This window comes from Pteropus medius, unplaced genomic scaffold, assembly GCF_902729225.1.
Source record: "Pteropus medius unplaced genomic scaffold, Ma_sr-lr_union100, whole genome shotgun sequence".
NCBI classification, from domain to species: domain Eukaryota; kingdom Metazoa; phylum Chordata; class Mammalia; order Chiroptera; family Pteropodidae; genus Pteropus; species Pteropus medius.
In genome coordinates, this window is record NW_024342473.1 from 14,489,730 (window position 1) to 14,633,908 (window position 144,179).

General features: G+C 38.2%; 4 protein-coding genes and 2 long non-coding RNA genes across 7 annotated transcripts in view; 2 read left to right on the forward strand and 4 right to left on the reverse strand.

The window, feature by feature from the left end:
* APH1B (aph-1B gamma-secretase subunit) overlaps nucleotides 1-9,984 on the reverse strand; it is a 16,440-nt gene extending 6,456 nt beyond the window's left edge. Inside the window, exons 1-4 of the mRNA XM_039865376.1 lie at nucleotides 9,781-9,984; nucleotides 8,194-8,364; nucleotides 3,467-3,537; nucleotides 2,527-2,649 (exon numbers count right to left, since the gene is read on the reverse strand). Coding sequence (XP_039721310.1) covers nucleotides 2,527-2,649; nucleotides 3,467-3,537; nucleotides 8,194-8,364; nucleotides 9,781-9,893 — 478 coding nt within the window. The 5' untranslated portion in view covers nucleotides 9,894-9,984. The remainder of the gene's footprint in view (nucleotides 1-2,526; nucleotides 2,650-3,466; nucleotides 3,538-8,193; nucleotides 8,365-9,780) is intronic.
* An 8,575-nt stretch (nucleotides 9,985-18,559) lies between these two features.
* Nucleotides 18,560-74,491, reverse strand: RAB8B (RAB8B, member RAS oncogene family). The gene is made up of 8 exons (XM_039865377.1): nucleotides 74,286-74,491; nucleotides 34,419-34,479; nucleotides 31,564-31,624; nucleotides 27,743-27,820; nucleotides 26,624-26,713; nucleotides 25,334-25,399; nucleotides 23,118-23,168; nucleotides 18,560-22,317 (listed from the first exon to the last, which is right to left on the reverse strand). The coding sequence occupies exons 1-8, from the start codon at nucleotides 74,407-74,409 to the stop codon at nucleotides 22,225-22,227; spliced, it is 624 nt and encodes a 207-aa protein (XP_039721311.1). The 5' UTR covers nucleotides 74,410-74,491; the 3' UTR covers nucleotides 18,560-22,224.
* Nucleotides 74,492-86,715: 12,224 nt separating this feature from the next.
* Nucleotides 86,716-95,382, reverse strand: LOC120604552 (uncharacterized). The gene is made up of 3 exons (XR_005653368.1): nucleotides 95,126-95,382; nucleotides 91,945-92,063; nucleotides 86,716-86,821 (listed from the first exon to the last, which is right to left on the reverse strand). It is a non-coding gene; the product is annotated as an uncharacterized LOC120604552 (long non-coding RNA).
* Nucleotides 95,383-98,751: 3,369 nt separating this feature from the next.
* RPS27L (ribosomal protein S27 like) lies at nucleotides 98,752-101,894 on the forward strand. Its single transcript, XM_039865378.1, has 4 exons — nucleotides 98,752-98,906; nucleotides 99,821-99,929; nucleotides 100,567-100,677; nucleotides 101,707-101,894. Exons 1-4 carry the CDS (start codon nucleotides 98,901-98,903, stop codon nucleotides 101,733-101,735), a joined length of 255 nt encoding a protein of 84 aa, XP_039721312.1. The 5' UTR covers nucleotides 98,752-98,900; the 3' UTR covers nucleotides 101,736-101,894.
* Nucleotides 101,895-113,578: 11,684 nt separating this feature from the next.
* Nucleotides 113,579-122,635, reverse strand: LACTB (lactamase beta). 2 transcript variants are annotated; one of them, XM_039865380.1, is made up of 6 exons: nucleotides 122,199-122,635; nucleotides 121,708-121,774; nucleotides 120,026-120,216; nucleotides 119,493-119,757; nucleotides 118,048-118,213; nucleotides 113,579-114,378 (listed from the first exon to the last, which is right to left on the reverse strand). In XM_039865380.1, exons 1-6 carry the CDS (start codon nucleotides 122,559-122,561, stop codon nucleotides 113,847-113,849), a joined length of 1,584 nt encoding a protein of 527 aa, XP_039721314.1. In that variant the 5' UTR covers nucleotides 122,562-122,635; the 3' UTR covers nucleotides 113,579-113,846. The 2 variants fall into 2 exon arrangements, with proteins under 2 accessions (XP_039721314.1, XP_039721313.1); XM_039865379.1 differs by having other exon boundaries at nucleotides 119,409-119,757; nucleotides 122,199-122,578.
* Nucleotides 122,636-130,296: 7,661 nt separating this feature from the next.
* Nucleotides 130,297-136,101, forward strand: LOC120604557 (uncharacterized). Its single transcript, XR_005653370.1, has 3 exons — nucleotides 130,297-130,518; nucleotides 134,574-134,676; nucleotides 136,007-136,101. It is a non-coding gene; the product is annotated as an uncharacterized LOC120604557 (long non-coding RNA).
* The last annotated feature ends 8,078 nt before the right edge of the window (nucleotides 136,102-144,179 follow it).

The following is a 144,179-nucleotide window of genomic DNA, read 5'->3' on the forward strand; positions in this document are numbered from 1 at the left end:
ACCATGAGTGGAAGGTATAGATCTTAACTGGGCTGTATTTTCATAGCTTGGTATAACTCTTATTGAATAAAAATGTTTAATAACTATCTGTGGAATAAATGATTAAATGAGCAAGTAGAATTGATCAAATACTAAGCTAATGAGCCAGGGTAAGACTTAAACTTATGAGTATAATTTCCATATTTTTGCCTCTATATAATGTCACCAAGAAATGGTAATGACGCTAATAAAAGTTAATGCTAGCTTACTACATAACTACAAATAAAAAACAATGAATTTATATACATATTTATAAACTGTGCCTAACCTGTAACGTGAAAACCCCTGTGCATACAGTGTACATCTTACTCACACTAACACAGATATACTAATTAGTGACTCCCATATTTATTACTTTGATTACTCAGGCATTCATAATGGAAATGTTAAACATATAAACTTATAGATTTAATTGAAAAATTAAAAATGAGCTCATGCATAAATGGTAAGAATAGCAGTTATAAATAACACACAAATATATTAAAATTAGGAGTGATTTTTAAATGCAATAAAAAGTAATTTCTTTAATGTATAATTCAAAGTTTATGCTCCAAAGAATAATGTTACAACAAATAAGAAAGTTTTACACATGATAAAGTAACAGCTGTTCTTTGATCTATAGATATATATTTACAGCACGGTTAGCTTGCCATCCTAACCTAGCTAAAGGCATTAAAATATTTTATTTTCTTTAAATTTCCTCATGAATTTGTAGAAATTACAAAACCAATCCTCAAATTGCTAGCATATCTTTCACTTTCTTTCAAAGAATCATTTTAAGTTAGTCTTATGAAAAGAGCCTAGCTCACTGAAGGGAGTTAGCACCATCTAGTGAAAGAAGCTGGCAAAAAAATAAGTTCCATTGGGAGAATGCTACTTCAGAACCAAAAGAAAATTGCTAATGTAGCAGTTATTATAGACCAATTTAAGAAAATGGAGAAAATAGCAGTAATATCCCTTCCTGATTGTTTTGTTCACTTATATGGGACTCTAACAGAATTTGGCTATTAATATTATATTTGTTCTAAAAACCTGACACTATTATCATCATTGAAAAAACTGCTAGAAATATTCTAATTATGGAACGTTTAAAAGGAAGATAATTTGCTGTGCTGGGAGCATCACTAAGTGCGGCCCATTAATACACTTTCCTGTCCTCTAGCTTGTAGCCAGACGTAAAGGGCCTAGACTCCATTCTGTAGACCTTGGAAAGCCATTACACATTTTTGTATAGGGAAGATTAGTTTTGGTGGCTGCGTATAGGATGGAGTCACAGGGAAAGTGTGTTGAAAAAAGACTAACCAGTTGGGGGCTGACAATAGTAATCTAGACAGGAGATGAAGGCCTGAAGTGAAATGGTTAACAAGTTTCCAGTGGGTTTGGGGATCACTAAAACATACAGAATGTCTCTAAACCTCTGCAGCGATTTTTTTCTAATTTGGTCATACCTTATTTCTTTTCTGTTATTATCTTAAACTGTCTTGAAACAATCACTTCTTTTGTCTTATTCCCTCTACTAGCAGGTAAGCTCCTTGAGGATGGAAATTAGTATGGATGCTAAATAAATGATCTCATTGAAAGAATATGTGCATGGGAGTCACTTATTTCAATGATATAACTTATACAAATAACAACATACAGTGGGGTTTTTTAAAAAACTACTTTTAAGATTATTGTGGAATTTAGGAGAAATCTTGTTAATTATGTACATTACCAATTCTCAACTGTGTGATCATTGGATCATGATGACAATTTTTAGCTGATGGATGAAAAAGCACTCTGAAATGAGTTGGTCCTTTTATACTGCATCTTTGGATAAAAAAGTCAACTCATCTATTATCATTTTTTCCTCTCGATTTCTTTTTAAATGAATATAGTATGATCTATTGTTAAATCTTCAAAAGCAAGAAAACTAAATATTAACTTTCATTCAGATTCATATATGAAGGTAAAATCTTCATGTTTTACCTTTAAAATAAAACATATAGATGGGTTGTTTATTCCTTAAATGATACATATATGTTTAAGTATACATTTTTAGATGTATGACATTACTTCACATTAAGCAAGAACCATTTTCCCCCTCTCAATTTCAAGATTAAATCATACTGCCTATCCCCCAAAGGGGCCAAGATGACAAGTTAATTAGGACTTATACTAAAAATAAATATAAACTAATAAAAACAAAAAAGAACATATGGCCTACAAAAATTCACTTGTAATATATCAACTGTACAGCACATTGTTAGCATAATAAAATAAAAAGAAAATAAATTTTATACAAGCTAAATTCCACTCTAAATCCTAAAATACTCTGACCAAACCTTTTATTTTCCTAGGCCCTCTGCTTTGAGGTATCCAATAGCATTTTGCCTTTAGAAGGTATAACATAAATTTCTATTCACTTGAATTCCTAAGCCAAGGAACTCCAATAAGAGTGGTCATTCACATTGGAAGCCTGAACACTCACAGCTACCAAGCACATACCTGAATTTAGGAAGAACTGGGGAGAGTCTCCATGAATGCCCACTGTGCCCGGCCCCAACGAGTTAGACAGGGTATTTACAAAGGAAAATACTCCACTCATGATTCCAAAGCCCAAGCCAGAAACTAAAAAAGGAAGACAAACACTGTTACGCCATACTTTTCATGTTATGGTTTCTCTTCAAATCAAATTTCCAAGGACTAAGGAATACTATTTCGTTAAAGGGGAAAGGGTGAACATGCTGTTGGAGAAACGGTGGAAAGCTGGTTCAGAAAAGTCAAGTGCTTGCTTACCAATGACTCAAGTGAGAAGAAGGGAAGAGGATAGGAAATGAATAGTGGAATGTCGCAGAGAAATGAAAAAGGACAGAAAAAGTTCTAGAAAGGCACAGAAGCAATAGATGAGACAGAGAAGGATATAATGTTGAAGTTCTGACTTTAGTTTATGATAACAGAATCTGCAAACTTAAGTTTGAAGGTTTAGAACTGGGAACTGCACTTGAGGGGAGACTGTGCATTTTAAGGGGTAATCCCTGGGCCAAACTGGGGTGACTCAATTTAAAGATCTAGATCCAATCCTTCAAACATAATTCTGAAAGAAAAATATGCAGAGGTATTAACTGTATCAATATGAAAAGTCCTCCTAGTACAGCCAAAGTCATGGTAACCACCCAGAGAAGGTAAGAGTAACCTCACTTAGAAACTGTTAGTTAACTGGAGTGTAAAAACTCAACTTTCAAACATGGCTAATATTTAATATAAACATACAGATGCAATCGCTTCCTTTTACATGAGGGCCCTAGAAAGCTAGAAAAATAAACAATGTACACCAATAGACCAGGGCAGTAATAACATACTATTTGATATCTATAAAGATATAAAAGATAAGAATAACCTTTATGTCTGATTTTCTTCTTAATGACACCATGCAGTTCTAACTTACCATAGGCCAACAATCGCATAGAGGGTGCTGTCTCATCTGGGTTTATAACCTTCAAACCCTCATTGGCTTTTCTAAAATAAAACGACACAATTTTTTTAAAAGGTAGTATATCAAGAAAAGACACAAGATTATTTCTAACTCGAGATACTTATTGAGGCTTTTGATCTGGTTATACTCTAAACCTAAGATCCATTTAAACAAAAACCCAGCAAATTTTCAACTACCTAAATTCAACCCAAATTTCCAACCCACTTTTGCCTCTTATCTGACTTTCACTTAAGAGAGAAAAATATAAGTAAACAAGCCATCAGGGAAAAAAAGCAACATTCTATTTTCTAAGCTCAATACTTAATATCCAGTGGCATCTATCATTCTGAATTTTTTACTCTTTCTAAAGAACTATATCTTCAATCCCACTTTGTTATTTTTTCTTCCACCTGGGCTATACTTATTCTGCCACCCTCCCTTCTAGCTTCTACTCTGTAGAACCTCAACTGTACTCATTCTTCTACTTCAGGCAGCAATTTCTCAAATAAATCACCTTTATCAATGACTGGTAATCACTAATGTCTCCTTACACTTAAATCCTACAATACTGATGGTCTGAACTCTCATATGGGTACATATGCATATGGTCTTCTGATTCTAAAATATTTTACACATTTGTTTTATATTCCCAATCATGCGTTGAGGGAGAAATAATCAGGGGAGAATAAAATTCTACTCTCAGAAAAGGAGATAAATGAATACCTGAATGAAACATTAGAATACTGCTTAAGAAGATATGATCTTCAGAGTGATCATATGTGTACTTCTGTTGTGGACAATTCACAAACTTACCAAGAGTCCCTGGCCCCCATGACAATGTGTTAGAAATGCAAAGTGTGGCTGGTCAGTTCTACTATCATCACTACTACTAACCCTTGTTGGCTAGAAATTCTGCAACAATGATCTTGACTAAAAGGATATATACATTATATTTACTACAAATATAAATATCATTAAAGGCAATGCAGAGTTCAATCAAAATAGTAATAAGCAGAATGAAAAAGGTCTTTTGTTTTTCTAGACTCAAAAGAAACAATTTGCCATTTTGGTGCTCTCCAAAATTTGGTAGCATCATTTGGTAGAAAGAACATGAGCCAAAAGTTAAGTGACTGTCTATCTTCTTTCTCTGGAGTAGTCACCAACTAAAATATCCAATTTTCCTAAAAAATCAACTTACCTGTCACAGGAATGTGGTTAAAGGCTAATTAAAGCTTAGAAGCATAGATAATAATGATAATCTCCATCAACAAATGGATATAATGGTATAACAGAATCAGTAAGTTTGGGAGGATTTCTGTTTCATATAAATTGCTCAGCAAGAAATAAAAGATGTTGGTTACTTGGTATGGCAAAGTACTGCTATCACAAATATATTAAATACATAAACTCAATAGTTAATAAACTTCCTCATTCTACATTACAAGTTTGTGGGAGGAAAGGTCTATGGCACTAATAGTTCTCCATGCTAAAATTAGGAAGTGAAAAAGCACACAATATCATCAGTTTCTGGGTTCCTGACAGAAGGAGCACATGACTGATAATGGTGTAAGGGATGGTGTTTTTAATATGGCCATTTTACTGAAGCGGAAAATTCTTCATTTGCATTTATTAAAGTTCCCAAGAACAAAAAAGAAAAAGCCCAATTTAAAATAAACTCTGAAAAACTACTGATAAATCATACCACCTCTTTCTCATTTGTTATGACTCTTTTTTGTATGTATATGTAAGAGGGATAGTACCAAGGAAAATGCATATAAATATACCATTTTAGAAATTTAAGAAAATAGGCATTCCTTTTAATAAATAATAGCAATGATTATCTTAACATTTTTCTAAACTGGAAGGTTTTCTAAAATTACCAAATATTTATGGTATCGGCATTACGAGACAAAATTGAATTAAACTGCAAAAGCTTCAATCCAAGCCAAAAAAATTCTAATGTATGTTTTAGGCAATGTACAAGACCATAACTTGGGTTTTTAAAAAGAAATTAATGTAGAAAAGGCTATCACTGTAGCTACTGGACAATTTCTCATAGCACAACTCTTCGCTAGGCTGAAACTTACAATTCGTTCATTCATTCAGGATGAACTACTATTCCTAAGGTATGACCCATAAAATAAATTTATATTAGACTGCAATGATAAATATTTTGATTCAAATCCATATATGTAAAAAAAAAAATACTGGTGCAAACGTTCCACATTTTCATTTTAGCATCAAATTCAGATAGCAAAAGTTTGATTAAGTACTTTAAACTTAAAAATTCAAAACCTACTTTGGCAGTAGAATAGTTAAAATATTGATTAAACCAAAGTTCCTATATTTGAATGTAGTGTAGTATAAAAGAGGAACTTAAATGTATCTCTATGAATGTTAGACGTGAATGAAGTATCGTAACGACTTGTTTTAACATATAACTACATAACATCCAACATTTCAAAAATATGCCAGAAAATATTGTACAATATTCCAAAGGCCTGTTAAAGATGTATTTTGCAGAGGCAACCAAAGACACCTGTTAATACAAATGCATCCCACTATACTGTCTGCCAATTTCCATAGGTCCTTTTGGAGGTGTAAACATGGTTTTCCGAGAAAGCCAAAGAGGCTACTCTGAACTTACTAGCATGAGAGACTGCAGACTGAAAGTTGTAATTCCTTCTGCATGTGGCCATATTCTCTCATTGTCCTCATTAAAAATGTCAACCAATGTTCAGTGTGTAGCCCTTTGGAATCACAGGTTAGTGCCAATAAAAGTTGCACTGCAGTTGGGAACCGTGAAGAAACAAGCAGATACCCATGAAGCCACTCCAGATAAGTCTGGTTTTAGAACCTACAGTACTAAAGGGTTACTAAATCCATGTTCTAAACTGTGAAAATCTATTCAAAATTAAATTTGTTTCAAAATTAGAACCATCATGTGAAAATGTGAAACCAACAAAAGCCAATGATATTGCTGACAGGAAAACCCAGAGCAACCTGAGACTGAGTTGTTAAGAGCAAGAGTCCCCAAATCCCGGGCCACGGATCTGTACTTATCTTTGGCCTGTTAGGAACCCGGCTGCACAGTAGGAGGTGAGCGGTAGGTGAGTGAAGTTCTTCTTTCTGTATTTGCAGCTGCTCCCCAGCACTAGCATCACTGCCTCAGCTCCACTTCAGACCATGAGGCATTAGATTCTCATAGGAGCACCGTTCTCTGGTGCCAAAAAGGTTGGGGACCACTGGTGAAGAGTACAGGGCCCAGTTGGGTGGGAAGGGCTGCTGCTCTGCACTACTTCAATCACAGCGGGTACTCTGAGTACAGGTAAACTCCAGGCACTGACAGAAAGGTCTACTGACATAAAAGAACAGAGACTGGAAAAACTTCTGAGGGTCAGGTGAAGAAATGAGCAATGTTTAGCCATGAGAGAGACAGGATGACTATTATTTGTCAGTGTGGCTCTACAGTGGGGCAGAGGTCAGAAAGAGGGAGATTTTGATTACTTAATAATTCCTACAGTTAAAATTAAAATCTGGAATGGTAATAGCTGCTGCATACTACAGACATTCAACCACAGATGAACGTCCATCTGTTAAGGATACTGTATTCCTATGGAAACTTAAATGTTATTTTTTATATTTGTTGGTTGCTTTTTAATATTTCCAAGAATAGAAATATCATTTTTAAACTTTTTCTAAGACATGACTTTCACTTGTAAGCAGTGACTTCATGGTTTTCGATTGTAATTTAAATTACTTCATCATTAAATTTCAATATCTGTTATTAAAAGCAACAAGTAGAAATACTGAAAGACCAGCATATTGGCAAGAACAAATTAACAGTTTATTATAAGAGATACTGTTGAGGTTCTATCTTGTTACATCCATGAAATTCAGGGAGTGGTTTAATTATCTCATTTGCCAAAAAGGAAAAGAGCACATTTATCATTCTACAGTCTCACTATGTAATCAAAGCCAGTCGATCACATGACTGCCTGAAAGAAAATATGGTTCCAAGTTCAAGCCGTGTTTCAAATCAGTGGTTTCATGTGAGTTCCTCATGGATCCTACAGATGACCTATTTTCTGGCCTAAAGTCCCTATAGGGAACTCATGCCCATGGCTTTTTAAAAATGTGTTTTTCTATCACAGATGTGAAATTACATGAAATATCACAAAATGAACCCCATTTTTCCTATTACAGTCAAAAGAATGGTAGATATAATCTCTATAAGAATTATTTATTTTAGTCAAAGGGAAGCTGATATAAATTCTACGGTAGAATGTTTTTTGTTGTTTCAATGACTATTTCTTTAATTTATTATTCTTCATGGCACTTACTATCTTCTAATATATGATGTGTTTTCTTGTTCATTCATTTATTGTCTGTCTCTTTCTGCTATAATATAACCTCCACAAGAACAGAAATTGTCTTTTAATAATGATATATACCCACTATCTAGAATAATGCCTGGCATTAAGTAAATTCTCAAGAAATACTTTCTGAATGAGTAAATAAAGGAGGGAATGTTTACAAGTTAAAATACTCAATATTTTCAGGCTGGAAATTTACCAATCCCTTGGCCTCAAACTATGTAGGAAGCATGGGTCCTTGAATACCACACTACGTTAATGATTCAAACTACTAAAATGTAATTCAAATATAACAGAAAAAAGGTAAACAAATATTTAACTTACTTTAAAAGTCTATAATATGCAAACCGAAACATTTCTTGGATAAGGACTGAGACTAACACGCCAAATATCAGTAGATGTTTCTGTACTGGTCCATCTTTGCTGTCAGTAATGCTTCCTGCCATGAACCAGACAAGGGAGGAAAGCAGTAGAGAAAGCAACCAGAAGAAAGCTCTGAAAATTAAGAAAAAGACAAAAGTTATAAGTAAACATAAAAACATATTAATAATGATTTTAAAGTGTGTGTGGGGGTGAGAGGGAACCACCTGAGAAGGAACAGATTTCTTGACTCTTAGTAAGGAAAAATAAACAAAAAAATATCATGCCCTGAATCATGTGATGCTCTGAATCAACTGTTCTTAATCAATGGTGAATTTTCCCTGGTGAGATTAACATGCATTCCAAAAGGAATTTGGACTTTTCCTAATAATTATGCTTTTATCAGTGACTCTGCTATTTGTAAGTACATCTGCAGAATACCTGTCAAGAACCATCTAGCTGGAAACTTGATTATTTGCTACTCTTCCTACTTAATGCTTTGCCTGTTGATAATGTAAATGTATGTCTTTTCCAGAAAAATGTTTACATCTCTATTAACAGAGTAATGATTAGTATAAAATCCAGAAGATAAAAGCCTGAGCTCTGATCTAGATTAGTTAGTTTTCCAGGCCTGGATTTTATAACATTCTTGTGGACTTTAATGATTATAACAAGCTTTACAAACCTTTTGCCCAAATCTCTCATTGCTTTTAAAATGCCACATATGATGCAGCACTTTCAATATAGTTGTGAGAGGTGAAGAAGCTCAGAAAAGGTGGACATCACTGGCCCACCACGGCTGTTTCTCCTGGTGTCAAGTGAGACTCAAGGGTGGAGGGGACTGTGGGGAAGAGCCCAGTAAGAGCTGCCAGACAAATGAAAACAGGGATTATAACCACATTCACCACCAGAGTTCGGTATTTACCGAACTCCTTCAAGGAAACGCACTGACAGGTGCTTCGGGTTTTACACAAGCATCCTTTGACTGTACACCTGAATCACCTCGGGAGCTTAAAAAAAAAAAATCCGTAGCCCGAATCGCACCCCATAGACATTCCGATTCAGTTGATCTGGGCTAGGGGTCGGCTGTTTTAAAGCTCCTGATGCCCAGGTGCTAATGGCTCTTAACCCCTTTGGGATTACAGACACCTGAGAAAATGTGAGGGAAACTAGGGATCCCCTCTCCAGAAAAAAAAAATGCATATTTTAACTTACCCACAATATTTTCATACAATTTAAGTGGCTTCACGACTCACTATAGCCCACCACGGACCGTAAGCATAAACTCCGGAGTCAAGCACCTGGGTTTTCTGAAACCCACAGTGTGGGCTCCTTTCCCAGTGCCCGCCCTCTGGGGTCAGGGGGCTCTAGTTCTCCCACCGACCCTCGGAGGAGGGCGAGGAGTCCCAGGGAAGAGGGGGCTCGGCCTTCCCCTTCACGACCCTTCTCTCCCCTCCAAAGTCCAACCGGGTGGAGCCGTTTGGTGGGGACGCCGGGGGTCGCCGGGGGAAAGGAGCCCCAGGCCCGGGTTCCCCGGCGCAGGCGTCTCACCCGACAATGAGGAAGATGATGCGCAACGGCTCCGCGGCGATGGTGAAGATGTAGAGGGCGAGCGCAGGCCCGAAGGCAACGAAGGCGCAGCCGAAGAACACGGCCGCCGTCATGGCGACCGCGGGAGGCGACCCCTGGCCTGCGGAGACGCGACGTGCGCCCGGCGCGGCCGACTGGACGCGGGGCTGGTGAGAACGCTGCGGGGGGGGCGCGGCAGGGGCGCGGCAGGGGGCGGAGCCCTGGCGTGGGCGGGGCCGCGGCGGGGGCGGGGCGGGGCCCATGGCGGGGGCGCGCGGGGCGGGGCGGGGCGGGGCCATGGCGGGGCTCCCCGGCGGGCCCTCAGCTCCACCTGGATTCGGGGCACCCCTGGGCGGAGCTGTAGTTCCTGATCCAGAGGTAGCGTCAGCTGGCGATTTTAGGGCCAGAAGCGTAGCGCTCCCCTTCCTCTCACCACACATACACATTGATCAAGCCACTGGTGCGGGCTGCGATGTGGCTAAAAGGAGTGGGGAGATCCCCAGTTCCCTATAGAGCCAGAACTGAGGATTCCACATCAACTCGAGAGAAGCAGGGCAGGACAGAGACAAGATTCCATTTCTAAAGGAAGGAGTCTTTTTTTAAAGCCAATTTTTTCATTTGCATAGTTGCGGGAACTTTGTGCTCCATTGTATATAAAACCCAAGCTGGGAGAGCGGTGACCCAGACAATAACTCGCAGACAGCAAAAGGATAAAATGGTGGTGGACCAAGCTCTCCTTCTCAGGGTTGTTTTGACAAGCTAGTTTTATTTGTTTTCCAACACACACTCAAGTCTTCAAAAAAGTTGTTTCTGAAGGCATTTTCTAATCACTCTGTAATAATGGTCACATCTCCCTGCTCTGTTTTTACTTCTTCGTTTGTCTCCCCCATTAAAAATAACTTTTGGAAGGCAGGAGCTTTGTTTTGTTCTTTGTTGTTTCTTCAGCACCTAGAAAGTGCTCATTAAAAATCTGTTTAATGAATGAAATAATTTAAAAAGTGTAATTTATATGCTGTTATGTATTAGCTCACATTTTTTGAGAGATTTAAAAAATAAAACCAGAAGGTTAATTTCCCTTATCATTCGCATCTAAGATTTTTCTTCATGTTTAATGGAATAATAATAACACCTCATGGATTATTTTGAGAATTGTGCCTGCACAGTAAAATGCTGTATAAGTGTTAGTCATTCTTACTCTTTCTTTAATGTCTATCATGAATAAAGCTCTTGGAAATAAACAATGAAAAGACAAACAGCAGTAGAAAAAGTTGGGACCTAAATGAAGATGTTTCGTGGCTCACCTCTGAAAATGAGCCCTCAAATAATACAACTATAGGTATTTAATTCTTATGGTAAAATGTCACCTTTGCCCATATAAAACAGACATATATATTTTCCATTTACTCCAGAGAATACTTCTTCGTTTTGAAACATCCAGCACCTGTGGTAACTCAGGTTGAGACAACAGTTCAAAGTGATAGAGTGACTCATCATTAGGTAGATTCTTTTGGTTTTATCCTAAATCGAAGTTATCAAATGCAATTCCATTATTTTAGCTCCAGCATAATATACTCATGTCCTTGGCATAAATTAAGATTTTTAGACAAGAAGTGGCCATCTACATTTTTGTTGCCTATATCTATAAAACTTTCATTATCATTGTTCAATATCTCTAAAAGATCCATGCTTTACTATTTGAGTTCAGGACTAGAAAAAATTTGTTTTTCCTGACAAAATGCATATGCACAGTTTGAGAGCTAACTCATCATAAGCAGGCTTTACCTTGACTCCCAGAGAGCTTGGAACTAAACTTAATAGTCAATAATAGCAACTATTGCTTTTTTAAAAATTATAATTACTGCCATGACTTCAGAATATGATTTATTCTTTTATCCCTATTTTAATAATTCACTTACCCTAATGTTTTGGGAAGTCAGGGGGCTATAAGTCAGGGACATTTATATTCATGGTTTCTTGACCTAGTTCAGTTAAATCTTACTCCATAAGTCCAGTTAAAAAATGAGAAGGCAATGCAAAATGGAACGAGTCTTCCCTCCCCCGCAATCTGTGAAGACATCTTTAGCTTATGTCTGTTGGAATAGAAAAGAAGGAAGCAACTAGACCAAATTGGCAAAATCACTAATACAATAGACATCTACAGCATTCATGGTAATTTATTAGAAAAACTTATTTCAAGTTTTCTCTGGAAATTAGCAACTTACATTTATATGTGTCGTTGTTTAAAAAGCACTTTTACACTGATTTCAATAATATTGTATACCAGTGAGAAATTTGAGGATAAGTAGCAGTGCCGTTGACTCCTTAAGTTTTTGTGAGTTTAGTATTAGTTTCCCCCCAAAGACTTAAAAACATAAGGTACTAAATGATGTTGGGAGTTAAATCCCTAAAATATGATTGGGGGAAGTCGGCAAGCACACACACACTATGGATAGGAACATAGACTGGTGAGAGTTCCTCTGAACTGGGTGTGGTATCTGAGGCAGTTTTAACGAGGACACATAGATCTTGGTCAAAATTGGGGTAATTGAATTATTAAAATAGATACTACAAAAAGCAATATCACATTTTAGCAATTTATCAAGTAAGGTTTTGACATAGCTACCAGTAATTCAAAATATGCTAATGAATTCACTTGAGCTTTTGTTTTCTGGTAGTGCTGATAGATTTACATTCACTCAGCCATTTATTCATTTATTCAAAATGCCTGTTGAATGCCTACTCAGTTATCAGGCACAGTACTAGACACTGGGAATACACCACTGAAACGTGCTCCTGTCTCCATGGAGCTTACAGTCAGTCTAGTGAAGCGCTATGAGAAAATACTGGAAGGGGGAAGGATACAGAATCCAAACTTGTGAGGTTTTGGTAACCGTAACTCACCCATTCAGTTCTTGGCTTTGAAGTCAGCAAAGCTAGGAAATAGGGAAGAAATGGAAGGACAAATGGAAAGGCTTCAAAGTGAAAGAAAGGAGGGCATTTCTGAGGGACAGAAAGTAGGTCAGGATATCCCAGCAATGTGAAGAGAGGAATTAGAGATAAGACTGGAAAAGCCAGCAGGTTAGCATTTACCTCAAGTCCTGGATTTATTTAGAGGAGTGACACGATCAGATCTCCTTTGTACAGATATGGAAAATGGGATTCCAGATAGGACATTTTTGGCATACTGCAGGCATGAGATGCTGGTGGCCTGAGTCAGGGAGATAGCAGGAACTTGGAGAGAAGCAGACAAACTGAAATGAGATTTAGGAATTGTGCAAACAGAATTTTGTGACTGATGAGGTATATAGAGTGAGGGAGAGGGGAAAATCAAGGAAAGATGTATATATGTACATATATATAATTTTAAAAATAATATATATATTTTAATTTTTTACTTTTCAATTACAGTTGACATTCAATATTATATTAGTTTCAGGTATATAGTTGTTAGTCTTGCGCCCACCTGACACCATATATAGTTATTGCAATACTATATTCTCAAAGCTGTACTTTATATCCCAGTGACTATTTTGTAACTACTAATTTGTACTTCTTAATTCCTTCACCTTTTCACCCAGTCCCATAACCCCCACCCATCTGCCAACCATCAGTTTGTTCCCTGTGAGTTGTTTTGTTTGTTCATTTATTTTGTTTTTTAGATTCCATATATGAGTGAAATCAGGTGGTATTTGTCTTTCTCTATCTGACTGACTTCACTTAGCATACTACCTTCCAGGTCCACTCATGTTGTTGCAAATGATAAGATCTCATTCCTTTTTGTGGCTAGGTAATTTTCCATTGTATATATGTACCACATCTTCTTTATCCATTCATTTTTTGATTGGAGCATTTTATTCATTTATATTTAAAATAATTATTGATAGGTATGTAGTTAATTGCTATTTTATTTTCTTATTGTTTTGTAGTTCTCTGTTCCTTTCTTATTCTTTTACTCTCTTCTCTTGTGTCAGCGCCGAGCTGATCGAGAAGGGAAGGTTCTGGTAGTGAGACACCCAATTGGAAGAATGCACAAGAGGCCACATGAAAATGAACGGCAGGCACCAACTTTATTGTTTCTGTTGGGGGAAGTTCAGTTATATTGCGGGGAGCACTCTTTTGTTCTTCTTCTCCTCCCCTTCTTATGCTCCCCTTCTCTCCAGGGGACCACATAGGCTCCACACTTTTCAGAGTACAATAGTGGCGTTCGGCCACACATGCGTGGTACAATAAGCTGAATTATGTTTACATATTTTAGGCACAGGCACCCTACTACACTAATGTAACATTCTAAATCCCAGGTCCTATTCCTAGTTGCAAGCCTGGATCACAGCCAGACCTGGGACCAGCCAGGCCTGGGACCTACAACTTGTATGGTGATGACTTTCTGTAGTGCTGTGTTTGAATTCCTTTCTCTTTATTTCTCATGTATCTCTTGTAGATTTTTGGTTTGTGGTTACCACGTGCTTCATATAAACCAATCTATGTTTACAGCAGTCTACTTCATGCTGATGGTCGCTTAAGTTTGAAGACTTTCTAGAATCACTACCATTTTTACTTACCCCCTTCACATTTATGTTTTTGTCATTTTTACTTCTTTTGTGTTTATATGTATCCCTTAATTTACTGTTAAAATTACACATGATCTTCCTACTTTTGCCTTTTAACTTTTGTACTAGCTTTAGTGTTAGTTGATCCATCGCTTTTCTTATGTGTGTGCCTGTAAGAATTTTTTCATTTTTTTTTTTAGAATTCTTTTTCTTTGTGACATTTTCTTAGTCATTCATTTATTTATTCTTCTTAAAGATAAACATTTTTTTGTAATACTGGTTTGGTGATGAACTTCTTCAGCTTTTTTTTTTTTTGTCTGGGAAGCTTTTTATTTCTCCTTCAATTCAGGCAAGTCTGTGCTTGGTGCCCTTAAGAGGACACCTGAGTCTACAACAGCCCTCCATCTCACCTGGACTGAGTCCCCGCTGATTTTCACAGCCAGCTGTTGCGGGGACTCCTTTTCTTGGCACTGGTGATTTGAACTGGAGAGCCCGGTGTGGGGCTGAGATCCCTCACTCTTCAGTGGGGACGGCTGAAGCCAAGATAACTGCCACACATGGCTATGGGACTAACCTGTTCCATATCCCCACCTCTCCTACCACTCAATATGGCTTCTTTATATCCTTAGTTATAATTCTGTTTGGTTAGATTTTAGATGCTTCTCAAGGGTGGTTGTTCTGTAATTTAGTCGTAATTTTGATGTGGTCATAGGAGGCAAACAAAGCATTTACCTACTCCATCACCTTGACTGGAAGTCTATATATTTAATTATTTTTAAATTAATTAATATTAACTTTATTTGCTCTGGGGCACTTTTGTATATCCCTAAAACTAAATTGGAAAGCTATTTTTGGAAGGTAGGAAACATGAAGAAAGAGGGAGAGAGAGTTTACACAACTTATCAAAACATAAACAGCATTCTGGGTGATTTAAAGGAAATTATTTTCCTTATTTAAAGGAAATTTTTCTGTATTTCTACAGATTTAAATAGCTTAAGTAAGATATTTAACAAAGACTAAAGTAGTGTAAGGTAAGGACTGGAATAAAAACCAGAGAATGGAGCTTCTCTTTTTATTGCTGTACTTACTAAGGCATTGATGACTGTACTTCAGAAGTAAATGGAGAACAAAACAGCTCCTAAATTACACTTAGCTTTCTTCAGCAACATATTAATTTTGATGACTGCTGAAGTTTGCTGATTCAACGTTTATTAAACAGCTACTATGTGCCAGGCTCCTTGCTGGGTACTGTGGACACACAAATGAAAGACACAGTCCCTGCCCTGTAGGAACTTAAAGAGAATAGTAAGGAAGGAAAATAAATAGACCATTCAAATTCAGTGCAGTGACACTTTGGGCATACGTAGGAGTAGGCAAACCAGGGATGGGTTGTGACTGAAGTCTTCCCAGAAAAACCCTTACTGAGTCTTGAGAGATAAGGAGAAGTCAGGCAGAAAAAGGGTGGGAAGTCAGCAGAAGGAGCAGCATAAGCAAACGAATGACAAAGCATGTGTTAGGGAAACTGCAATTACTGGTAAAGTTCAAAACATGGGTATGAGTTAAGACTGTAACAAGATCTAAGGGTGGAGAGAAAGGTGTGGGATGGCAAACAACTTTATTTGCCAGACTAAAAAGTTTAAGCTTTACCCCAAATTTATGAGGTGCCACTTAATGATTAAATTTGGCAGTGGCACAGGATTCCAGCTTTAAAAACCTGTCAGCATGTGAAAACTGGATTGAGGCAGAAAAAGACACTGGGAGACTGGGTAGGAGAGGCTGCAGAAATCTAGGCAAAAGATGAGGAGGCATAAACAAAGACAGAAGCCAAAATAATGCTTAAGTGGATAGATAGAAGAGGTTAAGGAGTTAGGACCCATAAGACTTGAAGCTTGATTGACTGGGGATCTAGGTAGCTGATGACACTATTGGGGAAAAGAGAACAAGTTTCTCCTCCTGAGATTGAGGGTTGGTGGTGGATACTGTGGGGGAGGGGAAAAAGATGCAGAGCTGAGTTTGAATTTTGTATGTGTTGTTTGATGTACCTGTAGCAGATCCAAGGGCAGATGTCCAGTAGGCAGATAGACTTTGAAGTCTGGCCCTCTGGAAAGAGGTTGGGGCTAGAGATAAATTTGAAAGCTGTATCAGTTTTCTGTTGTTGCTATGAACAATTACCACAAATTTAGTGGTTTACAGCAACACAAATTTATTCTCTTAGAGTTCTAGAGGTCAGAATCATGAAATGAGTCTTACACCAGGCTAACATCAAGGGATCAGGTGTCAGAGCAGGACTGGTTCCTGCTGGAGGCTTTAGGGGAAAATCTCTTCCCTTACCTTTTTTAGATCCTAGAAGCTACCTACATTCCTTGGCTCACCACCCCGCATCTCACCTTTTCTCCCTGTTTCCATCATCATGTCATTTCCTTTTAATTCTGACTCCTCCTATGCCCTTGTCATAAAGACCCTTGGGAATACATAGGGCCCTCCTGGATAATCCAGGATAATCTCCCAACTCAAGATCCTTAGCTTGATCACATCTGCAAGGTACCTTTAGCTACATAAAGTACTAATCACAGGTTTGGGGGGTTAGAACATAGACGTCCTTGGGGGCTGTTATTCAGCCTACTACAGACGTTAAGAGCATTTAAGAGCCATAAAAAAGGATGAAATCATTTTTGGAAAAGTGGGGAATACTGTCACGGAAGCTAAGGGAAGAGAGCCATTTCTGGGAGGGAGAGATATATACTGGTCAAATGCTGCCAGAAAAGGACAGAAAACTGTCTACTTTAGCAAGTAGGCCATTGTAAACATGATGTCAGTAAAATGATAGAAAGGAAGTCAAACAGGTTGAGAATAAATCGAAAATGAAAAAGTGAAGACTATTTATAGGCAACTCTTTAAAGAAGCTTGTCTAGCTATGACAAGGACAGGAAAAAACAATAGATGAAAGGGACATGAAGCAAAGGGGTGGAAGGGTTAATTATATATACTTACATACTAAGGGGCAAAGGATCACATAGGATAAGAGTTTGAAAGTAGAAGAGAAAGAGCTGTGAGTTCCCCAAGAAGTAGGACAGAGGCGGGAGGATGACTCCAGAGAAGAGGCAGAGAGATAGCATGAATTAGGAGGAATGCCTCTGCTACAGGAGAAAGGAGGTAAGGATGAGGTAGATGCAGTAAAGCCAGCCATGGAGGTTGAGGAGGGAGCAGCAGCTAAGGCAGTTTTAGACTGATGCTTTTCTCTGTGAGGCAGGAGATGAAAGATCTGTCTACCAAGAGTGAAAGGAAAGAAGTAGGAAGCTTGAGAAGAATATTGAAGGTTCAAAATGGTCATGGGGATGAACAGGAAAGCCTATGACTGGAAACAATGCACAAGAATAGTGGTAGAACATCAGTAGGGCTGGGGCCCTCGAACCGTGTAACTTGGAAGTGAAAACAAAAGAAACTACATTTGCAAGGACTAAGAAGGGAAGGATGATCAATATGAGACTGCAGTTCCATGACAGAATAACCTCAATGTATTCTAAACTAAAGATGAGCAGGATATCTGGCCATTTTTCTAAGTTTTTAAACAACTCTAAGTCAGATATAGTTTGCTAAAATATCCCAAGTCTACCACGGTTTGAGTCACACACACCCACCAAATTCGAAGAAAGATTTTTAAAACATGCATTCCACTTCAGAGAGTCATGAGTATTTTCATTATGTAGTTTTTATTTTAGACGAACATTATTGTAAAAAAAGTTCACCTGGAATAAAATCCATTTAAAAAAAAACAGCATCAGTATCAGTACACAGTTAATGAATTGGCTAAACAAAATTACCACATGACAGGTCCACGTTATCTGCAGGAGCTTTTCACATTAAGCCATTGGAGCAAAAATAAAATATGCTGAAACATACACAGTAGGATAATTCTATGGAAAAACTATGTATTTCCCATGAGGAGCATGATTTTAGTCAAATAGTATATAGTATTTTGCATTAAAGGAACTGCAGTGTCAGCTGCAAACAAAATAAAACCCATCTGTAAGGCCATAGGAATGAATTATAATAATTAAATTCACATTTTTAAAAAAGGTAGGAAAAGGAAACAAGAAGTTCTATTAGTTCTTGGCAATAAGAAATGCAATTGCATATGGCACAAGCATTTCAAAAAATGAAGTAGAATTTCAAAACATCCCTAAAATAATTTTCATTTCTGTACATTTAAGTCATTAAGATGTTTTTCATAGTGAACATGACACTCAACTGATTTTATTAGTCTAAAAAAAAAGACTGATTCTACTGTAAAACTGCGCTAGCATCTGAAATTTTATTAGCATATCCTGCCTCTCTAGGTCCCTCTAGGACAAGGAATTTCATTATTACATTCTCCCCTTCTTTAGATACAACAAGAAGGATAAAGGAATATCCTTTCTATTAAAAGAAAAATTCTAAAAAACCTGACAGCAGAAATGACTGCACAAAATCTGAGATAAGTAAACTAAAATAATGAAGTACTGTTTAAAAATTTTTAAGCTTAGATGCTCATCTTTAAAGAACTATATTTATAAAAAAATCTAAGTCATGAACTACCAAAGAAAGTCTGCTTAAATGTTATCACTTACTGTCCACAGGAAACCCTTAATGTAAGCTGTCATACAGATTCTCAGCATTAGAACCTGTCAGATGGAGTTACAATCTCTTAGAAATTTCTGCAAACATTTATCTATATTGCACAGCTAAATTTATTAATGGAGACAGGGAGATAATACTTCTTTTTGCACTATTGGATATGACATGTACGTTCTATTCTAAACTAAACTACATCCTACCTTTCCCAATGATCCCTTCAGTTAAAAACAAAACATATAATCTAAATTGTGTTGGATTCTTAAAGGCTGGCTCACTATTTCTCTACCAGGTATTAGAATACTAGTTAGCTAAATGAGGTATAATTAAAAAATAGTCCTTCAAAGTAAAGAGTATAGTTTTCTGAAAATTTATAACAAAGACTGCACAAAATGTTTATGTAAATAGTAAGAAACCCTGCAGCACCTCTTAATTGATGCACAGGTGGGTTATTTTCTCATAATTTGTCTGAAGTAAAATATAGCGAAAATAAGTTCCCAGTGAAACATTTTACAATTAACTGATTCACATGCTACTTAATTACAGCACATTTTCATTGTCTGATATCCTTAGACACTATTTGAAAAGGTCTAGTCCAATTATTGGCAAAAATTAGCACACTGATAATAAAATGCAGCCACTGAACCACTAATACTGCTGCAAAAATCTTCATGTACCTTATCTGTAAGAAGACAAAAATGTTCACATAAAACTAGATTTCTTCAGTTTCAGCAGGGAACAGACAATTATCTGTCACTAAACTCATCTACAAATAGAAAAAATAATGCACTATATGTACATTATTAAGCAAGGTGGAATATTTATTGGGTCATTTTACCATGCAGAAAGTGAATTTCCTATGGTCTTAGCTCAAATTATATACAATTTAGCAAGACTAAATGTAAGAAAATAGCAAGGACAATTTATTTCTATATAACAGAGTACATACCCCCAACTTGCTGCTACTTCAAAGAGCAATTTTAGACTCATCTAACTTTTATAGGCTCTTTCAAAGGGAAGTTCATGGAGACTAGTTACTAATCCATATAAGACAAAAAAAAGAGAGAAAGAATAAAAAGAAAGCAAAGCATTCTATTTAAAAAAAAAAAAAAAGGCTAACCATAGAACATGTCAGTTTTGGTTTGCAGACAACCCCTGAGATATAAACCAAAGTGTTAAGACACCAAATAGTCAGAGGTAAATTACTAAGAGAATTACATTCATACGTGGTGTCATAGCACTTGCCTTTTAGAAATGACTTTGTTACCATCCAGAAAGCTTAACTACTTGGATTTTTCAGAAAATTAGTGAATTCAAGATGTTTCTAAGAAATTATTTTTCTTTCCAAAAATGTATATAATTTTAAGATGGTAGACCTACACTCAACTTTCAATCACTTGAACCACTTGATTATACTGGGACATCAACAGGTACCTTTAAGTACAAAAAAAAAAATCAAGGAGGCTGAAATTTGTTAACAATAAATTTAGTGCATCCATCAAAAATAGCTCTGAGATATTTCCTGCAGCTAAATTGTGCATAAGTTTTCAAATAAGTAGTAAAGGTTGACTGGTCCAAGCATTCTAATGATACGTCTTAATTTGAAGCAGAATTCTCTGTGGTAACGAGCAATCCATTTCTACTTTCATCTCCATCCCTAACTGATGGTAACCTTTGTGAAACAAAACAAACCTAACAGGAAGAATAATTATTAACAGAACTCATTTTCCTTGTAATTAATAATCACCTCTTTATTAATTCCTTCTATGTTATGACACCGAAGGCCAGAATAACAGTAATGACATAATGATCTGAATTTGGCACAGAAGTTAACACTAAATACCTTTTTTTCTATGGTTTCATTTACAAAAGGTATGCCAGTACCAGTGTTTGGTGAGAAAGGCAGCTAAACTATTATTGATTGGTTTTGGCCCAAATGACTAGACCAAGTTCTCTAACAATAAACTTGGAACAAGTGGAAATGGGTTCTACACATTCAACAATAGCTGTTTTAAAACTGAAACCTTGCTCATATTTTCTCTAATAAAAGGCAAGACTTTTCCTAGAGGCTGCAGTAGGTCTAATTACTTTTATCTTTTTAAAAAAGGCCAAATAAAAGAGCAAAACTCTTTATTTTCACCATTATCAAGAGCCATCTCTACTCAATTTATATTAACAAGTTATTCTCTCCCTATAGGTAAGCTTCCTGTGAATGGAAATCTAAATCTAACTCTTGTTAACTCTTGAAGATGGGATTATGTAAGAATTGAGTATTATGACTAAACCAAAAAGCTAAGGAATGAATTTAAGAAAAATTATATTACATATGCTAATATGACAGAACCACAATTAGATGCTGAAATAAAACCCTAAATGATACATCTCTCTGCCTATGTAAAATTTTAGCTCAGGAAGTTCACAACCAGAAACAGACAACAACGTTGAAATATGTTATGTTTTACGTAACTAAATGATTACAATAGGCCAAACAGAGGAGAAAACAGCAAATACGAACCCTAGGAAAAGTGACATTAAGGTGACTTCAAATGCAGTTTCCGCAGATTAGGCAGAGGGAATCAATCGAGATGTGATTTATTCACCTACCCAGGCTCTCTGGCAAAAAGGTCAGGAATGAAGCAAAGCTCTAATCAATTTGAAGAAATAAAGAAATTGTAGCCTCTGATGAATAGATGGACATTTTCATAAATTTTTAAGATAAATTTTATCAGAATTTAATGATTCTTATTTAAGAAAGTCACAAATCAGAGCCCTTAAATAAGTGCTATCAATGCAATAACATCTGGGTATATGAACCAGACCAAATGTCTTTTAATTTTAGTACATTAACCTCTGCTCTAAAGTGTTTTACTCTTTTTTTAAACATCCTCAAAAGCACAAATTTGTCTAGAACTTCACGAGACAAAAGTGTGCAAATATGAGTCTAAGATTGTGCTATAACAGGAAAAGGCTAACACTGATGTGCAAAGTGAAAAAGAAAGATAGCAGCTTCTGCAACAGGCAATAAAACAAAGAAAAAACAAGTCTTGCATGTGTCTCCATTTCATTGCTTCCATGTTTGAAAAAGAAGCCTGTTATCTTGACAGGCCATGAGGCTGGAATCCACTTGGCATTCTGTGTCGAGAGGTCTAGGTTCAGTGGTGCTCTCAGCAGCAGCCTGGTGGTGTGATTCTGAGGCTGGGTGACCTGTGCTTTCAGAGAAGCAGGAAAGGGTCCTCTAGATGTGCTGCAGTCTCTCAGAAAAAGTTCATCAAAGTAGCGAACAACGAAAGAAACTGGTCTTCTTTGATCGGTTTTCTGTTATTTTCACTGGTCCACCTGCCCCTGATGAATTGCTGTCATTCTAAAAAACAGAAGATAAAGTTACCAAAGAAATAAAAGTTTCGTGGTTTGTCTAAAAAATGTCTAAAAAAACAAAAATATCAAACCATACCATAAATGTATATTCGGTGGAGTATTTTATTAGAAAGGAAGCTAGTTAAGTTCCAATGTTATTGGTTTCTTTGGAAATAGTGGATTAAAATGAGAAAAATGTTTTAAGGATAATAACTTTTATATTAATAATATATATTAGTTAAGAAGCTCCTATTTCCAATTCAAAGAAATTACAGCCAAGGTTGTATAAAGTTTCAAGGGTAATGGAAATAATGTAAAGATACTGGTATAGTCAATCACGCTGTTAGAGGTAAGAAGAGTTGGTAATACAAGGTATACAATTATACTCAGAATTCAGGTTAAAATAAACTTTCAAGGTTGTCTTAATAATTTATCACTAAGATAAACTTTAGCAATTTCAAGAGCATAATTATATGCAGATATGAATATGTCACACGAAAACTGAACTAGATAATTTTATGGCAAAAATTTAACTTGTGCCATTATTATTTTAATTATTCAGATCAAAATTCAAAGTCCACTTAAAGAGTCAGATAAAAGAACTGAAATGGCTATAGTTCAGAAATAAGAAACCTGAAGAAACAGAGATAAGAATTAAAGTTCAACCAGGTAAATACGTGAGTCAGGAAAAAATGAGTTAATGTGAATATATTATAATCAGGCCTATCCTTTCAATCAAATAAACTGTAGAAATAAAAGAAATTTTAAAACGGAATAGTGAAAATAAAAATTGTAAGCGATACAAACCATTTTTCTGTTGAGTTTTGTCATTATATCTCGTGCAAGAGTAAAAAATGCCTAAAGGTAAACCAAAAATTTTATTATTACATATTTATATTTTAAAATTGAAATATAGAATGTTTTCATTATTTCATTATGAAATATAAGCATATTAAAGTTTTTAATTGAGAGGACAGAATTGTAATTATAGTATACACAGGAATATTGTATCTTACTTTTTGATTATATCAAACATTTTCCAATATTATCAAGCTCATTCATTCATTCATCAAATATTTTTTGCATATAATATCTGGCTCGAGTCCCTAATATGACACTTGTTGATTTATGGGTAGCTTCCTCAGTATACCAAGAGCACCTGGGGAGCAAAGGCTCTGTTTAAGCCATCCCTGTGTCCCCAAAGTGGGACACACTGCCTGATCCAGAAGATGCTGAGTATGTTTAATAAGTGAATGAATAAATATGTACTGCCCTATAGGTCTAAAACCTGTTTTTATAAAAATCTCTGCTTTTTATTCCCAATGCCCTCTCTTTCAAATTGCTTTCACTCTTATACCTGAGAATATATAATCTTCCATATCTTAACATTCCCAAATCCTGACAGTTCCTAGAGCGCAGCTAAATTCCCCACTGTGGAAATCAGATCAAATGCAAGCAGGACAAATCTGATTAATCTCAGTGACATTTTATTCCTTGTGCCTCCTGACCCAAACTAAATATTTTTAAAAATCTATCATCCTTACTTTGTTTCCATAGAGCCAAGACTCTTAAAGCTTCTTCAGTTGTCTCCATGCTAAACCCAAAGAGACTGTGGTGTCAGTCTCTTTGTTCCTAACCATGCCTGATGCCCAAAAAACATTCAGCAAAAGGATTATTCTCAATCAAGTCAAACAGAAACAATACGGTAACTACTATTATCACGCGCTGTTGGTGTTTCACTGTCACACTGGTTACCTGTGAATCTAAGTTTCTAAATAAGCCCATCTCAGTCTTTATGAGGCTAACCACGCTAAGTCAAAGCTCTGGGGAAAGTGCTTAATTGGCCAGAATAAGCAGCTCGGGCAACTTCTAGTTCTATATTTCTATAACTCCATGCTCTCTCTAGGCCACAGGTGTGATCAGGGTGCAGGTACTAACAGAGACCTAAGTCTACTCTGTTAAGTCAGGTTACTGAGTCCTTTCTGTGGGCGTCATCCTATGTGGACCATGTGAGTGAGCAAGCTTTTCGCCTGTCTCCACCATTAAGGCTGACAAGAGGCTCCCCTCTTCCTAATGGAAGAAAATCCTTTTGTGGCAAGCAAAAGGAAGCATTTTTCTGCTTATCTATGCTTGTATAAATATATCAGTAGAGGCTTTCTATTTCCTAATGCCCATTAGCCAACCTGAAAAGAAATGAGTTTTAGTTATTTAAACAAAGAAAAAATTCTGATTAGTGTCCATTAGCCAATAAAGTCATTTTAAGTCTCAGTTTTTAGCCATGATATGGTGAACAGTGAGTAGTCTAAGAAATTATATGTTTATAAAACCATCAGTATTATTGTTAAATGAATTATATGTATTAACACATATTACATGTATTATTTTTATGATCAGTTTTTTAAATGGTTTTAAAAAAGAAAATATTATCAATAATTCCACCCTTGGTAAAAAAAAAAATCTATTCTTAGAAGACTTTGGATGATTTGGTTTTCTTTAACAGTTAACTTCCTGAAAATTATTAAATCACTCTTTGATAAACACACTTTCTTATTACTAAATGCCACTGTGTTACAATGTATCATGCTTAATCTACTTCAAACGTGTACACTAAGGGAATCTGTTCAATAAGCTTACAGTTTAATTCTGAGAGAGTACAGACATCAAAGTAATTACAACTCTCCTGCTACAGGCTACTACAGAATGACATGAATGATGATAAATGAGCAGATACCGCTTGGTCGGCTAGTACAGGATTTCTAGCTTCCCAAACAAAGGGCAAAATTGAACTTAAACTAAACTTCATCTTCTGTTCAGTGAATCGTAACTGAGCAATCTAATATATCCCATGTGGAAATTCAACAATCAGGGTCCACATAAAAATCAGAAGCACAGAAGTTCACAAAATGGAGGTGAAGTTCACCAAAGACATTCACTAAGTCAGAAAAAAAGGCTTGAGAATTTGAGCATAGGCACTTAAGCACTAGTGCTACTATATAACAAAATACCAAACATTTCTTTCTTACCTCTTCTACATTTGTACTGGATTTTGCACTTGTCTCCAAGAATTTAATTCCATAGTCAATTGCTAACTGAAAGGCAAAAAGAAACATTTAAATTCAGAGAGAGTTGTTTGAACATATAAAGCATTTATATTTTCTAGGTTTTTCAAAGTCCCAAAGGTAGAGTATCTAGTTCAGAATTCCTGAAGTTCTCAAATCTCTGTGTGCTTCCTTCTATTGTGTTTGCAATTTAGATGTCTAAATTAATCACCATAAGTAACATGGTACTACTTATACTCAAAATGCAATTTAAGTACTTCTCTTTTTTCTATCATACATTTAGATCTCTAATACACTTAAAAACAAACAAACAAACAAACAAAAACTATGATAGACACTCACCCCTACCATTAACTTGGATCCATTCCTTTTATCTGCTCTGAAAGTATAATTCTCCAAATGTTACTATACTGATTTTTCATTATTTTTTAATAAATTGGTGCTTAATAGAAGCCAAAATACTAAGTATTCATTGCTTTGGTTTCTATTGATTGTAACAAATGTGAACTTCTCCATATTTCTATCTACTCTCAAAGAGTTCTTAGTTCATTTATAATACCAAGATTAAGAGAATGTTTTTAGGGGAAAAAGTCTGCAGTCAGATTGAAAACCAAAATGCATTTTGCATGTATCACTTAAAAAATAAAAAAGACTAAACCAAGACGTAAAAATTAAAGCCTCTAAAATCTATTTAGGAAATGTCATAAAAGTAAATATGTAGATATAATAAACTCCTTTGCTTTGCAGGATACAAAATAGAGAAATGCTTGTAAAAGACCTGTAAATGACATCCATAGCTTGATGAATTATAAGGAGTTTATCCATAATAACCTAAATCTAATGCGTAGTACAATATTCTTAGGAAAAATAATAAATTGCAAAATGATTACTGTTGAACTTCACCTATCCTATTAGTTTTTTTCAAAGACAATAAATTAACTTAAAAACTAGACATTTTCACACAGATATGGAAGAAACAGCCTGAACTCTAAGCTGCAGGAATCTGAAAAAGAACCAGTTTGTATCTCCCAGAAAACAGCAAATTCTTTAGGAATGAGTCAGTCATGACTACACAGTCTATAGAGTTGGCTCTCGAATGCTAATTCATACCATTCAAGTATGGATTACATCTCTTTGTTATTTGTTAAAGGATTAAAATATAGACACTTAAAAAACTTAAATCAATAATTACACTAAGAAAAATAACTGCTTAATGAGTAGATTCCAATCTTTATGCATTCAGTTCAAATTTACCTTCTCCCCTCTTTCTTTTGACACTTGTCTTTTGTCATTCATATCACATTTGTTACCCAAGATCATTCTTTCAACATCTGAAGAGGCATGCTGCAAGGAGAAAACAGTACACTATAAAAACAGCCTGAGAAAAATACGGTTTATTCAATAGACGAATCCTAACCTGTCAGAAACACATTCATGAATTTAATAAGAAGACAAATGATCTTTCACTCAACACAAGGCATGATTCAGAGAAAAATTTAAAAGCTAGGAGGAGGGGAAAAGCTACAGCATAACAGGCTGTGCAAACTTTTTTCCCAAAGGCTTTTGGTCATTCTCATGTCTTTTTTTTTGTACATGAACAAACAGAAATAAAACTTATGGTATTCTAACAACTTCCAAATATTAGTTTGGGTCAAAAAAAAAAAAACAACAACACAAAAAAACGGTATTGAGTGAGCTAGTGGGGAAGGTATTCTGGATTCTGAACTACTTAAAAAATAAATTCATGTAGGTTAAAATAAATGTGTAAAAAATTATTTGAGTCAGATTTCTTTCTGAAATGTCAGAGACATAAATAAAAATCATAATTCTTATCAATCTGAAATTAAACCAAAATATCTAAGATGTAAATATCTAAGATGTAAAAAATGTTAGAAAGGCAAAATGATTAGTTGTTGGAATAAAGACATATTTTTGCTAGTCAAACCAAATGGTGGAACAGATAGGACCTGGGAATCGGATGTTTTAATCCTGGCTCTTCTTTTTAAGGCTATAAGAGTACAGGTAAGTCACTTCTTTCTGGCCTCAGTTTTCTCATGTGTAAAGTGGGGACTTGTATTAAATTATTTTCAAGATCTCACCCAAGTATACAATTCTGTGAAATTGCTCCTGCCTGCCCCACCCACCCACCCAAGTCTAGCAGGGCAGTCATACTGGCAGACTGGAGTCTTGCTCTCCACGTGCCCCTCAGAGTCAGGGCCTGACCTGCCCATGCCTGACTTCTCAGCAGTTCAGCTGCCTCTGAGAGACATAAGGAGCCCTTTACAAGCTCCAGGCAGGTATCATCATTCTGGTACCATCATTCCAGTATCATTATGATAGTCTCCAGTATCATCATTCTCTTTGTATATATACCTCTTCAATGTTTCTTATCCAATTTTTAATATTGTCAAAGGACTTTTCATTTGTGATGTCATAGACCAGCATAATTCCCTATAGGAGAAAAAAGATCTTTATTTAGTACTTTATATATTTAAAGTTATAAAATATAATGTAACATACTCCTCCCCTACTAGAAACCAAATCCTTTTATTGGTTTTCATAAAAAGGATTCACAATATTTTAAAGTGAACAGAAGCAAAAATAATAAATTCTTCCGCTGTCTCACCATGTAAATAAATACTGTTAACATTTTCACTGTTAACCTTTAATGAATTAGTGATTACGGTAAAGGTGATACACCCTTTCTACCTGACCTCACATGATAAGAACTGGCACCAACTAGAGCTGAAAGCGTGTTTAAGTTAAAACAGGTAACATTGAGAGTAAGAGGCAATCACTTTTGTTGTGCATGTGTTTATTCCAAGTAGAAACTGTCTTGCTTTCTACCTATACTAAGATTGTAACCATACTGCTTTAAAATTATTTCTTTTTATATGGGCTGATCAAAATGTCATCATCTAAGTACATCACAGACACTTAAAATATAATGTATTTGTTATACGAGTTTAATGAAAGGCATTGCCATCATATTTTTAAAGGTCCCATAGCTGATATTTCTAAAAGGTCTATCTTCTAAATGTTTCAACTGACACCTGTATGCTAACTATTCTAAAATCTGTATTACCACATCACCCTTCTGTATTAAGTGCTAGATTCACCCACCTGTCCAGCCATTCCACAAATACTTAGTGAGCACCTACTATGTGCCCGATACTATACTAAGTACTACCATCAGTGAACAAGTTGGACAAGGCCCCTTCCTCTCATGGATGGCTAATAAAGAAAACAATGAATCAATAATTATACAATTAATTATAATTTTGACAATTGCTATGAAGAAGCATGAGTAGCTCTGTGTACGAATGCTCATCTAATCTGGCTGAGGGGCTGGGGTTGTCAGGGAAGGCTTCCCTGAGAAAATGACATAAAGCCAAGGCTTGAGTACTAAGTAGACATGAACTGGGCAAAGAGGTTGAGGCAGGAGTAAAGAGGGGAAGCCCACAGCCCCTGGTACATAGCAGAAATGTTATAAATATCTTGCTGACTAGGAAGGCCCAGAATCCATTGTACTGAGTGAAAGAAAGTCGTCAGCTTGGCAAGAATGAACATATCTAATGGGAGAAGAGGACACGATGAGGCCAGAGACAGAAGTCAGAGATGTGCCTTGGAGACCACTGACTGGCCTTACGCTCCCAGATGTCCCCTGTGGTCATAAAAAACTCAACTCAACTAAGTAAAACACCAGGTTGTCTTCCTCCCTTCTAAATCTTTCCTTTCTTCTTATATTCTTGCTTTGATGATGGGCAATACGATCCTGCCAGTCAGCCCAAGCAGACCTCTAGAAGTAATCACCTCCACAGGCAGGCAGGCAGGCAGGCAGTCAATCACTAAGTCCTGTAGGCCCAAGGACCTCAATATTTCTAGAATCTGATCCTCTCTCCACATGAATTTATATCTTTGGTTTCAATAGCAAATGCCCTTTGACCATTTCCTATGTAAACTAACATATTATGAATCAGCTGGAAATACACTCAAGTATACTAGTTAAAATTTTATATATCTGGTATATACTTATAATAACAACAGCTTCCTTAGAGTTTATAAGACATTGTTTATCTATGAGAAATGTTGATAAAGCAGGAATATAGCCCTTTTCCCAACAAAGCCCAACTGTCCATCGAGGTTACCACTATGTCTACAAATGTTGCTGAACAATTTGAAATAGACCGAAGGACTCTGCCATGCTGGCAGACTCCAGTACAGTGCTTATCAACATGCTATATGACTGAGCCAACCAAACTAAACCTGCCAGAACCGCCACCTGCTGAAATGAGAACACACCCCAACGAGAACATGATGGTCCCACATCCCAATGGAACAAATGACCTCCAAGATCCAAGACTCAAGTAGAGCTGGGTTTCCTGAAGCCTCATCTAAGATTGTCTCTAGGTGTGAAATTTTCCACCGATTCACCCCTTCAGCAAGTATTTATTGACCATCTACTCTGTGCCAGGAACTGGCATTACAACAGAACAAGAGACAGGAACCTCTATCTTCAAAGTGAAAAGACAATATTATCTTAAAATGGCAGCAATTTCTAATTATTTGAAGTAATGTGAAGTAAGACTAGGAAGTAGATAAATAAAAAAGCCAGATAACCCTCAAATCTAAATTAAATGACACATTTCAATGACCTCTTTCCTTGGACCGTGAACTAGAGCTAGACATCCAAGGGAACCGTGCTTCACATTCTAAATGTCCCTGACAATTCTCTGTTGAAAACAAGCACACAAGTGCTATCAATATATCACTCCTGGAAAATAAAGAACTGGCCTATAGAAAGGCTATGTTTATATGATGCCTCTAATCAAAATTACCTGTAAACTATTCCAAATCATCCCTGTTAAGATGTTCTTATTTATCCTAAAATCCTTCCTGGGGGAAACAACCAACCAACAAACAAACTTCTTATTGGCTCACAGATACGTCCCTTGCCTTTGATTTCAGTCTAAGCAAAATAAAGAGTAGCTGACAACTGTCTTTCTTAAAATGATGGCCTTTCACAATCTTAAAAGTATTATAGGGTAAAGTGTGGAGAACACATACATATAAAATGCTTAGTGGTGTATAGTGCCAAGGTGATATGGCTTTGAGAAGGAATCCCCAATATTTTTGTGGGAATGAATTATTGGTACTCAAATAATAGATGGTAGCAGTGGAAGAGGAAGGGAGGGTAGCATAATAATGAAAGAATCTATGGATTCAGATCATATCTTCCTGAAGACAAGGGGATAGCTATCACCCCTACAGTTCTGTCACCCTGACACCACTCTCAGGAGCACAAGTCTTTCAAGCAATGAGCTGGGGTAGCTGGTATCCCACAATCTCCTATGTTAAGTGAGCTTTATGATCTCAACTGCGCAGCCTTCTGAGATGCTCTGGGCACGCAGGGTTTCACCATAATTCGAAGCTCCACCCAGTGCTTGGATTAGGCCTAAAAGCCAAAGATAAAGCCCTGGTCTGGACCTGATGTTCTCGGCATGGTTCAGGATAGCACTTTTAAGCTGCCTTATTCGCCGTAGTACTCGCAGTACCACACAGAACCTGCCCCGAGCCAACAAGCAATATAAATGGCTTGTAGAGATGACGCACCTTAGGATGGAAAATAACCAAGTGATGAGGTTATACTAACAAGGATAACGCTAGGATGTAGCAAAGAAGGACTTGGTAGTCAAAATTCACCAGATTCTAAGCCTCAAAGAGTCACAGACCATTCGGCTACTTCTTGGCCAGCTGGCAGGACAATGGTGGAGGAGACTCCAGAGAGGTGAGCCATTAAGAGTGGATGGTGTGGACGTGGTGAGATAAGGAATGATGGTGCCAGGGCTAAATGATGGGAAGGAGCAAGAAACAGTCGCAGAGCTTGTGGTTTACTGAGATTTGGCAAAGGTATTAATAAAAGGAAAAAATCACAAAAATATAGTCACTCAGAATGTGTGAGGAGTTCTAAAACATCTATAAGCTAATTATCTAATATATATTATGAAGACCAAAGGCAAAGTATACAGTTACTAAACACGAAACATAAAAATCCCTTTAAACATCTTGTTTTCATATAAAGAATTTATTTTCCCCTTTGCATTAGACTTCAGTTTGAATCTTATAAACCTGACAAATGAATACTCATGTTTTACTTTCACCTGAAGAGTTACAAAGCCCTAAAACACACTCACCATGGCTCCTCTATAATATGCTGTCGTGATGGTTCGAAATCTTTCCTGACCTGCTGTGTCCCTAAAATTTGAAACAAAGGAGAGAATGGTTTTAAAAGTCATCACCAGCTTGACTGAGGAGAGACATTAAGCTGTAGGAGATATAATTCTGGTCTGCTCACAAATGCAATGGTTTCAGGGGACAAGGGGAATGAGATACAAAGGGGGCCTGTTGTGTATCTGTGAGCTGGAGGCGGTGGTGACCATGGGAGCCTGTCAAGAGCTCACAATGACTTCGGTGAAAATCTTGGACCTTGACGATAAAAGCATCAACAGGAAAAGCCATGGCCTGCTAGGAACTGGCATGCTGTATTAGTCAAACCCATGTGGGAGAGAACAGAGAATAGTTCTAAATTCTTGGACTCCCAGAGGTAGTTATAATCCTTTTTATACATGCCTAATGATTAAGGCATTTTGCTCTCTCGATTGAAAGTCTGTACAAAGAAGCAATTGGGCTAGACTTAGTACTGTGTAAATTCTGCCCAGCAGAGCATACTAAAATGGATCTCCCTCAAGAACTTTCTCAGCTATGGAACCCGTGATTAAATGGGAACCTAGAGTTCAATTCATAATTATTGACAATGTCTCCAAAGACTTTAAAATATGAACAACACCTCAAAATAACATAAACTTTCATATATTCTTGCTTTTTAGCTGATGGCATACCATTAGAATACAATCTAAAAAATATAAGTTTATAATTAAATTTATTGAAGCAATCCCTATATAGCAGGTCAAATTTCTTTGATATCTGGGAAAATCAATATTCCTCAATTTGCCTCTTACCACCAGAACTAATTCACCCCCTGTGCTACTAAGACAAACTAAACTGTACAATTTAATTGTAGAGAAGAGAGAGGCTTTTGTGAAAGTATACTAGAAATCTAACATATGCCAAACCCAAAAGAGAGATGAAGGCCCACGAGAAATACAGTAAATTAAAAACATTACTAAATCCCTCACACTTATGTATACTTTACAAAAAATTCTCACATGGTGCTTACATGATGCCTACCATAGCCCAGTATGTGGTATTATCATCATCCTCATTCTGCAGAAGAAGAAACAGGCTCGGGTGGGCTGTGGTCCCCAGTTCTGCCACTAAACAGCTCATACCTTTAAATGAGACTCAAGCCACCTAGGTCTCTCAGCTGTTTAGCGCAGGGCCAGGCCTCACACCACAGTCATCTTATCCTACTCTTCTCTCACTGATCAGCATTAGCTACTTAGGGCACTTGTTTGGTACATGGCAAACAAATTATGGGGAAAATACAAGCCAAGCACCTTTGAGCAAGTTAACCATATTTTGATTCTAATACACTACTTGATTTAGAACCAGTTAAGCAATGAGGCTGTAGGGGAAACCTTACCATATTAAATGTAGGTTGTGAAGACTAAATAGAGACTACTTCGCTGCTTAGAGCAGCTATAAGAAGTATCATGTTATATCACATTCTAATTAGCTGATCACCCACAGGCTCCTAGAAACTCCCCCTATTACTTATAATCGGCACCATATATCACAGCATCAGAAATTCTCTTTGCTTCCCCCTTAAAATTTTTTCTATATCTTTAAAATATTTGGCCTCTTATTAAACACCAATAGAGAAAAAGGGCAGCCTGTGGTAACCTTCACAATGTGACAACGTATACTGGGAACCACAATACTAGGCTAGTATATGAGGCTGACACAATGTTCTAGGAGATGTGGGTACCTGTCCGAGCTTTATCACTGACTCAGACATATGCCCTCAGATAGACTTAACCACTCTAAGTGCTAGTTTCTTCCACTGCAAAAGAAGGGCTAGTGAATTTCAATATAATGTTCCAGTTCTATCCCCGTTCTGAGATTCAAAGAGGAAAAATAGTCTGAGAAAAAAGTTCATATATATTACTTGACCATTTGGCCTGTGTAGCTTTAAATTTCTATGTTTTATCTACTGTTGTCATCATCACATGTTAGATCATTAAAAACCTTCCTCAAAGCTCCAAATCTATAGGGCTCCATGGAAGGCCCTATACTGAAATGAAATAAATTAAACCAGCTTATAGGAGGTTAAAAAAAAAAAATCTATGAAGTGTTTCTGAGTTCAAGCCAAAAATATTCAGACTGGCAATCTGGAAGAACCATATTTATTCGTTGCAGTTTGACAAATTCTTCAGGAATTTATCAGAGTTGGGTGAGCATAAGAAGATCTTTGCCTTGCATACTGCAACATGAAAGATGAGCGGCATATGACTTTTTTCTCTTTTATTTCCCAGTCCAGTGTTCCTCATTTTTTATTTAATGAGAAGAAATATGCATCAGAGCTGAATGGGAACTCAGCTATCATAAGTCTAACCAATCAATTTACAAATGAGGGAAAGGAGGCCCTAAAAAGAGAAGCAACTGGCTCCAGGTCTTCAACTGAGGACGTCTTGGTTACAGCCTAGATGTGCACATCCTGTTCAGGGTTCCTAACACTTGACTACTTTGCCTTATCTGATTTCGCAGCTGCAACAACTACAATGAAAAAGTAGTTTATACTCGAGAATTTAGTTTCCTCCCCTATAAAATTAGCATTTTGGAAGAATGAGCTCTCAGATTTCTTCTGGCTGTGGGTTAGTGATATCATTCCCCACCGTCCCACTCTTGGTAGAAAGACCTTTGAATACTTCTTACCCATTTCCTCTTGGTTCTGATAAACAAAAGATGTTTTAGCTATCGCAAGATACCTCAAACTTATCACAATGCACATTTTAATTCTTGATTAAAGTAGAAACTGTGTATACATATATTTGTATATGTATATAAATATATATATATATCTACTTACCATATCTGAAGCTTAATTTTCTTTCCATCTAGTTCTATCGTTCTGATTTTAAAATCAATTCCTGCCAGAAAAAGAAAGACATGATAAATTTCTTCAAATATAATTCAAGTTTTAATAGCAAATGGACAAAGATTTCTATTGAAAAAAAAAAAAAAGCTCTCCAACGCACTGGAAAATGTGAACACAGAGCGGGTGTTAATGGTATGTTTCCTCTGCATACAGGCTGAAGAAAGGAATGCTAATTACTCTGCAAAGAATTGCACACATGTTAAATGCAACGTATTATTTTGACATAAATGAATCATATCCCTCACAGTTACATAATTTAGACAGACTGAGAATGAGCTATATTTTCTACTTCTTGAAATACATATAAACAATGTTTCCTACCCTTCGTACCCCATCTTTTCTTGAAGAAGGCCATGGGACCTCTTCACAATGTCTTCCTCCATCTCCTTCCATTTGTTTCCTTAGAATCTGCAACTGGCTAAGCATGCATGCTTGCGTGTGTCACACACACACAATCCAAAACAAAACAAACAAAAACATGTCTATTTGAATGCAGGGATGGGAAAGCCTGTATTTTATACGGTTAGCAAGTATTTCACATACATTTTAACAAACGTTCCCACCATCTTACTGGCTAGAGCTGAAATAGCTAAAACGGTCTTTAGCTCTGGCTGCACTTGAGACTTACCTGGGAAACTTAAAAAAAAAATACTTATAACTAGGCCTGCTCCTGTCCCCAAATGCTGAGATTCTGACTTAACTGGTCAAGAGCAGAATCTGTGCACTTGTAATTTTCAAAGCTCCCTAGGTAATTCTAGCCTAAAACCAAAGTTAAGAAGAACTCAGTTGTGCCTAAGAGGTAGCACTGAAGGTCATTTGAGAGTCTGGCACTCCAAGTTCAACCTCTCCCTCATCTATTTCCCCAGACTAAGGTAGCTTGAAACTTATTTAGCAATTCAACTGCAAAGAACCACAAAGTCCTGGGCATATATCAGCATGTTCTGTCATTTATCAGGAACAAGCTGCTGCTACTCTTTCTGGAGGCACCAGTCAGTGAATACGATTCTACTGCATTTGCTAAATCCTCATCACCGGGCTACTCAGCTTTGTTTCAGGTTTTTCAATTCTTTTGCATTCTTTACAGGACTCTGTACAGTGGTTTCCAAGACATTTCAAAAAAACATGTCAATTATGTATCCTCTAAACTGACTTAAATATTAACGGCAGTTATTTGGTGTAGAAGAAAGCCTTCAACGGCTACGTTACCACAATGTTTCTACATATCAACATTGAGATCACCCCAAAAGGCTTGCCTGCCAGCTCCAGCTTCATACAATGCCTCGGCATTAACCAAGCGGGTTTCCCCCCTCTTCCTCCACAGTACTTTCCTCCCAGGGACCCTTTTTAGGTACTCCTGTGCATCTTGAAATAGACAACAATCACATGCCAGCTAATTTAGCAGGAGGACAGCATCTCAATCATTCTTTCCCCTAATAACCATTGTTATTGTTAACAAATACAATCTGAGACCCAATATCCCCAGGTCATCTGGCTCACGTTTCTTCCAGGGTACCCCAGTATTGCAGGGTCTGCGGTGGCAAAAGCAAAACTCAGCAACACAGCATGAATATTACTGTTGGCATCACACAGAATTTACTGAGGCCATCGCTCATTTTAGACTTAACTATACACTAATTTTTATTGTGATTTATCTTTTTATACATCTCCAGTGTAACAAAGACCTTCTAGGCATTCTCCACTATCCTATATCCCTTTTCGGCCCAAGCACCAAGAGCAATGCCCAACAGGCACTCAATAAATGTTCCTTGATATTAACATTTTTGAAAAATTTATAATTTTCCAAATTCATAGAAACAGAAAATAGAATGGTGGTTACCAGGGGCTGGATAGAGGGGGAAAAAGGAGAGTTGTTGTTCAATGGGTACAGTTTCGGATTTGCAAAAGATAAAAAAGTTCTGAAGATCTGTTTGATAACAATGTGAATATACTTAACACTATTGAACTATATACTTAAAAATGGTTAAGATGGCAACTTTTATGTTTTTTTTTTTTTTAACCACAATGAAAAATAAAAAGATCTACGACTTTCAAAATACCAACTATATATCTGGAAAATTAGCTTTCTCAATTGGAAGGCTAATATCTAACATTCCATTATTTAGTAGTTCATTCACATTTTAAATAAGAGACTATGTATGTCAAAATGCCTATCTAAATGAATACTTTCCTTATTCTGGCTCACTAAGATTGTAACTCCTGTTCTTTCAAGGTTGTTTTTGCCTGTAGTTGGGAGTCATGGGCAAATTTTCCACCTTCAACAAAGCCATTTTGAGGCTCCTTAAAGTCTCAGTTACTCTCTATTCAATAAAAACATTTAGGAAACTTTCTACTGACCTAGTCGTTTTTGTTTTGCTTTGCTTTGTTTTTGTATCTGTTACAAGGATTACCTTTCTGTTACCTGAGAAGGTACTACCATTATCTGAGATACTTAACCATCTTTTCACTATTCAGAGGTTTTCAATGTTTTGTAAGAGTTGAGAACTTGTATTTTAACTTTTTTTTAATCTGGCTGTCGGCAGCCAGTTGACAGACAAATGCTGCTGAACACAGTCAAATTAACATAACTTTAATTTCACTAAAAATGGAAAAATCGTTTTATTATTATTAAAAAGCTAGTCCTGGAAGTCAAAAGACATAGATTGTAGGTTGGGTTCTGTCATTATCAACTTTTGGGAGGTTGCTTAACTGCTCTGAAGCTCTATATTTTCAACTGTAAAAAAGGTTGAGAGGATTTAATTAGATAAATTAGATAATATGTATGACTGTGCTATGGGAACTCTGAAATTCCATATAAATATGAGGTATTTATTATCCTGATTTTATTATCCTGCAGCTCTTGTCACTTCATGCACAGATTATGTAACAGCTTCCCAGGAGGCTCTGCCAACCTTCCTTCTTGGTCTAAGTCTCCTGCAAGCCACTGTGAGAATAACTTTCAACAACCCCAGTGATAATGTCACCTCACTAAGAAGCTGTGGATCCAACTTCCAAATTCCTCGGCCTGGCAAGCAATTTCCCAGCAGATACGCCGCTCTCCTGAAGCTTGTAATTCTCAGAACCTGTATCTAACTTTGGCTTTCTGTTTCTCTAAGTGGGCCCTACACCTCCTCCCCTTTGCATGTGCCACCTCACTTGGCAGACTTCTTTGAGAATGCCACTCTACCCGTATAATCCTCTCCCTCCTTCCTTCCTTAGCTCTCCACTCAACCATGTCTATCTATGCCTACTTCAAGGCCTGGCTTTTGCATAGTAAGTCGATCCTGTGTTATTGGGTTTAACATATTGCTCTGAATTGCTCTCGCATCAGGCAAGGGCTCGATCCTTTCTGCCAGTTATGTTGCACACAGAAACATGTATACAGTAGACACAAAATAAAAGGTTTAACACTCTTATGTAATTATGTAAAGGTTAAATTCTACTAAGCGTAGAGAGAGCTATGAAACCATGTAAATTCAAAGTTTTCTTAGTATATATACTACTGTAACAATAGTAAGGATGCTGAGAAATATTATTACAGTAAAAAAATGAAGATCTTTATATTACAATTAGTTTGATAATAATATCAGTAGACTATACAGTAGATTAATATTCACTTTAAGATTTAAAGGAAAAGTAACTTCCTGAGACTACTCCAGGATTAAAAGAACAACCAGTCATAAGAACAGTAATACAATTATATCAATTATGATGCTTTCTGCTGCAAATAACAGAAACCCCAAATCAAACTAGCTTATGGGAATTTGTTGACTCATATAACAAGCCCAGTGGTGAGTTGAGGTTCAGAGATGGCTCAGTCCAGTAGTTCCAGATCATTTCTCTGTACCGCTTTTGGCTCTACCCTCCTGGGACTATCAATTTCATCCTCTGACTGATAGCAGTTCCTGACCACAACAGTAATACAGAGGAGAAAAGAGATCATCTTCCTGTGCCTCTCTCTTAAAAGTGAGGAAATATTTCCCCAAAACCTCCAGCAACCTTTCCTTCATGTCTCATTTTTTAATTTATAGCCATGGTATTGTCATGTTCTGGGGGCTACGGCTGAGTTCATGAACCAATCACTGCCATGGGCAATTACCAAGACTGAATTAATCTAAACCTATTCTTAAATTTAGATTAATCAAGGCCCATCTCTGGAGCTTGGTCACTTCCCCTGATCCACAGGGCTGCTAAAAATAAGAAAGTGGAAAAGCTGTTGAATCAATCATATCTGTTAGAATAATACTCAAATATATGTAATAAAATTTTATATTCATAGCTACATGACACAGACAAATCAGTTATCCCTACTATTCTGGCATGAATGTTATTAAATTTCATGATAACTACAGTACTTCTCTGAAGGTAATTTTGTCTAGTGTTCAGCCATGAACCAGAAAATATGAAGGCAAAAAAGGGATAATGAACAACCCAGGTAGCTTCCATGACATCTCTGTGCTAAATTGTGATTGTCATTGCCAGGAGAGTCCCTGAGCCCCCAGTTCCAAAGACCTGACTTGTGCCCTAGCCTCAAATGATTAGAGACTACAAAGGAAGGGGTGGCCATATCAACAGCAGCAAGAACCACAGCTCATCCTGCACTAAGGGGAGCAAGTTTTTTTTTTCTCATTTACAGAGACTATACAATCTCGAAAAACACAGCTTCTGAAAGGCATTACATTTTGGGTTAAAATGTCCTTCATGTATTTCAATAGCCTTTTAGAAAGCGTCATTTTTTGGCAGGACATCATACAACAATTCATGTACAAAATGATGACCTTGAGTCATCCCAACTCATGAGCAATCCATGAGGCTCCAGGCTGCATGCAGTCTGCCCAACTGACAACACAGCTCAACATCTACGTTCAGGAGACAAGACCTCAACATTCCTTCCATGTTGCTTGAATATGCCCTGATATTAATTTTTTTTTTATGACTTGAAAGCAGTGCCAGTTTTCTCATTAATATTTATCTAGTCAATAAAATAGGAAATCTAAAATATAAGAAAATATTCCCCAGGGACTTGAAGCCATTTTCATTTTAAATACACACACACAGAAATTTTTATTATTTCTGAATTGGTTCTCATGCTGAACAGTTGCTCATAACTGATACATATTATACACTATATGGAGGCAGGGAAGCACTGTTTTAAAAGGAATCACAGAATTCTAGACCTGTAAAGTAGCTTACAGATTGCTGAGTCCAATCCTCCCTTTGTGCCTAAGATAACTAAGGCCCAGGGAGACAGACTCCGAACTTACCCAGATTCAAAAAGACCAATTCGAAAAGGGGTTAATATTGAATTCTGGCATTTAAAGATCAGGCCTAAGCAAACAGACATGTCCAAGAATGTCCACGTCTCCTGAGGAGGCCTCTTTATCTTTGAGGGTCATAGCAAAACCCTACCAACAATGGAAGTGTCTACAGTAGAATGTCGTGGTATATAAGGGAATACTCACAAACAGTGAATAAGAGCCACGTGTATCAACATAAGTGAATCTAAAAACAACGTTAAGTAAAGAGACACTGCAGAAATTTACAGAATTAAATCATCTCTATAAAATTTAAAAAATACCAAAACCAACTAGATAGCATTTTTACATATATCCAAGTGTAATTTAAGTATTAAAAACATGCAAAGAATGATTATCAACAAAATCAGGTTAGCTGTTATCTCTGGAGAGAAATGGAAGAGGAAGGATTAGGGAGGGGTTCACAGGGACTTCAATTCTACTTATCATTTATTATAATGTGCACGGACATGGAAGTGCTTTATATTAGGTATACTTTTGTATACCGGAAATTGTAATTTTTAAAAAGCAATGATTAGTTATCTGGAAAAATGACATATGGAGGCACTCATTCATGCATGGCAGTAGAAAAATCAAAACAAATTTTAGAGATGAAAGCTCCAGAAGATTTGGTATGGGTGTGGGGAGCAGGCACTATCCCTTTCCCCTTTTGCTCAATATAAAGAAGGCCTGTAAACCCATGGTAACCAAGATGAGGTGATAGCAAGACTGGATCAAGTTCAGAAACTAATGGGGCAGATCAGGGGCTTGGGGCAGCAAGGAGTGCTGGCTATTCAGATTTCAAGCAGGGGGTTCAGGGACATTTCTTTCCCTGCCTAAAGGAAAAGGAGCTTCCATTTGGGCCAAGGGCAATAGGAAGAATACACATTTGGTCACTGTTAGGAGTGGCCCTCTAGGAGAAGCATAAAGAGTTCTGATTTTCTATTCCAATGGCTGGAAGGAGGGAGGCTGGGGGAGGAGAGCTCTGCCCAGCCCCTCTGAGAAGGTAAGGTTGTACTTGAGGCCTCTGCATTGTCAGGCTACTCACAGGAACGACAACTGGCAGAGACCTGGCAGTGAGGTTCTTGTGAGGGATATAAGTCAGCATTTGCCCAAAGCGCTGCTTATCAGATATTTCTCAGAAACCAGTGGTACAACTGGAGGCAGCTGGAGGGAGGGTTTGACCAGCAGTACAGAGGGAAGGAAACTTTGAACTTGGCCTAAATAAGCCCACGGTTAAAAGACCTAACAGAGGAAAGAAACTTGGAATGACCAGTATTGGGCCACATTTTGGTCCAAAAATTAGATATAATTTAACATGGAAAGGGAACAGATTGACAAAATTCTTTTATATTAAAGTTAAATCAGTCAGCCAACAGATATTAATAACATAATCTTTTCTGTTTCAAGAGAATAGGGACACTGCTCCTGGGTTTGTGAAAGGATACCATTGCTGAAGTATGGGAAAAAGAAAGAAGGACTTTCCCTGGCCTTCGGAACTAGTTCTGGGGCCAGCCAGTTGTCCTGACCTTTGGCATAAGCTGTGACTTGATGCATTTTTGCCCCGTGGGTGGTGCAGCACACACACAGCTCTCTCTTCTATCTGGGGGTACTACCTCGGCTTACTTGAGGAAGTCTTCTGCCTGGCCCAGGAAAATCAGGGGTGGAGAAATAGCAGGGACCTTCAATTGAGGTTTCAAACACCTAGTTCCCACTGAAATTCTTTCAAAAATTAAATTTGACTGCAGTCAGGAGAGCCACGGAAAAAATCTTTTGATTTCTGGGACATTTAGCTTTTCAAGGAATGATAGCAACGCTGGATTTAACATCCACAGAGAAAAAACCTGGGTTATCTATCCTGTTTGACCCACTTTAAGAAGCAGAAATTTAACACTGCGCTTTTACTATTAAAAAGAAAAACATGTACTTTGTTTCAAAAGTACATTTGGAAACAACATCTGTGATCCCAGCCTATCTGAATATGGGTTATGTGGTTTGTCTATTTACATTGCAGAGATACTCCAGAAATAGAAAAAAAAGTTTCCCAAATATTGAAATCTACTTTAAAGAAATACTACATTCACTTCTTTACTCAGATTTTTATTATTAATGCTGACGATACAGTGTAGTCGGATCCTGCCAGTTATGAAACTTTTGACAATCACATTTTGCTCATGCTTTTGTGTGTGTGTGCATGTGTGTGTGGACTCTTAAACATGGAGATTAATGAAATTTTAGAGTAGCTGACTTTAGGATAATTAGCTAAAATCTCTAATTAGAAAAACAGATTCCTGAAATAGGAAAAAATATGAGTCATAGATTAAAGATTTAATTTTTTTTCTCAAAAAAGGGAAAGTGAAAGTTAAAAAGAAAAAAATTATAAAGTAATAGAACTAAGTAACAACACTACATGGTACAACTGAAAACAAATGATATTTTAGAGAAAATACGTAAAAGTAGAAATAAAGTTTAGAATGTTACTTAGATTGAAAGAGAGAAGATTGAGGCATTTTTCTTTTGTAAATATATATTCTGTAAGTTCATAAAAGCATTCTTTCACCAAGTACCAATTCTAGGCATATATTTTGGTCCATTTAATTTTTGTTTCATTTATATTCAAATTTACAATCTGGTTTCTTGTTTGAAAATTAGAAAGTCTATAGTTTAGGAGGAAAAACACTTTAAAAGTAAGTTTAGAAGACATTTTAACAACAGTTTGAAATGATCACTGGCAGCCAAATATGTTAGTTTTGTTAAATCCAACAAAGGACAAGGGGGATTTTTTTTAAGTGGACTTCACAAATGGTCTAAGAATATAATTTGCCATTAAAAAGGATACCTAATTTAAAAAAAAAGATAAAAATAAGAAAGACTAGAATATTTCAGATTTGGTTCTTCCATTCTGTGAACAGAAAGTAATAAGTTAAAACCCCATTCATGGTGTAAATCAACAGTGGCACATATTACCACTTTCGGCTGAAAAAGCTGCACATCTTTTCACTGTTTTAGAATTCCCCACTTGTTACTGAATTAAACTCAATTCTTGGCATTCTTCATAAGACAGCTGTACCCATAAAATCTAATCACACCAACAAAAGATAAACTCATAAACTAATTCTAGAAATTAGGAAGGATTTACTACTAATTTTTCTTTGAACTATAAACATATGCATGACATATAAAAATAGTACAGTTAAAAATAGTTTTAAGTAATGTCTATATTTGAGAGTCTCAGGCCTTTATAGATTCAAATATAAAGATCTAATTAATCCTTTAAATTTCTTTGGGAAATAAGAGAGCAAAATTACAGATCACTATACACCAAATAAAAACTAGTAAAATGAAACTATGTGTTGAATCACAAATAAAAGGTTTCTCAATGCTAGATCTACCAAAATGTCGAGAAAAATAGAAACAGCAAAGTGTGATAGATAACACAGCTACAAGGAAGGATTAAGAATTTTAAATCTGATTAAGGAGCCAACGGAGATTACCCAGCATTCAGCTCACAATTTGAGAATGCCCAAATGTGTGCATGACAAGTCTCTTTTGCAAATCTTGCACTTTCAAAAGGAAATGTGTTTTAAGTGTTACTCAATCTGGAAGCAGCCATGTGCTTCAAGTTGTCAAAATGCGGATTTTAGAGGTTCTCAATGAATGGATGTTTTTACTTTCAATAAAGTCTCTTTCATAAAGAGCCTAATTTATGAATTAAACTTTCTTGAAGAATAAAAGTTCAGAATGCTTCTGAGATTTCCATCCCTTTCCTGTTATTAATTCATGAGCATTCCAAGAACCAACCTGCTCCTAAATGAAACCAGTTACATCTCCTTGGCTCCATCTACTGTTTCTGAGAAAGTGTAACTTTATGGCAGGCAAACTCCTCCAATATGAGTCACTACCACTTTCCCAAACCTGGAATTTCCTAGCTTGCTCTTTAACAACTCAAGGTCAGTTCTGCTTCATTTAAGGGTGAAGGGAATGTTGCGGTTATTCAAAAGATGAAGATAAAATGGCAAATCCCTGATTTTACATACTATTGCTCTGGGAAATGCCAAATCACTGGAATTATCACTGGAAAAAATTACAACTACATTCCAATGATGTTGCACCAAAGATGCAGTGAAACTGATCCCTTAGATCTTTCCAAGTATTGACCATGTATCATATTTTCCATTCATTTGGAGGTAAACAAAAGCTAAAGAAAACAAAATTATAAAGTAATAGAATTAAGTGGCAATACTACTAACTAAAAACAAATGATATATTTTTTCCCCTTTGGGAATGAGCTCTTAAAAGAAGAAAAACAAAAAAGATTGTTACCAATGTAATATATCAGTGAGCAACTAGAGTTGAAATAAACTTTAGCTACAATTTTATTACCTTCCAGGAAAATTTCCAAATCATTTGTAAAGAAAGATTTCTACTTATATTAGTGCAAAATATAAAATTTAGTAATTTTCCTTACCCACTTAATACAAATCAATATTTTTAGGGGCATGTGAGGTATCTGTACCAAATTACTGAAGGCTGAAGAGAATAATCATCTAGTCATACTCTCCTGCCATATCCACCTCACCCCTTCCCATCCTCTTCTCCCATAGACTTTTCTCTAGATAAAAGGAAAGTGATCAGAGATTATAAACAATCACAACAGCAAACTCACAGTGCTCTAAATCTAGTCAGCAAAAAAGCATCTTCTTGATCAAAACCAACATCAGTGCCACAAAAGTATATTAAAATTAAGCATATATCTCACTACACCAGCTATTGCTAATAAGTAGGGTTAAAACAAGCAGATGCAAGTAAAAGGATGAGACAAAAAACAGTAAAAATGGCAAACAGAGTGTACTTTTTCCCAATAAAAAATGAAAAATTTCTACTGATGATATCATCGTGATTTGTAAACACAATTTCCTATAATCTAAAAGTTTAAAACTGACAACACACTATAACCTTCACATGTACAGTTAATACTTCCACGAGCCGATTATGCATCTCTCCTAAATATAGCCATCCACCTCTAAATAAGACATTTTTCTAACTTTATAGGGTGATAAAAGATTGTGCCACCTACTACTTCCTTGGCTTGGCTTTTAAAACAGAATACAATGTTACAACTGGGCTGGGAAACCCATGATCTTCTCTAACCTTAGCTTTAGATGCGGTCAGACTAATGAAGGAGTTAGAACATGTCATATTTTCTTTTGTCTCCATTGTCTCCCAGCTAATTGCCACTTTAAACTTCAAATACACAAAGGATGAGTAATAATTATATTCAAAGCATAAAATGAGTGGGTTGTCAAAATATGCTACAGCGGACTTCACATTCGACGATTTTCTCCCTGCTTTCAATGCCAGTGCTTGGGGGTGGGTTTTAGGGGGAAAGAAAACCTCAACAATATTGACATGAGACCATTTTAAAAAAGCCATCCTGACTTTTTAATGGCTTGGAAAATCATCTAGTATCACAAAATAATTTCTCTAAAACTGACCCAAAATTATTTCAATTATATTCTATCACTTTGTTTTTATAAAACCACGTTCAAAATGGAACATCATATTCAAGGCCCCTCATCCACCCCCAATACTAAGGAAGAGGCCTCAGGGGTTGGAGGAAGAAACTAACTAAACAGTTTCCAAAGACTGGCCCTCAATCTTGGATAGGAGAATTATGCACCTTATGTTTCCTTTTACCTGCTTCTTTTAAGAGTCCTTCCCCTCCACCCAAATCCTGGAGAATCACGTTAAGGATCACTGAATGTTTATTAGCACCTATCTTTTTCAGGCAAGTTTTTCAAAGTTACAAAAACAAAATATGTCTTTTAAACAGGTCATAAATCAGGCAGTTGCCCCAAGTGACAGTCATATAAGATACAAAAGACCCATTTGGAAGTCTCTAGCTTGACCTGGGGTCCTATAGGACAATTCCCCTATTGCTTCAACAGAATACTTGGGAGTGAGTGACCAAGAGCTGTTAGGCAGGTACAGATACACATCCCTGAAAATATGCCAAAAAATATCCCATCCCTTCCCTTTACTTTCCAATGCCAGAGTAGCCACCAAAGGCTTTGGGTCTTTTTCACCAAGAAGGAATATTATGAAGTTATTAAAAGTAATCCTTGATCATAATCAAGATTATATAGAAAGTCGAAAAGTATTTATGTTATAATGTCATAAAAGTAGCAAAATATAAACTGTACTATGTCTGTAACTATATAAAAAATGTGTATATGGAAAGCAACATGTAAAATAGTAAAGTAGTTATAAGGTATGCATGTGTGTATGTTACTGTGATTTTTAAAATTATGAATTTAAAAATTTCACATACTCTTCTATTATCTTTGCATTAAGCAATCTTGAAGAAAATGTTACACATGCTATAGCTGAAATAGTACTCACTAGAACTATATTTCAGATTCTAAATAAAAGAAGCTTTGGGAGGCTGCTCTTGCAAAAACCTTATCATTCAATATAATGCTGTTTCTACTGAGGTGAGGGGAAGCATAAAAAGTACACCAAATAACCAATTCACGCACTCTATGTGAAAGAGCTCATGTTACTGAAAAATGCAACCATTATTTACCAAATAGCTTGGACAAATCTGCCCCTCTTTCTCTAATTCCTACAGTTCCAGTTTACTTGCTGTCACCTGCAAGAGAACGTGTGGGAAGACAAAAGGATAAAGAAATGTGAACTTGCTTTCAAATGATGTCTTTGTGGCATCTGTAGAAACGAACCAAGAAGGAAAGGCATCATCTGCAGATTTTATTTTTCCATGCTATCCCCGTCCCTAATTAACACAGATAATTCTGAGTTTGCCATACTATAATTTATTAATCGTATTCAATTAATCTAATTAGTTGTAAAACAGGAGAGGGCAACAGTGCAAGCTTTAATAAAGTGAGCTCACTGGACTTTAGAAGCTGCTCAGCTGGGGCTCACGGTGAATTTCCTCATATTCAAAGGGCAAAAGCGGCCTTGATGAATAATTTGCTTTGTCTATTTTTAACTCATATTTCTACTCATAAGGCCCCATATTACAACATAGATTAGAAAAAAGAAAAAAGGCAGGCATGTACAGATTATTTTAAAAGTAAACTCAGGGGTACAGAGGGGAAAGAATTCTGGGCTCTTGGGTGTGTAGGGGGTGGATGGAGCCAGAGTATTGCCATATATAAACTAAACAAAACAAGAAAAAAAACTAAACAAAACAAATGACCATCAAGTTGAAAAATTTACCTCTGCAACTGAAAAGGTGGTATTTTACAATGTTAAATTCATCTACCCAGTTTTTGAGTGATCTAAAAGCACACTGGCAGCACCCTAACCGTAACTCTTAGTTACTAATAAGAAAAACAAAAACAGAACTAGCCACTCACATGATCATCTTACTGACACACTGTCATTTTAAGGACGTCCTCAGGCAAACCTGGGGCAGAATTTCCACATCTGGTGGTCACAATGTTACGCTCCCAGTTTGGACAGTGTAGTCATTAGGTCAGGAAACGCATAAGAAATACGATACACAATGACTGTGTATTTTTAACCCCAAATGGTCTGTCAGCAGAATGAGGAAGAAGGTGAGGAAAAATGTCACTGGCCATTCAAAAAAACTGATATGCAAACAGAAGAGATCACCACCATTACACTGCTGTTCTTTGCATGAATTTCTGAAAGTGACAGAAGAAAGCAGGAAAAAAATGTACTTTTAGAAAAACTGATATTTAATCTACTTCAGATAAGACTGCAGGCCTCAGGACTGAAGTCTATGCTTGGTGATTACGATACTGAAAGTAGAGAAGTGGCAGACTTGGACCCCTTTCAAGCTTTGCAACCAATTCTTCAGCCTATGCAAGAGTATAATCCATTGCTCAAATTATAGAATAGAAACTGACAGAGACTGCTTTATTTAGGCTATATGAAAGATATGGCTAAAGATTTTTCAACCACATATGAAAGATACCAAGGTTTAGCTTAGTCAAATGTAAGTCACACTTAATAAAAATCAAGTTGACTAATGAAAGGGCAACTTTTAATATTTAATCTGACAAGGAATAATGAGCCCCACATGAGCTTGACACTATACTAAGGACTGAGGGATACAAAAAAAGAAACATCAGGGGCATCAGGGAGTTCCTAGGCTACCAGTCACTAAAATTTCATAATGTAAAAATCTTACACCATACTTATGTCTTTTGTTAAGATAACAGTCTAAGGCCTGCTATTCAGGAGCAGGAAGTAACTACAGATGATGAACCAACAGAAAACATGATTTCCTAAGATATGAAACTGCCTGCTTTAATTCCATCATTTTCACAAGTAAGCATATAATTAATTATCTTGCTGAGAGTAAACAAGGGGCATCTATCTATCACAAATGGCAAAATGGTAATAGCAATTTTTTATCGTTGTTGAGAAGCCAATTTGGCTTAATATTTAAGACAGTTTCAAAAAAAAAAAAGTACTATAGCATACCTTCACATTCCGTCCCAGCACTCCAGTATATAAACTATAGTCTTGGTCAAGTTTGAAATTTTCTCTGAACTCTAAGAGCTTTGAAAATATGACCACTTACAAAGAACAGTCATATTAAAAACTCTGTCAGTTCTAAGTTATTAGCAAAGGCCAGGGAGCGCAGCAAACCTCTGCAGCTCAGTTGCAGTCTTGAGTCCAAGACTCCAAAGTCTTTTGTCTGATGAACATGATGAAATTTTATTAAGGAGCTACCATTTATGTTGCACCTACTATGTGCCAGGTATAATCCTAGGAAATAGCTATCATTACTCCCCATTTCACCAATATAGAACCTGAGGCTCCAAGAGGTTAAGAAACTTGTCCATAGTGACAAGCTACAACCGGCAGAGCTGGGATATTTACTCATGTCCGTCTAGCTCCCTTAATTGGGCTATACACTTTGCCGAGGAGAATTCTGTGACTCAAGTGGCATTAACAGGGGAATGTCCTTATAGAGTTCTCCCTGGAGTTACTAACTCAGATTACAAAGAATTTGTGAGAAACCAGTTTCCAACAGAGCACAGAAAGCTGAACCTAGCTCTAGGTCATCTCCAGATCATGAAAAGAGAATGGGTCCACTCTGGGTGGACCTAAATATTAGGCATTAGATCTTTGAGCCTTCTGAGTATGCTTAGCATAGCCAGTCCATAAAAATTCTTATTCTAGATTAATTTGAAATAGATTTGATCACTGGAATCTTTCAAACTGGAAAAGACTCCATCACTGCAAGTCTGTTTTGAACCAAAGTAAATCTGTCAGGGCAAGGCCCAAAACAAGAGAAGTTCAGGTGAAGGGATAAGAGACTTTTATGATTGAAATCCATCCTGTGTTAGCCTGCAAGACAGGGATTGTGACATTCATGTTGCCCCAAGGAACATGCTCTTGGTTCTATAGGAAAGCCAGGAAGAACCTAAAACATTTGGAATATATAGGGTATCAGCAGTGGTCAAATGCACTTCTTGGCCATTTGGACGATACCTTTTAAATACATATAAATTTCTTCAAACATGAGATAAATGCTTTATATAACTCTCTATCTAATCATAGTTGCATCTTCCGATTCTGAGTTAATGAGAATGAAACAATACTGGAAATAACTACAAATACTCATAAAAATTAAAATATGATCAGCTGGTAGACTGTTCCATGACATCACTGGGGCTCCAAACCCAATTCTCTTTTTACTATATCACACTGCCTCATAAGGAGACATTTTGTGGGATAATAAAATGGGTTGTTTTATACCATTTCTGAGGTGGTACCACAGGAAAAAACAACATATAAGACAAAAGAAAATTTCTTTTTTGGAACAGTGTATCAGTCAGGGTCTCATCAGGAAAAAGAAACCACTTCGAGCATTTACAACAGAGAAATTTAATACAAGGAATTAAATTACACAGCCATGAGGCTGCTGAGAGCCAAGAGGAGATAGTAAAAGGTTTAGCAACAGCAGGAATCTACTACCACCCCTAAGCCAGAGACACAAAAGAAGGAGTTGGTGTCACTATAGCTGAAGGCCTAGAGTCACCTGACAAGAGGGTGGAAACATGGTGGGTCTGTCCAGTGGGAGCCAGAGCCCCAGAGAAGCCACCCAAGGCAAAAAGGGAGAAGGAGAAATATTTTGGTTTCTCCTCTTCTCCCCTCCAATCTCCTGCCAGTATCTCTAAATGGCTGAACCCAGTCTGTAGCCACCTGACCCGGGAGCCTGGGCAGAGGAAGAGGGAAGAGTAAATCTGAGGGAAAACTGACTAAGGGCACGATGAACCCTTAGCTGCAAGAATTAAACATGTGTCACTGTTGGAAGCCGATATTTGGGGGCTGGGTAACAGCAAAAGCTGACTGGTAGATACTGCCATGAACAACATCAAGTAGATAAATAAACAAGCAGACAGAAAAATCAGATAAATGAAGAATCAAATGTGAAATAATATTAATAATTATTTTCAATAATTGCTTTGAGGAAAACATTTCCACCATTAATTTGTGAACCTGGGGCAGAGGGCAAGTGTCCATACTGATCCCCAAACATGCCCTGGTCTTGAATGTGGCAAGATCCCCAGTGGAGGCAGAAAGTAGCCCTGGCCATTACTATCTTACAGCTTCATAATCAACTGGGCAGTTTGGGACAGGATGACCTGGTGAACTGGGAGTGTCATATGCTGGCAAGTCAGGAGCCAGGCGTTCCAAAAAGGAAGTTTGTCACTGAGTCAGCAGTGTTGCCAAGCCCTAAGCCAGAGCAGTGTCAATATAGCTGAAGGGTGGCCACTGACATGATGACTTCAAGCTTTTTGCTTACACTTCCATCACTGTACTCGCAGTACAGCATCGTTAGTTAATTGTAATCCCTCCCTTGTCCCAAAGTAAACTGGAAGCACCCACAGGATATGGGGTATCTTTTTAGCTTATTGAGCTCTACAATTATCCATCTTAAAATACATGGCCCCACCCAACATATCCAACCCTACTTTTCACAATTCCTCAGTGCGCACCCTCGGAAATGCCACCTTCATGTTCCACTCTGATATCCCCTGCCTCTAAGCATTTTTCAATATTCCCCCACTATCTGGAATATACTCCATCCTTCCCACTGGAATCCTGACAATGGTTCAAAACTCAGTAACTCTACTTCCCCTGTCTTCCAGAAATTTCAGTAAGTCGACTCTGCTCACTTTCTACCCTAAGTTCCTGCAGAAATTAGCAAATATCATTAGACATGGCGTTTAACTATTCCTATTTCATATGTTTTGCCTTTTTCAATTTGACTTAGGCAGCGAATCTAGCAGTTTGCAGGTGATTGAGTAAGTGCTCAATAATCTTTAAAGGGATAAATGAAAGATAAGTCCCTTAGAAGCAGAAGCCTCATCTTTTACCTACAGCACTTCCTTTGGAAACTCCTGTTTATCACAGGCAGCGGTGAATATTACTGACATTGATTAATTACTTCTGAATACAATCAGATTCATGCATCTTCAAACTGATCCTGCTGCAATGATGCATCTTAATGACTGACAAATTAAGTTACATATTTGGATAACTTTAGGCGACAAATGCAAAAGAAAAAGAAAAAAGCAGCACACAAACACTAAAATATTTAAATTATTGAGAAAAGAACAAATTAGAAAACACAGTATTAGGCACACATAAAAGAGATGTCTTTTATTTTAGAATGGAGAAAAGACAACAGAGTAGTCTCTTATAGAGACATAGAACTGAATTAAAGTTTCTGTTACCATTGTCTTAAATCTAATCCTTAAAATCGCATGTTAATTTAGATAGGCTTAGGAGTCTCGGTAATTTTTAAAAATCCACACACAATGAAATAAATACCAATTCTGTAATTATATTAGGAGGATCAATGTAAGTGCTACCACTAGAGAGAAAAAGAATTGCGTATTTCATGTTGGTTAGAGAGTTCTACTTTCTTCAGAAAGCGTAATTTTCTTAAAATTTTGGCAATTATCGCAAAACCGTATGTTGCAGATGTCTCTGCTGGGTGGGAACTTCTGTCATTGCTCCAACAATTAGAATGGCTTCCAGGGTCCACTTAGAGAGAGAAAAAAACAGAAAACCAAAAAAACAGAGGGACAATAGGCTCATTACGCCCAAAGATAGCCAAGTCAAACCAGTGGCAGATGCCCTCCATCAACAAAGGCCTGCCAGTTAAAAGGTTCAGTTTTCTTCCACAGAAAAAAAGAGATTTGTCCAATTAAATACAGCCTCCATAGAATTGGTTTTTAAAAAAGATTTTTTTTATGTCTTTAGTAGCAAATCCAGACACAGCAGTAGTTTTCTAGCTTTTTTGACCCACATTTAAGAAATACTTTTTATATCACAGCACATTACACATATGTACATACTTATATAACTGAAACAAAAGTTTCAAAAAAAAAATAGCACTTGTTCCTTACTCTCAGTACATGCAATGAATTCTGTACTTTCTTTTCTGTTCTCTTAGGTTCTGGTCTATTCTCTTCCTCTCCATTCTTTTTTTTTTTTTTAAGTTGATCTGGACACACGAAATTGACTTCATGACCCAAAATGGGTTGCAATCCACACTGAAAAACATTGGCCTAAAGAACATTCTGGAAGTCAACCAAAGGTCACATGGTTTGTCTTTCTTTTTAAAAAACTCATTTCTGATAAAAAAAAAAGGCCACTCTATCTTCACTTTTTAATGAGAATGAGGGAAAAATGACAACTTCAGGGCCTTGCATACAGTAAGCACTAAAATATCTGTTAAGTTTAAGAAGCCATTAAAAAATATGTGTGTCTGTATTTCTGTTTTGTGGGTAAAGTAACAGAAAGGAGCAGGGGGGCTAAGACTTAAAGGAGAAAATGGAGAATTCTAATCGTGGAAATACTGTCTGGACAACATGCCCAATTTTTTGAGCATGACATCGCCAGAGGTTCTGCTCCCTCTATTCATTACCTGATGTGCCTAAGACCAAGAAGCAAAAGAGAAAAAGGCTATCACAAAAGGACAGGAGAGTTCAACGTGGTTTGTTAACTAATCTTATTTCAAATGAATGAAATGAGACTATACCTTTTGAATGAGGGAATAATTGCTTGTAAAATCAAGGACTCTAAGCTAAAATCAGTCCAGAATGGCTAGAGCACAAATTGTATCAGAGAACAAAATGTAGCCAAATTCTGTATAAGATCAGATAACTCTGTATAATGGAATCAAATATTACCCTCAAGATACTCTTCTGAGACCCCCTCACCCCCTCAACAGATGATGCTGACAGCTATAATGGGATAGGCCATCATTAATAAAAATAGCTATCACTTCTCAAGAGCCCACTTAGTGCCAAGCAATGTGCTAGGTACTTAATATACCTTATCACTAATCTCATTATAAGCCTGCAGGGGAACTATTCTCCCTGTTTTACACAAGAGGAAACTGAGGTCCAGATGGAGGAAGGCAAAAGTCTGAATCAGATATTGGAGGAAAGATGGGTATGAGAAAGGAAGGGCCCTGGGACTGGGGGCCCTTCAACTTCCAGATTCCCTGGGCCCCAACTGGTGCTTTGGGGCAAACAGTCTTTGGTCACAAACAACAGAAGGTATCTGCAGTGTTTGGTATGGGAAAGGGGCTCAGACTCCTATGCAAATTGCAGACACTTGATTCTATAACAATGGGGTGGAAGGTATGAGGACATAAGAGCTCTAGATATCATATCAGTTTTAAAGACCTTAATAAAGGAGAACAAATATAAATACTATATATGTATTCCATAGAAAATATTTTTTCCCTTAAAAAACAAAAACAAAAACCGCTATATGCAGTTTTTAAATTAGGAGGAAAAAAACAGAAAACTGAACATTCTAAAGCAGAAACTCACACCTCAAGGGTTACATAAGAGAAATGAACTCCTGCTGAAATTGGAGGCAGGAGACCCCACGCTCGTCACATCCATTGTCAGAGGCACAAGCTATGTAAACTGTTAGAAATCGAGCACACCCATTTTTTCAAGGAATTCAAAACCACTCCAGAATTTTTTTCAAACTGAAATTAAGCTCTTGAATAATTGCATTAAGACAGATCCTTTACCTCCTACACTGTAATACCTGGAAAAGAATGACCAATTTGAATTTTTAAGCACTGGAATTTCTATATTTTACAAAGTTGGTGGAGAGAAGGAAGCTACTTTGTTCTTCATAACGGACATGAGAGGAATAAATGGAAAATGTAGAATGCTATTTGGAAGACAGAATGTACCCATTTTAAGTTTCCATATTCATAAAGAAAAGCAGCTGGAAAGAACTCAAGTAAAAATTCCCCTTAACCAGAAGAAGACTTTTTTTTTTAAGTGTCGAATTATAACTTAAATGTACAACTTAAGCTTTTACTATTATTTTTAATATGAAAGCTGCCGTAATCTACTGAATTTAAGAGGCACACATTACAGTTTTAAGTATAAGCAGAATGATTAAATGAACAAGAAATTCTTCAGACACTACAGTGGCGTTTCTGGGCATTTGGAACTATTTAGAGGACCATGATTTACTAAGCACCAATCCACTGACCTAAGTCATATTATGAGTGCTCCCCTAACCTACCCTCTGGTTCCCTTCCCACATGCCACCTCCATACATATTCACCAGATTTTAGTGAAACAGTGCCTAGAAGACATTTATCCTCATGAGATTGTATTTGAAGAAATAAGTCAAAAAGCAATTAACTAGCATAACTCAGCTATAATTTCACGAACCAGCTAGGAAGCAGAAAAATGAAAATAAATGTGTACAGGTTGAAATTGTCCCTAGTTTTGAAGAGATTAGTCAGAACCTAGAGAGTTTCCTTTTGATTCCAAAGGGGAGGCGAGGAAGAAAAAGGAGGGAGGGAGAGAAGAAGAGAGGGAGGGAGAAAGGGAAGATTTAAGACACTAAAACATGCCTTTGGTTTCTGCCAAAGTCTTATAAAAACCTAACACAAACCTCACAGTTAACTACTGACAGTGGCATGTGCTTTTAATTATATTCTGAAAATATGCAAGCAAGCAAGGCAAAATTATATCATGGTTCTCATTTATATTTATCATTCCCTCACTATGGGAATATATAATCACATACAGACATCTGTGGATGATTATAAATGAAGATGGGCCTTTCAAGATCAAGTTGGAGTTGTAGTGTCTTTCTTTCTATTCATACACCAATCGTGAGGTAATTCACTAGAGCTGTTTTAGTGAATAGGGAAACATGTGGGAAAGTCCAGGGGCAATCTCCCCACCACGTATGAGAATTTTATAATAATTTCCCTGATCACCCACCTTCCTTCCGACAGTAAAGTTCAGAGGCAACATTTCCTTTCCCCTGTCTGTTTATAAGAATCACTTTGTACTTTACAACACTTTTCTTTGTAAGGATTCTCTATTTTTTTCCTGAGTCAAAAGTGATACCAAATTATCACTACAATATCTCAACTCTTCTGATCCTCAATCAGAATTTCCCCTCCCTTAGTTGAAAGTGACATTTTCTAGTACAAAAAAATTTCCAAGCAAAATGGGGTTGGACTAGAATAAACATGAGTCACAGCTGAACATAAACTGAAACAGAAAATGTGCTAGTGAAATCTCTCTCTCAAAAACTTTATCTCACGACCCCGGATGTTTAAAAATGATAAACACAGTGACCTTTGCAATGACAACCTGGATATCAAGTTTTTGTTGCTGTTTGTTTTTTTGCTATGAACTCGTTTAGCATGTTCTCCTTGTTATGTACCAAGAATGTTTCTACACCAACTACACCAACTCAGAGGTAGGATCACAATGCATTGTGCTAAGAAGACAGGGCTCTGAGTTGAGCAACCAACTAGGAACATTTCACCTTCGGATCTGATGGATATGTGCTCGCTGGTCAGTCAATACGAGGCAATTAATACTAAGAAAAATGTGGTGACTGGCAAAAACAAAACAAAAACCCACCAAAGGCGTAACTGGATTTAACTGGAGATTAATTTTGAACTCTACCACACTCATTTTTACTTTTAATAAGATGTATTTAAAGGAAGTACCAAGAAACTTTATAAAGAAAATTTCAAACCAAGGCTCTCTCTAAAGTCTTAAACATTCTTTCCTTTTTAAATGGCCATCAGAGTTAAGGTATAACAGGGTTAAATAAGTTTGTCAATGAGAGATACAGTGAGTGTATTCAGCCTGGAGCAGAGCAGTTATATCCCAGGAAGTGACACAATAATCTCCCAACCTCCCAACATGTAAAGGAGCAAGAATTCACTCAACTTGGCTATAGTTTTGGGAACATCTGTGAAACATTTCCTTGTAATCTCAGTAATTCCTATACTTCTGATTTCCAATAGATATTGTATTATTTGTTACCCCGTCAAAAAAGAAAAGTTAGGCCAGAGAAGCCAAGAGATTTTAATGCAAAACGCATAAGCCAATGAAAGCAGAGTTGATTACTCACTTTCATTTGAGCTTTTGCAGATAAAACACACATCTCAAACCAACCTCAGAATCCTCCCCCAAACTCTTTTCCTGCTTTTATCTTTCAATATTGCAAAGGCTTCAATGAGTCATTGTGTAGTGGCATCATTTGGCAAAAGAACTTTTTTCTCAGGTTAAAAAGCCTGTTTTTGCAAAGCTAATTAGAACCATACCACACAGTATTATTAGTATGCTGCTAGAAAATGCCTGTGTATGATGTTACACTTTCATTCTCATCGAGAGACAATTCAATTTCTCATTTTTTATTTAAATACCAGTCACTCATAACACAAAATCAGCCTGCAGTTTAGAAAAGGTTAAGAACTGGCCCATTGGTCACTGCCCATAGTTGCAGCAGCCACTACTGCCACACTACTCACCACCCTCCCCCACCACCCTTTTTTTTTTTTTTTCAACAGAAAAGGTAAGATAGAAAAGGTAGTAGCACACTTTCTTTTCCATTTAGGGTCTTCCACGTCAGAAACCATGCCATTTTCCCCAAGTCCAAAATAATCGCAGCGCTTCAGTGGAAAAAGTTGAAAAATAGCTCCACCACAGGTCAGGAATCTAAAGGTAAAAAGTACTGAAGGAAAGTTTATACTCGGAGGCCTAGCTGTGGTACTACCTGTCCCCATTCAGGTTTTCTTTTGCACAATTCAAACTCAGGAAAAAAGATTTTGGAGGAGAGGCTAGAGGTAGACAAAGCGGCAAGAAAAAAACTAAATTCTTTTTTTGTTTAATTTTTAATTTTTAAAAAGAATGGAAATGACAGGCTGTATATAACTCGAAGATGGCTTTCTCATAGATGTAGAGAAAGCCTCTTTTTCTAGATCAAGCCAATGTTCACAGGGTGCTGACAGCTCTAGAGAAGGGCCCAGAGGCAAAGAAATTATAGCCTATCACCTGGGGCGAGGGGGGGTAGTGGGGCGGGAGATTTTCAAGACCTCCTCTGTCAAAATGAAATCACTTTTTGACAAAAGTTTCAAAGGAGAATGTCAAATGAAATGCGTAATTTTTCAGTTTAACCACCTCAATCACACAAGACCTTAAATCCCTTGCTGAGATTATCTAGAGTTGCAGTCCAAGATTATGTTATCTTTAAAAGATAAACGGGCAATCATTCTTAACATGTTTTAGTAAACAATTTTAAGTCTAATTTCAGTATCCTCAGAAAAAAATCCAAGTGAGTACCTTTTAAAAGACTCCTTCCCCAAAGATGAGAGCTTTAGTTAATCAAATTATTTCATCAGTATCACCCTGAAATTTCAGTTCGACATTTTTTTTCTAGCACCAAACATGTGCCAAGTACAACGTTTTGCAATGAAAAGAACACAAAGATAAAACAAGCCTCTGTCCTAAAGAAAGTGATCAAAGAAATGGGGAGGAGTTGGGTAGCTCGAGAAGGAAAAAGACAGTTCTACTTCTAACACAGGAAGATCACAGGAATTGCCACGCAAAAGTCCAAACTACTGCAGGGTTCAAAGTACCACTGAGAAAAGAGAAAGCATCTTTTGATGGGGGGAGAGGACAAGAAGAAAGCTCTTATGTGGCACCGCGAAGAAAGTAATATCTGAGGAGTATCAGGAAGGAAAGGCAGGATGTCAACAGGCAAACAAAGTGTGTTTTAAATTCTGTGAATTAGTAAAATTTCCAGAAACAAACAAAAAGGTTGTTGTGGTAAAGAGAATGAAAGAATATAAAAGAAGAAATATACTAAGCTAGGAACTGTATATTCCATAAAATTTGGTTGGGCAGAAAACTGTGCTACCTTTTCTCCCTTAGAGAAATGTAACGACAAAAATTCTATTTCAACTTTTTTTTTTTTTTTTTTTGGCAAATGATAGTGAGCTAAATAATCACAATCATTTTATAAGCAGCATTTTAATTCTAAAAAATGTAGGAAGCAGATCATCTCAGAAACTTAAAAATGGCATTCCTTCTCATGAAAGGGCAGCTGGTAACCTTACTCTGGTCAGGTGAAACCTTGGCCACAGCCCGCCTGTTTATATGAGTCCCTGGGTTAGTGTCTAGGACTCCTGTAAGGAGCAGAAGGAAATACAGCTAAAGCTACATGGTAGGGAGTTTGGAATGGTAGACTGAGGAAGGTATATTCAACTAGGCAAAGTGAAAAATAAGACTTTTAAGGGGAGGGGTAAGGAATCAATATGCTATATAATCAGAGCTGTGCTCTACAAATAATTTTATAGGACAGAATGTGGGGAGTGATGCCCAAATGAGACTGGAAGTGCTCAGGCCACCTAGGAGGATATTGCAAAGACCAGGTGAGAGTTGTTGAGGGCCTAAATTAGAGTGACAGAAGAATGGAAAAGCCTTGGCAACAAATTATATGTAGGATTTGAGAAAAAGGACAGAGTCAATGATGACATCCGGGTTTTGAACCTAGATTAATTTTTTTAAGTGACGGTAGTGTTAACAGACATATGAAAATTCATTAAAGGGTACTAGATAAGATGGAGAAATGAAATTATTTTGGGGTGGTACATGCAGGGCCGTAGTTTGGGAAAGGCTAGGGATAGAATGAAACTGAAAGTTAAGGAGTCACACATGAAAGGGTGCTTGGAGGCGGGGGCAAGCTTACTTCTTTCATCACTTGGGGATTTCTGAACTCTTAGTACATGCCAGGCACTGTACTAAGTGCTAAAATACAATGAAGAATGACATATCTGGTACCCGTGCTCATGGAGTTGCAATCTAGCAGGGGAGATAGGCACTAATGCAGTAATCACACAGATGGGTGTGATGACAAATTGTATCAAAGCGCCTAATTTCCAAAAGAGAGAAAAGGAAAAAAACAGAGAACAGATACTTGGAAAATGACTTCAATTAAAAGGCAAAATGAGACTACCATTGGAAACAGAAGGCAAATTTAGAAGATTAGGAAGCAAATCAGAGCAGACAATTCCTGGAAGCTGGTGGTGGAATGAGTTTCAAGGAGCAAACAATAAACAGTGCCAACCGCTGCTGAGCGCCTAGAGGGGATGAGGACTGAGAAAGGGCCACTAGTCCATTCAATGAGGAGGACCTGATGACCTGCGTACAGTGTTTAAGAAGGCAGAGCAGGATTTTAAGGGGTTAAAGTGTAAGGAGATGGTAGAAAATTACAGGTGACAAGACTTCTCTTTCAAAAAGTTAAACAAAGGAAATGGGGAGACAGATGACTTGAGGAAGTAGTAAATTTTAGGGATCTCCTTATTCAAATGGGGATTATATCAACAGGATTGAAAGCAGAACAGAAAGGACCAGCAAAGAAAGAGAAGACAGAAGATGTAAGAGAGGAGGGAGAAACTGCCAGGCCCAGGTCCCAGGAGAACACTGGCTCCCTGGAGAGAAGGGAAAGTGAAAATACCCAAAATTAGAGATAGTAAAAAAGAATGCCGAGGAAGCTGGCGTTTAGGGGGTCATGGGGTCTTTTCTAGAAAACAGGGGCAGAGGGGAGTCATTTGCTGTGATCTGAGTGAGACATGAACAGCTAGACTTGAAGAGAGTACCACTGACTGTCAAGTATACATTCAATCGACAAACTGTTACTGAGGGCCTTCCATGCCCCAGAAATTATGCATTCATGCCTGGGCATAAAAGAAGTTAGAAGGTATTTTTTTTTTTCCAATTACAGTTGACATTCAATATTATTTTATATTAGTTTCAGGTGTATAGCATAGTGGTTAGACATTTATGTAATTTGCGATCCCCCAATAAGTCTAGTACCCACCTGGCACTATACATAGTTAGGCATTTGTTACTATAGACAAATACTCTGGGTAAAAGAGAAACAGGTTGACTTTATCACCCTCACATCTAGAAAAAGACCATAAGCAATAACAGGTGATAATTACACATCCTTTGAAGCTTATATATGTGCTAATGGATGAGATATCACTATTGAAGGAACCCAAAATCCATTCCTCAGAAGAAAATATATGGTGTTAGTTCATTTATTCCACAAAGAGATATTGTGTGCCCGAGCATCAAGATAAATGAGCTCTGAAGAGGCAAGCCATGGTTCCTGTTTTCCAGAAGGTCAACAATCAGATGTGATATCCTGAAAGCTTCTGCTCTTTCCACCATTTTGGCACATTGCATTGCTTGGAGCATTAACTGAACCCACCATCACAATCTTCGTGCTTCATTAGAAAAAATGTTAAAAAACATTTTTAAACTAGTGAAAAGCATCTCATCCCACCTTCCCTGGTCCAAAACTAGTACTGTACAAAACCAAACCCAACTTCAGATTTATACCTACTATGTACATAAATCATCATACTATGTGCATAATCATCGTCATCTACTAAATAGCACAATTTAGAAGTGTTAAAAGAGAAAAACTGTGCTTTACACTCATGTGCTTTATGCTCATACTGACATTTATTTCCCTAATTCTCTTGATGAGACAGTTTAACGATTAAAAAGAAATAGCATGTATCAATATTATGAAAATATGATTAATGATTTTTGGAGATTAAAGTATCATCATCTTGATTATTAGGTAAAGAAAAGCCTATAAACTTTCAAGTTGGGTAATTTACTCCATTAAAACCTGCTATGGTGTTTCAAGATTTAATGTATTGTTCAAATTCATGTATGCAAACAAACTCATTAAAATTCAGGAGACAAAACTCAGAAACTCCACTGCACTTAAAATTCAGGGCCCTAACAGAGGACTCTGGGCTGGAATATTTTAATTGAAACATTTGTCCTTTCTAGACAGGGCATTCTACACTGATTTGGTTTTTGTTTTGTTTTCACTGGAAGTAGGAATTCAAGATGCCCTGAGAGTTTGCAGCAACTGGAAGGCTGCAACAAACTTGCTCCTTATATTACACTGACATTCTGCACCCGAGGTCAAGGGCTGCTCTTGGACACTTCCTTATGCCAGGGGAGGCCAGGAACAATCACCTTCACTCAGAGAATGAATTTATACAAGTATTTCTCATTCTAGCTTTGTAAAATGCACATGGTCTTAAATCTTAAGAATTAATTTTATAGAAAACTGAAGCACACTGCATTAACCAAGATGTGCCTGTTCATATTATTTTATGGAACTCGTTCTAACAAGTTACCAGGAAAAAAAAAAAACTCTTCACAATTTACTGAGCCTGTGTGCTAGGCCCTGTGCTAAAAGTTTTATTACAGTGCTTCATTTAAACCGCCTTGCAACAATCTCCTGCAGGAGGGGACTGGGACCAAGGAGGTTAAAGAAGTTGGTGACATCACCATTAAAGAGTGCTACCACAGTTCACCTTGCAGCACATCATCTCCTTAAAAATAACTCATGTTCATTCATTCTCTCTCTCTCTCTCTCTCTCTCTCTCTCTCTCTCGTTCTGAGTCACTGTTGGGACAGAACAGCATAGTGGTTAAAAACATACACTCTGGAACCAGACTGCTTGGATTCAAATTTGGGTTGGTTCTACCACTTAGTAGCTGTGTGACCTTGAGAAGTTTTTCAACCATTCTGTGCCTCAATTATCTCATTAGGAAAATGGAAGTAACAGAACGCATTTAAGAAGTTGTTGTGAGAATGGGTCAATCCATGAAAAATGTTATGCATATAAAATGCCTAGAACTGTACCTGGTATATAGTAAGCACTCAATAAATGTTAGCTCTTATCATGAAAAGTGTTATGAAAAGGAAGCCCCCAGGGATTCCAAGGTTCTCACTGCTGTCAGAACCTACCCTCAGTGAACTAACTGGACTGAGTTCACTCACACAAGTTCACACACACACACACACACACACACCACTGTCTGTGTCTCCCATGTGCCAAAGATATTATATACACAGTAATGCATTTCGTTCTCACAATAAAACAAAAATTCTGCAAGGGAGCTACTATCCTTCTTTTATCAATTAGGAAAATGATTAAATAATTTGCCCAAGTCTCTCAAAGAGGAAGCAGCAGAATCAGGATTCAAATTTGAGATTCTATCTCAAAAGCCCAAGTACTTTAATCTACACAATGTTATTTTGAGATCTTATGTCTAATTTTTCTGTTTTGTCAGGGAGTCCATAATAGGTTATCGTTTAGGAGCAGTTTTGGAAGGGACTTTCAAGTGTACCTAGCACAACATTCCCTTTTTGCTTATGAAGAAATGGAAGCCCATGACGTTTACTATTGACTCGCCCAAAGTGATAAAATGAATGCCATTGCCAGGTATCACACTACCATTTATTCCTCTGGGATGTTGGTGGCTGGCCTCTGGGAGGCCCCTCAGACCTGCTCCTAATCTTTTAGGGGCTCAGAGAAACCAAAGACCACAGTACAAATTAAGAATGCAATGGCTAAGTGAGGATCCAAGGGGTCCCCTATGAGGCGAGTACGTGAATTTTAGCAGATGGATTTTATTATATCAAGTTTAGCTCCTTGGGCCTTTCTGCTTTCTGGCTCACCACAGCACTCTGGCGACTCAGAGTTAGCAAACAAATCAGGTGTAAGCCTAGTCTACAATGCACTGTGATTCTGAGGAAAACTCTTGCCAACTAGGGCTTTACAAACAAAACCCTGAGTAGAGACAATTTCACCCTGGAAAAAAAAAAGAAAAAGAAAGAAAAGAAAAGAAAGAAAAGGAAGAAAAGAAAGAGAGAGAGAGAGAGAGAAAAGAAAGAAGAAAGAAAGAAAGAAAGAAAGAAAAGAGAAAGAAAGAGAAAGAAAAGAAAGAAAAAAGAAAGAAAGAAAGAAAAAGAAAAAGAAAAGAAAAGAAAAGAAAGAAAAGAAAAAGAAAAAGAAAAGAAAAGAAAAAAAAAGAAAAGAAAAGAAAAGAAAAGACAGAGAGCGAGAGAGAGAGAGAGACAGGCTAACATGAGGTTTAAACCCAATTTGTCAAAGGAAGCTCACAATTAGAATAGCTGTTCCCGGCATGCTACAGTCTAAAGCCAACAACGTACAACAGCCTCATGGAGAGAGGCAATGCTGAGATTTCTGATATAATTAGTTTCCTTTACACAAAAGAGCTGGATTCATAATTAAACGCTGTCCCCTCCTGCCCACATTCTGCTGTGTATATATTTGATTGCTTCCTAAGGGACTGGATTAGAGCCCAAGAGACACCCGAAACCACAAGTCTACTGACCTCCCAGGGCCAAAAGGCAACATGATATATGTTTGCATTAGCTGTTACTGGGGCCTGTCCAGGGAGAGGTTGATTTCATCTTTCCACTCGACACACTTCTCAAGGGTTTGCTGGTTAGTTTACATAGTTCTTACAGACAGACCACTGGAAGTGACCGCGAATTCTAAGTGCCAATGTACTGAGTCCTACGGAAAACTCCAGGACCCATTCTGAGAGGAACAGGCTGTCTTGGACAGACTGTGGTCCAGAACTGAAATATGAAGCTCAAGTCTTGGTTCCTCTACCACTTACTTGATTGATCAAGTCAATTACCCTCTCAGAACCTTGGCTTCCTTGTCTAGAACATGGAGATAATAATCTCTGTCCACAGATAGTGATGTAAGGGAAAGTACTCTGCAAACGGTAAAGGTCCCAGAGTGAAGGTAACAGGCAACTAATTCTGTCTGCTAATCTCCTCCTAACTAGTCTCTGTGTATAAAATCCCCAGTGACCCTCCACTCCTCTCAGGATAAAGTCCAGACCCTTGAACAGGTTTAAAATCCCTTCGCCATCTGCCCTCTAATTACTCTTCAACTTTACCTCTTGTTACATGCCCTACTCACTTCACTTGTGGCTTCAGCCAAACAGGACTTCAAGTTCCTCCAGAGGGCTGTGCTGTCTCACGCCTGCAGGAGAGAGCCCTCCCTCCTCACCTCTCCCATTCTACCCAACTAACTCCTGCTTTGGGTTCTGACTTTAGCTTAAACGTCATTTCCTCCTAGAAGCTCTCCTCTACCTCTCTGTGCTTCTATTTATCCCTTTGTTGCCCTTTTTATCGTGTTAAAATTGTCTGGATACTCGTTACTCTTTCCCCCTCTCAAAATTTTGTGGACTAAATAATGTTGTTCACTGAAAGAGTGAATTTAGTAAAAATGACTTACAGTTTAACATTAGAAGCCTACTAACAATCACTAATAGCTCCCTCCCCCAGCTTCTCCTTTTTAATGAATAATAATAATAATAATAAAAGGCCAAGAGAAGCTTAAAGACTTGTCCAAAGGCAAATGTCTAACTAGCAAAAATGTATGTGGACCCTACATCTCCTAGTTCAGCCTCTGACTTTTCTCCCACAATATGCTAACTATGTTCAGATTTTATGCTATGGACCCAATGTCTTTTCATAGGAAGAGAAGTGAAGGCAGATGAGATGTAAGAGAAAAGAGACTTGGGATCAGAAAACTAGGCTCTGTGTGAGCAATCTCCATGCCTCTGAGCACATGGAAATTTATCATCAGTATACCTGTTATTTTAGATTATATTTCACCATCTATGGCCATGCCACTCTGAACGAGCCCAATCCCATCAGATCTCGGAAGCTAAGTAGGGTCGGGCCTAGTTAGTACTTGGGAGACCACCTAGAAATACCAGGTGCTGCAGGCATAAAAAATAAAAAATAAGGGATTGTAAGCTGACAAGGTCCTTGCAATTTATGAGGTCAACCAAGGGTTGCCTCGCCTAAAAATAAAATAAAATAAATAGATTATATTTCACCTACTTCGCCGAGCTTTATATGAAGAAATGAGAAAAATTTTTAAATATTTTATATATCTCCTCTCAAAAAAGCATTTTCAAACTTTCAAGTAGTTATTTTTCTGGTGACATTTAGCTTTATTATTTAAACCAAAGCATTTTGAAGGATGGGATTCAAAAACATTAAGTAGTTTCTTCAGTACTACAAAAAGTTTAACTGACAAGACCAACACAGGCTGGGCCTGAATGAACTAATGCTACTACGTCTTCCTTCTGTCTCCATGTCAACAAAACACTAGTGTCTACTGCAAAAAGAACCCTTGCCTACAATTATTAACTGAAGAACAAAAAGAACAAATCCTTCTTTCTTTAGACACTACCTGACTTCATAGACTCACAGAATGCTGCAGCCAGAAGAGAGACTCTGAAGACCATGGAAGCTTGCACTTGCCTTTCACCATAAGAAAACAGACCTAGTCTAACGTCCTTGGGAGGAGCTTGTGCCATGACTGATTGGAAACACACACCAGTTGTTTTTTTAGAGTACTATATTCTCTATTTTGTAATAAAGAGATAATTTGAACACTAATGTGGTAAATTATATGATGAGACACAACATAAATTTAAAATGTAATGATGTTTATCAAAGTTGAAGGCTAAAGGGCCAAGATAGAGACACATCCCTGATTATATTACACAGGCATGTTTTTAAAATTTAATTATAATAGAATTTTGTGAAAGTGAAAGAAATTACTTCACTTGTTCCAGAAATTTTTCATGCTTCTATAAACCTGGAAATTTTCAGGACAACAGTAAGTAGAGAAAATAGGAAATGCACTCACTCAGATTACTTTGTGGGTGCCATCCTAATCTGCGTGTCACTGTTCGTTACTGGTGGTGACTGAGACAAGCACCAGTTTTTTATCATCTAGTTCTAAACAATATAAGAACAGTGCAGACAAAAATCATTATTAATTCTCAAACTATTTTAGGCAGAAGTCTCTAAACCCAATTGTTTATTCCAACTGCTAACAAAAGCAAGAGAGGCTGAAGAAGTAGCCAAAGGAATCGATAGCCGAGGACAGTAGAATGTTGTTTTCCTTCTCTTTCCAATCCTCTCTCCCCAAATCTTGGTATGGGTGAGGTGTTAAAGGAAAGTGAAAAGAGAAAGCAGTCTGAATCATTCCAAAAATGGAAGTTAACTCTCAATGAAGAACTGTTTTCCATGCCATCTCAAGATTTTATTCAGAGATCTTTAAAAGAAAAAGTTAAAAATTCCTTATTGAAAGCCTTTATAAACGGCTACCTCAACCAAATTCATAAGCATCAACCATATCGCAGTAGGATTAATCAGTGACATCTCACAACCCAATTCTTTTTTGGTAATGTTTTTTGTGTATTTGTGTTGCTAAACAAAAATGTTAACTTCTACAGCTGAAAGTCTTTTTAAAAGAAAAGGTTTACCGGGCCATGCTAGCAAGAAAAAAAAAAAGACCAGGTCCTGGGGCATGAAGTCCAAACCATCTAGGTGAAAAAGGCAACATGTCCACAGTCCTGGAGATGGTGAGCGTTTTTTATACATCAAACAAGGGGGAGGAAGATATAAGTTGTTTAGAAAGAATTTACAGAGGCTATAGATAAAGTGGGTGAGAGAAAGTGAAGAAGAGCTAACGGAAGAAGTGTTTGCTCCTTTGGATTGGCTGTGGGCAAGTCTAGAAAGTTCATACGGAAACAAGATGCAGAGGCTCCAAGGGTTTGATGGCACCTGCCTGGCTATCCTCTTTTAGATAATAGCCACCTGGAAGTTAATTCAAAGTTCCAACATACACTCAGGACTGTGAGCAGTCTTGTTAGCTAGCCCCCAGGTACTAAGAGCCTAACTGCTCGCTCTCTCTCACTCTTCGGCCCACTGTAATTTAATTTAGAACATCTTAGTATTTTTTTTCTTATCAGTGTACATGAGGTTAGAATATTTTGAAATATCTATTCCAGATAAACAAATATTGCATAGGGTCATAAGAAACAAACTTTTTAAATTCAGCTTTTAAATGGATTACCCTATATTTCATGGCAAAACTTGATCATATATTTTAGAGACTGTCCTTCCACTTTAACCGCCAGGAAAATGTCCATGAGTTGTTAAAATAATTACTGCCAAGTTCTTTGCCAAAATAGGCAAAATCATAATGTGTTGTGAGGGAAGTCATGTCAGTCCCAGCTCTGCCAGCAGAAAGCTGTGCAACACTACACATTGCTTAACTGCTTTGTGGTTAGTTTGTATCATGATGAGGTGGGATTCCATACCTAATGCAGCAGCTTTCGCAAAGTGCTTTGAAATCCTGCAATGCTGTCATGAGACTGCAAGTCGCACTGTCATCCAGTCTGTTTAAGTGATAGCAAGCCTAAATTTGATGAAGGGGAGGACATGCAGAGCTTTAGCATTTTTTCTGGCAGCCAAGAATTAAAATGCATGCCTAAAGGTTCGGCAACAGGTAAATATCAAAGTGCCTAATTAAAGTGATGAGGAATGCTACAGGTAGGACAGCAAGAAAGTACTTATCACAGCCAAGAAACCAGGCTGCTGCAGAGACTTGTTTCCAAATTGTTTCCACCACTTTATGTGGCTTACCAAAGGAAGTCCTGAGTAACTTAAGTAACCAAAAATAAAATAAAAAATGAAAAGCAGGCTTATTTCTTCCTCAACAATCCTTCCTTTAAGGCTCTTATTAATTCAAGTCAAAATAGGAGAAGTCCCAAAACACAAATGTTGGGACTTTCCTATGTTCAATAGGAAAATGAGAAAAAGACACAACTCTGGACACAATATATTCAATAATCACTCACCAAAAATATTTTGAATACTAAAATTTATACATAATGCATTGGACAGTTTATAGCTACCTATTCACTTCAGAAAAAAAAAAAAACATATGTATGCTACGTTGCCACCCACTGTCTCCTTCCATTGCCATGGCAGACATCAGGAATCCATCCCAGCCCCTTGGGCTTGCTGAGCTGAGATAGGACCTCAAGAACTCTATACAACAATGCATTCCAGGTAGCCCCTAGCAATCCATTACTATTGGCATTCATACTGAAGCCAGTTTCAGTATGCATATTCCTCAATATACTATGCCAAAATATTGAAATGACTCTTTAAAGAAAGCCACTTCCTGATAGTTTCCAAGACTACAGTAAAACCTTCATTTAAACTATAAAATGGCAATTTTTTCCCTGTAATAAGAGCAGAGAACATAACTGCAAACATTAGTTTTATTCCAGACACTATGGTATTGCGGTGAGATTTGTAAGCGGTTCTGTATAATAAAGGTTTATATTCATGTTTTTAAAAATAGGATTTGGCTTTATTCAACCCAAATACTCAGCCCATTTCCAATCCACTCACTACCCTGTCACTCAAACAAGTGCTGGGCAGAACACAGACATAAACACAGCTCCATCTGCTAATTAAAACTGGGCTTGAAACTGTTAACAGGCATCTGTTGCATTGTTTGAATCTAATGGGCAGAGACAAAGCTGAAATGGCTCTTCTAAAGCAAATCCAGTGATTTCACTCATTTTCTCTTTGATATTTATATTCGTGGGGAGGTGGGGGGTGGAAGCAGAGTGTTAAACAGCTTATTATGGAATCTGAAAGATAAGTGAAATATCTTTTGTATTTAAAAAAATCCTTTTAAAACTGGTTATTGAAAGATATGCAGCATTTTACACTGGGGGAAATACCATTCTTGTGTGTAAAGAATTCAAATTAAGCACCTTTAATCTTATCTCAGTTATCATCTAATCATCTATACTATAAAAGATAATAACTAAAATCAAAGCAATGCTTTACAGCTTATACAGTGCTTTCACAATTCATCCACCCAGCCATTCATTCAGCCAGTTGAGTGGTCATTTAACACAGGTTTTGGAGATTTAAAAGGTGAATGAGACTTGATTCCTGCCCTAGGGAATTCATAGCAACCCTAAAAAGTTGGTACTGCATTATTACACTCCATTATATATGAAGAAACTGAGGCCCAAGAAAGACAACTGACTCACTAAAGGCCAAAAAACTATTAACGGCAGATGCCAAGACATAACCCCAGATCTGACTCCAGACCCACTGCTCTACTTAATTCACCATGCTATCTCCCTGACACCAAACATGAACTAGTAGATTTTACCAGCTACTTATATGTCAGCTACTTATATGTCATATTATGTTCTGTTCCGCAATATTATTACTCACCACTTAAATTCTACCTCCCCATTCCCACTCCAACCTTCTTCTCATCCTGCTATAAAAACTGCAAAATTTTTTCAAATGGTCTCCAGGGCAGCTCTGTGTGTAGGCAGGCAAACCTAAACTAGAACGAGCTTCAGGCCATGCCAGCAGCTCCCTGGTCTATCACGGTCCTTTTCAGATTCAGTTATCAGATTCAATTAAAAAACCAACTGCTAAAGTTTTCCTTGTCTTCAAAGACTAGACTTATTTCCCTTTAAGACAATATGCAAACCTATTTCCCTCTAGCTTTTCTCAGTGGATCCAAACAATCTTGGTGCTGTTGCCAAGAGAATCTCCCCTCTGATTTGCTGCCATGCAGAACAGCTGGCCAAGCTCTTTATTAAAGTATACTTATGCTTAAGACATATCCATATCTGTATCCAAGACTCGGTTTCCCCACTCCTTCCTTAATTTGTTGAATGGCTTTTTTCACTCACTAGACCACTGAGTGAAGAGATTAATTTAACCCTTTATTATCAAGTATTAAATTCTACTCTTTCTGAAATAATGTTGAAAACTAATTTCAAAGCTATCACTTCGATGAAAAGTCTACCGACAGCTTCGAAAGAACACAATGACATTAAAATAAGGGTTTATGTACAAAATGTTCAATTTGAAGTTTCATGTTCCCTGCATATTTTTATTTGCAAGGATGAAACCAACAAAAACAACTATGAAAATTAAAATCAACTTGCTCTACATATCTGGATTAAGTTCAGCCAAATGTTGATATCATCTTGGATAAAAATGTAAACATGACAAAGTTTGTTTTTCAGTCAATAAGTCTTGATAAAAGCTTTGAATTGCTACCAACCAAAAACAGTTTTGAATTTTGAGCTGTGTTGGCAAATGTTTTCTATAAAGGAACGTTTTCTATAAAGTTAGTAAATATTTTTAAGCTTTGTGGGACACATATGGTCTCTGTTGAATATTCTTCTTTGTTTTGAATTTTTTAATAACCCTTAAAAAATGTAAAAACCATTCTTAGCTTGTGAACTACAAAAACAGGCTGCAGGCCACATTTGGCCTGTGGGCAATGGTTTGTCAATCCCTGATTTTGAGGAAACTGATTCCAAGGAAAAGAATGCAATGTCTAAAAAGTGCTCTGGTGAAATGAAACCTGCATACCACTATTAATATGATTTCATTAGTTATTTTGCGCATGGAAGGAATTTTAATGACAAGATGGTCTAACTTGAAACTACAGATAGAAAGAAAGGGCAAAAGACAGCTATAGTATGCTGAGCTGTGCCAGTATCAACTACTATAGCACTCTGAGTCATTGCATGAGCATTTACTATTTCCCTGAACAGATTTGGCTAAACAAACTGGGACCATCTTAACTTTCCTAACATAAAAGTATATGTGCAAAATCTAATTCCTGCCTGGAAAAGATGGTGACTTCAAATTTATGGAGATGGTCACACTGATCAGAAATGGCAGCAGCTTGACTATGAAAAGTAACACAGACTTGAATTTAGGGATCACTAGGAGGCTTTGCTACAACCAACTCTATGATCTTGACAGCGTCAACTTAACCTTAGTTTTCTTATTTATAAAATTGGGGCAGGGGCATAATGTAGGTAATTTCTAAGACTCTTTCTACTGTCAAACTATGACAATACTAAAATGAAACCACGCAGGAAATACCCTAACAGGAAGAAGGGGGCAGGGCAAGGGAAAGAGAGCAAAGAGAAGAAGCTTAGATTATCCTGTTAGAGGACAAGGCTGAGTTTTCTTTTTGTTCTACCAGTACCTTGTTCAGTACAGGCCATTCTAAGACATAATATGCCCTCGTATCAATATTAAAATGTACTCACCTCCCATAGGAAATATAATACATAGCTAACTGTATTGCCATTTCCTAGCTATCTTAACATTACATTTTATAGATATTTAATTAAACACTAATTCTGATTATGTAAGGGGTTTGGAGAAGCCAATCAAAAGATTTTTTTCAGTTATCAAACATTTGAACTGAAAGGCTAGTGTTCCTCGGTACTGGGCCTATAATTTCAAATGTACAAAATATCCGTACTCAATAGTTGACGAATATTATCTGACTGATATACCGGAAGATTCCCCATAAGTCAGTTGAAAGAAAATGTACCCTCCACCACCCCAAAAGTGGAAAAGGGAGCCAGGATACCAGAGAAGATAACAGAACCTTAGAGAAGTAAGAAGAATGTCTGTGAAACAACTGTATCTGTAATCAAAATGACTAATTGTCTCCTTCCTTTCGTGATGGCAGAACCCCTATTAAACAATGTCTAAAGATGGCAAGATGCCCTTTTTAAAAACTACTTAAACTAACAAAATTAAGACTTAAAGTGCACCTTCAAAAGAAACAGGCACGTAGTATACATATCTACCAAAACACACACACATCCACCCAGGCATTAAGAAATAGATCTTTCCTGTGACGTAGACCTTATCAAGTTTTGTCAGCAATGCTGTGGCAGACCTTGTCAAAACCCAGTCAGAAAAATCCAGGGACTTCAAGAAATAATTATCACTGGGAGGAGATGGACCACAAACTCTCACCTCAACAACTTCAGATCACCTGGGGATAGGATTAGGGGCGGGGCGTGGGCGGGGGGGGGGGAGGCGTTGAGGGGGTGGAATATTGCTTCTAGAGATGTGGATATTACAAGCCTATGTTTGTGGTCAGTAAAGAGTGTGAGGAAATTTTTCCTAGGATGGTATTAACATTCACTTTATATTCCTAACTTAATTTCAACTGCAAAGCATTAGGTTTCAGGTATATACATTCTTCTGCTGTTTGAAGGCAGTGTGCTACCACTTCCTGTCAGGGCTCTGGGGTTAAGAGGCATGGAAGATTTCCCCCTCCTCCAAGTTAACTGAAAACACAGCTCAGAGCCTCTTTTTACCACATCCACCCCACAGAAAATAGAAAGACCAAGATTATTCATGAGATTCACCCCATTTAACATCTACCACCTGTTCTAAAGAGTTTCAGGACAGTTTTTTATGCCTTAATAGGTGCAGTCCTCCACTGAACTGAATTTCTAACATAAAAAAAAAAAAATCTATGCAAGAAAGATTCTAATCTTTCAGAATGAAAAATAATTTTTAAAAGCTACTACTGTAAAAGGAAGCAGTGAACCTTATGGGAAATGTGGGACAAAAATTAAGGCAAAAAAAGAAAAAAACTAATAAAACTATTACAAACAAGCAAAGGTCATCTAAGGAGCTTAACAGAAATAGCCGCAAAACTCACTCACTTTCATAGCAGGAGAATGCTTCTGGGAGGGTCACACACAGAATGGACAAAAGGCGACCCACTCAACTTGTCAGAAACTGTCCTTTACCAACTGGACTGCAGCTTGCATTCAACAATGAAAAAGGGTTACTCAGGGTTTTGAAATTAGTACCAGCATCAAAAATTAACGCCCTTTAGTTGCTATAACAGCTCCCACCAAATCTCTTAGGAATAAACTTGAGACATGACATTTAAAATCTGCTTCCTCAGAAAAGAAAAAGTCCCACTCGAGACTGACTGCCAAGAACTTGCAATTCAAACTTCCCTAAGCCCAGACATCATAATACCCAGGAGGTTTCACACCACTCAATACATATGAAATAGGCCAGAACCAACCAAGCAACCATAGCCTCTTCCTAGTACTTGAAGAGCATTCTATACCCAAATTTTCTTTTTTTAAATGATAAATTATCAAGACATACAAATAATCAAATAGACTTATCACCACCGCACTGGCCCCCTAGTAATCTGAGGAATACATGGTGAAATATGTTGTAAGAACCATTTGAAAGATGCTTAAGTGAGCTGTTATTAGAAGCCACAAACATCACCCAACCAAAAGCTAAGATTCTTAAGGTTCTTAATTAACCTGCAGCTATTTAACAAGGGAAATGCTGTTAAGGTCAGCTGAAAACCAGCTCTGAACTGCACTTCAGTTTATGGGAAGTTGGATAGCTTGTTACCTGAACACAAAGTCTTCCAGTACAAAAGTATGAAGGACAGCTCCCACCAGCCAAGATTTAAAAACAAACAAACAAAAAAACCCTAAATCAATTAAAGGTAATTGAGGGGTATACTGTATGTTGTGATTCATTAAGCAAATAATAATTAAAATCAAAGCAGAATGAATATACTAAAAGGCAGGCAGAATCCTCAGCTGAGAAGTTATTAAACATTCAAACCCAAGAATTTAAAAAATTGAGAAGTGCTGCTTCTCAGGAAATGGTAGTAAAGGAGTGAACCATATTTTCCTGACCACACCATTTCCAAAAGTCACCAATTCTCTTAATGCTCGTTAACACTCACAGAACAATTTAATGCTCCATAGCCCTCATTCCATCATTAGTCACTTGTTCTTTCTCCTGCACTTGATCCAAAGGAAAAGAGAAAATGGTAACCACTGCTCCCAGTTCCTGAAGAAAGTCCTGCTTTCCTTTTCCTCTCCCTTTCCCACCTTCTCTGTCTCCTCAGCTCAAACTCTCTAGTGTATATTCAGCTTCCTTTTTTTCCCTTTTTATCTCACATCCAGCTTTCCTTTACTTTCTCCACCAAGTATCCTCATCTCATCCTGTGGTCCTCTGAACTCTTCTACCTAGTCTTCTTCTGCCCCCCTCCCATGACATCTCTGCTCAGATTTCTTGTGCCCCTCATCCCTCATCTCCTGATCACTCATTCCCCTGAATTCCATTCCGATGGCTGGGTTCTCACCACTCCTGTCCCTGTGTCCTCTGTTCCTTTACTTCACGTACGTCACATTCCCCCAACCCTTCACTGCCCCCTTTCACATTTCCTTCCTCTTTCCTTCTAATCCATTTCACACCCACTATCCGTCTCTCTCTCCATTAGATTTCCTATGCCTCCCACTTTGTCCCTCCAAGACCCTTCCTTGTCATCCCCCAACCCTCTGTTTTTTTTTAATGTCCACAGGTGTGTTTCATCTGGGATCTTCTTCCACACCTTTCTTTAGGTTCCCTTCACCTCCATTCCGTTCCCCATATAACCACCTCTCCACTCACGCCTTCACCTCCTCCACTGCCCTCATGAGTCGACCATCCCCGAGTTCCTTTCCTCAAACCCTCCACTTCTTATATCTTCGGATTTTTATCACCGCCCCCTATTTCACTCTCGTCCCTGGCCGCGGCCCCTCCCTCACCGATGGTGGAGATGAAGGTGGTGTTGAAGGCGTCCTCGGAGAAGCGGAAAAGGAGGCAGGTCTTGCCCACCCCCGAGTCGCCGATCAGCAGCAGCTTGAACAGATAATCGTACGTCTTCGCCATCTTCTCGCTCGGGCCCTCTGACCCAGGAGCGAGAGGAGCGGCGGAGAGAAGCGGGGAGGGGACCGCGGGCGAGGGGGCGTGCCCGCCGAGCCACCGCCGCTTGCCCCGCCCCTCTCCCCGCCCCTTCCCTCGGAGAAGGCCTGCGCGCCCCGCCCCATGTAGCCAATCCGCGGGGGTTTTGTCTTCACCTCCCCGCGCCCCGGGGCTTCATGGGACTTGTAGTTCCTGCGAGAAACTTCGGGCGTGCCCCGCGCTGGCGGTCCGGACTGCCCCAGAGGATGAAAGAAGATCCGCTTTTGGCGGGGGATCGAGTGGACTAGGCGTTTCCACCCGAGAGTGGAAGGGGAGGCCCAGTTTCGAACTCTGGGCGTCGTGCCGCGGGTACTTAACTTCGTCTTTTCTTTGTGTGCGGGAGCCTTTGAAATCTAGGACCTCGGAATCTGAATCCTGCGGTTCCTACATCTCTTCCGCCAGGACCCGGGGCTGAGATATTTTCTTTCCTTCTTGCCGCTCTGGCGCAGACTGTGGATTATCTGCAGAGTGCATTATCTGACTTCTTCAGTTCCTGCCTGGCACCACCTCCAAGCCCCCTTCCGCAGCCCCTCAGTTACAGAGCTGGAAAAGAATGATTGCCGTTCTAACTTGTACCCCACTCCTGTCCTCTTCCTAACACCTCCAGATCCGAGCCAAATACGATGGGCGTTAGAGGATCTATTGTGCAGACTGCTCCCCTTCCCCCGCAGAAAGATAGATAAAAAAATCTGGCACTTGAAAATATTAAGGGTTGTGCTACAGGTTTGTGCCCTTAAAAACTGCAAGCATCTTGTGCGAGGCAAGAACTATGACCATGAGAATATAGAGTCTAAGATTGGGATTGTGTCTTCACTCGGCTGTTTAACCGCACAAAGGCCTTCTGCATCTTGGTTTTCTCATCTGGAAAATAGGTATAACCCAAGCTGTTTCATAGAGTTGTAGGGAAAATTAAATGAAATAATGTGAAAGCACTTTGGAATTCATAAGGCATTAGAGAAACCTTAGTGGGGATGGTTACCTTCTTCGACCCTCAGTAGGTAGACTCTCAATGGGTGACGAATAAATGAAGGGGAAACAGCATTCCCGTCATACTCAATTTAATCCTTTATTTACTGTCTTAGATTATTTTTGTTTTGTGGGTGTATTGTTCAGGCCTCTCATTCACTAGTGACAGAAACCCAGCGGGATCAAGCTCTCCGGGAAAGGAGTGTTTACTGGCTCAGGTAAAGCAGAAAGACAAGTCAGTAGCAGAGGCTCCATCCACTCAGGGATGTCAGTCTTATCTCTCCTTCTCCCTTCTCAGTTTTAATTCTAATATGTTAAATGTGGACAGATAAGACCCACAAGAACTTTAGGGTCCTCAATAATTTCTAAGCGGATAATGGGGTCCTGAGGCCAAAATAATTTGATAACCACTGGCCTAGGCATTTACTTTAGATCTAAGGAAACCCGGAAAGTTAGAGGAGGTTATTAAGGGAACCAGTGGACTCAACCATTAGTGGAATAAGGAAAAAATTTGGACAGTTAAACAAGACATCAGGCTTTTATAAAACACATCTTGAGTGCCTTGTAACTTCATGTACAGTGACAGTGATATTTCATTCTTAGTCTTGTTATGGAAGAAGATTCAGTTGGCCTTAGTATAAGCCTTCACCTATGTGGAAAGAAGAGGAAATGTGTCACTAATTCACACCTATTGATCATACAGTACCCAGAGGGTTGTGCTAATCTAATATCTAATTCATTGGGCCCACTTGATGGGAACAAAGCTCTAAGGAGATCAAAGTCAGTTTCTGCTGCCAAATGAGAAGGGATTCCGCCCTCTGGCATAGGCTGAGCCTTCTTGCCCCAGCCAGTTCTTAGGCGAATCTCTGAACTTGGCCTCAGCCAGGGCTGAACAAGTATGGACAGCTCAGTTCTACACCTTCATCTTCATTCTGGAAGATAAGGGGGAAAAATCCTCAAATACCAGAGAAATCTTCTTTAGTGAAGTGTATGCTGATGAAAGTAACTTTTAGTCTCACTATCTGCATGCAACTACTGGCATTCTCTTGTATGAATAAGAATACACTGATGTGGTAAAGAACTTAAGTTCAGAAGAGAAGCTAGAATTAGGAATTTTAAAGTCCCTAAATTTCCTTGGGGGAATTTTGTTAATTGATGAGAATTAGAAAAAAATCTACCTTATTTTCACTTCCCCAGTTTTTCTCTGCTACCAAGTATACATAACATTGGGACTTTCTAACCGGTAAATCTATGCACCACTGTGGAACCATTCAAGCATTTTGATATGTTAACACTAAAAGAATCCAATTTTTTCCTTTATGCATTATTAAATTTCATATATTTTATAACAACACGTTAGAGATGAGAATTTGGTGGTAGTAACATTACTATTGCATCAAGAGCATTTTACTCAAAAGGACTGGACAACGAGTATATTTGTAGATCTGAGGGTACCACAGGTAACAGGTTGCTGGTTCCTACTTTCTTCAAGTGGCATGGATAGAGCCTTTTCTAAAGGAAACTACATGAATATCAGTTGCCCAAACCTACTGCTGAAACGCTGCATCACTGCAGAGCACTAGGAAGACCAGCCACATTCAATTTGATTCTGTAAATGCTTACTGAAGACTTTGATAAAGCTAACATGTACATGGCACCTTGACTTAACAGAAATCTAGATGTCTGGGCATATGACCAGGCTAGGTCAATCGAGTTCTTCCCTGTGAATTTTCTAATGATACTGAAAGAAAGTCAGTCTGGTATGAGATCTGTGTGAACTTTTGGTTTTGAGCACAGCTCTAGTTCATTTTTCTGTATTCTCTTGTCACTGCCCTCCTCTATATGTTTAGTTTGTTCTCAGGCAGGCTTTCTTCATAGTAGCTAGCAGGATTGCCATGTTGTACAATTCCAAAGGTATTACTCACTTCTTACAGTAGTTTATTCATCTTGGGGGTGTCAAAGACCCAAGAATCTACATTTTCTTGAGGGTGTGTGTGTTCTCCAGGCAAATTTTCAAATTAATTGAAGCATTCTTTAACTGGTCAAAATTGCTCCATGACACTTGAGTGGAAGAAATGTCACCTTTCTTAATTGTTTAAAATAAATTATATTTGGCTAAGATGCCTACTTGTCAAGGGCTAGCACAACTGGTATCAATCATTCTGGGGGCTTTTATTCTCCTTAATTATATCCTACAAGAATCCAGACACTTACATGGTCCTGAAAAATCAGGGCAGAAGCCTTTGGCCATAGTCTAGCACCCATCCGTGCTGATGCTTCTGCCCAACCACTCTTGGGTTCTGGTCCTCTGCCATCTATTGAGCACAGCTGTCCCGGTGGGCTACAAAGATGTCCTTCATGGTGATTCTTTTCACTGACTGATGACTCAGACATCGAATAAGTTCTGTCTCTGTTGTCTAATAGTTTGTGTACTTCTTTGTCTTCTCCCTTAAAACTTGAGCTGATTGAGGAAGGGGACATTGCTAATTTCTCCCTGTTTTCCCAGCATGTCTACTATGATGCCTTATACCTAGTAGGTACTCAGCTGAGTTGTGGAATGAATGAACATCTGACTATCATTCCAGAAGTCTAGGTATTTTAAAAACATCTGGAATAACTTCATTTTATTAGTTGCTATAAGACCTAGATGTTTTTGGCCTCACTAATATCTTTATGGTTGTACTCTAGCTTTTATTTATGTTATTCATTCTCTAATATACTATACATTGTTGTATTTAAGAAATCAGTGTAATTATATATTATTCTCTATCTTGACAAGATCATATTGAATGATAATCCCTCAAAAATACTAATTTTTCTTTATCACTTGTGTGTCATCCAAAAACATGCTATTTGTTTAGTGATATTTCAGTGGGATAATTCTATAATTATCTTTATCAGAGAGGGACAAACTGTACTCTTTCTACCCACTGATGTTTTCTGAGCAATCAAACGAATATTCATTAAGTTCACACTATAAAACCAGTTCAGCAAGGCCACCTGGAGGATACAAAAAAAATCTATCATGTGGTCCCTGCCCTCAGTTTGCTTACAAGCTTACTTAAAAGAGAACCCACAAGCGAAAAGTTTAATAATAACTGGGATGCAGATATTTGGCTGGTACACACTTCACTTACTCCAATGGGTCAGATGTCCATTCTGATTGGTTGGTTTTAATTTGTATTTATTAGGCATTCATTCTGATTGGCTGGGTGCCCATTTTTTGATTTTGGGACTTACGTCCTGATTGGTCAGACTTCCAATCTGATTGGTCAAATGTTTATGCCAAACTGATTGTTAAATATTTTGCTTATCACTGCTGAATACAAAAGTTAAATAAAAATGACATGATAATACAAAAAAATTGCTACATGAAAGTACAGTATCTGTTTGATTAACAAATCTCTATACCTAGCTTCTTATAACAAAGAGAGCAAGGCGTAGAGAGGACGCTGCACATCCCTCAGCTTGGATTAATGAACATGACTGAATAGGAAGACATCTATGGTATAGGACTCTAGGATATAGACAAGGGCCGTGACCAATGCCCAGATGAAGGCAAAACTCTTTTCTTGGGAGTTGGAAGTAGATACCTAATTGCCTAGAATAGAGAAGAAGCCACCCAAGTTACAACTATCCTGGGTGGCTTCATTTCTAGATAGGGTCCAACCCACAGAAACGGAAGGTAGAGCTTAGTCTGCATAGAGTCAGCTCAATATTTTACTCTACTAAAGGGTAGGTGAGAAGGAATCTATTCTAATATATCTTGTATTTTTTCTCTCTCTGATAAAGTTTCTGACAATAAAGTATGTTAGTAAAATTGATTCCTTTCATTAACCTAGGCATTGCTATGTAGGGCATATGCAGTTGAGTACTAGGAGTTTTGAGTAGAATTTCTTATAAGTTTGAGTGGTTATAGAAAGCCTTTTGAGACCAACTTTAAAATGGACTCTGATCCGATGGCAAAGTCAAGATGTACTGAAACTCACAATCAGCATCATAAGAGGCATTGGGAAGCTTATGGTAGTGAATAATAGAACACTAAATGGCTTAAATTATTAACACTTTATTTAATTACATACTAAAACAATCAGATCTAGAGCTAGTGACAGGTGAGTAATCCAGCAGCTCACATGACATGCCTGGGACCTGGTTTCTCTCTTTTGGTTTCTTAGCAGTGCTTCCTCAAAGTAACACTTATTTCAACAGGCCAGCCCCATGTTGCAAAATGTCTTCCTGAAACTCCTGGGACTCCTTGCTTCCAGATTCAAACAGAGCAGAATGTACAGAATGCTCTTCCTCAAGAGGTCAAATAAATACCCTAGAATTGAGCTCTGTGGACCTTCCAGGTCCAAGACAATGGCATTGGCCAATTGGTTTAAGCCACTAGAGTTGAGTGTGGGGTCAAACTCACCCTAAATTACAGGGTTTTGTTAGAAATAGAGAAGCCAGGAGGGGACAGGGAATAAATATTACCACCTGTTTCACTGTCAAGTACATATTGATATTTTTATTGTGTACCACTAAGCTGTTGGTTATGTTGGAATTTCTGGAGAAGTTATGGAACTGAATACAGGAAAATTCTGATTTGTCATTCTCTTCAACAGATTTTGAACTAGGAAGAAGAGGCAAGAAGGAAACATTGTTTCCTTAAGGAGGGGATGGGTGGTCCAAAGATAGAATTAACATAGGCACTTAGACACCTGGTCCCTTTTTTACCCTACTTCAGCAACCAGCTAAGGTTGAATTTTGTAAGTTCTCTCTCAGGCTCCGACAAGTCTGTCCTGGGATTTTGTAATGGAAAGAGAAGTGGACTAAACATACAATGACCTGGGTTCTGTTCCCAGCTCTGCCACTAACTAGCTCTGTGACCTTAAAAAAGAACAACAACCTTTCTGTGCCTCAGTTTCCTCATATGTAGACTGAGGAGGGCTGGATTCCATAACCTCTTTCTGTCTTTAAAATCCTTTGACTCTTGAATCTAAGCTTTCATTACAGATGACCTCAGATCTACCCTGGGGGTTCTGGTCTCATAGACAAACCAAACACCCTGGTGAATGAAGGGGATTTATCAACAGCCTCCCAGCCTAGCAGATCCCATGGAGGCCAGGCAGGGTGTGGTGCTGGGAAAGGAGCTCAAGACACCTAGTTCCTTATTCTAAATAGCATTCAGTTCACCCTATGACTCAGTGTTCAGTACTTCTCTCTTACCAAGGAATGCAAAGTTTCAATCCTCTCTGTGATAGCAACAATTTATTGGGTTGCCAATCTATAGGGTTAAGAGAAAAATGAAATTCTGCTTTGTATTTTGAACCATATCCGATAAGATTCTTTTCTCTAATTACTACTTAATATGGATAATCATCTCCTGAATAACCTTAAACATAGTTTTATTTTCTAATTTAACAGCAGCAAGGGCTTATAGATAGTATTAAACAGGGAGCATGCTGAATGCTCCAGTACCTATGATAAAACACACTGTCTTTCTTAAATTTCCTCACTCTCACTGTTCAGCAGAACTGAAGAGTTAATATGAAATCAAGCAGAACTCGTTGATTACTGATTTTTAAGATTTACAATTATAAATGATGGTGACAACCTAATCAAATGCTGAAGAAATAAGGCTGAATAGGTGATTCTTTTGGGCTAGGATGAATATTCAGATTAAGAAAAACCGTTAATGAAATCCCAATCACATAGAAATTTCCCACCTATTACTTTCTGAAACTTAAGTAACTAAATGGCCTAACTGGGCCTGTTTGGGAGATTATCACATCCTATTTCTGCAATGAATGGCATCATTCGATATTTAATAGTCATTGAGGCTTTTATGAAACAGAGGTTTCCATATGTCTCTAGAGCAAAACATTTGTGTTTGCCATCTGCTACTCAAGAGTGGTTTTGTAGGAAAAGGAATGCAAATTGCTTGGTTCTTTAATTACTTTGGGGTTAGATTATAAGGTAGTTGGAACTGTGGGACAGCCAATTCACTGCTAGGAGAATACTATTGTTTACTTAGCCACCAACTTAAAGAATCCTTTACAAGCAAATGTTATGAAAAGAAATTGAAGCCTAAAATTATCTTTGTCTTTTTAACTCAATGCAAAGACTTTTGTGAAGTGATGTATGAGACTTTTTAAAGTTGGCATTAAGGAGACACTATCTAGGACACTGAACTTTAAGGTCAGTGTGTAGCAAGCATCAGTTCTCTTTTCTTAGTCTTGACAGCAAAGAAATATATAACTCAATACGTTAAAAAAAGAATTAAAGGATCTCCTTGAGCTCAGTATCCAAAACAAAAACAAAAACAAAAAATAACACAGTCTTAGTTGCCCAGGAGCCAATTACTTGGGCTTTGGACTCTGGGCCATTTGTTTCTCCTTCTCCCCTTCTCATTAGCCTCTTGAACTGTGGATAATTCTCTGCTCAGTAACATCTCCACTAGCCTATGGATATGCACTATTAGTTTTGCTTAATCAGAAGTAACTTTAACCAACAGAGTTTAACCAAAAGTAGAAACCCTGGAGCTTAGACATTATCTGTAGATTCAATTATTGATGCTTTTTCTAGCCCTCCTCACAGTAAAATTTCATTTATTGGGGTTAACACATAGAATATAGGAAACTAACAAATGAAAGGGACAAGGTTTGGCCACTGACTAGCTATGAGATCCTACCTCATAGACCTCTGAATTCTAAGACTAGATTCTGCTTTAAGATGCTATAAACCCACTAAATATAGAGATAGTTTATTGTATTGTTTCCAAAGTTCATACCTCAGAATACTAAGTGAATCAGTAGTCGGTGAAACTAGAAGAAAGGGTTTCATGGTCGGACTCTTTTGAGAAATGCTGCTATCCTGGCATTTTGATGGTACAGCTTCTCAGAACTCTTAATATGCTGATGTACCTGTGACTCTCCACAACTGAGTGTGGTGCACAGTGTTTCCCACACTCCTGCCCAAGGCCCCTTTTTGATGGAGCATCTTATGGGACCTGTGTCCTGCAGAATATATGTTGAGAAACTATGATTTAATCTACACCCTTAGTTTTAGATAGGAAGATTTAAATTGTAAAATCTTACTGTCGTGATGAAAATCAGCATGTTTGCAGGAAGCTGTCTGGAAGGGAGGCAGCATCCATTACCAGAGTTCCTGACAACTGGACCGAGAACACCATCCCTGCCTCCCAGGTTTTGTCTGAATCCCAAGACAGGAGACTCCCTTACGCTGCCTCTTTTGCTTATTGCACCCACTGAAAGGTCAGCCAAGGAGGTGGGGGCACTTCGATGGTTGTGTCCTCCCTACCTGGGGAAGCTGTTTTACTCCCAAGTCCTGGGAGACTGGCAGACATTGTACTAAAGTGAAGCGAAAATCACCATATATGCAGAAGTAAATTTACCCAGAATTCTGAAAGTGCAAAAAGCTAGATTCTTAAATGATCGTCCTGAATTCTGTGTTTTTTTCAGAAAAAAAAACAACAACAAAACAAAACACTAATGTCAAGTAATTAAACTAACATTCATTTTCTTTCTTTTGTATTATTCTGTATTTTGAATGAGTTATAGGATATGTTAGATGGTCACATCACACCAAGGCTAATTTCCTACAGTGACATCTAAAGTTCTGTAAAATCATCTACACTTCTTTAAATGTTTTTAAAGATGAATTATTTAAATTTCTTGAGGGCATGAATTATATTCACAAAGTATCCTTAGTGACTAACATAGAGCTTGGCATATATTAGGCACATCGTGATAAATATGTTTGCATTAATTATTAAATTATAATCTAATGAATGCACTTTAATAAAATAATGGTAATAATATACTAATGGTACTAATGATATCCTACCTTTTCAAAAATCTCAAAGATAAATTATTTGACCTGGTTAATATTTATAGGGTAGTTAAAACTCCTTATGTGTAATCTTTTATTTTCATAAACAATTACACTCTGATGTGGTAATACTTTTAGGTAATAGTAACTGGGATCACTCTATATTTGACTTTTCAACACATGCATAGTCTTAGAATTGGAATGAGTCAGTAGATAACGAGTCCTAACTTTCAGTCATTGTAGAATTCCCTTTTCAGCCTCTTGGCCTATACTAAACATCCCCAGAGATATCACACGTAATAATAAGCCTGAAGAAATGTGTGATCCTGGAGGGCCTTCTGAGTCATCAAAGAAGGATGAAGTATGTTGGTAAATTATAGTTTGCGTTCTATATTTTAATTCATTTAATAAAAATATTTTTAGTACCTACAAATTTAAAGCAACTCACTCGGTATTAAAAGGGGAATTAAGGTGAAATTGATAGACCATCCCTTATGAAGCCTATAGTATTTCAGGAGAGGTGGGGCACACATAATTATGATGGTAGGTAAAATTATCATATGCCTGTAATGTGTTGTGTTAGTTTATAGTTCTTTCAAAATTAGTTTATTTTTCTTTCAAAACTGGTAGTCTACATTTAAGCAGATTACCCTGTATATTAGATCTCCCCAATCCCCAGCTATTCTTGATAATTGGAATGTTACATCCCTCCATTGGTATCAGTGATAACAGATTTTATTAGCAGTTATCAGCTTCATCCGAGAGCTATACTTCTTATTAGAAGGCAGGACAGCATCATCCCAGCAAGGTCTTATTGACCAGCACTAGGTCACTTACTTTGGATATTTAGTTCGCTTGAACTGGATGGGCAAGGAGGATGAATCACATGAATCACAATGACGTGGGAACCTGAACTGTGGTGGGGAGATCATGCGCATGCTTTCAGGAAGTTGGATACTTGTGTGGGTTGCAACGTAGTAGTTGTCAAGTGACAACCAGAAATGAGGTCAATATAGGCACACAAATTATCCCTGGCTCTGCAGAGTGTCTCTATCTGAACAAGCAGTAGATCTGTGGAGGAGAAGGCTATGGGGCAGGAGATATATCAGTCCACACCCCAGAAGTGGCTACTACCTGATGGTGTAAATTGGCTTTTATTCTGATTTGGGCTGTATTTTTACCTCCGTTTTAAGAGGAAAAAAAAAAAGGAATTATTTATATAACCAATATGCAAAGGTCATTAAGGGAATATGTCTTTTATATGTTAGGAACAATGATGTCAGAGAAGGCTGGACTAAAGCCTTCGTCTGAGCCAAGAATCCAGAATTCAGTACCATTAGCATTAACATATGCACATGTTAGCATAACACAAACAACAACAACAACAACAACAACAAATTAGCATCAAAATGTACATTTTTGGCATGAATTGATGATAAAAATACTTTTTATTTGTGGACATAGTTCTTTTAAAATTAAATGTTATAAATAATTTAAACAAAATTGAGATATAAGTTAATGAGGAAGCTCATAATTTTAACTACTTTTCATGTTGAGCCAACACTGATATCACGACTCTGATTCTGAGGGAAATGATGTAGATAGAGGGATCTGTTTTGTCCCTGCAACCTTGGCTGACCCAAGGACCCCTCCACAAACAGCAAGGCAGCACATGTCCACCCAGTGGCCCAGGGAGCCATGCTTCTCTTCTTCCTCCCACTTGGTCCATTTCAGGGGAGCAAAAACAAGGATATCACCCTAGGACCACCACCTAAAGCTCTGGTATCTGGTTTTTTATGGGAGCTCAACTTCTCCAGTAAAATATTTAATTATGGAGTTTATTCATTTGGTTCCTGGCCCTTATACCTACTGGAAACCATGCCTACTGCCCAGAATCAGTAAGTTATTTTTGAGAGACAGCAGACAAAACACTCGAAACAGCTCATACCTCTGTGTTATAGTTGAGCAACTATTTATGGTATCCAGACTTGTGCCGATTCTAGTATTAACTCATACTATGGCTTATTTATTATTTGGCCAGATATCATTTGCTCTTAGGTCTTGGCAAGAAGGGCTCCTCCCTTGGGGCTCACTTTTTAGAAAACCTTATCCTTTCCCTCTTTAGATCATTCTTTCCCATTGGGCAAAGAATCCATAGGCCAGGTAGATTTATTCACTCAGAGCCATGCCCTGCTCTTAGGCCACATTCTGGGTACCGATACCCCAGAATTCCTGCCAAAGGCCCTGCTTCCAGGACTGGTGTGAGTCTCTTCTCTTGATCTATCCTTCCGAGGGTGTACTGTGCCACTGGCGTGGCACCATAGGCCCAAGAGGTGGCCAAAAGGGGGTTATGATGTGTCCAGAACTTGAATGTATGGGCTGGGATCCTCATTGTGTGTGTGTGAGGCCCTGGTGATATAGGTCAGGCCTGGAGGTGGAAAGGAAGGACATTGGTCCAGGCTCTCTCTGAACCACCAAATTCTGGTGTGGAGCTGGAATATTCAAAATTCAGACCAATCTTCTAGGTCATTATAAACATATTTGTCAAGGGAGGAAACCGGCTTGTTAGCTTCAGCTACAATTTTTTAACATTTAGACACATGATATGTAGGGCTCCATATTTTACTCTTGCCCAGGCTCCACGAATATAGGACCAAGCCTGTCCTTGGAATAGGTTTGATTTTGCATTCATTTAAAATTATAATATAAAAGATCCAGTAACAGAAGGTTGAAGTATGGGTAGTGGGTAGGCTGCTTTCCACCAAGTCAAATGTAGCTTTGCTCCCAAGCAACTTTCCAACTATGTCTCAATATCCTGGCTCTACTCTCTGGCCTGACAAGAAAAATTGTGTGTTTATGTGTGTGTGCCTGTGTGCATGTACATATTTAACATTCACTGAGAACCAGAAGAATATGATTTGGCTATTTTCAAATAATTCAAGCCTACACTGCTCCTCTGGTCTAGATTGCTGCTGTTTCCCTGCCAAGCAACCCTTCCCAGCTGACTTCCTTAAGCTGCTTGGAGTTAAGAGCTGGGCACTCTGAAGGCCTCTTCCAAACAAGAAAAGAATGAACTAGGAAGAGAATTGGGCCAGGCGTCTTTGATTGAACAGCGCTTCGCTTCAGCTTCACTTCAGCAAATCCCTAAGCCTTTCTATCTGTTTTGTCAGCTGTAAAATGAGCGGACTAATTCAGCCCTACCTCAGAGTGGCAGGTTTAATTAATGATGATTAGGACAGGCTTTGTAATGTAAAGTCGTATGTAAATGAAAAGGAGCATTTGAGCTATTTTATCCAAAGTCTGGAGTGCATCCTGCTTTCCACTGCTACAGTAAAGCTCCTAAGCCATGATCACCGACTGCTGCAGACTTCAGGGGTGATGAAAAGCAGAGCTGGACTCACATTACCTGAATGGAAAGCAGGGTTTGGTAATGGTAGTGGAGCGCAGAGCAAGTAATCAGGGCAAGGTTCAGATGTCTGGACAGCAGGCAGCATCGAGATCCACTGGGCCCAGCTGGTGGCAGATGATGGACTGGTTTCTGCAAAGCACAAAGGACAGGTGTACCCATTTGTTCTTGGGACCATCCTGGAAAAATCTTTGAGATCTAAAGTGTCACGGTGAGGGAAAAGCTCTTTCCCAAGACCCCCTGTGCTTCTTCCTGTTGTCACTGGAGCAGTTTGCTGGCTGACAGCTCACGTTAGAGGTGTTTTCTACAGGGACAGTGTTTACTGAGAACATGCAACAAGGACCAAGTCTGTCTAGGACCCATTCCTTTCTTTAAAGTCTTGTGTCTTATTCTTAGGGGTCGAATTCTACAGATGATTTAAAGACATGGCTACATGATTAATCAGAAATCATATTGATCCTGCTGAGAATCACATCTGGGAATTGTTGATTACTTTGTCTAACATGGGATTTCTGTCTCTCTCACACGATTCATCTAACACCATTCATATGCAGCAAATCATAAATTTTATATACTTAGCAGACATGATCTCTCCTTCTCTTAATCTCCTGGAGGCTTTGTGTTTCTAGGATGGTATATCACATTCAGCATTAGATTATAACTATGTTTGTACAGCTTCTTAATATTAGATAACCTTGAGCTCCTTGAAAACACAAGGAGTTGTAATCATTTTCTCATTGCCCTCAACATCAGTGCTTTCCTTATAGTAGACACACCAAAAATACTTGTTCGAATGCATTGAAAATGAAAAGACCTAATGAGTGATGAAAAATGATAGGAAGGCCTAATGTCCATTCAGGAGCTTCATTTTCAAATATATATTTTATTAATGTCTTGTTAGAAGATCTAAGATATTGTATTGGTGAAGATCTAAGTATATTTTATTGGTTAAGATCAAAGGTCTTCAGCCAGAGGTAGGCTTATATTTTGGTTCTGCAAGGTACCATTCGTGGGACCTTGGGAATGGTACTTAACTAGCTCTGTGCCTTAGTTTTCTCATCTGTAAAATGGGGATAATAAAACTATCTATGTTTTAGAGACATTGTAAAGATTGAATGAGATAATCCATATAAAGTGCTTAGCAGAGTGCCTGGCACCAAATGCTCAGATGATATCATCATCATCATCATCATCATCATCATCATCAGATTGTAGGGGAAGGAATCTTGATTGCTCTGAGAGCCTAAGACTATACAGATTTAACAACCTGCCTCATAGTACCCTTAATGTTACCTTATAAATCTGAAGTAGGAACCCATTTAGGTCAGAACCTCCAGATTTTCTGCTTCTAGCTCCTGATTTCAAATTTTATTTTTCAGATACTGAAAGAATTATGAATAAGACTGTTCTCATTCAGACATAATATGAGGACTACTTAAAAAGGCACTTTGCAAATTAATTACTCGTGTCTATGCATAAGTAATTTTGTTGGTTGTAAAATATCTTGTTAGGCAATGGGGATCCTTGCGAACAGGCTCAGTTCCAATGTGCTTGGTATGTCTTTAGTTTAAACTGGATTCCCCCTCAATCTGTGGTCCCTAGATCTGATTATTCTACATGAAAAAATGTTTTTGTTGCACATATTCGTTACCAGTTTGGAGACACCCAAGAAGGTGTTTTCAGTTAACAAACTATGTTTAGTTAATGTTCAATGTTTCAGGGAGAAGACAGAGCAGCAGCAAGACAGCTTGATGGGTGAGAATTTAGACCACCGCCGTCTTGCCAAAGGCAGCAGTGACAACAGTTGGAAGGCAATAGTTACCTTATAGGGTCTCCATTCAGAACTACATCTCCATTCCTAAGAGCTTCCTCCCATCCCTTTCCAAAGGGGTGACCCTCAGGAGTCATTATCACCCTAAGTGCCCACAGATGATTGGAGTACATATTCCTGATCCGGGTTGAGACAACCTGATTCTTTCTCCAAGTCATCTGGAATTGGGACACAGACCTAGTCAGTCACTACTAGCCCTGGAACTAGGACAGCACATAACATGGATTGGCCATTTTTCACTACGTGCTCTGGGAGGCAGAAAAAACTGGAATGTAGAGAAAGGAGACTGAAACAGGGAGAAGTAGGCATGAGAAACCAGGTCACACCTGAGAGAAAAAATGAGGTGGCAAGAGAATAGCCATCTCCATTCCCAGTGTCCTCTCAGGGCTTTGTTCTGACCCCCATGAGGCCAAGCTGCCCTTCCTGCCCTGGCCCATGTCCAATACTCTCTCCATTTTAGCTCAGGCAAGCTTGAGATGTATCTGTTACGTGAAACACAAGAAGCCTTGGCTAAGAGAATGAGTTGGCACTGAGAGAGAGGCTAAGCCAGGGATTCTGGTTATACAGGCAGGATCTGCCTGATGAGGACCACCTGGGTGGTCCCATCGTACTGGCCTGCCAAAATCAGACATGCATACAAGTAATTTTTGCTGATGATAAAATCGAATGGAACACATTCATAGTTATTCCTGAAACAACATTCTCTCTTAGTCATTTCCTGATATAATTTCTTATGTAGTAAGGAAGTAGGTGGCATTATAGATGGCACACTCAGAATTTTGTCTAACCCTGAATACTTCTATAGGGGTATATGTACCTGTGGCTATCAACTGGTCATGCGCATTGCAGGAAAAACAAAAACACAAAACACTGGATAGGCAATGGGCTCTTCTAACAATCTGTCAGTCTCCATGGCTGGGCCACTCGTCGCTCATCCATAGTTTTGGTCCTGCACCAGATTTAGTGGCAAATCCCATCTCTAGCTGAAGGCTTTGAGAAGCCCTGTTTCAGTAGTTCAGGGGACACAGTTATCCTGTGACTTGTCTTGCTCTGATCAAATGTCCTGGTTCTGACTTCTGGGCTTCTGCTTTCATCCTAGCACCGAATCTCAGTTCTTATTTCTTGATGCAGGACCTGAGTCCCTGATCACCATGGTCTCTTCAAAAATCAGGATTCTAATTTGCTTACATCTATTTTCCCCAGGTAACACACCTGAAATGCAGACCAAGCTGGGAGCTTGCTATCTGCCCCTTGTCCTGCCTGACTCACACTGCTAGTATGGGTCACTCACACTGTTCTTCTCAATATCTCCCCACTAGTCCACCACCCCCACTTTCACCACTGCCAATAATCATATTTGCTCCACTTATGAGATACCTACCCATTGCTACCATCCAGATCTTTCTAACACTGAATTTCTTTAAATCACCATATCACTTGTTACTACTCTATGTGGTTCTGCAGCTCTGTCTACCTGGTGGACCTCCCCTCACTGACTTTGACTGGGTTACCAGTTATAAAGCCTAGCACACAGCAGGGTGACAGGGACGCAGAGTGATATGGTGGAATGAACCTGACAAGCATGGGTATCTTGAGCAGACCGGGGTTCAAATCCTTGCTCCTCTACTTGCACAAGTTTCTTAATTCCTCTAGAACTCAAGAAGATCATTGAAAGGATTATATGAGGTAATGTGTTTGGCAAAACTTAGGTTATTTAATAAAATACAAAATTTAGTATTTAATAAAATACATCTGTCTTTCTTTCTTGCACTTATATTTTTTTACAGCAAAGGAAACCATCAACAAAACAAAAAGACAACCCAACTGGGAAAAGATAGTCACTAATGATACATCTGATAAGGGGTTAATATCCAAAATTTATAAAGAACTTATACAACTCAACAACAACAAAAAAACAACCCAATTAAAAAATAGGCAGAAGACCTAAACAGATACTTCTCCAAAGGGGAAATACAGATGGCTAACAGACATATGAAAAGATGCTCAAGGTCGCTAATCATCAGAGAAATACAAATTAAAGCCACAATGAGATATCACCTCACACCTGTCATAACGGCTATCATCAATTAATAAAAAAACAGCAAGTGTTGGTGAGGATGTGGAGAAAAGGGAACCCTCATACATTGTTGGTGGGATTGCAAATTGGTATAGCTGCTATGTAACATAGTATGGAGGTCCCTCAAAAAATTAAAAATGGATATACCTTTTGACCCAGCAATTGCACTTCTGGGTATTTATCCAAAGAAAACCAAAATAATAATTCGTAAAGATCTATACACTCCAATATTCATGGTAGCACAATTTACAATAGCCAAGATATGGAAGCAACCTAAATGCACATCAGCAGACAATTGGATAAAGAAATTAGGGTTCATATATATACAATGGAATATTACACAGCCATTACAAAAATGAAATCCTACCATTTGCAACAACATGAATGGACCTAGAGGATATCATACTGAGTGAAATAAATCAGTGAAAGATAAATACCATATGACTTCATTTATATGTGGTATCTAAGGAACAAAAAGAACAAACTCATCAAAAACAGACTCACGAATATTGTGGACAATTTGGTGAAAAACAGAGGGAAGTAGGGTTGGGGGGCTGGGAGAACGGGGTGAAGGGTTAAAGAAATACAAATTAGTAGTTGATAGTTGGGCACAGGGATGGGGAGCACAGCAGAGGGAATACAGTTAGCATTACTATGATGGCTAAGTGGAGGGCCAGGGGCGAGAGGGAGCAATTGGGGGGATCGTTTAATGAACAATATAGATATCTAACCAAAGTACTGTATACTTGAAACTAAATAAATAAATTTATATTTAAAAAATGAAAGAAAAAAAATTAGTATTTAAAAAAACACATCTGTCTTTCTTTCTATGATAATGGAAATATTCCTAAAATAAGACTTTGGTATTACCTGAACAGGAGATTGCACTCATCTCTTCCTCACTCTGTGTAAAGTGACTTCATCTTAGTACTTGACATGGGCCATGATGGAAACGTTTATGGAAATTAGCAAACACTACAGATCAGCAACACAACTCCCCTCTCAGCTCATTGACTAGTGCTCCACTGTTCTAAAGTCTGTGCTACCCAATGACTACTGTGCTGGCACAATTAATAATGAAAACAGACCTTCTGCTAGATTTTTGGACTGTGTGTTTCTATAAAAAATATATTTAGAGCCAATGGTATTGACTTTCATGTAAGGGCAATGTGGAATTTAGTTTAATGTAGTTAGTTTGGTTTAATATAGTTAACTAGTTTCAAATGAGTGGAATATTTAGGGGAAAATATTCAGGGAAGACTAGACTCAGTACTCACTGCCTTCTAGGTCACATCTCTTTTTCCTTTAGGAAAACCCATAATGACCATGATCTTCATAGCTACTTACGCAGTGAAGAGTAACAGACTAGGAAGACATCTGCAAAACAAAGGCCCTCTGGAAATGGGGAGATAAAGCTCCCTGCTGGCCAGTGCTTTTCCTGCAGGACAAGTGACTCCTTGTGCCACCTGTTGGATTTTGAAAGAACAATCTCTCATTTTTCGATTAAAAGTAAGACTCCAGTTTTTCTGCAGATGAAATGTATTCATAATCTTCCTTAAGGCAGAACCATTGTAAAAACATTGCATTCTACAAGTCATTACGAGGGAAATTACCATCAGCCCAAGATTCCCAGAGCCAACTGATTTCTATATCACCAACAAACTCTAACAATTACAATTGGCATTTATTGAGCACTTGCAGTATACTGGGCACTTTACAAGCATTATGTCATTTTATATTCATATAACCTTATACAATAGGTATAAATATTTTCATTTTACAGATGGGGAAACAACATAAAAAGGTTAAGTGGTTATTAGAGTTAAAAAGTTTCTGTGCTTCCAGGAAACAAAGTTCATATTGCTTACTGCTTTGTAGATAGCAGACATTCCATAAATAGTTGAATAAGTTGTTTAATGTGAATAGAGTAACAGCCTTCTTAATACTTTGAACCCATTGGCCTATTAGTCATTTAATGAGCTTTTATTTAATGGGAAAATAGAATGATTTCATTTATTTTGCCTGTACGCATTTTCCAAGGGAAGAGCTCACTATAATATCTCATCAACCCTACAATGACTTAGAATTATTTTCCCAATTTTAGAAACAAGTTAACTGAGGCTTAGCCAGAATTCAGTGGTCTTTTGGTCTTTTCATTGTATCAAATTGAGACAGAGGAAAAATCAAAGGCATGCATCAAGAAGGACCTAGTAAAGTTAATGCTGGAAAAACTATGAGTAGTTAGTTCTCAAAGAATGACCATCAAGTCAGTTACATTGAGTACAGTATTCAGTGGACACATTCCTGTCCTTATTACACACTGTACTAGGTATATGGGGTGTTGAGATCAAATTATAATCTTAAGAAGCCTATGGACTTTTAGGGAAGAGAAGGCATAGACACATAGAAAGTGAAATTGCAGTACAAGAGCATAAAAAGAAAAACTACACAAGATAGCAGTGATTATTAAGCAATGACTAATATAGGCAATAAATGCCATAGGAATTCAGAAAAGAGAGATTACATTTGCATATCTTTTTGCTGACCTCAGCGTCTTTGAAAAACATCATTACTATGAGCCGTGGAAAGACAATGAAGTTTGAGAGAGCACTTGGACTTTAAGTAGCTTACTTTCTTCCTTGGAGACTTAGGCAGATAGTGAGAAGATGGAGAGATGAGAAGATCGGAGACCTAATCATCATGGACGGCAAGACAGTGCTGGGAAATCTCACCTAACTACCGAGTTTAGATATTCTGAATATTAATTCATCATTTTTTATCTCTCTGTACTTTCCCACTTTCTATCTTTAAGCAGGAGTAGACTGTAGTTCTTTCTGAGCTTTGCTTTTGTAAATTTTGAGCACTCCAGACAACTCAGAGCAGTAGTTCTCAGCCTTAGCTCCTTGTGGAATCACCTGGGGAGTTTTAAAAAATTCTGCCATCTGGGTCCCACCCCCAAATACTCTAATTGACGTAAGATGCTCCTTTGGTGCTTCCCATGTGCAACCAAGTTAGAGTATAATTGATTTAAAGGGTTCCTAAACATAGTAAGAGAGAATGAGATTTACTACAAGAGAGGATGAACAAAATATCTTGGAGAAGCTAGAGAAGAGGGGAGCTTCCCTGCTCTAATTTAGAGAAATAGCCTTGATTTGTTACCCTGAAGTAGTAAGAATCTGGGTTCTGGTCCCCTGACAGCCTCATGGGGTAGGTAAGCAGACTCCAGAGAGAATGGCAGTATGTTATATCTAAGCCAGTGTTTCTCACACTGGGATGTGCACACGAAACACCAGGGGATCTTGTTAAAATGCAGAATGTGACTGACTCAGAAGGTGGGTGGGACCTGCATTTCCAAAAAGTTCCTAGGTGATCTTAATACTGCTGGTCCAAAGTGGCAAAGATCTGCATGCCTAGGACTTTAGGTCATTTCCCTTAAGACTCCCATATCCATCTCAAGCCATGACCTGTTAAATCTGAAGAGTTCTACAGGCAGGGACACTAGACATCCCTGTGGTGACTTGGTTGGATTGATGACTGGAAGGCAAAACCTTCCAGGCCAAAAAGGAGCACATCCGGCAAGGGATCCCCATGTCGGGGTCCTGGCAGATCACAGATGGCCTATCAAAAGGGGTAACTGCAGATAGCTTCACATAGGGACTATTTACAAGGTTGGTTAACAGAAACCAACAAAAGATTGTGAGGCACCACCTCTCGGGCAGAAGGGCCAAAACGGGGGAAAGTGGTGACTGGAAGTCCATGAGAACTGTGAGAAAGAAACACCAACTGTTACCTTTAGAGAAACACAGTCACTTGGGAGAAAATGGCCCATCAAGGATAAATCCAGGGAAGTAAATACCTCAATACTGCTTTTCTCCCACTCTGTGATTTCCTACTGATGCCTCCCATTGGCTCAATCCAACTAGAAACCAGAGGACAGGAGAACCCGGCTGATGCAGCCCACCAAAGTGAACCTCCTGGGCACAGAACAGGGTGAAGGATGGCGAGCAGATCAGGTGGGGGACACATACAGAAAACCTGGCCCAATCCAAAGACTGACTTAGAATGTTCTGCCAGGCTAGCTGTCTTACTCTGTTCAGGCTGCCATAACAAAATACTATTGACTGGGTGGCTTAAACAGCAGACATTTATTTCTCACAGTTCTAGAGGCTGGGAAGTCCAAAGTAAAGGGCATCAAAATCTGGTATGTGCTGAGAGCCCACATCCTTGTTCATAGGTGGCAGTCTTCTCACTGTGTCCTTAACATGGCAGAAGGAGTAAGGGAGCTCTCTGGGGCCTCTTTTATAAGGGCACTAATCCCATTCATGAAGGCTCCACCCCGATGACTTAATCACCTCCCAAAGACCCCACCTTCCAATACCATCACATTGGGGCTAAAAGTTAGGATTCAACATATGAATTTTGGGGGGACATAAATATTCAGCCCAATGGGGGCTCAGCCTCAGTCAGAAATTAAGTTGGTATGGAAAATAAAGAAAATGACAGCATAGTCTGCATCTGAAACACTTACCCCTTATAGATGGGAGCTTATCTGAGTGTCAAACATCCTCATCAATGACAAATGAATTTCGACCTTTACAATGGAGCTTTGGAGACAATGGCTGTGACCCTGTTGGAGAACTGGTGTGTAGAGAAGAGGTGGACCTTTAGAAGTTGCTGCTGATTTCTGGAGTGTTGAGAATAAGCCACATGTACTTTGAAACCTTCCAATAGGTGGACCATAGAAGGAAGAGAAAAAGAATGCAGCCTTGGTATATTTTGTTGATGATACGGATTTCTCTGAGCTTCTCAGAAAAAAAAAACAAAAAAACAAAAAAAACCACTTAGAAAGGCAGGAGTTTGAAAAGTTATCTTTAGGGCCCTACCTCATACCCCAAATTTCTTAAAAACAAAACTAAACAAACCCTCTGACTACCTTTCTGGGGAAAGAAAGGCACAAGCCTGAGGAACGCCAACCTAGGCGAGACTGGTTCTGACTTACTTAGAACCAGTCTTGGCCAGCTTGAAATTTAACACCAGTTGGGTTCCTGGCTTAACCCAAACACCTGTGAGTTTTCCCAGTGTCTAAAGTTGGTAAAGGGGTAAGGGAAAGGAGACTGCTGCATACTTCTGAGGTGAAGGGAGCCAAGTGCTGAATGGGAGAATTCAGCAGCACCTTCTCAGACTTCGCCAGATAGAACGGCTGGAGAGTTCTCAGTCAATAAACACAATTCTGACTGACATGTCAGGGTTCTTTGGGAAGCTGGGTAGAAGCTCCTACTGTAGGATCCCTGAATACAGGCTGCCAAGGCAAAGGGATTCTGGGTCCCTGCATCTGCCCATGTGTTCCTTCATCTGCCATCAGTGCAAGGACCTGGGGACATTTTAGGAGAAACTGAACTCCAGAGAGGGTGGCAGAGTTACAAATAGAGTTCAGGTCTCCTTGACTTTGAGAGTTTTATTTTTCATGCTACCACAGTGTCTCCGAAGTTGGAGAGTTTTGACATCGTACTGGGCATTGTTAAGGAACTGAAGCAATAATGAGGCCCGATTATTAGATGTTGTTCTGAGATCTACCACATATCAAGTGCCAAAATGAACTCCAGGTTAATTTAAAAATTAAAGAATAAATATCACAACAAAAGAATCAGAAAAAAGTATGGGCAAATAATTAGCTGATCCTAAGGTGACGAAGGCTTGTCTAAACACAATAGCAAAAAGGAAAAAAACAACTGGTTTGAAATATATAGGCATACCTCGAAGATATTGTGGGTTTGGTTCCAGACCACCATAATAAAGTGAGGACAGCAAAAAAGCGAGTCATAATCTTTTTGCTGGTGGTGGTGGTGGGGGTCTTGCTTCCCATTTGTAAAAAAATGCAACACTTGTGAAGCACAATAAAGTGAAATTCAATAAAGTGAGATATGCCTACATTATTAATATGTATATATGTAATTAAAATTTACTATATGATTTTTAAAACACCCCAAAATAAAATTAATAGGAAAGAATAAGTTGGGAAAATATTTGGTTAACATCCTTAATATAAAAGAATGTATAATGAAGAAATAGATGATCATCCCAATAGAAAAGTGCTAATGGCCAATAAGCATATGGAAAACATTAAGTAACACAACAGCAAAAATATGACAGAATACCTTATGCTTTTTCTGGATTGACTGAGATAGGGGAAAACATAATATTCGACATTGTCAAGTATATAAAGAAAGGGGCATTCTCAAACATTTTCATCTGGAATATAAATTGGTTTGACTTTTCTGGTGGGTAACTTGGCACTTTACATTAAAAATCTTAAAATGTGCATAACTTTTCACTCGCCAATTCCTCCTCTAGAAATTTATCCTAAGGTAATATCAAAGATGTGCACAAAAACTCACCCACAAGAATGCTGAATACAGTGTTATTTTAACAGTGAAAAATTGGGGAGAGTGAGTATTGAATGTTAAGATTAGACAAGAGTTGGGTGGTGTGTACATGGGTCTTCCTTATTGTATTAGTTTCTACTATTGCAACAAATTACCACAATAGTTAGTGCTTTAAAATAAACAAATATGTTACCCTGAAATTCTGTAGTTTGGTCTGAATTAGGTCTTACTGGGTGAAAATTGAGGTGCTGGCAGGAATGTGTTTCTTCTGGAGGCTTTAGGGGACAATCCATTTCCTTGCCTTTTCCAGCTTCTACAGGCTGCCCACATTCCTTGGGTCATGGCCCCTTCATCCATCTTCAAAGCCAGCAAGGAAGCATCTCAGACCCTTCTTTATCACCCCATCTCTTTCTTTGATTCTTTTACTGTATTCCTCTTCCACTTTTAAGGACCCCTGTGATTACATTGGGTCTTCTCAGATAATCCAGGATAATTTTCCGGGTTTAAAGTAAGCTAATTAGTAACCTTAATTCAACTTGCCATGTAACTAGATCTTAGAGGTTGGGACATCTTTGGGGGCCATTATTCTGCCTACTCATTTATATATTATTCTATATATTTATCTGTCTGAAAATATTTAGTATTTGTTAATATTTACAATATTAAATATTAAAAAATCCAAATCTAATTCCAATTTAGCCTATGGATGCAAGGAGGATATTCATATGCTGAATACTATGAGCCCATTAAAAGTCAGAATTAGAAAAATATGTAGTAACATGGAACAACGTGGATTATACAGTCAGTAGGGGGAAAATCAAGTCTACAAAGGAATATGAACAAGATGATACCAGTTATGTTAAACAAAACCCAAAACAAACCTATATGCAGGTGAATAAAAAAATGTTTGGAATATCTGGATGGTGATTTAAATTTCCCTTCTATTTTCCAAAATGTGTATTATATTATTTTTGCAAACAAAGAGAAATAAAAGGTGATTGAGAATGTCTATCCAGGACAATTTCCTGATCAAGTGTCTTCCTGGTTTCTTAGGTTTCGATCACATTCACTCACATCCATCCTTCAAGCTTGTCCTCATCAAAAACATCTGGCTATCGGTGACACCCCATGTTTTTCAGGCACCAGTCGTCCTCTCTGGAAAGTTCACATACTCCTCAGAGGACAGCAAAGCTCCTGGGGGGGCACTAAGCATGACAGCGAATCCGTGCTTCTTAAAAACTTTTTCAGGGCAAAGCGAACCCAAGGGCACAGCCGCATCCTCACAAAGAACTTAATAACCAGTACCTCGGAAGCTGGATGCACAAGGACACGAGTCTGTTTCATAATCACGCTGGTACATGTTAAGTTTTAATTAATAATATTGTTTTTAATACACAAAAGGACAGAGAACAGTGGCATCGCTCCGTGTGCACGCCTGCAGAGGAAATCGACAGCAGACGGATTTGAAAGCGGGGCCTTGGACGAGCGGCCCAGTGAGCCGTCCGGGGTCGGCCAGCCGGGTTCTGCGAGGCCGTCGGTGCTCCCTCCCCGCGGCCTGAGCCCAAGGCGGCTTCCTAGCCAGGCACACACCGTCTAAACCTGGCCTTGGGAACAGCAGCTCACTGCGGAGCTCTACGGCTGGCAGCCCCAGCCCTGGAGCCCGTTAGGTTCGCAGAAGGTGGAACTTCGGATTGGTACGACCCTCAGAGCCCACTCCATCAGACAGTCGCGGCCCGGGCCGAAGCCGTCCCGCTTCCCACCAGCGAGAGGAGCGCCTAGAGTGGACGGCCCGCCCGCCCCGCCCCTCCGCTCCTCCCAGCCTCCTCTATGCCGGAAGTTGGTGCTGCGCCTGTTCGCGTGCGGCTCGCCAGCGTTGTCACCTCGGAGACCTGGACCGGCTGGGCTTGCTAAGGGATCAACATGCCTGTGAGTTGTTTACTTTCGAGCTTCGCGTGTGTTTCGGACTTCTCTGTCTGTCCAGGGGCCGGGGGTGGGCTAGCCGGACCGATCCGCCGGCCCCTGGGGCTCCCTGCCGACCGCGGCGACGCTGCTGCGACGGCGCAGCCTCCTCGCGCGGGGCGGACTCGTCGGGACTTGCCCGGGCAGCGCGGCTCGGCCGGCCGGCATGGGTGTGGGGCCGGGAGGCGCTGGGGCCGCACTGAGCTGCGATCTGGAGTCGGCGGCTGGGAGGGGACAGCTCCCCGGGCTCCCCGGGTAGCTTATCAGCCGTCTGGCTTTTGGTGGGCGCCCGGGAGGCTGTGATCCTTGGAGTCTTCTTGTTCCCTCTGCCTTCTCTCGGAAGCGATTTCCTTGCTTGTCTCTTTTTAAATAACTGTCTTCTCAGTTGCCTCACATGGTAACTCCGTCAAGGACGGTCACGCCTCAGCCACTCCGAGGTCCTGTCAGATCAGGCGTTGAACCCTGGGGTTTAGCGGGGGCAAGAATCACCCCGACGTTGGCCTTCTCCCGGGTGCCTACCTCAGCGATTTCTGCTCAGCGGGGCCAGGGTCAGGGTCACGTTCTTACTCAGCACCACAGTTTTGTTTTTATTGGAGACTTGTTACTGAGCTGAGTAAAGAAGAACGCGGTTAACCTTACCATATGTTGTTCCCTGATCGTCAGGGAGCCCCTTTACCGGGACTGGGAGAACGCAGGCATTATAAAAAAGTTTTGATGAAAGTTAAGCTTTAAAACATAACTAATCGCTTTTAAGTGTTGCCTCTGCTGAGCATGACTTATTTTTAGTTTTGCAAATATATTTCATGTATGGATTCCAGGATTGTGGTCTCATTCTAGTAGTAATAATATGTTTTTTTTTTTTTTTTTTTTTTTTAATCCAGTTGGCTAGAGATTTACTACATCCGTCCTTGGAAGAGGAAAAGAAAAAACACAAAAAGAAACGGCTAGTTCAAAGTCCAAATTCTTATTTTATGGATGTAAAATGCCCAGGTAAAATTTCAAATTTAATTCCTTTCCCAAGGAAAATTTCTATAGGGGTTGCTAGTGTGGTGTGTATATTTAGCTACATTAGGATCCTCTGTAGAGTAGAAGTGTGGTTACAGAATTGGACATTTTCACAGTAAACGATTCAAACCACTGTAGAAACATTTTTTGGCAGGGAGGGAGGTTGAAGATGGAACTCCAAAGTGGATGTGCTATTTGATTTACTTTAAGCTGATAATATGAGTTTTCTTTTTCATGATGCAATGAGAGGTATGTTGATTCTTTAGTGTAAAGCTGTGCTGCTCCATACGGTGGCCATTAACTATATGTGGTGCACTTAAAATGTGGCTAGTCAGAAGGAAAAAGTCTTTAAATATAAAATATACAACAGATTTTGAAGATGTAGCATACACACACACACACACACACACACACACATTGATTACATGTTAAAATGATAATATTTTGGAAATATTGATTTCAATAAAATATATTATCACTTATTTTTAAAAAACTTTTATGTGGTTACTAGAAAGTTTGTTACATGTGGCTTGCTATTGCACAGCACTAAAGTACTTAATATAAAGTCTTTACTGGAACTATGTTGAAATATTTTCTTCTGCTTTTGTTGACCTTTTTTTAGGTTGCTACAAGATTACCACGGTTTTCAGCCATGCTCAGACCGTGGTTCTTTGTGTAGGTTGTTCAACAGTGTTGTGCCAGCCCACAGGAGGAAAGGCCAGACTTACAGAAGGTATATCATTTAGCATTTTCTAACCCAGTGATGAAATTTTATGATTGTAAATGTCTGTATCTTAAAATCATGATTACCAAAATAATTTTTCTTTCGTTGTGTGCTCTTTCAGTAAAGACTGCCCTGTTTAATTGGATAAATTTATACTCTTGACCTTGCAAAGAACTCCTTTGAATATTATTTTTCTTAGTTTGGAACACCTAATTCTGTTGTATTTAGTCAGTTTGCTTAACTTAGAATATTAAACATAAATCAGAATGGAGCAAAAGAATACATACAATAGGACATGGATTTTTTAAGCCATAGGATTTAAAAATATCTCTTGTAAATATTTTGTTTCCTATATATTTGGTACATGAGACTTAGGACAGTTTTTATCATTGCTAGCTAAGCAACAGATAATGTATAAATTTAAATTCTAGAGGTTTGATTTCTATGAGTAACTACTTAAGGGTTAATATGAAAATCTAATTTTAATTCTACTTTCACTTTTGTGCAGTAAGAAAATATAATAGTTTTTCATAATACTACTTGTAGAGTTATAATTCCATGATGACACTTGAAATTTGCTTGTGATATTTTGGGGAGCTGTGAATTCCATGTTATTTTCACTGGAAGAGTTATAAGTGGGTTGGCAACAAATCCAAGATCTATTTGGTATGACCTGGTAAGGTACAAGTATGAAGTATTTTTCTTATTTAAAAATGTACTTGCAAGACTTCTGGAACCTTTATGTCATGCCAACATTAAAGTTTAACTGTTGAATTCAGGATCATGGTCTTAAACATATTCCTTATAGCATCTGAGAAACAGGAGTGACAGTTGTAGTCACATCACATTAGAGTAAATTCAAATATAAAAGATTTATTTATAGCAAATTTCTGGTATAAAAGGACAAATAAACCTATGTAAGAATGCTGATGTAATATTCCTAAAACTTAAGTTTTTTACTTAAGTACTTTTGCGATTAAAACTATACCAAAGATAGAATAGACTTGTGCTTAACATGTTCTTGTGATTCCTTTGTAGGGTGTTCATTTAGAAGAAAGCAACACTAATGATCCACACAACTTCCTGAATTTGTTACATCACAGAAAGCCTTATCAGTTCAGTAATTCTAATTTACCAAGATAATGTAATTACATTTAATTTTGTAAGTATACAATGATCTCCTATTTTGGTGTGAATTTTTCAATAAAGTTTTGATTATGGGCAAATGCTTACTTTTTATTTTTCAAAGTATGTGTGCTTATGCTATACATGTATGTACACTCTGAGTTTCTTTTAAACATTTAAAAAGTGTATTCTGATTAGTTTGTGCCTCATTTCAAGAGTAGAAACCCCAAATATTTGATATTCAGTCCTTTTCCGAATTGCTATGGATGGGGCTAAATAATTACAAATGGTAAGGAGTCCATTATTAATTCTAAATATAGCTTTGCTGTTGTAACTATGGAAACACATTTTAGAAGTACACAGTTAATGTAACAATCACAGCGCAATGCCTTGGATTTATGTGGCCCTAATATACTGCATAATTAGGACAATAACTGTATTTGAGAACCTGAGTTGTAGGAAGCTCCTTTTGGGATAGAAAATTTGATAGGAGGAATCAAGAAGGCATGATTTACCTTAGGAAATCCTGGCTGGGGATGGTAGATGGTATTGAATTCTCTGGTCCAGGCAGGTAAGCACACCTGACTACACATGTATGTTGAGTGGCTCCAGTGTTCATTGTCATTTTTATAGTTTATGAAATGACCCTGGGGAGCTTGGAAGTAGAGTGCATCTTTATCCCCACTATACAGTTCCTCTTTGGACTGGGATAATTGCTTCTATTTTACTTGTTACCTTTAAAGCTGGAACTTAAGACAGGCATTTTTTAGCAAGACTTTTTCCTACATATATACCCCAATCTGAGAGACTGATCCTTTAACATACTGATTTATAGAGGAATTTTGCACAAGAACTGAAGAACTATGGAAAGTTTGGTGTATATTTAATATATGGAGCGATAGCTAACGCAGTGGTTCCCAAAATTTCTTGGTTTATGGCATCTTTTTTTCATGGAGTCCTGTGGCCCAAAGAAATACCCAACAGTTGCATTTATTAAGTAGTTAGGTTCTAACTTTAGTAGCCATTTGAAAAAAAAAAACACATAAAAGCTAAAGTGATCATTTTAATGTCATTCTTAACCACAATTTCTAATGGAATGAGTATGCTTTTTGGGCACTGCACAATTTCTCAAAACGGATCAGACTACAGTGCCATTCTCCTTTTTACCACATTGAAGGGATGTGTAAAAGCATGACCCTACTGTGTCATCCTTGTCTGTATATTAATTTGTGTAGTAAGAAAGTTGTGTATTTTTATTTGTAGCCAGATTTACTATTTAAAATCCCAATATAGATTTATTTGTATTTGTTTTATGTGATTAAAAAATTTTACTAAACACCATCTATAAAATTGCATACCACTAAAGTGTGGCTTTTATTGGATCTGTAAATTTTTAGAAATGCTTTTTTTATGGGAAGATAATGGTTAGAACAAACTTTACAGTCAGATATAGCTGGGTTTCAAATGAGTTCTAATGGTTAATCGTTGTATGACCTTGGGCAAAGTAAGGATAGTAATTTCTACTTAATAGAGTTATTTTGAAGATAAAAAAGACAACATATACAAAGTGCTTAGCACAATGCCTGGCAGAGTGCTCTGTTAATAGTATTTTTTTTTAAATAAAAAGGATCCTATCCAATTACTTTCAAGTTCTATTTTTCTCCCAAATTCTTTACCCACCTTGTTACCACACGAGGGCATAGCTGTGTTAACTATTGCTGCAAAGCAAGCCACAAAATTTAGTGGCTTAAAGTAATAATTTATTATTTCTCATGATTTCATGGGTTGGTCTCACCTGGGCTCACTTATACAGCTGCATTTATCTGGAGGCTCAACTGGTCTGGAAGGTCCAAAATGATTTCAGTCATGTGTCTGGCAGCTAGGGCATCTCAGTTCTTCTCCATGTGGTCTATGCTTCAGGAAGCTGTTCTGGCTTCTGTATTACGTGGAAGTCCTGGGGCACTGTTCTAAGAGGGTGAACACAGAAGCTTGAAGGCCTCTTAAAGCCTAAGCTCTGGAACTTGAGCAACATCATCTCAACCACAATCTTTTGGTCCAATCGAGCCACAAGGTCAGCCCAGATTCAAGGCAGGAGAGAAACATTCTACCTTTGGCTGGGAAGAATGGCAAAATCACATTGCAAAAGAGCATGCCCAATGGAATGGGAAGAATTTGTGGCCATTAATTTATCACACTTTGGGAGAACTCCAATATTTCTCAAGATTATTTATTCTGTAATCCACGAACATGTCCATGATCAATTCTTACAGAAATGCTTTATTTGTTTCCCCTATTCTGGATGAGCATGGAATATAAGTAGGAAATTTATGTTAGAGGAAATCTAAATGAACATTGAACATATGAAAGTAGGTCTAACTTAACTAAATAGATAAATGCAAGTAAAAGATACCATTTCTCATCCATTGTATAGTCAAAAATTAAAACTCAGATGTTAAAAGTATTGGCATACGAACAACAGAATTAGGTCCAACCATATAAAACTGTATATTCAAGCATTTTTGACTTATAGAAACAGCAATTTCATATGATTCAACCCAAGAAAAGTATGTTTTTTTCAGCATTGTCTATAATAGTAAAAAAAAACAAACAGTAAGAAAATGGATAATATAGTCATAATGTAATATTTTAAGCAATTAAAATAAATGGGATTTATATATATCAACTTGACCAGATCACAAAAACATGTTAAGAAAGGAATGTAGAAAACATGTATACTATGATACTATTTGTATAAATGTAAATGACACAAATTAATATTATGTATTAGATATGGATATATACACATGGCTGCAAACACATGCTACCTTTCATGAAAAAATTAAATAAATAAAAATAACAAACCCACATGGGGCAGAAACCATAGCCCAGGGAACTTGGCCAAAGAGCCAAGAATTATTCCCAAGCCTTGAGTACTAATCAGGGAGCTACCAACCTGTGTCTGGTTGGATTTCAGAATTCCTGTGACTCTTGCATGTCTCCTATTACTCTCGTTTTTGAACAGAAGGGTATATAACAATTATCCTACATATGTTGGGCCATTGTACATTGTACACGTGGGGAGCAAATAACTTGTTTTTAGTTCATGGGCCTTCAGATCCCTTAATTTGCTATATTTAAGGAACTACCCATAAGAAGCCTCATCCACATCTAGACCTAATTTAAATGATAGATTCTGTGCTTTGAGCTGATGCTATAACAGAATGAAATTTCTGGAGGACTTGGGAGTAGGTAAATGTATTTTGTATGTGGGAAGGACATGAATCATTGGGAGCCAGAAGTCAGACTGTGGTAACCAACTTCTAAGATGATCCCCAATGATCACCACCTTCAGATATTCACATTCTGTGTAATCCCTCCAAGACTGTAGCAGGATTGGTCTGTGTGATCTAGGGAATATAGCAAATGTAATGGTATATGACTTCTGAGGCTAGGTTATAAAATACTTTGACTTTTGCCTGGATGGTTTCTTTCTCAATCTCAATCTCTTTTTTAAATCACTTGCTTTGGGGGAAGCCAGTCGTCATGCCATTAAGATACTCAAGTAATCCTACAGAGAGGCTCACATGGTGAGAAACTAAGGCCCCTGCCACCAACAAGCCAGAAGGCTGATTCTTGCCACCCAGGAGTGAGTTGGCCATTTTGTAAGCATTTTCTCCAGCTCCAGAGAAGCCTTTAGATGACAACATCTCGTTTGCAACCTCATGAGAGCCTCTGGAGCAAGTCCCATCCAGCCAAGCTACTCCTAAATTCCTGGGCCTCAGAAACCATAAGATAATAAATGTTTGCTCTTTTAAATTGCAATAGATAAACTAATATACCATTTCTCATTATCTTATTTCTGTCATATTAAAAGACTAGGGTTTCCAAGATGGCAGTGGCCCTCCCATGAGCACACTAAAGTATACACCTATATAGAGAGCAATTACCTCTGAGAGACAATGGAGGGATAAGTAAACAGCTTCTGAACAATGAAAGAAAGCGAATCGAGAAGGCTGGGAAATCACAGGAGCTCTATGGGAGCTGTAGGGATTCTCTGGGGCTAGAGGTACTGGTGAGCGCCATTGTTAGGGTGGGTGGGAGTTCTGTTCAGGTGCTCTGGCTTATCTGCAAGCATCATGTTCCTGCATACATTGCCTGAGTCTGTTTTAGCTGCTTACAATAGGAGCAGGCCTCCCTACACAGAACCACTCCTGCTCAGTAGGCTAGCACCCCAGATGCCATGGCCACCCACACAGCTCCAACTGGCCTGCCAAAAGCATCCACACACACAGCCTACAGCGTGGTTGCTTCTACATAAGCCTACTTCTTCAAGACAGGGAAAGATCATTTTTTTTGTCTAATTTATATATACAAACATAGAAAGTACAACAAAATGAAGACAGAAGAATACTTCTCAAATGAATGAACAAGAAAACTCCCCAGAAAAGAACTCTAAAGAAACAAAGATAAATGATTTGCCTGATGAAGAATTCAATGAAACAGTCATAAAGATCCTCCCCAAACTTGAGAGTAGAATAGAAGAACTTAGGGAGCACTTCAACAAATACAGTATAATAAAGAATCAATCAGAGCTGAAGAATACAATAACTGAAATAAAAAATACACTAGAAGGAATCAACAGAAGATTAGCTAATATAGAAGAACTGATCAATGACCTGGAAGACAGACTAGTGTAAATCAACCAATCAGAAGAGCAAAAAGAAAAAAAATTAAATAAAATTAGGATATGTCAGCAGCATGGTGGCGTGAGAGGACCTCCAGGTCTCTCCCCTTGAAGGTACAAGTAGGACAGCTATAATTAAAGGATTCCATGTTCAACACACAAACACATCTGAGACATCGTGCATTGAGACATCTGCAGATGGACATATTTGAGTGAACAGCAGAGATGGGACAGGGAGGGAGAAGGACAGAGACAGAGCTGCATGAATCCCCACACTCATTTTAGCCCTAGCGGACGCGATAGCAGTAAAGGACTGGCCAGACCAGACTGTAGGCGCAGAGACAGCAATAGGGCTTGGGCGGCTGGCACACACTGAGGCTTGGTCCAGGGTCAGGAGCCGAAAAATGGTGCAAATAAAATCATAGCACTCCAATGCCCACCAGTACTGGGCAAAGGACTCAACAGATTCAGGAATCCGCCTACCCCATCCCACTGTGTTCTGCCAGGCAGTAAAATCTTCATTTGGCATATTATAAAAGACTGGAAAAAACTTTCCACCTAAGTGGTCTGTATTCATTGCAAATAAACCCATGAGGAAAAGCAGAACTGTGGATGTACAAACCCACTCCCTTCCCCACATCCATCCCCGGCCTATTGTGGTACAGCCTGGTAGAGGCAGCTCGGTCAACTCAGAGCAGCCCTGCCAGCAGCTTCTGGCTACGGGAAGGAGACCCATAGCCCACCACTTCCAATCCATGGGAGTGCTGTCCTGAGACTGAGATGATTGGGTCGTAACAGGGATGCCCACCTCCTCAGGGAATATGGAGCATTTTCCACCACCAAGGTGAAACCACCCGAGAGACCCCAGAAGCTCCAATAGTGCAGGTAAGAGAAAATAAAAACTTGCACTTCAGAGCCACCTACTAGAAAACAAAAGAAAGACCTCTACTTACCAGCTTGCTAAACAGTGAAGTGTCAAATTCTTTAAAAAGATTTCATTCCCACAAATGCCCAGGCAGAGAAATAATCCATTAAACATAATGAATAACCAAGATAACAGGGGAATTCAGGAAGAAAGTAAAAAATCTCCAGAAAATGGCATCCAGAGAAAAGCGGGTATAGCCATACTTACATCTGACAAAATAGATTTCAAGATAAAAAAAAGGTAACAAGAGACAAAAATGGACACTTTGTAATGATAACGGACATTTCATAATTAATAATACATCAAGAAGATATAACACTCATTAATATATACGCATCCCACCTGGGAGCACCAAATATATAAGGCAACTACTAATAGAACTAAAGGGAGAAACTGACAAAACACAATTACAGTAGGGGACTGACATACCCCACTGACAGTTATGGATAGATCATCCAGACAGAAAACTCAATAAGGAAATATTGGCCTTACATGACACATTAGATCAAATGAACATAATCGATATTTATAGAGCTTTATATCCCAGAACACCAGAATATACATTCTTCTCTAGCGAATGTGGAACATTCTCAAGGATAGACCATATGTTGGAACCCAAAACTGGCCTCAACAAATTTAGAAGACTGAAATTATACCAAGCATATTTTCCAACCATAATACTGTGAAATTGCAAATAAACTGCAAAAAGAAAGCAGGATAAACCACAAACATGTGAAGATTAAACAACATGCTATTAAACAGTGACTGGGTCAAAGAACAAATAGATCAAAAGATACGTAGAGACAAATGAAAATGATAATACAACATATCAAAATTTTGGGGGTACAGCAAAAGTGGTACTAAAAAGGAAGTTTATATCATTACAGGCCTACCTCAAGAAAGAAGAAAAATCTCAAATATATAATCTAAAATTTTACCTTAAAGAACTAGAAAAAGAAGAAATGAAGCCAAAGTCAGTACAAGGAAGGAAATGATAAAAATTAGAGCAGAATTAAATGAAATGGAGAACAAAAAGACTAGAGAAAAAAAATTAATGCAATGAAGAGCTGATTCTTTGAAAAGATTAATAAAATTGACAAACCTCTGGCTAGACTAAGGAAAAAAGACTCAAAATCAGAAATGAAAAAGGTGAGGTTACAAGGGACATCACAGAAATAAAAGGACTATACAAGAATAGTATGAAAGGCTGTATGCCACCAAATTCGATAACCTGGAAGAAATGGATAAGTCCTTAGAAATTTATAACCTTCTGAGACTGAATCATGAAGAACTGAAAAATCTAAATAGACTGATCAACAGTAAGGAAATTGAAACAGTCATAAAAACCTTTCCTAAAAGTAAAAGTTTGTCTTATATGGCCTTTATTATGTTTTAAGGTACTTTCCTTTTATACCAATTGATCATATCAATAGATGCAGAAAAAGCCTTTGACAAGATACAGCATTCATTTATGATCAACACTTAACAAAATCAGTATAGAAGGAAAGTACCTTAACATAATAAAGGCCATATATGACAAACCCTCAGCCAACATTATACTTAACAGTGAAAAACTAAAAACCTTTCCTCTAAAATCAGGAACAAGACAAGGCTGTCCACTATGACATATAACATTGGAGGTCTTAGTGAGTGCAATTAGGCAAGAGAAAGACATAAAAGACGTCCAACTAGGAAATGAAGAAGTAAAACTGTCTCTATTTGTGGATGACATGATTCTCTATATAGAAAACCCTAAAGACTCCACAAGAACACCACTAGAAACAATAAGCAAATACAGTAAAGTTTCTGGACACAAAATCAATGTTCAAAAATCCATAGCGTTCCTATACTCTAATAATGAAGTGTCAGAAAAAGAAGTAGAAAAAATAATTCCTTTTGCAATTGCAACAAAAAGGATAAAATACCTAGCAATAAATCTAAAGAAACATGTGAAGGACCTATAAAATGAAAACTATAAGACCCTATTAAAAGACATTGAAGAAGATACAAAGAAATGGAAAGATATTCCATGTTCTTGGATTGGAAGAATCAACATAGTTAAAATGCCCTCATTACCTAAAGCGTTATACAGATTTAATGCAATCCCCATCAAAATCTCATCAGCATTTTTTAAAGAAATAGAACAAAAAATCATCAGATGTGTATGGAAGAAAAGACCCTGAGTTGTCAAAGCCATCCTGAGAATAAAGAATGAGGCTGGAGGCATCACTCTGCCCAACTTCAAATTATACTACAAAACAAAAATAATCAAAACGGCTTGGTACTGGCAGAAAGATACACAGACCGGTGGAATAGAATCGAGAGTCCAGATGTAAACTCTTGTTTATATGGGCAAATAATTTTCGACAAAAGAGCCAAAAACATACAGTGGAGCAAGGAAAGCCTCTTGCTGGGAAAACTGGAAAGCCACCTGCAAAAGAATTAAACTAGACTATTGACTATTACCACACATCAAAATTAACTCAAAATAGATTAAAGACCTGAATATAAGACCTGAAACAATAAATTATATAGAAGAATACATAGGAACTAAACTCATGGACCTTGGACTAAAAGAGGATTTTATGAATTTGACTTCAAAGGCAAGGGAAGTAAAAGCAAAAATAAATGAATAGGACTACATCAAACTAAAAAGCTTCTCCACAGCAAAAGAAACTGTCAGCAACGTAAAGAGAAAATCATCCGAATGAGAAAATATATTTGCAAGCAACACCGAATGAGAAAATATATTTGCAAGCAACACCTCCGATAAGGGCCTAATATCCAAAATATACAAAGAACTCATACAACTAAATAACAACATAAAAATAAACCAATTAAAAAAAGGGCAGAGGACCTGAACAGACACTTCTCTCGAGAAGACACACGAATGGCCAACAAACATATGAAAAGATGCTCACCATCGCTAGCTATTAGGGAAATGCAAATTAAAACCACAATGAGATACCATCTCACACCTGTTAGAATAGCTGTTATCAACAGGACAAGTAATAACAAGTGTTAGAGAGGATGCAGAGAAAAAGGAATCCTCATACATACACTGCTGGTGGGACTGCAAATTGGTACAGCCACTATGGAAAACAGTATGGAGGCTCCTCAAAAAACTAAGAATTGATTTACCATATGATCCAGCAATCTCTTTACTGGGTATTTACCCCAAAGACTTGAAAACCCATATCCAAAAATATATTTGCACACCAATATTCATAGCAGCATTATTTACAGTGTCCAGGACATGGAAGCAATTAAAGTGTCCTACGATAGATGATTGGATAAAGAAGCTGTGATACACATATACAATGGAATATTACTCGGCCATAAAAAGAGGTGAAATATTGCCATTTGCAACAACATGGATGGACCTCGAGATAATCATGGTAAGCAAAATCAGACAGAAAAAGTTGAAAACCACATGATCTCACTTATTTGTGGGATATAAACCTAAAAGCAACAAAGGAACAGGACAGATTCTCATGGACAATAGACTAGTGGTTACCAAAAGGTGTGGGGAGGGGGAAGGGGAGAGGTAGATGGGGTAAAAGAGGTCAAATATGTGGTGACAGAAAGAAGTCTAACTATGGGCAGTGAACACACAATACAATATATATATATGCCTTCCTGTTGAATTGTATACCTGAAACTTAACCGGGTTTCATTAACCAATGTCACCATAATGAAAATAAAAATAAAAAATAAATAAAATGAGTATAAATGAAAAAAAAAAAGTAAAAGTTCAGGACCAGATGGCTTCACTAGTGAATTCTACCAAAGATTCAAAGATAATTTAACATCTATCCTTCTTGAACTCTTCCAAAAAATTGAAGAGGAAAAACTGCCTAACTCATTCTATGAAACCAGAATTACCCTGACACCAAAGTCTGGCAAGGACAATACAAAAAAAGAAAATTACAAACCAATATCTCTAATGAATAAAGATGTAAAAATTCTCAACCATGTATTAGCAAACAGTATTCAATAATACATTAAAAAGGCAATACATCTTTTTACTTAATACACGATCAAGTGGGATTCATTCCAGGGGTACAAGGATGGTTCAACATATACAAATCAATGTGACACACCACATTAACAAAATAAAAGGATAAAAATCATATGATCATATCAGTAGATGTAGAAAAAGCATTTGACAAGATAAAACATCCACTTATAATTAAAACATTCAATAAATGGTATAGAAGGAACATAATATAATAAAGGGTATATATGACAAACCCACAGCTAAAATCATACTCAACGGTAAAAAACTGAAAGCTTTTCTTCTAAGATCAGGAGTAAGACAAGGAATCTCATTCTTGCCACTTCTATTCAACACAGTATTGGAAATCCTAGCCATAGTAATCAGGCAATAAAAAGAAATAAAAGGCATCCAAATTAGGAATGAAGTAAAACGTTCATTATATGCAGATAACACAACACTATGTACAAAAAACCATAAAGACCACACCAAACAACTATTAGAACTAGTAAATGAATCCAGTAAAGTTTCAGGATAATCAATATATAGAAATCTGTTTTATTTCTATACATCAATGATAATGATCAGAAAGAGAAATTACAAAAACAATCTAATTTACAATTGCATCAAAACACATAACATAACTAAGAATAAATTTAACTACCAAGGTGAAAGACCTGTATTCTGAAAATTCTAAGATATAAATAAATAGAAGGATACACCATGTTCATGGACTGGAAGTTCCTATCAAAATATCAATGGCATTCTCAGAACCAGACAACTCATCCTAAAATTAAGATGGAACCACAAAAGATCTCGAATAGCCAAAGAAACCTTGAGAAAGAACAAAGTGAGAGGTATCACACTCCCCAATTTTAAACTATACTACTAGGCTACAACAATCAAAATACAGTATATATACTGACATAAAAAATTGGAATAGAGAGTGCAGAAATAAATCCTCACTTATATGATCAACTAATCTAGGACAAAGGAGAAAAAGATATACAATAAAGATAATTTCTTCAATAAGTGGTGCTGGAAAAACTGGATAGTGCAAAAGAAATTGGATCACTTTTTTATACCATATACAAAAATAAACTCAAAATGAATAAAAAGCTTAAAGGTAAGACACAAAACCATAAAACTCCTAGAAGAAAACATAGGCAGTAAACTCTTTGGCATTGGTCTTAACAATATCTTTTTGGATATATCTCCTAGGGCAAGGGCAAGGTAAACAGAAAAATAAACAAATGGGAATACATCAAAATAAAAAGCTTTTGCGCAGCGAAGGAAACCATCAAAAAAAAAAAAAGACAATCTACTGAATGGGAGAAGATATTTGCAAATGATACATCTGATAAGGGGTTAGTATCCAAAATATGTAAGGAACTCATACAACACCAAAAACCCCCAAAACAATCCAATTAAAAAGTGGGCAGAAGACCAAATAGACATTTCTCCAAAGAGGACAAAAAGATGGCCAACAGACAACAAATGAAAAGATGCTCAACATCACTAATCATCAGGGAAATGAAAATCAAAATCACAATGAGGTATCACCTTACACCTGTCAGAATGGCTATCATAAAAAAATCAATAAATAACAAGTGCTGGTATGTAGAGAGAAGGGAACTCTTGTATACTGTTGGTAGGATTGTAAATGGGTGCAGCCACTTTGTAAACAGTACAGGATCCTTCAAAAAAAATTTCTTTTAAAGCAGCTGTACAACTCAGAAACTATTTCTGGGTATTTATCTGAATAAAATAAAGACTAATTTTAAAAGATATATGTACCCCTATGTTAACTGCGGCATTACTTACAATATCTAAGAGATGGAAGCAACCTAGGTGTCCATCTATAGATGAATAAAGAAGTGGTATATATGTATATGTATGTGTGTGTACACAATGGAATATTATGTGGCAATTAAAAAGAATAAAATCTTGCCATTTGCAACAACATGGACCTAGCTGGTATTATGCTAAGTGAAATAAGTCAGACAGAGAAAGACAAATACCATATGATTTCACTTATATGTGGAATCTAAAAAAACAAAACAAAACAAGACCCATAGATGTAGAGACAAGCTTTTGGTAACCAAAGGGGAGGATTAAAAAAAAGGAAAAAAAAAAAAGATAACATGTGAAGGTTCCTGTTGAATGAGATTTCTCTATATTACATATTCCAAAAGTACATACTTTTATCAGAATATTTTATTCCAATAGTTAACATTTTTTTCAAAAATACAATATAGTTATACTTCCCTGAGTATAAAGAACTAATCCTACAATAAAAGACAATTACAAAATTAAGCAATTAGAGGTATATAATTCTCTGCATTCAATTATACTCTATTACAAATTTATTCTTAAAAATCTCATGTATTTTGGAACTTTAGTTAATGTTTTAAAAAAATGAAACAGTTCATTTTGCATCTGTGATATTAAGGTAAGTCTGATCGGTCTTTATCAAATTCCAGAGCAATCTTTAAAGCAGTGCTATTGAGGCCAACAGACTGCATATTACATATGATAGAAACAACTATTCCTCTTGGGGGGACTTTCTTATTTATAGATTCTGCATCCAGTTCTTCAGGAAGGATCAGCAGGACACTACTGGCACCCACTGCACCTCCAGTATGTGAGGCATAATGCCGTTGCTTCCTACAAGAACCATATGTTTGCTTCTTTTCTACGACACCCCATGCCATTGCATATTTACCCTCTTTATCCCAAGACATCTCTGTGTTAGGGACTGGTGTCCAAATCATAACCATTGTTTCTGGTTTTAGATATCCTGGTAAAAGATTTTCATTTGAGTTCTTAAACAGCCCGACTTGGTAACCATACAGCATTGCATTCCCAAATTTCAGAAGGTCACCCACTGTAGACAGAAATCCACCACCAGCCCATTTATAGGAGTTATCCACGTAAGGTGTGTTGACAAGACGTTTCTTTTTATTGTAAACATAAAATCTAAAATGAAATAAGAATGGTCATTAAAAATTTAATAGTCTGTTATTGACTTTACACATGAAAATGAACAGGAAAATGTACACATGAGACAGATTGTATTTCAATGCAGTAATCATACATTCTCAGAAACTTTCTCATTACTTTATGCCTAAACACTGATTATACTTATAATTCCAAGCTGATCAAATCTAAAAGAAGCCAAATAACATAAATACACTTTCTCATTGAGAAACATACTTCTTAGAATGAACTCCAAGTTTGTCAACTAGGAGAGAACTGCCAGTATATTTTGGCCAGTAATCAGCTTTGTGTAACTTCCTTTTAACAGTAAAGCATTTCAAATCACTGATATGAAGGCTGGAAATTAGGACTCTTTGGTCATTCCTCCTTTAAAATATAAAACTATGGAGAATTCCAGACTTTAATTTAGAATTCTAAATTTTAAATAAGCAAATTCTAGACTTTAATCCCTTGATTTCTTTTCACAGAGGACAAATTAATGGTTTTTCATGAAAATGATTTTTTTCAGCTGGACGATAACTTTCAAATTCTTAAGGAATTTCTGCTCTAAAAAGAATGGGATGTAGACACAAGTTCTTAAATTACTGGTACATCTTTGTGACTGAGTAACTGACAGAATGATGCCAGATAACAAACAGCCTCTTTCTACTTATTTAAGAATCTGTAAATTCTGCACAAGAATACTATATAACCACAGAAATCTACATCTACAAACTTAGAAATTCAAAATACTTTTATAAATGCTTCTTAAATGCCTTTAGAAGCAATTATGCACTTTGTATTTTATTGTTATGAGTTTTAAAACCCACAAAATTTAAAATGCATAGTATAAAAAACAATCCCATTTCAACATTCAGCATTAACATCTGCACTGAATCTATTACAAGAGTCTGTCAGCCAAAGGCATAAAGAAAGATTCATAAAGAACAATGCTTAATTTTAGAAGACACTCTAGAAAATAAAGATTAAAAAAATAATAAAAAATAACAACAGAAGGAAAAGGCCATATCTATACTGTCAAAACAGAGTGAACACTTTGGAAAACATTCATTTATTGGCTTTGGTCCCATCCAATTATAAAAGAGATTTTTGTTTCAAGTATTGTACAAAATGCATAGAAAACATGAGCTAATACATTGACTAAGGATTCCCCTATCAACAAACTGAGTGTCTTTCAGTGTCACGAACATTTGCTCCACTGGCTTGTGGATATCTGCCTATACAAAATATACCTGCTGTACAGAATCAATATATCTATTTATATACACATAATCAATGTTCCTATTCTTCAATTTAAGAAAATCTCAATATTATTCAGAAAGGCAATGTATCCAGTTACAAACTAGTTTCCCTGCATTCTTTACAGCTAAATGTGGCCTGTGGTTAAAATTCTGGCCAAAGAAATGTCAGTAGTCTTTTGGGGTGAGATTCTGGGGAAATACCTTAAACAGGCGACAGACACCGAAAGGTACTATTTTAAACACATACATACACAGAGAAGTGATAAGACAATAAATATTTACTCTTGGGGTACAATAACTCTAAAAAGGCTTGGTCAGGAGAGCATAAACATTTAATTTATGATTCTGATCAAGGAGTCAGCAAACTAAATAACAAGGCTGAAAACTTTTGCTAGAAATTTTATTTCCTGCAAAATGGTACCATAAAACAAACGAATAGAAATATGAATTTACTAAGTTTACTTTAAGGTTTTTTAAAAATAATATGTTTGAAATGACTCCTTTTACTGCCTGAACTCTCCACAAAAGGTGGTCCCTTTAAGTTCTTTTAAAATAATTACAATAAAAAAAAAAGAGAGTAGAATTAGAGTTGACTTTTAGAGGCCCAAATAGATACTGTATTAAGTAAAATAAAAACAAAGCTAATGAATAGAACATTAGGTAACAACATTTCCTTTGTTTTCTGTTCTCTATTTTATTTCAACAGCCCATTTAATCTAACTAAAATGAATCAACTACCCTTTTAGCACTATTGAGTACTGCCAAAACCTAAATAAAAAATCCAGAGCAGATAGGAACGTTTTACAATATAAATGGAAACCCACTACCTTTTTCCAAAGAATGAAAGACAAAAAAAACATATTAACTCTCTATCATCTGCCATTTAGATTTTTGTGCAAGTCATAAATTAATCACTCATTAAGAAAACAGAAAATTAATGATAGTGGTTCTGTAGCCTGTATATTCATAGAGCCTTAATTTTTAGTTTAGAAAAGAGGCTCAATGACACATAATGTTCTTCTCTCCCTTACATATAAGTTTAGGCATTTATTATCAAATGCCTGGATCTAAATCAAAATAAGGTCATCTTTATTAATCTTTTTTAGATTCAATTCACAATCACTGGTACTTGTCAATTTTTCTCATGCTTTCCAGTAAATAGAATGTTATATCTAAAAATAATAAACACTAAGAGTCCAAACTGGTTGAGAACTACAGGCCATTTAAAAAATTAAAATTCATTGCTTGCTGCTAACCCAATTTCCTCTAGGTCCAAAAAAATCTCTTTTAGGCTGACTAGCAATGCATACATATTTAATTCATTTAAATAAGGTGGTAATTTTTAAATGGTAATTTAACTAGGTACAACAGAAGATTAAACAAAATTAGAGTGAAGATAGGAAGATAAAGCTAAAAAAATTCCACCATTTCACCTAGTTCAAGTACCATTAAAAGCATGTACTGATGGAAATATGCAACAGCTGATTTGTTAAATATTACGTTTCTAACAAACCAAATAATTTAAATGGAAAACATCCATAATCATAAAACTACTTATTAGCTTCAAAATTTTCTCCCAATGCCCCTTTTATAAATTACTAGTAAAAAATTATAAATGTTTCATTTGATATATTTCAATAAAATGACTTTCAAACTTCTACAGTGCAGGGCAGGTACCACTTCAACAAAGCAATTAAAATTATCATCACCAATAATGGGACAAATTACATCATGAAACTGCTGCTGTAAAGGGCATTATTGGAACAACTGGAAAAATTTGAATAAGGTCTATAGATCTGATAAAAATATTGTGTCAATGTTAATTTCCTGAATGTCCTTGTTTTAGAAAATACACAGTGAAGTATTTATGGGTAAAGGAATACCATGTCTGCAACTTATACCAAATGGTTCAGGGGAAAAAAAAAAACCTCAAATATACAGAGAGTTAAAATAAATGTGGTAAAATGATAACATCTGTGGAATCTGGGTGAAGAGTATACGGAAATTCTTTATACTATTCTTTTAACTTTTCTATAAGTATGAAATCATTTCAAAATAAAAATTAAAACAATAAAAAGTAAACAAAGAAAGCACTAGTATATAAAACATATAAGGGATTATTAAAGAGCAAACTATAGATGCCAATGATGGGTGTAATTTTGGTTTAATTATTCATGTGTTTAAATTATTATTGCTGCCTTTCATCTAAGAATCTTCAGGGTACTTTACAAATACATTTTATTTCACTCACTTCACTCACTTTATAGATGGGAAAACAGACATGAAGAAAAGCTCCCCAAAAATGGCAAGTTGATTTTAGAAAGGAGACAAGGAGAACTTGACTTTAAATTGGTAACATAGCATTAAGATGTGATATAGCTAAACACATCAAAAGGTATTCATTTACCTTGCTCTATTGTAAATCACTGGTTCATTTTCTTCCTGCACAGTTGTCAGCATATCCAAGTCATGGAATATTTTCTGCATATAGTCCAAATATTTATATCCTGAAGCTCTTTCAACTATGGCTGCCAGTAGGGAATAGCCAAAAGTTGAATACAAAAACTGACTACCTTGAGACATCATTGCATGGAAGAAAAAAAAAAGAAAATGATTCATTATTATTTAAAAATATGTAAAATATTTTCCCACTGAAAACTGGTATACCTTAACATTGGAATATTTTACTTCAGCATTTATAAAACATGGATGATATATTAAATTCAGTTAGCTTTGCAATGGCCCTACTTATTCCATGTCCCTAACATAAGAATAAAATGATTATCAATATACCTAAAATTTCATATGAATCTACTCCTTTCTATAACAAATAAACAAATAAGTCCTACTTCAAACATGACAGAAATCCTTCAGACTGGCAATAAAATAGGAAGGGAAAGAAAAGCAAATTTGGATTCGTGAGTCACCTGTCTTATTCTTAACACACTATCCATTGTTTAAGGCATAAATAACTGTACAAGTTATTTTAATAAAATATAGATATAAAAACCTTGTTTCAAATATATATTAAAATAAAAAATATATTCAAACATACGTCCTGTTTCAAATATATACCTTGATTTCATTTTGGATTCTGGAAATGTAGACTGTATCATCTGTACTAAAAATTGGTGAAAATCTTATTTTTTTCAGATAAAATCCATAATATTTCATTGCCTTTATTAATTATACCTATATAATATCTATTCATGGTAAAAACTTTAAAAATGAAAATGGGAGAAAAGTAAATAAGCCTATGGTACATTTAAAGATATTAAATGGTTTCAGTAGGCACTGTACAAAAACGAAGACAGTAATTTTTATAGATTAGCTTTTTGGGAAATAAAATTAAGTTGATGAACTCTAATTTCTTCAAGGAATGAAGGCACAAAATAACTGAGTAATTTAAATTCTAATTGATACTAGCAATACTTTATCATGTCTACTTTGGTTCAGATTTAGTTTGGAGAGCTATTATTCCAACATTTCTCCGTAATTTTTCCACAAATATCTTGATATTGAGAATCCACTAAATGACTGTGAGGCTAAATCAAAAGAACTAGCTGCCTGGAATGCTAGGTGGGAGCTACATGTTAAGTTCTTAATTATTGTTAAGAAATACATAAAAGGTAAGCACTAGTCTGACAACAAAATCAATGCATAATCATCAACCACATCAAATACACTCAGGATGGTATCATTTTGGATTTTCTGAAAATTAACACTTCAGTAATGATGACTTTGTTAAGAGAAGGAATTAACACTCACCAGGTTTAAAGAACAAAGGGTCATTTTTAAATAATCTTAGAGATTCAATTGAATTTTCAAACTTTTCTCTCAAATACAATTCACCTTGTTCAAAATCATTTTTTTTCTTGACAGGTTTTGAATTCCGGCCTTTGGCTTCATTATCCTGCTCTACCTTAGCTTTAGCAAAGTCATTCCTTTCATTGCTTTTGCCTCCTTTTTCTTTCAACTCTTTTTCTTGGTCGGATTCCATTGTCTCTTTCATTTTCAAGGCTTTATAAGCTTTCTCTTCTTTCACCTTTTTCATGTCCTTTTCATAATGACGAATTCCACTTAAATGGGAAATCAATAATCTTGTTGTGACAGAAACCTAATTGTAAAAACATGAAAGTTCAATTATATTATTAAACTATAATAAAAAGTTAATAGCCTTGGAACAATCCTCCAACAATATTTTCTATTTTAAATTGCTGCTGGAAAAATATATCACGTACAGATTTTAGCCTCGAATTTCAGGAAAATACTCATTATCTGGATTAAAAAAAATCAATGATAGTTAAAAACAAACCAAAGAATCCCATATAACCTTTTAAACCATTTAACATGCCATTTGTAAAATGAACTGCGTGTTTCATTACCTTTTCACCTTCATATTCCTTTTCTGGGAATTCAGGAACATAATGTTGTACTGGAATATCAAGATCTAGTTTCCCTGCTTCCCACAATTTGGCAAGAGCAACCATGGTGAGGCTTTTGCTGATACTAGCAATTCTCATAACTGTCTCTGGTTTGCATGGTACACGGTTCTCAACATCGGCATAACCTAAACCTTTGAAAAATAAGCAAAAAGTCACTATTGATAAGCTTCATGGTCAAAGGAGTCTTGAAAAACTGAAAAAAAAATACTATCTTAAAACATCTTATGCATTTATCTAAAGGAGAAGATATTCCACTTTTATAAGTTAATGAAAATTTAACATGTAAGAGATGACCGTCTTAACAACACCGACAACAGTAAGTCTAACAATTTAAACATAACTAAACTGAATTGTACCTTGTGCACAATAGCAATTTTTCCATCTGATTCAAATACTAATTTTTCTTAGCTTATCTAAACATGTGGTTAGTCTACATCTTAAATAAATTACTCTACATTCTTTACGGAAAACACCATTGTTCTTCAGATTATATTTATTGATTTTTGAGTGAGTTTTTACTGAATTCCTTAAAATAGCCATCCAATAAAAATAAATGTGAAAGGAGATCCTGTAAACCCACTCTATCAATTCAATTCAGCTGCAAATGAGAAGGAAAACAATGTCCTACTAACTTAAAGCTCCTTCTAGAAAAAAATTTTAAGCTTGGTTTCATCTTCCGGACATGCTGAACGTGTGGAAATATAAGAGATATAAAGAACTAAGATTTGAAAAAAAAGAAAACATGTAAAATGATGGTTTTTAAACTGTAAACATGAATCATGCTAAAATACTTGCATTAAAAACACAGTCCTCACCTATAAAGCTGACATTTGTCTAATTTTTGATTACAATATTTTTCATAAATTAGGTATATTGATTAGGCTATACTTATACTTGGGGGAAGAATCATTTTTCTTTAAATTCAAGACTCCACTGCTCCCAAAGTAAGTAGTAAAGAAGTACTACTTTCTTAAATGATGTCAGAAACATTTCCTAAAAGTATGGTTCCTCAAAACCTGGGATGACCGGCTGAACACATTTGTGTGGAATGGAGAAGTAAATAAAGTTATAAAATAGGATCTGATAAAAGTATCATAAAATGATTAGAAATACCTCTTCCAAGGCTTCTAGCTTTTTGTTTTAAAAAATACCTGACACCTCTGCCTACTCAAAAAAAAAAAAAAAAAGCAAAGTGGATGGTAAACTCGTTAAGGACAGGAATCGTGTACACCCTCAGTACTTACTATTGTGCATTTACATGATAGGCGGCTCAATAAATCGTAGGTTGAATTTAAAATTCTGACAGTTTATCTACTCATAAGGGTTATCTACACATATGCAGTTAAAAGTTTTATATACAACTTTCAGAACAATAAATTCAGTTTTTATAGAAGAGTGGGCATAGAAATAAGCCATTTTAAAGACTCCAAGTTATTCATTAGTCACATTTTAAATCTTCTTTTAGAAAACCCGATACTTGTTAGATACGTTTTCTCTACAATATGGATGGTTTTCTGTAAACCGAACGGTATTTCACGGGATTCACACCAAGAAGTAAAATATCAAGTTTTCATTCCCCAACTGGCACAAAACAAGGCACTAAATAACTTTTCTGAGCCTACCTTCTGACCAGACTTCTTTTCCATCTACAGAGACTCCAACCACTATGCCGGGTGCGCCCACCTCATCCTACGAACGAAGTGGCAAGGAACAGACAGTTCAAAGACAGGCCGAAACACCTGGCACATCCACCACAGCTTACACCTGGGGCATGGCCCCGCCCCCTCTACCTGGGCCCCGCCCACCCGCGCCGGGACGGCGCTAACCATGAGGGGTGTGAGGGGTGTGCCGACTCGGCACCCAGAGTGGGAGGGGGCGGTCCCCGGGACGGGCGGTAACCTCCGCCCTGACTTGGGCAACCCCCAAGAGCATCTGACCGTGGCCCAGAGGTCGGAAAACGGGAAGTTTTTCTCGGAAGCTGACCGCGGGCATCCCACCGCCCGGAGTGGGGTCTGTTCGGCCCGGGGAGATGACCACCGAGGGGCCCCATTCCGAGGTGACGCCGGGGACCGGAGGCCAGGTTCCCAGCCGTCTACGCCCCTCGTCGCCGCACCTTGATCCTGTGCAGCAGGTCACGGCTGCTGTCGATGGCTCTGGCGAAGCGCCTGGAGCGGGGCAGCTCCGGGGTCTGCGGAGACCACGCGGCGAGGGGCTGCTCCTTTGGCGCTTGCGGCTCGGCCTGAGGCAACGTCTCGGGGTCGGGGTCCGAGGGGGGCGGCGCGGGGGCCGCGCTCCTCAGCGCCCCCGCCAGCTTCACCCCGAGCGCCAGCCCCAGCCCCAGCCCGAGGCCACCGACCCAGCCCGCGCCGAGGTGCGGCAGCCCGGCACGCTGGTGAGCCCCGCGCCGCCCGCAGCCCCAGCCCCAGCCCCCAGGGGTCGCGGCCCGGGCCGTTACGGCCGACAGGAGCCGGTACATGGCGTCTCCGGGGAGCCCGCAGCCTCGGAGCTAGCGCAGGCCGGGCTGGCGGCTGACGCTCCAGGGAAGAAGGGGAGGGGGAGGCCGGGGAGGGGAAAGGAGAGGAGGGGCGGTGACTGTGCTCAGACTCTAGCAGTCGATGCCCGATGGCCGGAGCGCGGATCGCATCGAGCTCTTCTTCCTTTCCTCTTTTTCTCCTTGCCTTGTCACTTAATATTTTTAATCTTTCTCCCCCGCCCCCTTTTGCCCGTATGCCTCTTGTCAGATCAAGAGTCACCTCAGAAGTCTCCCTGGTTCCTGTCCCCTTGGGAGTTCTCTCCACACCTGGACTACAAGTGCGCACACCTCCTTAATAACACTTGACACTTTGTTTCATTGAACTGATTCCTTACTAGACTGTGACCTCTCTGGAGAGCTGTGACTTTTGCTCCTGGAACAGCGTCTGGCACACACAAGCCCCTTAGCAGCCATCTCTTGCCATCTCTATTATTTGTCTCTTTTTAGCTCATAAGTCCCCTTTAACCTCTCTTCCGGAGGTCTAGCTCCACAACACATCAAACATATTGTTATACCCAGGCCTTAAATTAAATATTTTTTTCTGTAAAAAGTTTTTAAAAAAACTTGCACTTGAAAAATTTTAATCCAAAAATAACTCATATAATTTATAGTTAGCCGATTTCTGACATCTGTAGATGATCAGATATTCTCGTGAAATAAATCTAACCTCATTGCTACAAAATGTAAAATGTGTATAATCCTAATTGAACAATTAATGACTGTTAATTTTGAAGATAATTAAACATCCACTCCAATTTTATGATTTTCTTTTTATACTTTGGGATACACACACATTTCTGAAAGATTTTTGAAAGTTTGTTGGCCTTAAGTCTTGGGGCAATATACACTGTATATGAAATAATCCTCTCTCTTCTTGCAGGTGGAATATGTATAGAGTTCATAGGCTTGAACTGACAAGCTGTTGTCAGGAGAAAAAACTGTGAACATCTCGAGCTAATAATTGTTTAACTGGAGGAAAAGGGAATGGTAACCACACCTAGTCAGAAGATACCAGGGCTAAATAATTATAAGGTCCTGGAGCTGCTCTCAAAACCCTCAACCCCCAAGAGATCAAGGTATCCTAGAACCCAGAGGGTTCTGGCAACGGAACTCAGAGGTCTCTGGAGTGTCACCTGCAGTTAGAGTAGACAGGAGGTTCTTACTCTAAGGACTTGACAGAGAAAACAATATAAAGAGAAAAATGTAAAAGACAGCCAGTGGTGATCTTAATATGTGCTTACTTTATCATTCTTTTAAAAACATATATATTTTATGCATTCTTCTGTACCTCTCCTTGGATCATAAGAGACGCAGAAACACAGCATCATATAGAGAGCAAAAGCCAAGGTCTGGGTGGACTTCCACCAGTTTAGAAGCAGGTAGAGGCCACCCAAAGTATGGTTGCTGTGAAGGTAACAGAGAATAAATGTTCTCCATGCAAGCAGAGTCCCTAAGAGGCAACCTGACCAAGCAGCTAGCAGACACGTTGGTGGGATCTTTACTATCACCATGAAGCAGGAGACCAGAGCGCCAGTATTTTAGCTGGCTCTGGACTGGAGGCCACAAAAATAAGATGGAAGAAAAGTAAATCACTAGACAGGAAGAGGAGTAAGAAGACAGAAATAGAAAGGAAAAGGAGAAGAAGGAAATGTAAAAAGGAAAATAATTTTTCACTGAAAATAAACCTGCAAACCAAATTTCCAAAGCATATGAAGAAAAATATTTATAAGAAAGACTGGCAACAAAATCAATAATCAAAAATTGAAATCACCTTAGACAAATGAAAACAGTAGAATCTACAGGAAAAGAGGAAGAAAAGAGGCCATTCCCTGGCTGAAAAAAGATGGGTTGATAGAAAACAAAACAAATATGTTTTTTAAAAAACAATAATGAGATACACTATATATCTATTAGAATGGTCAAAATCCAGAATACTGACAATAAAGGCAGCACCAAATGCTGATGAGGATATGGAGCAACAGGAACTCTCATCCACTGTTGGTGGGAATGCAAAATGGTACAGCTACTTTAGAATACAGTTTAGTGTTTTCTTATAAAACTAAACATACTTTTCCCATTGATCCAGCAATCATGCTCCTTGGTATTTATTTACCCAAAGGAGTTGAAAACTTATGTCCACAAAAAAGCCTTCACATGGATTTTTACAGAAGTTTTATTCATAACTGCCAAAACTTGGAAGCACCCCAGAGGTACCTTAGTAGAAGAATTGATACATAAACTATTGTACAGTCAGATAATGGAATGCTATTCAGCAGTAAAAAGAAATGAGCTATAAAGCTATGAAAAGACATGGAGAAAACTTAAACGTATATTACTAAGTTAAAGAAACCAATTTGAGAAGGCTACGTGTTGAATGATTCCAACTATATGACATTCTGGAGAAGGCAAAATTACAGAGACAGTAAAAAGATCACTGATTGCCAGGGATTAGAGGAGTAGAGGTAAGGATGAACAGATGGAGCACAGAGGACTTTTAGAGCAGTGAAACTACTCTGTATGATACTATAATGGTGGATACATGTCATTTGGATGATAATGATGTGTCAATGTAAATTCATTAGCTGTAACAAATGTATCACTCTGGTAGGGGATATTATAGTGTAGGAGGCTGTGCATGTGTGTGGGCAGGGAATATGTAAGAAATCTACTTTTTGCTCAGTATTGCTATAAACCTAAAATTGCTCTAAAAATAGCTTATTTTTTAAAATGTAGGGTGCAAATGAAATAGTGATGAGTACTAAAGTGAGTTCAAATGACTGGTCTGGTACTAACTGTGTAAAAAAAAAAAAATCAAAACAAAAACAAACCTTGTCATCTTCAGAATGTTTTCATGTCTTTTCATGAATGTCATTATTGCACAACTTCCAAAGCCCAACTCAGGGTCTGTCTTGCATGGAGATTTCTTTGATCAATATTAGTCCTAAATGTTCTCTCCTTTACCTTACTGCTTATTCTGATTTAAATTGAAAACCATTGAAGGCATAACTTTGTCTTACATATGTTTGTGTCTCTTACATATGAAGCTCAGGACTTGGTTTGTTGTCGGGTGGGTCTGAATTTGGTGATGAGTTCTGAACCTCAGTCTCTTCATCTGTAAATTACAAGTAATAATAACAACATTGAAAGTTTGTTGCAAAGATTAAATTACTTCAGCCTGTAAAAAGATAAAATATAAACTTTGGTAAATAGACTGGTTTATTAGTAGAGATTATAACTATTTATTCCTCTCTAATAATATCTTCAGTTAAAAAACAAGATGTCAACTAATAAAGTCCCTAGTTCTTTTCCCGCTACATGCAAACTAATCTTCCAGTTTATACTTGTACAGTTTGTCTTCCTCCCCACATCTCTTTCCTTCAACTTGTCAACTTAATTGTTTGGTCACTGCCTCAGTGATTAAAAACAAAATAGAAATTCAATTCCCATCATCTGAAGAGCCAGCCTATCTATGTCTCCCCTGAATTGGGACTGATGGAAAGCTAACAAATAGCCCTGTCTCGAAATGTCAGAATGACCTTTTTAAAGAAAGTAATCAAGTCATATGTGAGTGCATTCTCACTCTAGTAATGGGAATTTTAAACTCTTGGAAACTGGGGCCAAACCCTGCAGCGCTTCCATGTCTCATCTCTGCAGATCAACATGGAGCCTGAAACACCGCTCTGTAGCTCTGTCACTGCAGCTGACTGTGTCTCCTGAATTAGTCATGAGGGTCTGATGGGCATCCACACCTCACTGATGAGCAAGTTGTCCAGCAGAAGGGATCCAACAAAGTGTCTTTCAGTCAGGTGATTTCTCCTGTGGCCTTAATAACAACTAGCCCCAGACAGATTTGCCTCCTAGGGAAGTGGGAAAGAATTTTTTTAGGTCCAAAAAAGCAAAGAATGAGATAAAAGACTGGTGTAGTCATCTATTTTAGTCTCACAGCTTTAAACAATTTCCAGCTGCAGATGTTAAAATATCCAGATTCCACGGAGAACAGAACAGATGACATTATTCATCCTGCCTATGCTCACAGGCTGCATTTAATTCAGTTCAGCTTATAAAACCTTTTACAGAGTCACTATGGGGACAGGCTTCTACACTGCAGCCATGCAAAGATGAACAAGTGCCAGCAAATCCTGAGGAGCTCACAGTTAGCAGAGAAGACAGGTAGAGAGGCCATACATATGGTCGAGCTGGCTCTGTCCTGCGCAAAGGTGCCTGGGAAGTGGGCAGTGGGCTGAAATTCAGCCTGCACTCCTGTTCCCAAGCCATGTATCTGGCTCAGAGGAATGGGTCCCTTTTTCTAGTACATTGAAAGGAGCAATGAGTGCTCCAAGCAACCCTGAGTGGAGGTACAGTCTTAGAACTCATTAATCAATAGGATAAATGCTATAATGGAGGCAGATATCAATAGCTATGGGAAAAGAGGATGAGCAGGCGAGTGTCCCTAGGGAAAGAGTTAAGGAGAGTGACAGAGAGGGAGGGCCTTGGAAGAGGAACAGGACTTTGCCTTGTAGAATTGGTGAAAGAAAGGCAAACAAGGCAGAGGAAACGGAGCCAGCAAAGATTCAGAGGCTGACAACGTGAGGCCTGTTTCAACCTGGCTGGTGGAGGTGAGGCCAGCAGGAGGCAGAGCCAGATGGTGCAGGCCTCGTAAACCAAACCGGGAATTCTGGGCTTCGGCTCACAGGCTGGTGTTTCTCAGACTTCAGTGTGATCTGAAACACACAGAAGGCTTGTTACAAGTCTACATAATTTCCTTGGCCCAAGCCCCAGAGAGGGTTCTGATTCAGCAAGTCTGGAGAAGGGCCCAGGAACAAACACTTAAAATGATTTTCACGTAGGATTTTGATACAGAGGTCAGAGGAGAAACAGTGCTGAGGTGTATTCAGAAGGGTTTAGGCAGCCGAGTGTCTGGTAGGTTTGCTGAAATAAAGATCACCAGCTGCAAAGTGGAGAGTGGAAGCAGCTGGTGAAATCCACGGTGCAGTGCATACTCTAAGGAAGTTGCCTCAGAGCCTAGCCCTTAATTAATTCACCCTCAAGTGCAAAGGTCAGATAACAGCTTAAAATATGAAGAAAGCAGGCAGAAGACACAAGAGGCAAGGAATTCAGGCCCAGCTCAACCACCTGTAACCATTTCCCTTCCCAATCTCTATACACCAACAGGAGCTCAGGCATATGGTGTAAGACTTCAATCCCTCCCACTGAGAAGTTCGATGTATAAGAGGATACCGGATAAGGTCTGAAAAAAACAAAACAAAACACATTAATAGTGGAAGTTGGAAGTTGGAATAAGCTGTTCTGGGAAAGGGGAGTTTTTTCTTTCTGAAACCTTCTCAAGCCTCTCTGTGCTTCATAGCACCCACCGCAGTGCACTGTACCTAGTAGGCACTCAATACATATTGCTTAATAATGAACATCAGAGTTGGCTTTTCAGAGCTGGGGACAACTGAAACTCCTCCTCTGCGCTTTACCCAGCCTATAATCAGCAGGCATTTAATATGGTGACCCTTCTATTATCCAGACTTTTATTAATTAGGTTCTTGATTATCTGAATGTTTTAAAATATCCTCAGGTAATGAGAACAAGGCCATAATGATAACTCTCAGGTGGCTGTAACATATATGTGTTAGGTGGGGGAAAGAATTAGATATTTTAATGGTGATGAAACATTTTTCTTGGACTTAAACACCCTTTAATATATGCAGACTGGTGCTTTAACACTTGCCAAATGGAGATAGTTATGTAGGATATTTGAAAGTATAATAGAAAGCATCTACCAGAGAAGGCAGCTTTTGGTTTGCCTGGGAAATAGTGTTTCTTCCTATCCCAAATCAAAAGACAGGTATAAAGTTTCTTTGTTTATCAGTTTGCAAATTGAAAGAGCCTGCAACTGAGATTAGTTAGTCCTGAGCAATGCAATAGGCACGTTGAGCTCACTATTGGTCAAGGAAAGGGCAAAACCAGAGTGAAAGCTCTGATCAGGAAGGCCATGCATTTACAAGATGCTCCTGAGGCAGGTGCTATCAGCGTCCTGTCCACATCTCCATGCTGCCCGTTTCAGCTGCCAGCACCTGCATCCCTGTGTCTAAGGATTCTCTGGTGCTGGAGCCTGTCCTGACCATAAGTGCTATAGGCGGGAGGTGTCAGAGAATTATTGTCAGCCCCTCTTTGCTCCCCCAAAAAGAAAAAAGGATTGATGGGACTAGGCGTATGCTTCAGCTCCCTTGCCCCTTAGATGGGATAACTGTCCACCAGAGTTTCCCGGTGCGGGGAGGGGAGGCGGGGGTGGGCGTTAAGCTCCAAATGGGCATGGTGGTGGCTTCCATGATCACATCTTTCCTCTCCTTGTCTCACCTCTCCACTGGTGTTTCCTGAGACCATCACCCAGACAAACCATCTATCCCGGAATCCTTGTCTCAGATGTTACTTCTGGGGGGAACCCCAACTAAGACATCAAGCCACTGGGAGTGTGATCACTGATTTATAGCCAGGAGGCTAACAAAAGGCAGGGCCACCATGGGGCTTACCAAGCTAAGAAGGAGCAGCTGAAGAGTCTGACATAAAAAAAGATGAGCGCAGGAATAACTCATGAGGGTAGATGGCAGGAAGGAGAGAGGGAGTAACCTTAGTTGGATGCCTACTCTGACCCTGACCCTATCTATTATTCCATACAACAACACTATAAACTAGGAAGGTGTTATCCCCATTTTATAGTTTAGGAGTCCATGATTGGAGGAAATTAAGTAACTTGTTTATGATCATGTGACTATCAAGTGGCACAGAGAAGGGATTTGAATGCAGGCCTCTCTGACTACCAAAGTCTATACTCCATTCCCAAGAGCTCACCTAATAGCTCACATATAATGAGTAACCATCAGTGACCATGTGTGGTATTTATGAATACGAGGCAGCAGTTCCTCAGGCCAGGCCAGGCTTCCCAGGGTGGAAAGACCTTAAGGAAGCTGAGGTCAGCCACACTGATTTTCAGCAGATCCAGAAATTCGATTGGTTTACACCTTTAGGGGTGATCTCGCCCAGGGGAACTGAATGAAAACAAGAAAACTCTCCAGAGACTAATGTATGATCCAGTACTAATCTGTTGACCAGATATTCATGTTAGTTGGTGTATGTTTCCTATGGGTGCTGCAACAATTTACCACAAACTTAGTGGCTTCAAACAACACATATTTATTTTACAGTTCTGGAGGTTGGAAATCTGAAATCAGTTTCACTGGTCTAAAATTAAGGCATGGGCTTGGCTGCATTCCTTCTGGAGGCTCTAGAGGACAATCTGTTGCCCTGACTTTTCCAGCTTCTAGAGACCTCCCTCATTCCTTGGCTCCTTAATCTACCTTCAAAGCCAGCAGTATCACATCTTCCAGGTGCTCACCTACTTGCTCACTCGCCAGCTCTCCCTCCCTCCTTCCTTCTCTCCCTTCCTCTCTCTCCCTCCTTCCCTTCCTCCCTCCCTCTCTCTCTCTGTCTCTCTCCCTCCCTCTCTCTCTGTCTCTCTGTCTCTCTCTCACTGTACTCCTGCCTCCCCCTTGTGGCTACATTTGGTTTATCTAATTAATCTAGGATAATGTTCTCATCTCCAGATCCTTATTAATTACATCTGCTAAAGTCCCTTTTGCCATGTGAGGCAGTATATCCACAGGTTCCAGGGATTAAGACGTGAGCATTTTTAGAGGGCCTTTATTCAATTTACCACAGTTAGCCATTTTTTTTTTTAATTTTCCCTATAGTAGGAAAGGCTTTGTGGGGGGCCAGTCTGATCAGAGGCTGCTTGGGGACCTTGAAACCAAAGCATTGGGGTGTGGATACTCTCAATGGACAGGATTATCAGCCAACTGTGAGTCAGCTGGGTACCGATCCTCCATCCAACAAACAGGTAGTGGGGACTTCTGACATCTGGGTCTCTCTTCTTGTAGATGACATGCACTTTCATCAGGCAAACTACATACCAGACGGTCAATTACTGCTCTTTTCTTATAGATTTGGGTGGCTCCCAACTCCCCATCCCTGGCACATTTACAAATCTTTTATGGTTGTTTGATGGGACCTATCTCACCCTGGGTCCCCTTGAACTGTGCCCGTTAACATGGCTGTGACAGACCATGTTACAAACCAGATAGCATTTGAGATAGGACTTGACCCAGGACCTCTCTACTCCCTACCTTTCTTTTTTTTATCACTCTGATTTTGGGCTACATACTCCAAGTTCCAGAATCTGCCCTTTCTCTGTGGTTTTGACAAGAAGTTAGGACTTTTTCCTCTGCATTCTGTGCACAGATACTCTCATTCATTAAATGTTGCTTTTTATGGGTAACTTTGTCTTAAAATTTTGAGAAAAATTTACCTTAGCCTCTTATGTATGGATCTTAAAAAAAAAACCCCATCTGATTCACAGTTGTCTGTGTTTCCCACTCAGTGTCTACATCTCTGAAATTCACTCAAAGAATGTTCCATTGATATACCAGGCACCAGGTAAGGGCCTGGGGATATAATGGTGAGCAGACTTTCCCCTGCTCTCAGGGAGCCTAGAGACCAATAGGAAAGATGCATCTTAATCAGATAATCACACTCATAAATGTGTAATTAAAAATGGAGGTAATTGCTCTTAAGGAAAGAAACATGGTTAATGAAAACTTAAAACAAAGAGATCTGCCCTAGATTGGGGCTCCTCAAGGGACATTTCCTTAGGATGAGCCATCTAAACTGTCATCATTGGGTGGGTGGAGGGGAGAGGTGGGAAGCTGGGCGGTTAATGTGACTGCAGGCAGAGATGGATGGAGGGAACATTCTTCATAGTAGGAGGAGGAGCTGTCTCTAAAACCAAACCACCAGCCAGAAGAGGCCGATCTTAGAGTGAGAGACTTACCATAAATTGGAGAATTCTGGGAATTCAACCCCAAGAATGCTGGTCCCTTTCCCTACTTGTAATTGTCTTTTGAACTTTAGGATTTGGCAGTCATTCAAACCACATAACTCTGGTGTGCAAAAGCCGGCAGAGTCCAGAACAATCTCTGTCTCATTGTTTCAGATTAGACGTCTTTAATGGGTATATCTCAGAAACCTTGCCCTTTTCCCTTTTCACTTAGAACAGATTCTCTGGTATAATGCATAAACATTTTTTTCTCATCATGCTTTTTATAACAAGGCATTTGTTTGCTTCATTAGGAGTGAATTCCCCAGATTTTAAACTTGAGTCTTTTGTCCTAAGTATCCTGGTGGTACCACTTGGGCGTACTAATTAAAATTACTTGTGGAAGTGAGTAAGTTCCTTTGGCACATCTTGTCGGATTCTGCTACCCAAAGGTCAGAGACCTGGCCTCCCAGCTCAGCAGAGGGGCAGTGAGGAAAGGAGTGTCAACCCTGGAATGAGCCCTCAAGGCTCTCAAACAGGAAGCATGGCCAGTGGGCTCTGAACTGGGCCATTACTTTTGTTCGATTACACATTATAAAAAGAGGAAGGCAAATTAATGCGTAATAACGATTGCATCCAATGCACATCTAAGGCTCCAGGATCTCATAGTTGAGATCTATTCACACCTAACCCCTGACCCCTACCATCCTCCCTACTTCATCATTAACATTTGTGATTCTCGACCTGTACTTTGAATGATGGAAGGTAAAGGGTATGGGGATGAGGGTGTTAAAAAGCAAACTAACTGATGCCTTTGGTAATCATTTGATTTATTACCACCTGATATGTGAATCACCCTAACTCACCCCTTTTGTATCTTATCTGATGATCTATAAGACAAGCCGTGGCCACTTCAGTTCTCTTCTGTCATCTGCTCTGAAGGTTCAGCTGACTCCTTACAGCAATGAGGCACTCACCTGTGCTTCCTGTTTGAGTCCAGTCCCTATGCCCTGTCTTAACACTAGAACCTTGTACTGTTTAAAAACATGGACACTCACTGGTTCTCTCCTTTCTGGCCTCCCTTAATTCCAGCTTCCAGAAACCAGATCATGGCTCTTACCTGCTTGATCAGTGCCTACAGCTCACATTGGGGGTTTTGGGCAGCTACTTAGATCTTGTGAAGTAGGAACAAATATAATCCCCATTCTACAGCTGGAGGAATTCTACAGAAATGTTAAATGATTCATATAAGACCACTCGGCTCTGGGATTTTCTGCTTTTGATTCTGTAATCCAAAGAATACATTATTCTAATTTTGGCTGTAAAACACCAAAAATCATTACCCACTTACTTGGATGGTGAGGATTAAGGAGATATAGATGTAAAATTAATGAGAATAGTATAAATAAGGCTCAGGTCATTGGGAGCAAATGAATAAATTGTGGGCATTAAATATTACCTCAAGTATTTTGTATTAGTCAGCCCTAGCTGCCATAACAAAATGTCATAGATTGAGTGGCTTAACGATAGAATTTTATTTTCTCATATCTTGGAAGGTTGGAAGTCTGAGACCAGGGCGCTAGCAAGGTCAGGGTCTGTCTGGTGCTGACCCTCTTTTTGGCTTGATCACACGGCAGTCTCCCCTATCTCTTCTTATAAGGACATTAATTCCATGGTATTGAGGCCCCACCCTTATGACCTCAGTAAATCTTAATTACCTCCTTATAGGCCTTATCTACAAATATAGTCACTTTGGGAGTTAGAACTTCAATATATGAATATACTTTCATTAAAAATGTTAGCTATGTTAAGATATAATGTGTTTATTATTGTATTATATATTATATATTAAATATATATTATTTATTATATATTAAATCAGTAAATATACTTTTCAGTTTTAATTTTTAATACATAAATATTGGTAGATATGTAAAAATTAATAGACAGAAAACTCATTTAAAGTGAAGTAGGGAGGCTGGAAAGGGGAGCTGTCATGTCCTATGTCTATCTCAAAACACAAAAGGGAGAATTCTTTATCTTAGCTCTCCCAACTTCTTCTTCCCCTCTGTATAAAAAAAAATTCCTTCCCTTTGTTTTAGCAGGCTTGCACGTGGCTTGCATGTACCAAATTGCAATTCCTTGTTGTTCCCAAAGAAACACATTTTTGCTGGAGAAATAATTATCTGGCTGACTTTTGGTTTGCGGTCAACATATTTAACCCACACAAACAAAAGCTCTTTGGGGTTCACTGAGATTACTGAAAAATTTAAGAGTGTGAATGGATCCTGAAACCAAAAGGATCATCCTCGGGTAAGACTTCATCCCTGTATGACATACAGGAGACCTTTCTTGGATATTTTTTCTTGACAGAGTTCTTCTGTATTTGACACACCTATAACTCATGGACTATGTGATAATTCTGCACACAGTTTTCTGATTGAACACAAATATTTTGGGGAAAATTTTCTTCATGCAATGTTTTATGCTGTCCATTGGTCTCTACCTGTTTACGTATTAAATACATCTCTATTCTTTTTTCCTCTAGTTGTGACAATTCAAATAGTATTATTTGGCCCTAATACTATCTAAACACAGTGCCAATGTAGACACTGAAATCATGTTGTGGTATTCAGTGGCTGTCCAGATGACCTAGAATCTGCAAACATTAATTTTATTTTAAATGGGCATTGAATGAAAAGATAAAACATGAAAATCCTTACGGAGCACTCACACAACCCTGAGGGTGAGTCTGCAGATCTCAGATGGAGACGCCCAAGCTAGTTGGCTTGAGCACAGCGGCCCAGAGACATGTATGTATTGAACAAACCTCAGAGATATTGGCAGTGCTGCTATTTTTCTCACCAATTATGTGGTTATTTCATAGTTTCTTAAGAGCTATACCCCAATATCATCTTAAGAGTTATTCTTATTTCTATGTCCCAGGCCTCAGTTTGAAATGTTTTCCTCTCAATTTCCTTGAGTACCAATGAACCAAAGATCCAAATCCAGATCCACCCTTAGTTCTGCCTCCCAAAGGCTCCATCAGGATGCACATCATAAGCCTTGTCTTTCTTTAGCAGATGCCTCCTTGTTCTGGGTACAGATGTCCTGAGTCATCTTCCTTCAACTATCTCACACTGTGGCTTCACCACCAACAGGTCATTATGTACCTCTCCCCAGGTACGGTAAACATTCATATCTCACAAAACATTCCTTTCTTCTCTTAAAAAGTCAATCGGTATTTTCTTCATAATCTTTGTACCTCAGAGTTGATATGTAGACACTCACTGAGAGTCTGGTCATGTCTTCTTATGTCAAACAATTGTCAAATACTTAGTTCCAGCACTTCCACTTACTAGCTGAGTGAGCTGGGGCACATCACTTAGCTCTCCGAGCCTCAATGTCCCCATCTATATAGTGGTCAGAATCTTACATTCACTACCTGCCATATGGAGTTGTTGTGAAGCTTGGATTTGATAAAGGATGTGAAAGTATTTTGAAAACTGTAAAGTGCTAGTCAAAGGCAAGTTGGTAGTAAGACAGACATTGACCTATTTTATTGTCACTTTACGATTCTTCCCATTGAGGCTAGGCAAGAGTGTCATGTCAGTACAGATCAACATTAAAAAAAATTTAGGACCACAATGTTCTTAAACTGAGGATTTTTTTCCTGTATGGTATTTGCTTCTTCTGATTGCAATATATTGCATTAGAACACTGTGGTGCTTGATGGAATTTTTTTTTTTTACAACTGAAGGAAATGAGAAATCATTAGCCTCTCCAAATAGATCACAACTGCCTCTCTGTTCCAAAAAGAGGTGCTCTGCAGAGTAACTAGATTCAACTTGGAGACAGAATATCTGTAGCCTGAAAGATGGGGTTTTTTTTTTTCTTTTTCTAATGTAACCTTATTAAAGACAATTTGGAAATAAAAAGATAAAAATAATCTAGAATTCTACTATCTGAATACAACTCTTTGTGTATTTGCCCATTATAGCCTAGCTGTCATCCAAAAGCACAGGTTGCTTATGATGGCTGTAGTTATAATGTACATACCATTTGGCATTCTGCCTTTTTTCACTTAACATTATAGCAAATATTTCTCGACATTTCCGCATGCATAGCCTCCATGTTTATCATTTAATGACAAAATAATATTCCGTGAACTTAATCGTAATCCCCTTTGGGTCATGATTTAGGTTGTCTCCAGGTCTTTCTTTTGTTACTACTGATAATGCTGCAGTGAGCAGCTTTTCAAATATAGCTTTTTGCCTTTGTCAAAAGATAAAGTCTCAAGTCTATAACTATTAGCTCAAAGGGTATGAAAATATCTTTAGGGTTCTTGCAAATATATTTCTATTACTTTACAAAAGGATTTCACAAATTGCAATGCCATTAGGCATATTTGATTTCATTGCAAGTATTCCAGCATTTAGCAATTTATTATAAAATGTTACTAATTTAATAGGTGTAAAATGCTATCTTAGAGTTGCTTTGTTTTTATTTCCAGAAAGGAAAGACATTTTCAAAAGCTGTCTTTTAGAGGAGAAACTTTTGGCAAAGCATTATGTAACTTGCATGTATCCCAGAGAAATCCAAGTAGTAGACAGTATCTTCATTTAGCACATTGTCCACACCGAGGAGGTGAGAAAGCGAATTGGTACCCAGCCTCCCTTTTAGAAGGTAAGAACAGCCAGGTCTGCCCCTCAAACCCACATCACATCCAGGCCTATAGTATGTAGTAGAGTGGATAGTCTTGAAATAATTTACATATATGTGCTGGAACCTGCCAATAGAGAATTTCAGTTTTCCTGAACTTCTAAACAGCGATACAAGTTGCAAATACTCCAGGCAGGAATATTAGATTGGCAACATGAAAGCTGATTACCATCCAACTGCTGGCATCTAGACCTAGTCAGAAGGAATTTTCAGGCAAACAGAATCTGGTGTGATGTTTATAGCTGCTGAGAGGGAGCCAGGCCTCTGAGCTTTGTTATTTACATCAGTTCCCAAGGGAACTTGAAAAGAAAAAGCCCACTCTAGTTTTCTGTTTTCTATTGCCCATTTTCTAGATGCCTCGCCTGAAAGAAGTGATGTGAAACTTGTGAACCAGAATCTTGGAAGTAACTCTTACAGTCTCAGATGGAAGGGACAATTTTAATTATGAAAGCTTTTTCTATTAAAAAAAATTAGATACTCTTTACTATTTCATATTCTGGTTCAGGCACTCTTAATAAAAGGCACAGAAAATTACTTGAGATTTAATTTTTTAAAACTTCAAAATCAGTAGCAAAATATAAAGGGAAATGCTTTACTAAGAAAGAAATTTTGAAGTTGTTTACAATGTTAACATAAGCAGAGGTGATTTTAGGCATTTAGGGACGTTTGTTCCCCATCTTGGCTTGCCTTTTACATATCTAACTATTTTTCTGATAGGAAAGTAGATTGTAGAGGGAAATAGAATCTTATTTCATCATAAAAACAATTGTATGAAGCAGATATTGTTGTCTTCATTTCACAGATGAAGACAGACTCAAAGAAGCAAAGGGCCTTGCCCCAAGGTTGCCAGGCATTGGGGAGAAGGCCTTGGACGGAGAATGTGTGAACAGCAGGTGGCAGCAGTGTCCTTGGAGTTCATGGTTGCTCCCTACAGTCCCTGGAAAGTAAGGCCAATAACACTCTCAGAAAGAGGTGGGTCTGATGCCTGACCTCTGATCTCTGAACGGACTTCCACCCCTCATCCACCTCCTGCTGAGCCAGGCTGGCTGTCTTCCGTAGGGTGCAGCCCTGAGGAAGGCGTTGGGGAGAAGAGTAGGAAAGAAGACCCGGAAGTCACTCACAATGGAAAGTCTCCCATCTAGCTAATTAATGTCATGTACAGTCGTTTGACCTTGGCATGTTGTCCTCTGTGTTCCCTGATATTCTTTTCTGGAAATGGGGATAATTATGGCCACCTGCTTCCAAGGTCATTGGGACGATTTGAAGGAACATGCTATGCACAAAGCCTTGGAACAGCACAGTGAATACATACACTACTGGTTAGTATTAGTCTTTGTAGACCACTTTATCATTGGCAGTGGGCTTTCATACCTACCATCGCATTCCATCCTCCCTTCTTATTTTGAGATGCAGGTAGGTATCACACTCATTTAACAGAGAAGGACTCTTAAATTGAACCAGAGGAAGTAAACATTAGCACGGGCTTTGAAATCAGACAGACTGGAAGTCAGACTCCTCTGAGGTTGGGGACGCATGCAAGTTACTTAATATCTTGGAGCCTCAGTGTCTTCGTAAAATGGTGATAATATTACTTATCTTGTCCATTTATTACGAGGATTAAATAAAACAACATATATAAAACCATCTAGTGTAGTTCTTCTTTTATATTGAACACTTCAAATTCCTAAAACAATGTCTTAAAATAAGACAGACATATAGAAAAGTTATAAGAAAGGCAAGTAAAGTTACTCATAATCCCACCACCCAGAAATAACCCTGTTGTTATTGTGATATGTTTTCTCCCCCATTGTTTGTACATAATATGGCTGAAGTCACATCAAATATGTACAAGTAACTTGACCAAGGTGCTGCTTCTAAAGAAAGTGCCAGAGTTGGGCTTACACATCAGGCAGGCTGGCTCCAGGTCTGCGTAATCGCTTCTTATGCTGCCTCTACAAAGGTCAGGCTTAACGACCCTTTGAGAAACTGATGAAAAAATATTTCAGTGTTTCAACTTTGGAAATATATACATTCAAAAGCACATAAGGAAAGCAGATGTAGCCAAAACAATCCTGTCATATAGTTTAAGGTTGGGATTTTGCCTGGAAACGTAATGCTTCTTGTGGAAAAAAATTTAATTTTTACATATTTCGGTTTGGCCGACATTTTAATTGTTAAAACACTAGTGTTCAGGCTGTGACAATTACAGTGGATAAATTTGATAAAACCAGTAAAGTACTCATTTGACAAACTGATTAAATTGACAAATCGAGTGAACTGATTACTCAGCGGATGGCGTTTTGGGATGCACTGATTTTTGGCAAATTGGCTTGCATCTATTGGACATATGATAGTTCTTGATATATGCACTTGAGTGAATGAATATGTGAATGAATTAATGAAGAAATGAATGCGTTGAATCTTGTCATAAATAAAATGATCTTTCTTTCTAAAGATCAATTACTTTACATGATGTCAGCATTTTAAAAGCCTTGGCAGAAATTCTGGTCCTAGGATCACTCATACTTGCTATGTGTGTACCCTTAACCACAATCCATGCTCACGACCAAGTTGGCTGCTAAGTGAGAGCTGATGCTTTCCTGTTCGTTAAAGGTCAAAGCCCACTCACTATGGGCTTGGATTCAGAAGAACCAGGTTCCAGTCTCACCTGCCTCATGCACTTACTAGCTGCAGAAGAATGGACAGTCAGTTCACCACTGAACTGTTTCCTTATCTATAAACTGGACATAATTCTGATGCCTGTCCCACCTTGTTACTAGCATCATTGTCCAGATCAAGTAATATATGTAGATGTTCTCTGAGATCAGGTAAGTGCTAGATGAACGTGAGTTCATTATTGTAAAAACTATTAGACCTCAGGGTTCAAGGTGACTGTGTGCGGCTGTGGCAAAGGGAGTGGAGTCCTTAGAGGGGACAGGATCTCCTTAAGGAAAGAGGGAGAAGAGAGTCACTCCTCCCTTTTGCTCTTTGGCCTCTGCCTTTCTGGTCACTGACACCCATGATAGATGGACGTAGACCAATTCAATAGCTTCCCCAAGGTCAATGGGAAGCAGTCAAACACCAGTGGCCTTGCAACACCTCCTCACTGGTCACTTCAGGGCTGAGGTCATGAGGTGAGAGTAAGGAGAGGAGCCTGGATTCTCCCATGGTCACTCCTGGATCTACAAGGCCAGGCCGGTGATGTCCTTCTCAGTCTGGCCTCTTCCCTCTCTGCTACTCACAGCTCTGAACCCAGCCTGAGAGGGTTCTGCCTACCAGCCACCTTTGCTGCCTACCAGAAATGAACCCAAAGTCAAAGAGACCTGACTGGGGAAAGGGAAGACACAGCGGGGTGTGACAGGAATGGGCATGAAATGGTATAAGCTTAGGAACAGACAAAAAATGAAGGAAGAGAGAGGTGACTGGAGAGCATCGTTTTATATTCCTCCTCCCTTTTCTCCAGTGTAAGAGTGAAATCATCAAGGAAAAAAATACATTCTTTAAAAAGAAAATGGCAATCAGTGTCAGTTTTTAATGTTTGAGTGGGTGACAGCACATCCCAGCTGCCATCAGGAGACCTACTGCTAAGCAATGTTGTGGGCTGCTGGTCCAGGCCAGAGAGACCCCCAGTGCTTCCTTGCCTCACACCCAGGCCACCTGACCTATGCAGGCCACTGCCACAGGCCAAGAGGCAATTTATCACCCACTCATTCTGATTCACTTTCTCTTTCAGGAGTTATTTTAGCTCTAGCGGAGCCTTAACATAACAATTTACTACACTTGTAAGTTGCTTCTTTCTTCCAGAGAGCTTCAGACCTGACATTTAAAATCTTATACATCTGAACAGCACTTCAGTGTTGAAAGCACTTGTGTACAGATGGTCTCAGAATTCGAAAGTTCCCAGTTTACCTAATTCAGTTATTATCTGTTATCAGCTGGGGCCCCCATCTCATCCCTCAGAGATCTAGCTCAACTTGGCCTAAACTCCAATTCCAGAGCCTGTAAACGGGGCTGGTTTCAGACCATTTTGGGCCCCAGGGCCTCTGAATTATGGAGTACACATTCCACATCACATCAAACAGACCAGGAAATATCCATATTTAAAAATTTTGCCATTATATTTAATAATCAAAAGGGTTTTATTAATTTTGCTCTTGAAATTATTTAGCTACCAGTCATTCATTTGCTTTACGATTGGCTATGATTTCTGGGCTGTCATCATGCATTCACAGAAAATTTTATAGAGTGAGAAAATGAAACTGTAGCATTGTTTTCAAATAAAAAAAATTTATAATACTAAATTTAAAAATGAAGTTGACGTAATCGTATGTTTTATAGACATTTAACCAAAATGTATTACTTTTAATTTTACACTTTTCTCTGTGTTCAGATCCATTAATTTTTTTTCTCATCACATGTGTTTTCACAGGCCTTTGAAAAAAAAACTCATGTGCCAGAGGCCCTGTGCCAGTGGGGCCTGCTGACCAGATGGCTCTGCTGGTGGTTGTTAAAAGCCCTTCCCAAGATTTTGGCCCAGTCTCCCCTCACTTCCAGTGTCTTGTTGATTCCTTGCTCCTGCATATCTGCTCATGTTTTGGGTTCAGCTGCTATCAAAACAGTCACAAAGCTCAGCTCCTTGTTGTCTCCTAATAAATATCCAATTACACTGGACGAGTTGGGAACTTGACAGACTCTGAGGGCCATGGAGAACGGTCACTCGTGAACTTCACAACCTTTTGCCATCTGGTTGATTCCACCCTTTTCCGCCCAGTGCCCACCCTTCCTCATTCCACATCCTCCAAACTGGTCGTGCTAGCAGTGTGGCCACCCTGTCCTGGGCAACTCTCCAGGGAGCCTATGTCACATTGTCCCCTTCCCTTTTCTGGCTGCTTCTCTCAAACAGCAGATGTGCCAGGAATGCTTGTACTCTCCAACCCCTTGGAACTTTCTCCTTCTCCTTACACAAGCATTATCTGATGTATCCATGCCCTGAGAGTGTCTTAGGCAGGAGCCCATCATCTCTCAGGTCAAGGTGTTGGCTTGCCTTTGGTTTGTTTTCACCCTTAAAAAGTAATAAGATCAATCTCGATTCTTGCTTCATTGAAGCTTCACTCCTGCTACTGGTCTTACCTCTGGCTCCTTTGATCTTCAACATACCGCTGAGAGACAGAGTTGTATCTTCCTGGGACAATTGAGGAGTCAAGCGGTAAAGTCCCAGCTGAGACCCAGGCCTTTAGGCTGCCAGTCCTGGGCTTTCTCAGGGTCTTCTCCTCATCTCGACTTCCCCACGAGTATGGTTTTCTTTAGGGAAAAAATGCACTGCACTGTGAATTTCCTTCAGCAAATACAAACTCTCTCCTTGTTTAGGCACACAGGGCCATGGAGGGTGGGATGGAACAGAGGGCGCAGAGGCGGGCAGCAGGGCCAACTTCTCCTTCATCAGGCATAGGAGGCACAGTGCCCAGCCAGGGCCCACGATGCTTTCAGATGCTCATGAAAATGGTTTAATTTTTTTTAAAATCAGAAGAAAAAACTTTTAGGTCAAAGAAAATGTTTTCATATAAAATATTGATATGTTTGTCTTCATACCAATGCAAACTTAAAATATAATTTTAATAGTATTTTATGGAGGAAGGGGGCCCAGAAAGGCAAGAGTACGCAGGGTCCACAACAGTCATAATGCAGTTCTGGTAGGCAGGGTTCTCCATAATGAACTTTACACGCGAGGGTCCTTTTAATGGGACAGTTGTGCTACTGGGGGTATAAAGAGCTGGTACCTCCTGGATTATGAGCAACCATCACTCCCAACAGGTGAACCAGACAAACTAATTAAAAGGCTGATTCTGTCATCAGGTTCAGCATGGATTGGGACCAACTACCCAATCTTCTTGGGGAATTTTCTGTAAGAAGAGATACCACCCAGAGAATGTGATTATCATTTTTCTTCCTGACAAAGGAAGACAGCATAAAACTTAGCCCTGGTTTAAGATTAAATCGGTTCCTTATCTCACATCAAGTCAGTGGGCCTGGGTATACTGCTTTGTCCTAAGCATCATAGAGAAGTAAAGCCATGGACCGTGCTCTGGGGGAAGGGGGATCGGTTCTCTCTCAGACTTTCACCTCAGTTACAGCTCAACCCAGAGCTCCCTGCAGGGCAGATAGGCAGTCCATCAGAAGGCTCTGGAGCCTTGCCTGGCTCATCCTCAAACTGGCTACCCTACTGGGTCCCTCTTCCCCTTCATTATCATTCTCAGCAGGGAAGTAGCATAAAATGGTAAAAACTAAAAACAAAAAACAAAAAAACAAAAACAAAAACACAGCCAACCATGTGTTCCAATCCCAGCTCTACTACTTCTCAGCAATGTGTCCTTTCAGAGCCTCCATTTTGTTATCCATTAAAATGGGGATATCTTACCTATTCAATATAGTTGTTGTGAATATTGAATAAGATAACCTACGCAAAGTCCGTTGAACTAGTAAGAGCTTAGGGTTGGCAGTCCGAAAGCAGGGTCTAGGGCACAACTTTTGAAGACATGTTTTCATACTTTCCACAATATAAAAAAAATCAAGAGCTTGTATCAAAGACGGGTGTGTGCAGCCTTTGGTGCCTCCTCTGTCTGGCATATAGTTGTTCTTTTCTCTTCTTTTTAATGACTTGGTCCCCTCCACCAATAATCTACCAAGGCCTTTTTAATTTCTTGAGTGACAGGAGTGTCTTACGTTTTAATGAGGTGACTCTTTTTTTTTTTTTCCTTGCATAAATTTGAGGTGACTCTTAAATTTTGGGTGGGGGCTGGTCACCAGAAAGACCAAGTCATGATCAGAAGCTTGGAACTTTAAGACCCACCCTTGTTCTCCAGTGAGGGCAGGAACCTGGGAATGAAGTTAATAATTGACCATGCCTACATGATGAAATCTTTGTAATAATCCCAACAGTACGGGCTTTAGGGAGTTTCTGGGTTGCTGAAGACATCTACATGCTGGGTGGGTGACACACCTTAACTTCACGGGCATAGAAACTCCTGCACTTGGAACCCCTCTGGGCCTTGCCCTTCATATCTCTTCATCTGACTGTTTGGTCATAACTTTTATTATATCCTTTATAATAAACCAGCAAATAGGTTTCCTTGAGTTCTGTGAGCTATGCTAGCAAATTGCTGAACCTGAGGAGGGGTCATGGGAACCCTGATTTATAGTTGGTCAGTTAGAAGTACCTGAAGTGGGGACAGCCTTGTGTGACTGAGCTCTTAATCTGTGGGATCTCATGCTAACTCTAAGTAGACACTGTTGAAAGTGATTAAAATTGTTGGACACCCAGCTGGTGTCAGAGAATTGCCTTATGGGTGGACGACCCACACATCTGGTGTCACAAGTATTGTGAATGTGGTAGCCCTTCGATTTTATGACTCTGGGGAAATTCAAAGTTTCTTTACATCAGGAAAATATTGGGGATCCTTTGTTTAAAGATATTTTATGACATACACTAAATACACTAGGAAAACAAGGAGATGGAAAAATTCACCAGGGCAGGCAGAGTGAGAGCCTGCTGCCATGTGTTACCTCTCCTCTGTTTACTTCTTGAAGGAGGAGTTGACTTTTAAATTCTCACCAGTAATTCATACGATGGCCAAAAGCCTCCCATGCTGCCATTGGCAGTACCCTGCTGTGACACTGTGACTAAGGCGAGAAGGGAAAATGGAGCTTTGAGGCTCATACTGTTGAGATCAACAAAATCCTTTTGGCAAATCCAGTAAAATCATGAATTGAGAGAGCGAAGGGAAACCCCAACTTTCAGACTGAGATCAGATCTCATCAATTCTCCCTACTGGGAGGTGACGTCTAACTCTAAAATCAATGTGCTGCCAACTTAGCCCAAGTTCACTTTTCTTGATGTAGACCAGCTGCAAACCCAGAAGTTTGGGGAGAGTCCATGTGGGGGACTGAATGAGCGCCAAAATGACAAT

Bases quoted from the DNA above. Each gene is read 5' to 3' on its own strand.
- RPS27L (XM_039865378.1), top strand. The intron at 99,930-100,566 runs GTAAAATTTCAA...ACCTTTTTTTAG, and splicing joins TATGGATGTAAAATGCCCAG to GTTGCTACAAGATTACCACG. The intron at 100,678-101,706 runs GTATATCATTTA...ATTCCTTTGTAG, and splicing joins AAAGGCCAGACTTACAGAAG to GGTGTTCATTTAGAAGAAAG.
- LACTB (XM_039865379.1), bottom strand. From the start codon at position 122,561: ATGTACCGGCTCCTGTCGGCCGTAACGGCCCGGGCCGCGACCCCTGGG. The intron at 121,775-122,198 runs GTGCGGCGACGA...CTTCGTTCGTAG, and splicing joins ACCTGCTGCACAGGATCAAG to GATGAGGTGGGCGCACCCGG. The intron at 118,214-119,408 runs GTGAGTGTTAAT...TGATGTCTCAAG, and splicing joins CCCTTTGTTCTTTAAACCTG to GTAGTCAGTTTTTGTATTCA.
- RAB8B (XM_039865377.1), bottom strand. From the start codon at position 74,409: ATGGCGAAGACGTACGATTATCTGTTCAAGCTGCTGCTGATCGGCGAC. The intron at 31,625-34,418 runs GTAAGTAGATAT...TTCAAATTTTAG, and splicing joins AAAATTAAGCTTCAGATATG to GGACACAGCAGGTCAGGAAA. The intron at 27,821-31,563 runs GTGAGTGTGTTT...TTTCTCCTATAG, and splicing joins CATATTATAGAGGAGCCATG to GGAATTATGCTGGTCTATGA.